The following is a 144,179-nucleotide window of genomic DNA, read 5'->3' on the forward strand; positions in this document are numbered from 1 at the left end:
CCTCCTTCTTCTTCTTCTTCTAATATTTCGGCTGTATACCGTCCGGCCATCTTCAGAGTGAGTCGCAAGAGTGCCGCTCCAGTTTTTTTTTTTTTTTTTCTTTATTGTAATTTTTATCACCTTACACAAGGCGGGCTGTCAGCAGCTGAGTACGCCGCTCTTCAGCCTTGAGATTTACAATAAGTAATAAATAGAGGGGACATAGAGAAAACAATCAAAAATGGTGGGCAAAACAATGTAGACACCAAAAAACAAAAAAACACGGAGCCGTTCACGCCTGACGAGATAACATCACTGACACTAGTTGACACGGCGCACAAAACAGGGATGACGGCGATGGTACACGTGAACAGTGGCGGCGTTTCGGCGGACAAACACTAAACACAAACGAAGGCACACACACGAGACACTAATGGCGATGACCTCCGGCGCGCGAATGTTCACTATGCGTGTGCGAGTCCGGGGACCTGCCAAGAGAGGAGGAGGAGGAAGGGGAGTGGGAGAGCGAGAGGGGAGAGCAGAGAGGCCACGGGCATGGGAGATAGGGGGAGGGAGGAAGGGGGAGAGGAAGCCCGGGGGAAGAGGGGTGGAGGGAGGGGACGGGGGAAAAGGAAAGAGAAGGGAAGATAAGGGAGGGAGGGTGCCTAAAGGAAAGGACACCAAAAGTGGGGGGTGGCGCAGGGTCAAAGTTGATAGGAGGGGTAGATGGAGGGGAGGAGGGCATCATCAGGGAGAGGGAGTTGGCGGAAGCCACCTTGGGAGAGCGTAAGGAGGGTGGAGAGATGGAGACCGGGTGGGACGTGGGAATACAGGCGCGGCAGTGGGCGGGGGTGGGAGAGGATCGGGGAGAGGAGCGGGTGAGGAGGATCAAGTTTACGGGAGGTGTACAGGATCCGTATCCTTTCAAGGAAAAGGAGAAGGTGGGGGAAGGGGATGAGATCGTAGAGGATCCGCGTGGGGGAGAGGAGACGGATGCGATAGGCGAGGCGGAGAGCATGGCGTTCAAGGATTTGGAGGGATTTGTAAAAGGTAGGGGGGGCAGAGATCCAAGCCAGATGGGCATAACAAAGGATAGGGCGGATGTGGGATTTATAGGTGTGGAGGATGGTGGAGGGGTCCAGACCCCACGTACGGCCGGAGAGGAGCTTGAGGAGACTGAGTCGGGAGCGTGCCTTGGCTTGGATTGTCCGGAGATGGGGAGTCCAGGAGAGGCGACGGTCGAGGGTGACGCCAAGGTACTTAAGGGTGGGAGCGAGGGCGATAGGACGGCCATAGACGGTGAGATAGAAATCAAGGAGGCGGAAGGAAGGGGTGGTTTTGCCTACAATGAGCGCCTGGGTTTTGGAGGGATTGACCTTGAGCATCCACTGGTTGCACCAAGCAGTGAACCGGTCAAGATGGGATTGGAGAAGGCGTTGGGAGCGTTGCAGGGTGGGGGCAGGGCAAGGAAGGCGGTGTCATCGGCAAACTGGAGAAGGTGGATGGGGGGTGACGGCTGCGGCATGTCCGCCGTGTACAAAAGGTACAGAAGGGGGGAGAGGACGGACCCTTGGGGAACACCGGCAGAGGGGAAAAAGGTGTAGGAATCTGTATTATGGATGGTGACATAGGAAGGACGGCGGGAGAGAAAGGAGCCGATCAGACGGACGTAGTTGATGGGAAGGGCGAAGGTTTGGAGCTTGAAGAGGAGACCGGAATGCCATACGCGGTCATAAGCGCGTTCGAGGTCAAGGGAGAGGAAGATTGCGGAGCGACGGGAATTTAGCTGTTCGAAAAGGAGATGAGTGAGGTGAAGGAGAAGATCGTCGGAAGAGAACCGCTCCAGTGCTCGCTTCATCCCTTTATACTCGTGTACCGCGCGACTGCGCTAGCGGCCACAGATGCAAATGCGCCATAGACGTTGGTCGGCGGCAGAGACGTGCATAACGTGCGAGTTGTATCTATGACTGCGCAGTCGATCTGTGTTGGCATATCGATATATCATTGTGAGCTGCACTGTGTCGACGTCTTTGTGAGTTTATTACAGCAAGTGCCGGATTCCATGATTTATCAAGATTGAAACCACTACCTCTATTAATTAAATTCGTCGTCAAGCGAATTTCAATTGCCTCCTTCACTATCGAGTCCCAAAAACGATGATGTAGTTGCCAAAATTTCGACGTTGTCATACAATATACTGTGACCATTATCAATACAGTGCTCTGCCACTGCCGACTTTTTAGGTTGTAAAAGTCGTGTGTACCTCCGGTGTTATGTACATCTTTCTTGGACAGTACGAGTTGTTTGTCCGATGTAAGAAAGGCCACATTCACATGGAATTTTGTAAACTCCAGATTTTCGGAGCAGCAAATCATCTTTGACCGAGCCGACGAGTGCAGCTGTCTTGGGTAGAGGACGAAAAATCACTTTTACTTTGTGTCTGCCGAGATTCCGTCCTATTTTTGATGAGAGGCTACCCACATATGGCAGGAAGGCCATCGATTTAAAGGTTTCTTCATCTTCTTCTGCTTTCTTTGTGGCCTCTTTTGGTTTCATTTTCAGTGCCCTCTGTATTTGTTGTGGAGAGTACCCATTGTCTTCAAACACTCTTTGTAAGTGGGAAAGTTCATCTTGCAGACTGCTTTCGTCAGAAATAATATGCGCTCTGTGGGTCAAAGTTCGGAGAACACTCATTGTCTGGGCAGGAAGGTGGCAGCTATTTGCACGTAAATACAGATCGGTGTGCGTCGGCTTCCTATACACTTCATGTCCCAAAGTGCCATCCTCCCTGCGCCGAACCAAAACATCCAAGAATGGAAGGCATCCCTCCTTTTCAATTTCCACTGTGAACTTTATTTGATCGTGGAGGGAGTTCAGATGTCTTAAGAAGTCTTGCAAGTTGTCTTCACCATGGGGCCAAACTACAAAGGTGTCATCAACATACCTCCAGAATACCGTGGGTTTCAAGTAGAAAATTTGTGCGTGGCATCACCTGGCAACAGGTGGCTCCCAGAAGCCACTGTACAGATTCAGGGAACAACAGTGGCCATTCCCCCTACGTGAGACCCACGCCTCACAACAAACTTAGCCTGTTAGTTATCTGAACGTAAATGGCATTCGCTGTCCCTCGTTTATCCCGACATTCATGAAATGTTAGCCACTTCAATGCGTATATACCATATTACCTTTGTCGTAACAACAGGTCAATCTATATACAGTCAGGCCTTCTCATGCTACCCGCAATCTCAATTTTCCATTTTTAACTCTTCCAGCTCGTACATTGTCGATTACATCGCTTTTTTCTTTCCTGTGTCAATCTGTTTTTCTCTGCTACACCAAGCAACCATGTAGTACATGGAGCAGTGTTTCTATAGCCTTCACTTTAAGAATAAAAGATTTTCTGATTATGCTCATCCATTATGGACGTTTTACAACCGTGACTGTATATTGAATGTAAATAAGTTATACAAAACTGCAACCAGTCACTTTTTTGAATAATTATGTTTTATTCCATGTACCGGTTTTTGAACCTTTTCAGGTTCATCTTCAGATCGTTTCAGGAAGTTATATCATTATTGCTAGCATAATGCTGGGTGCTGGCTCTATGACAAAAAGATTGAACACACTTTAATGTATTGCCATGACTATAGCTTATCTGTCGATATGGATTTAAATTTAGATTTTTACTTTCTGCGATAGTATAGGCAGCTTTTTCCCGTTAGTGTCCATCTGTCTGCCTCCATTTTGATGTCCAGTTGTTGTATCACTACACACACTTCCACACAAACTATATTAATTACACTGTGACAGCGAGACTTTTCCAGAATCCAGCATGCGTTTTACAACTGTTGCTTGTAACAAAGCTCTTGACACAAAAAGATATGGCATAGGCCTACTTTGCACAGAGATGTAATTTGTTGTTCTTTACATGTACTAAGGTCGATATAAGGGCAAATATTTTAATCAGACTGGCGATAACATCAGAGTACAAAATAAAATAAATAAATAAACTACTACAAGAACAAACTTCACGTGGTCTGATATCTTATTTCCATTTATATATTACGTAAAATACAGGCAGTTTATATCGTTTTTATTAATTTGTTTAGTTTTTTTAATTTTTTTATGTGATTGGCATTAACATGGATATCCATGAATCAATGTTCAGAGTTATTGTATCTGCAGTGAGATGCAGCAGTCTGTTAGACTAAGATCTTTATATTTAAATTTAAATTAATATCTAACCTTCAGATGAACTGTTGACCTATTTCTGTTGTTATGTTAACATGATCTGGGGCATTACCAAGAATAGATTCAGTTTATTTTAGCTAAAGGTATATATATAAAAGTTATAGTGATTGTAATGGACTAAAGCTGTTTGTATGGCTGTACACTTTATATTTAAAAACCATGAACAAAAGTTCTTTAACTGTTGACTTATTTTTATTCTAACATTACAGTGATCTGGAATACTGGTAAAGACAGCTTCTGTTTGTTCCATCTAGAAGTAATATGTATAACAGTGCTGTTTTACGTTTGCAGTAGAGGGCTTTAACATTTAGAAATATAGTACAGGTTATGTTCTATGGTAGGATATTACATTGGCACCGGTGTAGTTAGGATGTAAGGAGGGGGAGGGGCGGGGGTCGTTGGAGGGGAGTGTGGTGGGTGGCGGTGTAGGTTTCATTGAGTGGTTACTTGTTTTGAACTAGTAGATCTTCAAAGTTCTGAAGGAAAAATTTGTTTCTCTATTCAGTTTGAGCATTGAGTAGGTAGTCAGCTGCTGTATTTGTGTTGATAAATATTTCAATTTCTTCAAGAAGGTCAAGTATAGTGCCTTTGTTGGCAAAATGGAGTATTTGGAGATTATCTTCTAGGTTGTTTGCAGAATGATTGTGTTGGGCAAGATGTAAGCCAAAGCTGGACTTACTCAGGATGTTAAGATGGAGTGCATCTATGTGTTTTTTAAATTTTGTTGTGAAGCTTCTACCAGTTTGTCTAATGTAGAAGCTTGGACATGAGTTGCAAATGAGCTTGTACACACCTGACTTTTGATACTGTTGTATAGTGGTTTTGGTGCTGTGTATGATTTTATTTTGTATTTTGTTGTTGATGAAGAAACTTATTTTTATGTTTTATGTCTTGAAGAGGTTGGCAGTTTGGTGAGATATCTTCCCTAGCAAAGGCAGACTTATAAATGTGGTCTTCTTGTTTATGGGTGGTTGTTCAGCAGTTGGTTGATTTAATTTTGCTGTATGGATTAGTTTATCTATTATTGCAGGGTTGTATCTATTGCCGGAAGCAATTGAATTAATAATTTCTGTTTCTTTTTGTCTTTGATTTGTGTCCATTGGGATTTTAGGCATGCGATTAACCGTTGTTCTGAAGAATGCTTTTTTATGTTGGTCTGGATGGCAAGAGGATTTGTGTATGCTAACATTGGTGGTTCTTGGTTTTCTGAAAATTGGGTATTTATGCTTTTGATTTCTATTTGCGATTGTTAGATCAAGATAGTTAATGCCTTCTGGTGTTTCATGTTCTACTGTGAATTGAATTTTATTGTGTATTTTATTAAGTTCTTTGGCTAGATTATCTATTTCTTCTTTTGTTCCATTGAACAGAATGAGAGTGTCATCAGCATAACGTTTGTAATAAAGCAGCTTATCTTTTAGTTGGGTTTGGGATCTAAAAAAGTTGTTTTCAAGGTTATTGATATATATGTCTGCTAGCAAGCCCGCAGGACTACTACCCATTGACAGTCCATCTTCCTGAATGTAAACTTGTAGTTGAACAGGAAGTAGTTGTGAGATAGTATAAGCTCCAGGACCTCTAAGAGTTCATAGATTTCAGCTCCACCCATTGTCCCATGTTTGAGTAAGTTATTTCTTATTGAACTAATTGTTTCATTGACAGGTATGTTTGTATATAGGTTGACTATGTCAAGAGATGCAAATTTAGCTGTGACAGGGATGGGGATATCTTTTATACTATTGATGAGCTCATAACTGTTTCTGATGGGGAAGTTATTTTTAAAGAATTTTATCATGGAATAAAAAAATTGCTTACAAACTACAACTTATTGTTGACACCATTAGAAACAAAGCACTGTATAGTGATGAACCCATCAGCACCAAAACTGAGATCACAACCTAAGATCCACAAACCAGAAAGTCCGATACAACCCATTGTGAACTCCATCAATAGTCCAAGCTACAAAATCACCAAGAAACTTAACGATATTATCTGTAAGGCAAATGTATTTGGAAATAACTTCTCCATCAAAAACAGTTATGAGCTCATAAATAGTATAAAAGATATGACGGGGGGAGTCGCGAGGACTGTGACAAGACGCGCTGAGACCGCGCGGATACTCGGCGCGTCATTTTATATGTGTAGCTCACTCACACACTATATATGGTAAAGGGAAAAAATCTCAACACCGAAAAGTAATCAAAGCAGAGAACTGAAGGTGCTCGGGAATACATTTGCCAGATGGCATGTAAGTGATTAACAACGCAAAACAACAAATTAATGTACGCATGAGATAAGCCACTGCAAAAGTGAAACGCTGTTACATTAATAACCGATGTGTCTTCCAGAATGTTGACTAGAAACATGAAAACGTACCTGCAGTGTGTTTTACAGGTGCCGAATCTTGGTTTGCGATGTTGAGAGCCACGTCTGCTGCACTTCATCCGTAAATATAGGTACGGTTAACGCTGGTTGTGGATGACGCTCTCGTTCAAAAACGAAGAAGTCATGACAATGGACTCTTAGTCGTCTTAAAGGCATTATTGATAAACATCGAGTCACCGCGTCCAATCTTAAAGGCAACTAACCCACGACCGTTACAGCGCGTATTTAAAGCAAACCTGAGCAAACCAAACGCAGTCCTACACGAAACTTCAGGAACAGAAGAGTTTCTGGGACCACGACCCCACGTCCCGAAAGGTTTACCAGCAGCTAAAACTGATTTGCATCGTTACAGTGGAGTTAGTAGCGCCACTCCTATGCGACTGGCGCGAAATTTAGAATAAATGTCATCTTACAGATATAGAAACACCGCTACTAACTTTCGTGTAAGTCGCAAATTCCTTCTTGACATTGCGATTTTTTCGTTTCAATTTAACTTGAGAAAACTACACTACTGCCCATTAAAATTGCTACACCAAGAATAAATGCAGATGATGAACGGGTATTCATTGGGCAAATATATTATACTAGAACTGACATGTGATTACATTTTCACGCAATTTGGGTGCATAGATCCTGAGAAATCAGTACCCAGAACAACCACTTCTGGCTATAATAACGGACTTGATACGCCTGTGTATTGAGTCAAACAGAGCTTGGATGGCGTGTACAGGTACAGCTGCCCATGCATCTTCAACACGATACCACAGTTCATCAAGAGTAGTCACTGGAGTATTGTGACGAGTCAGTTGCTCGGCCACCATTGACCACATGTGAAATGTAACGTCCACTGTTCAAAGTGCCGTTAGTGCGAACAAGAGGTGACCGAGACGTGTAAGCAATGGCACCCCATACCATAACGTCGCGTGATGCGCCAGTATGGCGATGACGAATACACGCTTCCAATGAGCGTTCACCGCGATGTCGCCAAACAAGGATGCGACCATCATGATGCTGTAAACAGAACCTGGATTAATCCGAAAAAATGACGTTTTGCCATTCGTGCACCTAGGTTCGTCGTTGAGTACACCATCGCAGCCGCTCATGCCTGTGATGCAGTTTCAAGGGTAACCGCAGCCATAGTCTCGGAGCTGATAGTCCATGCTGCTGCAAACGTCGTCGAACTGTTCGTGCAGATGGTTGTTGCCTTGCAAACGTCCCCATCTGTTGACTCAGGGATCGAGATGTGGCTACAGGATCCGTTACAGCCATGCAGGTGATACGAGGCCGTTGGGATCCAGCACGGCGTTCCGTATTACCCTCCTGAACCCACCGATTCCATATTTTGCTAACAGTCTTTGGATCTCGACCAACGCGAGCAGCAATGTCGCGATACGATAAACTGCAATCGCGATAGGCTACAATCCGACCTTTATCAAAGTCGGAAACGTGATGGTACACATTTCTCCTCCTTACACGAGACATCACAACAACGTTTCACCAGGAAACGCCGGTCAACCGCTGTTTGTGTATGAGAAACCGGGTGGAAACTTTTCTCATGTCAGCACATTTTAGGTGTCGCCATGCTCTGAAAAGCTAATCATTTGCATATCACAGCATCTTCTTCGTGCCGGTGAAATTTCGCGTCTGTAGCGCGTCATCTTTGTGGTGTAGCACTTTTAATGGCCAGTAGTGTAAGTATCTTGGAAACGACTCATCGTACGAAAATAGTGTTCTAGGTTAAAAGTTTGTATTTGTAATGCTGACGTCTATCTCAGCTGCAATTGGCTTTCTCCTAATAACTCTTCCTACGTGGGCGGGGTCAGCTTCGTATTTTCATATGGGAATTCCAATTTTTTTAGCACATTCGGATTCTACGCCAAAAAAATTCGTACGGTTTACTCAAGGCATTGTTTCCCATTCGAGGTAGATGGCGCCGTAATCGAAAAATATCGTGTGTGCCTGTTTTTGAAAGTAGAAACCGATGCATTTGATTCACATTTCGATTACGATGTAAGTGTAAACCTGTATATTCTATTGGTTGATGCTTATGTTCAATGTTACTTGAGAGTTGCATATGTGATTGTACAGCACAAATAGTATGGTTAGGCCTTGACACTTCTGGCAGATAAGCTACTTGTATGGTGACGTAGTTTTATGTTCCTTTAGGGTTGCTTTTGGTGAGTCCCGATAGCAACGGAATGATTGATTTGGGAGACCACCTGCGAACCCCACCACCAGAGTGGCTGATACCGGTGTGTTTCCATCCAATCCCCGTAACTCTCGCACTGGCAGCTGTGCTGCTATCGATGGAATACGAGCCACAACCTCTGAAATAACGTAAAATGTCCATGACGTGAACGTGACACTCATGTGCCATGAATACTGAACGAAATGAGGTAACCCAATGGTAAGAGGCATGGGGATTCACCGAAATCAAGCATTCCGATGGGAACAGGGAACTATTACATTCACTTCGTTGTTCCGCGATCATGCTAAACTTAGCTTCTAGACAGTCTTTGAAACGGCTAACCGTATTGTAGTGCACAAACAAACATGGAACACATAAATACGAACTGTTAGAACACAAAGGTTTTCATGTACACCGTAAATGAAATGTATGACCAAGTAATAGCAAAAGAGCACACTTTATATATGTCGATTACAGCGCCCAATGGCTTCTAAAAAACCGCAAGTATTTTTTGGTTTAGAATTCCGAATAGGAAATAAAAATGGGGGGAGGGGTTTCTCATTTGAAAATATAAACTAGATTCCTCACAAACACGAGAGGTGGTTAGGAGTGGCTTGTTTTAGCACAGACAAATGTCCCCTTCACTAATATTAACTTCTCACGTAGAAAATTTTTCCTTACGATGCGTGTTTTATGGGATATTTAGTTGTCTCAAGTTAAAACAAACACTATATATATATATATATATATATATATATATATATATATATATATATATGGTGTTCGGAAATAGCCGTTACAAGTTCTAGGACTTGTAGAGGGGAGTGAGTACATACTCGTATTCTGAATAGGAGCCAATTTCCAGAAACGTACCGTTTCCGTGCTACAACCGTTTAAATACCTGTTTGCTAGGTACGTATGCAATGGGGTATCACGGTGAGGGGTAATTACGTCGGATCGACTGAATTCATTTGACGTCTGTCTTACCTCCCTGAGTGTTAGAGCAACATGCTTTAGTACACGTTTGCAGAATACATAGACATCATACTTCTGAATAGTGATGGAAGAGCTGCCCTTCGCATTTATCACGATTTTTTCCACAACGTCCGACTCTATCGCATACCCTATTTCCCACAATTACGCAACGGCTTAGAGAAATGGTACCATCACTGCCAGCAGGCGTGACTGTGGTGTTGTAAAACAAGTGATGTGCTGGGTCACGACTAATCAGTCACTTGTAAAAGTGTTCGCGTCACCAATATGTTTTCAAGTGGTTTTAGCACGGGAACGGTACGTTTACAGACATGGGGTCTGGATGAAAATATTACCTGTCCACTCTCCTGTATAAGAAGTACTGGCAACCTGCAACGTGAATTTTCGAACACCCTGTGTATACAACCAAACTGAAATGATGACACTTGGCAACTAGTCCAAAGCACTCGTAGTCACTTGGTGTAGAGTCCTCAGATCACTGTAAAATAAACACAAAGGTGTCCTTTAGTTTGCTCCTCTGATACGAAGTTGCAGTCAGAAACAAACGGAGAGACCATTTCGTCAAGGTATAATTAAATCTCCCGTGTGCTGTCCTAATCTTGGGCCAGATTTAACATGGTATTTGGAATTCTTCAACCTTCTTCTTGAGCCAGGTGAGCATTGTTGGCTGGATGTTCGTCCTCACATGGAAGTCGAAAGAACTGATACTTTCTGAATTAACCGGAGTGGCATGCGTGATTTCAGACTGTTTGTTGGTAGATCTTGTAGCACATCGTACTTGGGAGAGCAAGTTTATCTAATATGTTTTCTTGCTTAGATTTTCTGTCAGCAATGTAAAATACAACAGATAATTGGTGCATCAATGGGATAGTTGGTAAGCAAAGGAAACTGGAATTAACAGCTGGGAAAGCTGAGATGAGTCTTACATTTTCTTCATTTAGTCCTTAACATTGTACAGACAAAGGGAAGGTTGACATATCCATCGATATAGGATCAAGTGATTACTTAATTTAACTATCCAGCGCAATTAAATTTATTCCCACCAAATGACCTGTTTCGGCTGACATCGACCATCCTCAGATCATAAAATACAGGCATTGCTTCCATCCCACCACTGCGTAAACCACGTTGTCAGTGGTGGGGCTGAAGCACCTTTCGTATTTTATGATCTGACAGCTGGCAAATATCGCCCGAAACAACTATTTTTTCTGTTTATTTGTTAGAAAAATATGTGATTGTTTCAGATAATTAAATTATTCTCACTTTAGACACAAGTGTAACATGCAAGGTAGACCTGCTGTTATTGTTGTGGTCCTCAGTCTGAAGACCGGTCTTATGCACCTCTACAGGGTGCTTTACCCTCCGCAAGGCTCTTTAGCTCTTTATCTCCGAATAACCATTGAAAACTACATCCATCTGAATCTGCTTACAGTATTCATTTCTTGGTCATCCTCTACAATTTTTATCCCCCACGCTTTCCTCCACTACTAAACTGGCGATCCCTTGACGTCTCAGAATGTGTTCTATCGGCCGATTGCTTCTATTAGTCGGGTTGTGCCGCAAATTTCTTTTCTCCCCAGGTCCGATCAATGCTTCCTCATTAGTTACGTCATCTACCCATCTAATCCTCAGCATTCCTCTGTGGCACCAAACTTCAAAAACTTCTATTGTCTTCTTGTTTAAAGTGTTTATCATCCAAGTTTCACTTCCATACCTAGTTACACTCCACACAAATACTTTCAGAAAATACTTCCTGACACTTATATCTGTATTCGATATTCACAAAGTTCTCTTCCTTCGAAACTGTTTTTTTGGCATTGCCAGTCTGCATTTTATATCCTCTCTACTGCGGCATCATTACTTATTTTGGTGCCCAAATAGCAAAACACATCTATTACATTAAGTGTCTCGTTTCCTAACCTCATTCCCTCAGCATTATCTTATTTAGTTCGAGTTCATTCCATTATCCTCGTTTTGCTTCTCTTGATGTTCTTCTTATATCAAGACACTGTCCATTTTATTCAACTGCTCTTCCAAGTCTTTTGCTGTCTGCTTCTACCAGTTTTTCCATTCTTCTATAAAGAATTCGTGTTTGTATTTTGCAACTATAACTTAATAAATTGATAGTTCGGTAATATCCAAATCTGTTAGCTCCTGCTTTCTTTGAAATTGGAATTGTTATATTCTTCTTGAAGTCTGAGGGTACTTCACATGTCTCATATATTTTGCACAGCAGAGAGGGGTGTCTGTCATGGCTGTTCTCCCAAGGTTATTAGTTGTTCTGACAGAATATCGTCTGCCCCCGTGGCTTTGTTTCCACTCAAGACTTTTAGTGGTCCCTCATATTCCTTCCTCCCATCTCATCTTCATCTAAGTACTCTTCTGTTTCTGTAATACTGCCTTCAAATTCATCTCCCTTCTACGAACCCTTTGTACACTCTTTCCACATTTCAGCTTCCTCTTCTTTGCTTAGGACCGGTTTTGAGTCTGCGCGCTTGATGTTTATACAACTGCTTCTCTTTTCTCCAAAGGCCCCTTTAATATTCCAGTAGGAGATATCAATCTTTCCTATATTGAAATATGCTTCTGAAACATTACATTTATCGTTTAGCCATTTCTGCTTAACAATCTTGTTCTTATCATCAGTCTCATTTTTTAGACATTTTTATTGGGTTCGACCTACTACATTTACTGAATTTTAATATTTTCTTCTTTCATCTATTAAGTTCTACACTGAAGCGCTAAACAAACTGGTATAGGCATGCGTACTCAAACATATAGGTATGTAAACAGCTGACTAACCTGTGTAAAACAAAAAGAGTCTGGCGCAGTTGTTAGATCGGTTACCAAGATTTAAATGTGTTTGAACGTAGTGTTATGGTCGATGCATGTGCGATAGGACGCAGCATCTCCGAGGTAGCGAAGAAGTGGAGATTTTCCCGTAAGGGCATTTCACGAGTGTACCGTGAACATCAGGAATACGGTACAAAATCAAATCTCCGACACGGCTGCAGCCGGGAAAAGATCCTGCAAGAACGGGACCCACGACGACTGAAGAGAACCGTTCAACGCGACAGAAGTGCAACCCTTCCGCAAATTGCTGGAGATTTCAATGCTGGGCCATCAGCAAGTGTCATTGTCTGAATCATTCAACGAAACATCATCGATATGGGCTTTCAGGAGCCGAAAGCCATTCTTGTATCCTTAAGACTGCACGACAGAACGATTTACGCCTCGCCTGGGCCCATCAACACTAACATTGGACTGTAGATGACTGGGAACATGTTTCAAATTGCATCGAGCGGATGTACGTGTAGGGGTATGGAAACAACCTCATGAATCGATGGACCCTGCATGGGCTACTGTTCAAGCTGGTGGAGACTCTGTAATGGTGTGGACGTGTGCAGTTGGAGTGATACGTAACCCCTGATATGTCTAGATGTGACTCTGTCAGGTGACACGTACGTAAGCATCATGTCTGATCACCTGCATCCACTCATGTTCACTGTGCATTCCGACGGACGTGAGCAATTCAAGCAGTGCAATGTGACACCCCCCACGCCCAGAATTGCTACAGAATGTCTGAATAAACTCTCTTCTGAGTTAAATCACTTTCGATGGCCACCAAACTCACCAGACATGAACGCTATTGAGCATAGCTGGGATGCCTTTCAACGTACTGTTCAGAAGAGACTTCCCCGCCCTCGTACTCTTACGGATTTATGGACAGCCCTGCAGGATTGATGGTGTCATTTCCCTCCAGCAGAACTTCAGACATTAGTCGAGTCCATGCCACGTCGTGTTTCTGCACTTCTGCGTGCTCGCGGGGGCCCTACACGATATTAGGCAGCTGTACCAGTTTATTTAGCTCTTTCACCTTATCCAGATCCCATCTCCTTAATTTTCTACATTTTTGCAATTTCTTCAGTTCTAATTAACAGTTAATAACAAGTCAATTGTGTACAGAGTTCATACCTGCCCCTGGAAATATGCTGATATTTAATATCTAATTCCTAAAACTCTGTCTTGCTATTATATAATGAATCTGAAACCTCCTGGTGTCTCCAGGTCTCTTAACGATTCTCTAACCAGGTCTTGGTGATAAACGAATTGTGCTATGCGCAAAATTCTACCAGGCGGCTTCATCTTTCCTTCCTTTTGCCCAGTCTATATTCACCTACAAGTTTTCGATCTCTTCTTTTTCCTGCTATCGAATTCCAATGACGAAAGTTTCGTTTCCCTAACCTATCTGAAGAATTTCTTTTATCTCATCGTATATTTCTGCGATTTCTTCACCATCTGCGGAGCTAGTTGGCATATGAATTTGCACTACTGTGGTGGGTGTGGGCTTCGTGTCTACTTTGGTATCTTGCTTACAATAATGCGTTCACTGCACTTTTAACAGTTGCCTACCAGCATTTCTATTTTCTTATTCGTTATTAAGCTGACTCCTGCATTACCACTGCTTGATTTTTTATCTATAACCATGTATTCAATAGTCCGAAAGTCCTGTTCCACTTGCCAATAATCTTCACTTATTCTCACAATATCTAACTTTAGCCGCTCCATTTCCCTTTTTAGGTTTTCTAACCTACTTCCCCCTACTAAGAGATATTGTAGAACGCCGGTTTTGTATTTCCTGATGTCGTCATCCTCTTGAGTAGTCCTCTCCTAAGTATCCGAATGGGGGACTATTTCATTTACTGAATTTTCTACCCAAGGGGATGCCATCATCATTAAACAATACAGTAAAGCTCCGTACCCTCGGGAAAAATTACGTATCTAGTTTCCCCTTGCTTTCAGCCTTTAGCAGTACCAGCACTGCAATATCGGTTTGGTTGAGATTATCAAGAGAGATCCCTCAGTCTTCCAGATTGTAGACTTTTAAACTAAAAGTCTACAAAACCCATCAAGTGAATTACAAAATAGACTAGCAATGGGGATATTAAGATGTAACAGCATACATTATTCATGAAACAGTAGTTTACAGGTTAAGAAAATACGTGTACCTGTTATTCTTACATGTTGACTTTGGTTGCTTGCTCCGAGAGGGGCTACGTAAAGATTATACAAGGACGAATGATGGAAGACTGAACGATATCTTACATAACAATGCCAGAATGAAAAATGCTATCATAGTACAAAAAAGGCAAGGAAGGCCTGTGCAGACTTAAGGATATAAAAGAAGGGAACTAGCTTTTCTATTTGTCTGGCACATTCAGAGACATTTAAATTAAAATATCTTGACATACTCGCTATTTTTTACTTGTTAGTATTAGTACACATGCCATGCAATATAATGTGTCATGTCAAGTCAAGTAACATCGTACAAGATGTCATATAACATGAAACATGTCATCATGTCTACCAGAATGGCATTTGCCATGTCGTGCGGTATGATACAACTGGTCATTGAAGATTAGGATGCATGCATCCCCACTCGGGGATACATCCTATGTACTCGTACAAGGAAACACGTATCTTGGATACTTACTATTGTAGATACATCCCACTCCCTAGAAGCGCACAAGTTTGTTCTTACATCTCTTACTGTGCATGTAACAGGTGGTGGGCTTGGGGAGAAATTGTCCCTTCAAGGAAAAAAATCAATTCCCCCACTCAAAAAAATAAAGAATAAAACGTTTTTTCATGCCAACAGTACCAAATCGAGCCCCAGAAATTTTGTCCCTGTAGAAAAACTTTCTCAGATATTACATGTATGCTCTTCAGGCGTATGGTACTATATATTGTTTAGTGTGGCTAACGAATATTCTGGGTTTTGGCACAGGATGAGGAACTTTTGCAAGATCAGGTGTACCAACACCTTGCAGCTCAGATAGCTGACTGCTCTGAGGATGTAGGGTTAACACAAAAAAGAGTGAGTATGTCAAGACGTTTCCATTTAAATTTCTTTGAAGCTGGCAGATAATTTTCCTTCTTCTGCATCCCTAACTCTGTGCAGGAGGTACTCACCTTTTTTATGCTACAGTAAGAGCATTTTTCATTCGTGTGTCCCAACTTTTACTGCATCACGATTCTGACATTAGACCGCCACAGCTTGCAACCGATGTATATTTTTGTTGACTCGGACGACGACCGACCCGGTATGGGTTTTTTATTGAGATTTTACCACGTTCCTTGAGTTGGGCACCGTTAGTCTTTCTCCTCTACGATTACCAACCTGGAATGGTTGAACTTGTCCAGTATCGCATGCTGTGTCCTCAGAGCATGCAAGCATAACTATCATTCCAAGGTCACATGCTTGTACGACGGTTTTTACTTTTATTTTTTCATACGTTTTTATTTTTTTACTATTTTTCTATTCTGTTTTATAATTTGTGTTTTCTATTTCTGCATATTTTTTATTTTTTATTCTTAATTTTTTGTTTTGTAGTTACACATCTTATTCATATACGCATGAGGCTGTCTATGCATTGTAAAGATAAATGCTCAACACAGTATACAAAATAACAGCAAACAAAAATAGGATACATACAAAACATTAAATACTGTTCAAAGTTTTTGATAATATTTATATAAATATTTTATGCTGCCTAGATATACGATACAACCACAATATATAGATAAACTTAGGATGCGAACAAAAATGTAGAATGGCTGTACAAAAATTGACGTGTGCACATGGTTCATGTGAAGTAGCAGATTCGATGCTTAGGAAAATGTGTAAATCTCTCCACTCACGCATACTACTGTTAAAAAGGGTTACTTGTCAAAGGCTTTCTGGACGGCTAATGGCTTTCGCCTATTTCAACAGCAACAAGAGACGTTACGTCGTTTTGCTTCATAAGAGTAGCTGCAAAGTAGGCAACAAGAGCCAAGTGACCGAACACGTTATGAAACAGTTCACAGAGAAAGTTACAATCGACCACTATAAAATGTCAAAGTATCTTCACAATATATCATGACATGCAGGTAACCACGCCCTAGGATAGGCTGACCAACATATACACAACTTATTGAGAATCGTACAGATCTGTGGTCAAATGGAACCTGCTTGTCAGCTAAGCGTATGTGTTGTTTCAAAATTTAGAAAATTTCCGAATGATCTTGTAAATGAATGTTTCATCTCAACCACAACAAGAAAAAAGTGACTCTGCAATGAATCATACGAACGCTGAAAGTTTCGAGCAACAAATAATAAATTACAGAAAAGCATACATGTTGCTGTTATGTCTTATCGTAAAGTTCTTGTCATCGTTTGCTTGAACAAAGCAGTAACATCTACATCTACATCTACGTTGATACTCTGCAAATCACACTTAAATGCATAGCAGAGGGTGCATGGAACCGCCTCCATAATAATTCTCAGTTACTCCAATCTCGAACAGGGCGTGGAGAAAGTGAACACATATTCCTTTCCTCTGGTTTCCCTTATTTTATTATAATGACCGTTTCTCCGTATATAGGTCAACGTCAACAAAATAATTTTGCATTCGGAGCAGAAAGCTGATGATTGAAATTCCTTGAGAAGATTCTGCCGCATCGAAGAACGCCTTTGTTTTAAATGATGTCCACCCTAAATTCTTTATCATGGCAGTGACACTCTCTCCCCTACTTCGCGATGATACAAAACGTATTGCGATGTACTCCGTTAATACTATCTGGTGAGGATCCCAGACCGCGCACACTACTCCGAAAGAGGACGGACAAGAGTAGCGTAGGCAGTCTCTTTATTAAAAAAAATGGCTCTGAGCACTATGGGACTTAACATCTGAGGTCATCAGTCCCCTAGAACTTTGAACAAATTAAACCTAACTAACATAAGGACATCACACACATCCATGCCCGACGCAGGATTCGAACCTTCGGCCGTAGCGGTCGCGCGGTTCCAGACTGTAGCGTCTAGAACCGCTCGGAGTCTCTTTAGTAGATCCGTTACGTTTTCTAAGTGTTCTGCCAATAAAAGGCAGTCTTTGGTTTGCATTCCGCACATAAACATAGCCAAAGCCTTGCAGACAAACAAAAATTACGCGAGCGAAATGTAGTGTGAGGAGGACTATGCGAGAGGCGTTCAATGAATTCGAAAGTAAAGTTCTATGTACTGACTTGGCAGAAAATCCTAAGAAATTTTGATCTTATGTCAAAGCGGTAGGTGGATCAAAACAAAAAGTCCAGAAACTCTTTGGCCAAAATGGTACTGAAATAGAGGGTGACAGACTAAATGCCGAAATATTAAATGTCTTTTTCCAAAGCTGTTTTACAGAGGAACACTGTACTGTAGTTCCCTCTCTAGGCTGTCGCACAGATGACAAAATGGTAGATATCGAAATAGACGACAGAGGGATAGAGAAACGATTAGAATCGTTCAAAAGAGGAAAGGCCGCTGGACCTGATGGGATACCAGTTCGATTTTACACAGAGTACGCGAAGGAACTTGCCCCCCTTCTTGCAGCGGTGTACCGTAGGTCTCTAGAAGAGCGTAGCGTTCCAAAGGATTGGAAAAGGGCACATGTCATCCCCGTTTCCAAGAAGGTACGTCGAACAAATGTGCAGAAGTATAGACCTGTATCTCTAACGTCTATCAGTTGTAGAATTTTGGAACACGTATTATGTTCGAGTATAATGACTTTTCTGGAGTCTAGAAATCTACTCTGTAGGAATCAGCATGGGTTTCGAAAAAGACGATCGTATGAAACCCAACTCGCGCTATTCGTCCACGAGACTCAGAGGGCCATAGACACGGGTTCCCAGGTAGATGCCGTGTTTCTTGACTTCCGAAAGGCGTTCGCTACAGTTCCCCACAGTCGTTTAATGAACAAAGTTAGAACATATGGACTATCAGACCAATGGTATCATTAACTGAGGATTAATTTCAGCCCAATTACAATCTTTTGCGAATAGAATTAATCGATTCATCCATTTTTCCTGAGCGCCAGCTCCGGGTCGTCGATCAAACGTTGCTTATGTAAAAAAGCCACAGCAAAACCGATGTCAGAACGTCTATAAAAATGGCCGCAGGTCCGGGCTAAAGAAAAATATTCCTACCCTATGTTCATAGGTCAAATAGGAACCTAACACCAAGAGCCCGCAAAAAACAATTCCGTGCGTGGCCTTTTCTTCAGTGTAACAATTCATCTCTATTGCTTGTTTCTTTAAATGTTTTTACTGTGTATGATACTCCTTCATAACATTTTCGTGATACATTTATTTTCCTTTATTAATCTTCAATTCAAAGTCTCTGTTGGGTATGTGCGTTCTGTCCCAATTTATATTTTGTTATGATGAAATTTTGAACTTTTGCTTTCTACACAATGTTTTCTTTTACACATCTTCACAACTTTGTTGCAGATACATTGCTTTTGAGGCATCTGTTTGTTATTGCTGTCAGTCTCTAGGCTTCAGTTAGCACCTTTCTCTGAAATATCCGGTCTTCCAGGAGTGACAGTGCTGGGCAACAGCTGCGACGTTTGGAATGTGGGAGTCCGCAGCTCGTGGTCATGTGGTAGCGTTCTCGCTTCCCGCGCCCGCGTTCCCGGGTTAGATTCCCGGCGGGGTCAGGGATTTTCTCTGCCTCGTGATGACTGGGTGTTGTGTGATGTCCTTAGGTTAGTTAGGTTTAAGTAGTTCTAAGTTCTAGGGGACTGATGACTATAGATGTTAAGTCCCATAGTGCTCAGAGCCATTTGAACCATTTTTTTTTTTTTTTGGAATGTGGGAGAGTGGTACTGGCGGAAGTAAACCTTGGGAACCGGTAATCGAAACGGGGACCCCGTGATCCAGAGGCAGCAACGCTATCCACTAGACCAGGAACTACGGACATCATCAGAAAAGGATAAATCTGTTTTTCATTGTTGTGAGGCCAGAAATTCCATGAAAATCAACAAACAATTGGCTTTTACCTGTCGCGAGACTGTTTCAAGATAAGTTCAACATGCTGCCCAACGTTTTCTGAACAAGTTGAGATTGAGAAAAAACATGTTCCACAACAGATCGGAGTATCTCAGGGGTCACATTGAGAATGCGTTGGGCAATTTGTGCCTTCAGTTGAACCCTGAACACGACATCTTTCACAGCCAGAGATTGCAATGACACTGTGGGAAACGGATTAGAAGAAGGGTTTAGGAGAGAATACGAGCTAGGTAGTAGGAATAACAGAGGAGCAAGACTAACGGAGTTTGGAATAAATTTTTAAGTGCTAATAGCGAATATTGCCTTCAAAACTCACAAGAGGAGGAGGCATACCTGTAATAGGCTAGGAAATAGAGGGCGAATCCAGTTGAATTACATTTTTGGAAGGCATAAGTTCCGAAATCAGATACTGAATTGTGGGGCTTACGTAGGAGCAGATACAGATTCAAACCGCAATTTGGTATTGATGGAGAGTTGGCTGAAGATCAAGAGACTATTTAGAAAGATTCAGTGCGTAAGATAGTGGGTTACGGAAGTACTAAGGAATGAAAAGATAGGCTTTCAGTTCTTTGAAGCTATAGATACTGCGAAAAATATATTAGTCAATCGGCAGTTCAGTTGAAGAGAAATGAGCGTATCTAAAAATGGGAGTCATAAACGTTCGAAAGAAAAACGTAAGTTCTTGAAAGGTAACTGCGAAAAAACCATGTCTAACAGACGAAATACTTCAGCTGGCCGACGAAAGAAGGAACTACAAAAATGTTTAGGCAAATTCAGGAATATAGAAGTGCAAAACACTTAGGAACTAAATAGGATATTCAGGGAAGCAAAGGCGAAATGACTACATGAAAAATATGAAGCAATAGGACAATAAATTACTGTCAAAAGGACCGACTCAGTACATGGAAAAGTAAAACGAAGGCGTTAACACTAATAGTGCAATGGAAATTCCTCTACTAAATGAATACGGGAGAACGGATGCGTGGAAAGTTTACATTAAAGGCCTCTGTGAGGGGGAGGACTTGCCTGATGACATCATGGAAGAAGTAAGCAACGGAAGTCGACAGGAAAGGGCAAGGAGATCCAGCATTAGAATTGAAAAGAGTTTCCGATGAGTTGCGGTCACATAATGGAGAAGGGATGGATAACATTCAGTCAGAATTTCTAAAATTATTCGAGGGTGTGGCAACAAAACGACTAGTCACTTTGATGTGTAGAATAAACGAGACTAGTGATTTACAGTGTGACTTAATATTACTCGGCAGAAATGGATGGGTTTGAGTGACTTACAGCGATGGACTAGTGGGTTTGGTTAGGGGAGCTGGTGGGACTCTGAGGTGAGTTGCATGTTAAGAAGAGCCCGAGTACGTTCGCAGGGCACAATTTCTGGGAAAGTTTTTAAAGGTACTGAAAAAGATAAAATGTCGGAGGTGATAACCTACTTTTCAGTCAGTCCTTTAAATAAACAGGAACTTATTCGAATTTTTTGTGCTCCCATAGGAGCATTGTTCCACCGGTTGACAGATCCTCGGAATACTCGTAGAAACGGGGTTCGTCTACAGAATGTTCCATGGTACACTGAATGTTCCATTGTACACTGCCATGCGAGTGAGGAATTCTAGAGCAAACGTTTGTCTAACTCCACGCCAGCATGAAGCAAGTCCTGAAAATGAGTAATTTTGTTCGGATATCGATACATGATGTTTCGCACAATTTTATGCACCGGTCTCACAGGCATGTCCAAAGTTCGGGTAATTCCCCGTGCACTCTATGTTTACACACCTCTGCTCGAGCCCCCTGGCAATGCAGAATATTTCTTCAGGAATATCGTTATCATTTACTCCAGACCCTTGGCAGACATCGGACCAACAACCTTTTCCATACACCTGAATGTCCAGAACTTCTGCAGAGCTACTGGCGCACAGCCACCGTTCTTGTAAAAGAGCTTTACAAGCAGCTTGCGATCCTGCATTGAGACAGTTACTCTGAGTATCTCAGACGCAAACTGAAAAACAGCCGTTTACCATGCGTCTTATATTTTGCATATTTTCCCCCTTACAGCGCCATCTGATGGCAAAACTTTCGTATTTCTTTTCCTATAGCGTTTTCCCCTTTTTCGATAATAATCCGTTCAAGTTATAAATAGTTCTGAGAAGTGGTTAGGTTAGCTGTTTACAGCGTTCTGAAAATGGAACTACAATATTTATTGTAACATGCAAGAACTATGCCCCTTACATGAAGTCATTAAAGATCACCTAACTCACGTTGAGTGAACAGTAGGGCTGAACAAAAATGACTGACAAGGCACAATGTATTTTGTGGAGGGTATAGTATGGACGTATTGGAATAATTAATGTCGGGTGATGGTTTCAAAGTAATTCACACGACATGAAAACTTTGTGGAAACGCGTCGATTTACTGGAGGCTAGTTTTACCCAGGGAAGTATTCAGAGTTGACCGTGGCCGGCTGGGGAGTGGCGAAGTGAAGCGAAATGGGCAGCTTTGGGCAGCTCAAGCTCTGAGAAAGCGGTAACAGGGCGTGGCCTCCAGCTGCCTTAAGTTGAGTGACAGTGAGTGGGTGGTTGACCCCATGCTGGTGTATCGGGAAGCAGACGGAGAACTTGTACGCCTATTGATAAATGTCCATCGTCGAGTTTTCAGTGAAACATGCGTGAAAGCCATGCAAAGCTACAGTGGAGAGGTCAACAGAGGCCAAAATATTCGTGTTTGTGACAATAGCAACTTCACGTTGAATTCACGGTCCGCAGAGTCTCAAGAAAATCAGGTGAAAAGCGACAGAATGAAATACGCCAGCCTCCGATGGGAACGTAGGACCAAGGAATTTGAAGTACTCTCCTGGGTGTCAGAATTCCGGAAAAACTGGTGTTTTGTGCAGGTGCTAACCATGATGGGTGGCCTGGGAGGAGCTAAGTAGCAGAAGTTGGGAGGAAGGGATATTTTGTGGGAATTTGTTCACTTCCCAGAGCAGGCATTGGTCGGAGCTGGGAAGCGACGCATAATTAACGCAACTTGCGATGCAATTGGCGTAAGTGATTTTGCTGGAGGCGACACCGAGGCGAAGATCGGACTGGGAGAAGTCTCCGTAGTGGTCTTCCGTTCCCAACTTGCCTAGAGTGCGGACGTGGCGTTCTTTACTCAGCTTGCCTGAGAAAGAGTGAGCGTCTCTGCAGTTTAGGACTTAGCAAATGGAACGATTGAGCTTGGAAATGGAAAGTTTTGGTTCAGCTATGTACTGAGCAAGATAGCTAGGAGTGAATAGACGAGTGCAGCCTTGCATCACCACGAGGCCGGCCGACGTCCTTACAATGACGACGCCCCGCCACGCTGAATTCGATGATATTGCACCCGCTCCTGCCTGAATTAGGCCACTGATTAATTTGTTGGAACACTTCGGCAAAGTTTGCACGAGGGTTTCATGGGCCGTGTATTGGGGAATTCTTTTCGCACTTCGCATTATGCCTGGGTCAGTCGATAGGAATTACTTTTGAGTATCGCGCTTTACTCCACGCAAACGCAATTTATTACCACTGCCTGTTAGGAGAGTCATGTAATGTGATGTTTGAAAGTCGTGAGTTAAAATAAATCTGTGCTAATCGACTGCATCTGTTTTCAAACAAGTTGTTGAAATCCCAAGTCACTTTCTTAATTAATTTTATGTTCAACATTTGCATCTGGTGTTCAATAGCTGAATATAACATCAATGTGCACCCCTTCTTAATTAAAAGGAATCAATTCTGAATCAATTAATGTCAACACTGCCACCGCAGTTCCATCAGGACTCACAGGGCCATAATACTTTCTTTGCGTTATCCGATATTGCGGCAGTTTTGCACTCTCTGTTGATCTGTTAGTCAATTAGGTGGGGTGAACACACCAAAACCAGATAAGTGACGGGTGGGGTATTACATTATAATCCTGTGAATCGATAACGTTATTTTCCTTTCTAACACCATTATTATAAGGAACACCCGCAATCGAGTTAAACAGATTACGAAAATCAATTTTGAATTGTCATTAGTAGGGTCCTGATTTGAAGGTCATATTCTTATTCGTCCCATTATAATCTGAGCAATTGTCGTGTTGTTATCAGGAGGTCGAGCGGAGAGCGAAATTGAGTGATCTTGCAGAACGCCAAGGCGCTAACGGAACGTCATTAAATGAAAATCATTTCTTGGCGGGAATTTTACAGTCACTCAGTCTTCATCCCTGTGCTGTCTAGCAACGAACGTGCCGAGTCCGCGCTACTTGAAACCGCGAGAGGTAGCGCATCAGTGCCAGCAAGGAACTTGCCGAACACAGGTCCCGTTATGAGATTTTCACAGCGGAGTGTGTTCTGATATGAAACTTCCTGGCAGATTAAAACTGTGTGCCGGACCGAGACTCGAACTCGGGACCTTTGCCTTTCGCGAGCAAGTGCTCTACCAACTGAGTTACCCAATCACGACTCACGCCCCGCCCTCACAGCTCTACTTCTGCCAGTACCTCGCCTCCTACCCCTTCCAAACTTTACAGAAGCTCTCCTGGTAGAGCACTTGCCCGCGAAAGGCAGAGGTCCCGAGTTCGAGTCTCGGTCTGGCACACAGTTTTAATCTGCCAGGAAGTTTCATATCAGCGCACACTTCGCTGCAGAGTGAAAATCTCATTCTGGAAACATCCCCCAGGCTGTGGCTAAGCGATACCCCCGCAATATCCTTTCTTTCAGGAGTGCTAGTTCTGCAAGTTTCGCAGGAGAGCTTCTGTAAATTTTGGAAGGTAGGAGGCGAGGTACTGGCAGAAGCAAAGCTGGGAGGATGGGGCGTGAGTCGTGCTTGGGAAGCTCAGTTGGTAGAGCACTTGACCGCGAAAGGTAGAGGTTCCTAGTTCGATTCTCGGTCCGGCACACAGTTTTAACCTGCGAGAAAGTTACAGGTCCCGTGTTGCCCGTTGTTAGCGCTGCGGCTACGTCGCAGGAGACTACGAAGGCCGTGCGTCCCCGCAGCCCGGCGTGGCCGTGGACGTCCGTCAGAGCCTCAGCGTTCTCGACGAGTGGAGCTGCACCTGGGCTCGGTCCCAGAAATCTGGTTGTGCCTGTTGTCGGTTGTCGAGATGGTGTTCAGGCAGGAGACTCAGCAGCAACACACAGCCGGGAAGGCTGTACTTGTACTGCCCCAGTAGCGCTGACACAGGCGCCCAGCCTGAGCTGAAGAGCCCGAAGACAGGTAGATCGGCTCTTCATCGACGAATGACAGGTTCTGCCCCCCTCCCCCCCTCCCACCACCACCGTCACCAGTCAGCCACTGTTGTGGTCGGCAGGAATGCGGATCGTATATCAGAAGTCCCCTGTGAGGCCGGACGGCAGCAGTGGACTCCAAGTTGCTGGAAGCTTGTAGACGGTAGTTGAATTCACCAGAGCATCCTGTGAAACACTGGGGATGAAGTGGAACTATCAGCCCCCCCCCCCCCTCCCTTGCGCACACTGGTGACTGAAATGATTGAATGTCCTCTCTTTTACAAGCCTGTAAGCGCTCTCGTCTGCTCTAGTGTTTAACTTCAGGTTTCAGAGTGTTCTTTATGTGAATTTTGCATCCCTAAAGGTAGATGCTATTTTTCTTGACTTCTGGAAGGCGTTCGATACAGTTCCGCACTGTCGCATGATAAACAAAGTAAGAGCCTACGGAATATCAGACCAGCTGTGTGGCTGGATTGAAGACTTTTTAGCAAACAGAACACAGCATGTTGTTATCAACGGAGAGACGTCTACAGCTGTTACAGTAGCATCTGGCGTGCCACAGGCGAGTGTTATGGGACCACTGCTTTTCACAATATATATAAATGACCTAGTAGATAGTGTCGGAAGTTCCATGCGGCTTTTCGCGGATGATGCTGTAGTATACAGAGAAGTTGCAGCATTAGAAAATTGTAGCGAAATGCAGGAAGATCTGCAGCGGGTAGGCACTTGGTGCAGGGAGTGGCAACTGACCCTTAACATAGACAAATGTAATGTATTGCAAATACATAGAAATAAGGATCCTTTATTGTATGATTATATGATAGCAGAACAAACACTGGTAGCAGTTACTTCTGTAAAATATCTGGGAGTATGCGTGCGGAACGATTTGAAGTGGAATGATCATATAAAATTAATTGTTGGTAGGGCGGGTACCAGGTTGAGATTCATTGGGAGAGTCCTTAGAAAATGTAGTCCATCAACAAAGGAGGTGGCTTACAAAACACTCGTTCGACCTATACTTGAGTATTGCTCATCAGTGTGGGATCCGTACCAGATCGGGTAGACGGAGGAGATAGAGAAGATTTAAAGAAGAGCGGCGCGTTTCATCACAGGGTTATTTGGTAACCTTGATAGCGTTACGGAAATGTTTAACAAACTCAAGTGGCAGACTCTGCAAGAGAGGCGCTCTGCATCGCGGTGTAGCTTGCTCGCCAGGTTTCGAGAGGGTGCGTTTCTGGATGAGGTATCGAATATATTGCTTCCCCCTACTTATACCTCCCGAGGAGATCACGAATGTAAAATTAGAGAGATTAGAGCGCGCACGGAGGCTTTCAGACACTCGCTCTTCCCGCGAAGCATACGCGACTGGAACAGGAAAGGGAGGTAATGACAGTGGCACGTAAAGGGCCCTCCGCCACACACCGTTGGGTGGCTTGCGGAGTATAAATGTAGATGTAGATGTAGATGTAGATGTATTCTTATGACACCTCTAAGTGAAGTTACTACCTGTAGCCTCGTTACTGCAGCACGTTCTGTATGTTCCGCACTGTTGTCGAAATGCTGAATCGGTTGTTCTCGGATTCCCACCCGCATAGTCTGATGAAATGTGGTCGTAGCTTGCTTGTACTTTTGGCCTCCAACGTTAACATTCAGTTGCCACATCGTTACGATGCCGGTAGCAGTTGCGGCCCAGATAGGCGTCTCTGTCGGTTCTTAACAAAATATTATCCGTGCACTACCTACTGCTCCACTGTGCAACATACCTCGAAACGGTTAAATCTTTCTTAAAGGTCTAAAAGGGAGCTAAATTGGACTTACACCGAAAAAGTGGGGACTAAAACGACTTGTTGCTACAAAACATGATGTTTAAATAGAATTTCTGATCCAATACTAAGTAAAAAATTCGCAAAAAAGCTTCTGTAATGTTTGGAAGGTAGGAGACGAGGTACTGGCAGAAGTAAAGCTGTGAAGACGGGGCGTGATTCGTGCTTGGGTAGCTCAGTTGGTAGAGCATTTCCCCGCGAAAGGCAAAGCTCCCGAGTTCGAGTCTCGGTCCGGCACACAGTTTTAATCTGCCAGGAAGTTTCATATGGAGCTGCTGCTTCATGATAACGCACGTCCCCACACTGAAAATGTAATGTACACGTTACGCCAACATAAGTGGGAGACACTTGAACACGCGGCCTACATGATCTCATCCCATTTGATTATCACGCCATCGCTCTCTTAAAATAAGACCTTGACAAATCAGCTATACCTGTCGGAGGATGCGTATCAGGTAGTTACGGACTTCTTCAACCAGCAGGACTTGTTGTTTTAGCTAACAGTTATCTCCAGCCTGACGCGTCGGTGGGATGATTTCCTGAATGCCCACAGCGATTTTTCCTGATCGGCATACCGATTCTGGACTGTACGGCTTTGAAGCAGAAACTTTCTAATCGTTCTTTATAAAATTAGATGACTGACAGGCATATGTGATTGAGCTTAAGTTGACATTTTATATGATTACGATATTATTTTTTAGTTACTGTCATCTTCTTAGTAATCGTTTGTTTAGGTATTCCGTTCTAAAAAGACAATTTCTTCAGCACCAAGCTCCACAGCACACATTACGCTCTCCACTAGTAAGTAGAGCAAACACAGACTGAACAATTAAAGTCTCCGGCCGGCCGGAGTGGCCGAGCCGTTAAAGGCGCTACAGTCTGGAACCACACGACCGCTACGGTCGCAGGTTCGAATCCTGTCTCGGGCATGGATGTGTGTGATGTCCTTAGGTTAGTTAGGTTTAAGTAGTTCTAAGTTCTAGGGGACTTATGACTACAGCAGTTGAGTCCCATAGTGCTCAGGGCCATTTGAACCATTTATTAAAGTCTCCTATGGCAAATCTTAAAGTGGACAGCTTTCATCTACAGTTGTGTGAGGATTTAGTGTCATCTAATCTGCCATGGGTCGTTCTAAGGAACACAACATTTTAAGTCCTATCTGCAATATACCAGGAAAGTCGACACTGCAAAAATTATTTGTAACAGATGTATGAAAAGACGATTCCTGGTATTAAAACAGACATTTATGACCACTGCATTTGGCTTTCAGTCAACGGGACTACAGACGTCTATGGCGAACCTTTCTCAGTCTCCAAATATGTACTGAGAGACACCAGAAAAGTTTCAAATTACACAGCTTAGAAGTGTGGTTCATTGTGTACTGCAGTTCCAAAATGTTATATCATTGTAGCGTTAGGCCACGGACTGTGGTCGTACTCAGGTACACATAACAAGTCTGTGTATTTGTGTGAGTGACATATGATAGGATTTTTTCCGTAAAACGCGTCCCGTTACTATATTACCAAAAGAGAAGATAGTTGTAGCACCTGTAAATATCTCAACTGCTTGTGAATTTTTCCGAGTTTCGACATAGGGAATAATTAGGCGCTCATTTGCCACAAAGAACTAGAATGGCTCTGTCAAAAAAATAATGCCGGCTTCTATGTTAATATTGGAGTCCACTACACTTTCAGTTGAAGGACTCAAAAAACGCTAAAATCAGTCTTACAAAAACCCGATAATGCGGGCGCTAGTCATCACCAATATTCGCTGCTTAGCATCGGTCGCAGGGCAGGCTCACAACAATGCGAAAATCGCGCGACTTGACTCTGCTGTTGCTTAGCAACTGTCTGCTTCGAGAGCTCAAGTCATCCGGGCGTGCGTCGGAGTTCTTTGAGAGTAATACAGTGATTAAAGAATTTGCTGCCGTTCTTAGCACATAGAAGTTAAATAAGGCTTTGGAAGAAGGTTAACTGTTGAAGAGAAGCAGACTTGTGACGAAAAACAATGGAGGTAAGTGATCAATCCATATTCAGCCACCATAACAAGTCCACGCTGAAATCTGATACTGTAGGCAACAATTTCAAAAGCTGTTACTGCTGATTGCTGCGTGTCCTAATGAGGGTCAGATACAGCGTGAATCCGAGCATCACCAAAACAACTTCCAAAGTTTATACGTGTATTTCCTTAGTATTTTTGCTTGCGAGTCTCCTGTGAATCGTGCATCACTCCGCTTAGACAGATATGCTCCGCAAACCGCTTTACGGTGTGTGGTACAGAGTGTTTCAGAACTCCTGCCTTCCCTCTTGTATTCGCACGTCGTACAGTGCAGGTCTCCTGTAAGCAAACCACCGTAACGACTCCAATTGTTCTGATTTCCCAGTAGTTAGCATTTCGTGAGAATATTGTGCCCATCTTTCTTCGACATGTATGCTCTTGAAATTTCTACAGTACCATCTTCGTGATGTACAACATCTTGTGGCGTCTACGACTGGAGTATATATTTTGAGCTTACCGTAACGTTCTCACGCCCACACAAGAATCCTTCGACGAAACGTTCCGACCTTAGTTGAATCTTCTCAGTCACTTATATTAGTCAAACCAGAAAAGGCTCCAGGTTGATCAGCAATTCTTAAAAATTCGTGGAACAAAATTTTTGTAAGCCGCTTCTCTCGTGAATGAATTACAGTAATACTGGCAATTACGTGCATGTACCCGACGACCCCTCTTGAATACGGGAATGCCTTGCACTTCTTTTACAATTCCTTGATCCGAGTAGTCTGTGTAGAATGTCGCTCTGTCTCACGCATCAACAATGTGTTTCCTCTGATGAACGATTTCTGTTGATTTCCTATTTCGTGGTCGCTTGTTTCAAAACTAGCTCTTCGACATTTGTGCGATGATTCAAAGGAGCAATAATTGTAAAGCTTCGTGGCGTAATATTTTCGGACAGTCAAATACAGCAATTCGACCTTCTCTTTATTGTCTTCTATTTCTGGGCCAGTAGGGCTAACGCAGCAAATAATCAGAGAACTTCGATCGTTTAAGGGGATTTGCGATGAACTCACACATATTCAGTAGATCTATACTCTCAGCATGAGCCTCATGATACTGACAAAAAGAGCAGCGGATACTTCTTCGCTAAACCACGTGAAACTAGCGTAGATGCAGTAATCGAGAATGCACGCTGCTGAATTCCAACTCCAGCTTAGGTGTGTGCATGTACCTACAAGCAGTAAATATACGTTCGAAGGAAACAGATCTGTTAAACGGTTCATCCGCAACCCTCCGACCCTTCGCCATCATAGATTAATTCTTCGGGATATATGCTAAGCAAAACAGATCGCCTTATATCCATTGTCAATCAAATTAAATTTTTTTGAGAATCAGGAGAGATTGATTTCGATTTGTATTGCGTTTGTAGCGTGAATGTAAAACTGCAGTAGCAAAACAAGCATCCCAATTAAATAACGTGTTTTCTCACTACGTACGAACCTATTTGTCTGATTACCATTAAGTCCTTTATGTTCAGTACACATGAAGGTGGAAGTGAATTATAATATGTGGTTAGATGCATCTGAAAAGAATTTTAGGAATAAATAATTAAAAAACAATCCCAGATACGGAATCATTTTCACTGTTGCCTCTCGTTATCAGAATTTGCTGTGCCACTACTTAGAACCATTCATTATGTGGTACGGAATTGATGTGTTTCGTAGGACAGCGTTCATACTGAATGCCATTATCAGCTTAGCATTAACATTACCATTGAAGTTTCTTGAAACATTTTATAGAAGTTTACATGTTCAGCAAAGTATGTATTACATAAGTTTTCTTAGGCATGCGCCATGCATGTCGTCATGGGATGTACGTATTAATCTTCTTCGATTCCGCAGGATTTTGCATCTGAGTACGAGACATAAGATGACAATTTAGATTTTAACAACTTGTTTGCATTTCCTGAAACTAGGATCTTCAGTATTGTTATTCGGACACAACGATATATCAGTCACAAGAAAGGTGTGACATGAATATAATTAGTTAAATGTTCTCAAGTCTGATGCGCATGTTCATCACAAGATGTACGCTACAAAGTCACCGAATTTTCTGATTCTGCTGCTGCTGCCAATTGGGCTGTGTTGTAAAACACTGGTAACTGTTTACAGTAAACGCAACTAGCAGTTAATTTTTGAATCTCAAGTGTCTGATCATGATATATTTACTATCGGACTATTTACCGAAATTTATGACTAATGCAATGGTTGAAACTGTTTAGCTTTGTTGGTCGTAGGAATCGTTCCCTACTTAAGAGACAACCCTGAAAGTGGGATGGATGTGGATGCTAACCATGACCGATTTATTCCATGACGCATTGCTTCACTCTTTACTCATGATCTCTAAAGAAAATAATGAAGGAAGGAACGAAGATAATGCAAAGTTGATTACTGGGATCCTAAATTTAACACCTGATTTCTAGAGCTGCGTTGGATCTTCGGCCTATGCTGTGAAGCTCTATATTCACAGAGGTGGAAAGTTGGTTTTGACGACTCGTCGACTTTCGGATTGGGCAAAGGTGTACTATTAAATGGATCATAATCTTTTCAGGTGAACCAGTCCCGTTTCTTAAGTGGTAAAGAAAATGAATTAAAATTCACGTGAGATCGCTGAATGATGGTGTGAGTAATTTTAGACGTATGAAACTCCAGAGCGCTAACCGCTCCGCCAACACTACAACATGTCTACAACTTTACAAGACAAATCGTTTTGTGTATTGGAATTTGCGTGAGGTCAGTCCATTGTTCACGTCCAACGTCATTTCGCCGGCGATACAGCAAGAAGCCACCTCTGCACTTGTAGATTTATTAGTGGTATACAAAATCCTTGAAAGTTGGTTGTATACCGACAGGGAAGGGCATTGGTCGGCTACGCACGTGTGATGATAACGTCCACCATATCCGAGACGCGTTCACACAGAGCCCTCTCAAGTCCACAAGAAGGCAAGGACAGGAATGTAAAGTTCCTCAAACAACGGTGTGGGTGTTCTGAAGCGACACCTGCATATGAAGAGGACAGGCTACAGAAGACTTCCCGTGTATGCCACCCCAGTTAGGCTAACAAACAGATTCCAGGTGCTATCTGCGGCTGACAATGTCCCTCAGTCAGATGCAGTCGCTTGCCGTATTTCAAAAGAAACCTCTCGGCCTGCAAGATCCAGGCACTCACAAAGGGTTGGATTATTGGTAGCTGGGAGGTCCAATGTCAGGCGCGTTATGGAGACCCTTAGGGATATGGCTGCCAAGGAAGGGAAGAAAGCCCGTGTGCATAGCCGGCGGGGCCAATCCAGATGTGGAACGGGTCCTTCCGGATGCCATGAAGAGCACAGGGTGCAGCGAACTGCAGGTGTCTAATAGAAAGTACTGATCCTCTAATCGTTATAGGTATTTAAAGTTATGCTTAGACGACATTTTTTCCGAAGAACCTAACAGTGTTAAGAAAGGATAGGCTAAATAAAACTGGCAGTCGCGTGTTTGTTGCTGTTAGAAGCAGTTTATCTTGTACCGAAATGGAAGTAGATAGTTCCTGTGAGTTAGTATGGGTTCATGTCATTCTTGACAACCGGAATAAAATAATAACTGGATCGTTCTACTGACCTTCAACCTGAAATAATACACTTGCTGAAAGGTTGAAACAAAACTTCAGTCTAATTTCAAACACGTACCCGACTCATACAGTTACAGTTGGTGGTGACTTCAACTTGTCCTCGATATGTTGGTGAAAATACGTGTTTAAATCCGAAGGTACACATGAAACATTATGCGAAATGGTGCTAAACGCATTCTCTGAAAATTATTTCGAGTAATTAGTTAAACAACCTATTAGAATCCTAAATGATTGTAAAAACACTGTCGATCTCTTAGCAGCAAATTATCCTGCGCCAGTAACGAGCATCAAAACGGATACAGCAATCAGTGAACACAGGGTTGTCGTAGCGAGGTCATAACATCGCTGCAGAAATAACGAAAAAGCATGCCAAACTTAAACGGACGCAAAACACCCAAAATTGCCGATCTTTTACAAAAGCTCGAAATTTAGTGCGGATATCAACATGAAATGCTTTTATTAGTTACCATAAAGGACCTTTGTCTCGAAACCTGGTAGAAAATCCAAAGAGATTTTGCTCGTGTGTAAAATATCTCGCGAGAAGACACAATCAGGGCTTTCTTGCGTGACAGCAAAGGAAATACTATCGATGACAGTGCTACCAATGCAGATTTCCTAAACAAAGCCCTCCGAAATTCCTTCAACTAAGAAGACGGATTAAATATTTCATAATTTGGATCAAGAACTGGTGCCAACAAGAATAAACTTGCGTTAAATGTCCTCGGAGTAGTGAAGAAACTCAAATCATTTAATAAAAGCAAGTTTTCCGGTCCGGAATGTATGCGAATTAAGTTCCTATGAGAGTACGCTGATGCAATAGCTTCACAATTAACAATATAAACAACAGCTCTTTCGCCGAAAGATCCGTACACAAGGACAGGAAAATTTCACAGGTCTCACTAATACTCAAGAAAGGCAATAGGAATAATCCACTAAATTACAGAACCCTAGCATTAATGTCGATATGCAGTCGGATTTTGGAACATATATTGTGATCAAACTTTTACCTCGAAGATTTAAAAAACATCGTTCTTATGAAACAGAAGTAGCTGTATACTCAGAGATGTGTTGAGTGGTATCTACAAAGGATTTCATATTGATTCCGTATTTCTAGATTTCCAGAAGGCTTTTGACACCCTACTTCACAAGTGGCTAGTAATCAAATAGCGTGCTTACTTGATATGGCCTCACTTATGCAAATGGATACGTGATTTCCTGTCAGAGAAGTCACAGTTCGTAGTAGACCGAGCGAGATTGCGCAGTGGTTAGCGCACTGGACTGACATTCGGGAGGACGACAGTTCAAACTCGCGTTCGGTCATCCATATTTAGATTTTCTGTAATTTCCATAAATCGTTTCAGGCAAGTGCTGGGATGTTTCCTTTGTAAGGGCACGGACGATTTCCCTCCCCGTCCTTCCCTATATAGTGCAGAGTTTCACGGACATGATACGGGATTTTGGGTGGGCATCATTAAATCACAAGCGTTTCTCGTTGCGCCGGGACCTTATCACGACATTTCAGTCACCAGTTTGCTCCTGCGAGTGCAAAAATATTTTGTTGACGCCGACATACATCGGGAGAAAAGATCATGTTCATAAAATAAGGAAAATTAGAGTTCGCACGGAAAGCTATATGTGTTCGTTTTTTCTGCGCTTTGCTCGAGAGCGGAGTAACAGAGGATTATTTTAAAGGTGGTTCGATGAACCCTCTACAAGGGTGATTAAATTACTTAGCTTCACAGCAACTAATGAATGACACAGAATTCATCAACCGACCACGGCATAACAGCCGGGTAATTATAATGGACATGAGCAGTGTAAATGTCTTCATGGTCGGAAAATTTGTGACTGGTGTGAATCAGTTCCTCGATACCTTCACATTGTCGTCTATGGTAGACGTACAACCCGATGGCCTCCATTGGCGATCAGCGTGACCCTCATCTGTCCGGCTTTGGTCAAACTGTTGGCAGAACTTCTCTGCTACTGAACGCGATATTGAATGTAGTCCATACACCGTCAGAATTCACGGCTAACCTGTGTGTCAGACGTTATGCCCACAACGATCGCACTGCCCCGCGTCATTCAAGCTTGGAGTACGTATTCAGCTGTCGCGTGATTTCACTCTCACTTGTTATCTGTATCAGTGGGGAAGTGTGTCTGCAAGATACCCAGAGCATGTACTGTCTTCTGACAACACGTCACACGTCACACCTTACTTTTGCAAGTCCCTATGTATATGGTACTTTATACTGCTTCTTCTATTTGCTATCTCACTCTCTCTCTTTCTCTCTCTCTCTCTCTCTCTCTCTCTCTCTCCATCCGAAGAGGCTATGAAGGCCCAATGGTACCGACCGGCCGCCGTGTCATCCTAAGACCACAGACGTCACAGGATGCGGATATGGAGGAGAATGGGGTCAGCACACCGCTCTCCCGACCGTGTGTCAGTTTACAAGACCGGACCCGCTACTTCTCAGTCAAGTAGCTCCTCAGTTTGCCTCACAAGGGCTGAGTGCACCCTGCTTGCCAACAGCGCACGGCAGACCGCATGGTCGCCCATCCAAGCGCTAGCCCAGCCCGACAGCGCTTGACTTCGGTGATCTGACGGGAACCGGTGTCTTCACTGCGGCAAGGTCGTTGACTCTATTTGTTATGGAACTGAAAAAATAGTTCCTTCTTTCTCTTTCTCTGAAACGAAAACGTATTTTGCATTTAGTGCACTACACAAATGTGATATGAAAAACATTATCACACCAGATGTTAAAACTCTCCAGTATGCTGATGATTTATGCCTTTTTCTACACTTAAAGGCCAAATCTCTATGCCTGACTTCAGACAGGTATCCTTAAAACCAGACAACGCAATCAGAATCAACTTTTACAAGTTTTATTCACCACCTCAGGTAGATGTACTACATGAAAGATCCTTAATGTTCCATTGACATAGGCTTTGGTGTTCTGGTGCGTTACCTCATTGGAAATGCGTAATCTTTGTCATCATATTCCGCCTTCACTTCTTCGCTCTCTTCTACATCTAGTATTCTCTGCTGTGAATGTGCTGAATGGAGACATAGCGTTACACCTATAAAGAACATTGCTCTGTTGTTTTGAGGAAATAAACAATCTCTTTCTCTATAGCGCAGGGTATATTAACATTTTGAAGCACTTTCTATAGTAAATCCAGTCCAAAAGTATAGAAATTACCTCTATTTCTTAAAACCATGCTAACGCTGCGATAAACATGTTTCTTCAGTCAACCTACTGGGAGCTTGCAGAAACGAAAGTACATGATGAACAGAAAGCACGTGGTGTGAAGTACAAGCCACAATCGAGGACAGCGAACTTAGTTACTTATCTGAGGCAGAAGAAAATAAAATTAGTATGTAGCGTAAACGCATCAGAAGGAGTGGGAAAGATATTTGAGTGTCCTTATGATATAACAAAACATGAGCACTTGTTGGAATGGGAATCATCACTTTCAGAAGGTTTTGCACTAAAGAGTTTTGATGTATTTCCAAGTACTTGTAGGTAAACAGATGGCTACTTGCATCTCCTTCGTTCTTGTGTGTTCTGACACTCGCAAAAACGGATATCCCGGACATCTACCAAATGTAAGTGGTTAGGGTGAACTTATGGTATATACGAATGAGTACCAAGATAGTTTTCAGCTTCCTGCTGGGCTGAAAGTCTCGAAGACAGAAGAACCTTCTAGGTACTAGCTGGATCGCAGTGTCGCCCACAGCTGGAAATCTGAGGATGGTAGAACGACGTTCATCGCACATCCAGAACCATTGGAATTCTTCGCCAGCTTTGCGACTAAGTCTCCTAAGCCAACCATACATGATCTGGGGCCCATTGCAATGAAATTCTCATGCCTTTTCGTTTATTTCTCAATGCTTATCGTAAAATTTCAAATACCTAAATATTCATCTTACTGTTACACTCTAGTCTGAATAGAATGGAACACGCTTTTTGATTCCTAGACTACAGCAGGTTCTGGAGCCTCACATAAATACCTAATGTCAGAGCCTCTCGAATCGCTGCCGCTTCTGCAGTGAAATATGATTAAGGTGGCTGCAGACGAAGTTCTTAGGAATACTTCAGCTGCGGGGTAAGTAATACGCATCTTTCTGCTGAAGTGTCTTGAAATTAATAGCAATCAATATAAAAGAGAACAAAGTGCATTAGTAAAGTTTAAAGTAGGCAATGAAACTGGAACTCATTGTGCCAAAGCAATTTTTCGTCGTACTGTAAATAGTGACTACCGAGATTTTACATCTGATATCGGAATGGATTTCTAAGTTGGTCTATGGATGTATCTGTTTGAACCTGACTGTAGATACTGTGCACCGAGCCTAATGCTTTCACCAGCAGAGGGCAGACACTCCTCATTTCCAATGCAGACCTTGTGTGTGGAAAACACCCTCATTTGCCGCAGGAGCGTGATTAATGTGTATTGGGCTGCTGCCCTACTTGGCTATTAAAATATCTCTCGAAGTACTGACGTCGACATGCAGCAGAGCTTCAACAACTTCTCCTAGTAAGACATTCTTGTAAGCTGATCGCATTTCTCCAAGGCCCACAAGCCTGCACCCGAATTCTACTAAGTCAAACTGATGAAGTGCACCTTTCGCAACGGTACGGTACAACGATCATTCTAATCGATGATGCAGCGGGCGAAGACAGAGTTACAGTGGTCACAGCGTCAAGTTCCAGCTGCAGGTCTCATTGCGTTAATGCTGCTTCTTTTCGTGATTACACAGTGGGCTGATAACTGTAGAAAATTTCTTAGTCAAACTGTTGGGTCGTTGGCAGTCATACAGTCATTGAAGGCGTAAATGGCTCTGTCTGACATTAGGCATAGAGATTTGGTCTTTAAGTGTAGAAGAAAAGCGATGAATCGTTTGCATACTGGAGAGATTTAACCTCTGGTGTAATGATGTTCTTCATGTCTCGTGTGTATATTAAAAACGGAGGAGTGCGCCGATCTGGGCGTTTAGGGAGTCCTCTTGAGTTTGTATGAGTAATTTGTTTTATTCTTACACATTTGGTACTGCGCTTTGGGAAGATCTGGACACAAAACAAAGTAAGTCTTTGAAGAGCTCTTTTAGTAAACGCCGACAAGCCGACAACGGGATAGGTATGTAGGAAGTTGGACTTCCAGGCACCGATTTAGGTGGGAACTGGAACCATTATTTGAATTGTTCAGGGAGGTAGCAGACTCTGATTCAGATGTCGATAAGGTTCGTAGAAAAGTCGTGAAGGGACGATTTGTTACGAGAGAGAGCACAAGACAGTGAGCATAATACATTCCAAGGACTGAATTCGTAGAGGACTTCCGTATATAATTTATCTCTTTCATCGGAGACGGGGGTCTTAGAAAATGATCATATGCGATGACTGCTGGGGGGGGGGGGGGAATTTATCCAGTTAAGAGGTTTTCAAAATTTTTAAAACATGTTAATTCGAGAATTTACATCCCAGTTTCACGGGTAACCTTCCACAGATGAGAAGATTTCACTCTTCTTACGTTCTAGACGGCGTTCGGCAGTCACTGGTGAGTATTCCGTATTCCACCGTACCACGGAGTTCTTAACATGTAACTAAGTTAAATGTCGCTTTTGATGCTAGAAGTCTTCCACTCTTTTAATACTCTAAAGAATGTGTAATAAGATACTTACACTGAACCGGTCTCTGGTAAACTTACTTCAGCAACTGTATTATTACTTTTTGAAAGAGTGTCAGTTTTTGTTGTTTATGTTCCAATGACTTTTAGGAAATAATTCCACGTCTCTTGTTGTCGCTTCCATCGTCCAAATAACAGGAAAAGTTAGCTTATCCTGATTTTTGATGCAATATCGACCGAGTACAAATATTCACTTTTGGTGGCAAGAAATACGTGAGCCACTATCGTGGCGAGAGACTCCATGATAGGAGAGCCGTCGTTGAGGGCTGTGTGGTGACTGTCTTCCATTACATCAGGTAAGCTCTGTCCTGGGTCTGTTGTACACGAATTTCCCTAAATAGAGGTGTGAGCGCTGAAATTCCCGCAGAGCACCAGCCGTTGCTCAAGTTGGAGCAACAGTACTTTCCACTCTTACTTCACCTATCTCAGTTCTCAGGTATTAAAAACCGGCTAACGGGGTGGATAATACAGAACATAATTTAATTCTTGCTACCGATATCTGCAGTCCTGCGGTAGCGGAACTAATGTGTATATCCGAGAAAGTAATTCCTGCCGCAGCAGGACAGCGGCACGCCCTGTAGAGTCGAGTCTGCCTGACCTAATAACAAAGTACCTTCTACAGGTGATATGCCTATCTAGTTTGGATCACGTTTCGGAAATCGAAGCAGCACACGCATTTTTTAGATGGATTTATTGTAGCAGGCTGTCTCTGTTGTCTACGGCTGACCGACTATGCCACTCAAGGACCATGAAAATCATGATTGGAAATAATGCTTGGAGTTAAAATTCTTGCGACTCTCGTGTCTAACTCTGCTCGGATAAGGAAATACACCTCACTTGTTAACATGACACTCCAGATATTATCTCGGAGTTGACTGCAGCTGCCATTCGTCGTGGACGTCCTGAACACTGACACTGTGTTACGGCTTGGTAACGTGGAATTCCAGATACTTAGTGAGCCTCCATTGTATCTCGTAACTCCTCACTTGATGTAACATAAAACTAATTCGAAAACATATGCATACGCTCACTGTTCGATATTGCACTTCACCACAGTCCCACTGAACGTGAAGCATTGATCGAAGTATAAATTTCATTTTTTTCTCAACGTTTGGAATAAATACGTCTATTAACGCAGATTTTACAGTTTCAAGAGATTATTCCAACAAACTGAGGCAAGGGTCAAATCCGTGTCGGAGCCAGTCCATAAAAAAAAAAAACCTCAACTTCTGATTCTATGTAGTCCACGTTTGAGGCGGCGTCATCGTTGTCTTAATGTATAGGCGCTGGTTTACGCGTATAGTGATTTTGTTTTGGCTTCTCAGGTGCTACGGAGCATCTTGTGCTGTTCGTGTATTCCCTGCAGGAAGAAAACGAAGAAAACGAAGAAAACGCAGGAAACGAAGGAAGCAACACCTTATGTGGAGCGCTACACAAGTAGAAAAGAGTGGAAGAAAGACCTTGATGCTGGAATAATGGATCTGAATATGGTGAGCAACTCCAAGACGTATCAAAAACGGCACAGCGATGTTAAAGCATTGCTGAAATTAGTAACAATGCTTACTCTAGTAGCAAAATCTGTTCTTTTAACTTCTCAGTTTTTTTCAATATTCGAACTATTTGTTTTATTTTCTGGTTTATATTAAATCTTAAATTGGACCTTACAAACACACACTCATTTTCGGTGTCTACGTCTAATTCTGGAGAACTGTTGTTAGACATAATCTTTACGCTCTCAACGTTAATATAAAATCGATGAGATGGCTTTCATTATCACATTGACTTTCCAGGTGCAGTTTTTTATTTTATGCACTTCAAAGATTATGATTGTTGTATCATTTTATGTTCATCTGAACGCTCTCCTTTATCGTTGGTGGTTCACTGTTCAAATCTCTTTGCCCTCAGCCATCCACTTTCACTTCCCATGAATAGTTTCAGATCTCACCTTAAGATAATTTTACATCTTTATGAAGCAACTATATTTTCATAGGTAATGAACATATATTTAAATGAGGAGCGTAGTATTATATAGTCGAAATATTTGTCTTATAAGAGGACAAATACTAACAATTAAATAAATCCGTATAAATCTAATAGTGGGTGTATTATTAATAATTGCAAATCATATAATGTCTGTTCGCTTTCATTAGTAATTTCTACAGCAGTATCATCATAAACATACGTTTTAAACGGATTTTGTTTTGTATATATTTGGCTTCAGTTGCCCATGAACTTTTGTACGAACAGGCTTTACACATACACTGATCAGACAGAACATATGACGACGTACCTAATAGCTGGTATGTCTACCTTTGGCACGGATAACAGCTCTGTCACGTCGTGGCAAGGAAGCAGTGACGCCTTGATAGGTCGCTGGAGGAAGTTGGCACCGCGTCTGCACACACGAGTCACCCAATTCCCGTAAATTCCGGGAAGGGGAGCTGTAAGCTCTGAAGCCACGTTCGGTCAAACCCCACGTGTGCTCGGTGGGGTACAGATCTGGCGGGTTGAGGTGTTCGTCAAACCACTCCACCACACTCCTGGACTTGTGACATGGTGCATTATCTTGCTGAAAATCGCACAGATGTCAGGAAACGTAATCGTCATAATGGGATGTACTTGGCCTGCAAAGAGTGTACTCCCAGCCGTTACGGTGCCTTGCACAAGCTAAACTGGACCCACGGATGCTCACGTGAATGTTCTCCAGAGCATAATGGAGCCGCCGCCATCTTGTCTCCATTCCGCAGTACAGGTGTGAAGGCTGTGTTAACCTGGAAGACGATGGATTGGCGCCCTCCCATCGGCATTATGAAGAAGGTATTGGGATTCATCGGACCATGAAACGCTCTGCCACTGTGCCAACTCCTGTGTCGATGGTCACGTGCCCGTTTCAGCCGTAGTTACCGGCGTCAGGTGCTGACACTGGCACACGCATGCTTCGACGGTTGTGGAGGCCGTTCGTTAGGAGTGTTCGCTGCTCTGTGTACTCAGACACAATTGTACTCTGCGCAGTTTTAACGTCTGATCTTAGTTTCGTCACAGTTCGCCACGTGTCCTGGTTTTGCAGTCTGACTTCTTTAATGAGGTGTTGCCGCTCAACCTCACGACGTAAGGACATGGTTTTACCTTGGTTTCGCTGCATCTTAAAGTCATTCACCACAGCACTTCTCGAAAACTCGGTAAGTCGTGCAATTCGCTACACGGTCAGGCCGAGCCTCAGGGTCATCACAATCTGACCTCAGCACAACGCAGATAGATCGCGCGCCTTCCCTATTCTACAAACGAACAACATTGTCACTGATAGTACATGCACACGCGTGTGTCAGACTGGCAGTCATTCCTTGCCGTGTGACACTGCTATTGCCTGGTCGTGTTTATATGTATAGTAGGTCTGTGGTCGTAATGTTCTGTCTGATCAGTGTATGTGACTTCTGCTATGGTAAGAACTAAATATAAAACCGTCACCTACGCAATACGACAACTCCATGATATTTTTAGGTCATCAGACCCTCTGCTTTTTCATATTGCTTCCTTCGGTAATATTATCATGACTGTGAACCTATTATACCTATCACAGGTTATTGTCCGCTTATTCTATTGTATTCTTTACATACACCCACACTTGTCCACTCCATATGCCCTTTAAAGATTGAACTACAGAATTTTCTTTTGGCAAGAATGGAGTTATACTAACTCATCAGAGTTTCTGGTCACTCTGCGCCCCGTAAATCCATTATAATCTTTTCGTTCTGTGTCCACCCGTTTATCTACTTTCATTGCTCTCTTAAGATTAACTTTTAAAGAACAACATATTTGACCTGTGCGAATTATGATTTGCTTATTTTAGTGCGATATTAGTTTAGTTTTGAGAGCCAGTTGCCGTTTCTTATACACTCCTGGAAATGGAAAAAAGAAAACATTGACACCGGTGTGTCAGACCCACCATACTTGCTCCGGACACTGCGAGAGGGCTGTACAAGCAATGATCACACGCACGGCACAGCGGACACACCAGGAACCGCGGTGTTGGGCGTCGAATGGCGCTAGCTGCGCAGCATTTGTGCACCGCCGCCGTCAGTGTCAGCCAGTTTGCCGTGGCATACGGAGCTCCATCGCAGTCTTTAACACTGGTAGCATGCCGCGACAGCGTGGACGTGAACCGTATGTGCAGTTGACGGACTTTGAGCGAGGGCGTATAGTGGGCATGCGGGAGGCCGGGTGGACGTACCGCCGAATTGCTCAACACGTGGGGCGTGAGGTCTCCACAGTACATTGATGTTGTCGCCAGTGGTCGGCGGAAGGTGCACGTGCCCGTCGACCTGGGACCGGACCGCAGCGACGCACGGATGCACGCCAAGACCGTAGGATCCTACGCAGTGCCGTAGGGGACCGCACCGCCACTTCCCAGCAAATTAGGGACACTGTTGCTCCTGGGGTATCGGCGAGGACCATTCGCAACCGTCTCCATGAAGCTGGGCTACGGTCCCGCACACCGTTAGGCCGTCTTCCACTCACGTCCCAACATCGTGCAGCCCGCCTCCAGTGGTGTCGCGACAGGCGTGAATGGAGGGACGAATGGAGACGTGTCGTCTTCAGCGATGAGAGTCGCTTCTGCCTTGGTGCCAATGATGGTCGTATGCGTGTTTGGCGCCGTGCAGGTTAGCGCCACAATCAGGACTGCATACGACCGAGGCACACAGGGCCAACACCCGGCATCATGGTGTGGGCAGCGATCTCCTACACTGGCCGTACAGCACTGGTGATCGCCGAGGGGACACTGAATAGTGCACGGTACATCCAAACCGTCATCAAACCCATCGTTCTACCATTCCTAGACCGGCAAGGGAACTTACTGTTCCAACAGGACAATGCACGTCCGCTTGTATCCCGTGCCACCCAACGTGCTGTAGAATGTGTAAGTCAACTACCCTGGCCAGCAAGATCTCTGGATCTGTCCCCCATTGAGCATGTTTGGGACTGGATGAAGCGTCGTCTCACGCGGTCTGCACATCCAGCACGAACGCTGGTCCAACTGAGGCGCCAGGTGGAAATGGCATGGCAAGCCGTTCCACAGGACTACATCCAGCATCTCTACGATCGTCTCCATGGGAGAATAGCAGCCTGCATTGCTGCGAAAGGTGGATATACACTGTACTAGTGCCGACATTGTGCATGCTGTGTTGCCTGTGTCTATGTGCCTGTGGTTCTGTCAGTGTGATTATGTGATGTATCTGACCCCAGTAATGTGTCAATAAAGTTTCCCCTACCTGGGACAATGAATTCACGGTGTTCTTATTTCAATTTCCAGGAGTGTATATTTATTAGCCGAGTACACGGGGGCGCCCGGGTATTTATTTCTCCCAATTTACTATTAGAAAGGAAGAAATACACACGTTTTCTGTCTCCTCTCTTCCATCTGCTAACTCACACACTCTCCCTCTCCAATTGACCACTACGGCACCATCTCCCTCGTGCACACTTCCCAAACGCCCCTTCCCCCTATCTGTCTACTTCTACAACTTCTCTCTGCCCATCTCCTCTTTCCACCTCTCTCTGTCCATCTACTAGCCCGGTCTTGCTCCGTTCGCTTCCTCCTCCCACACTATGTTCATGTACTCCTCGCTACGGTCGCAGGTTCGAATCCTGCCTCGGGCATGGATGTGTGTGATGTCCTTAGGTTAGTTTGGTTTAATTAGTTCTAAGTTCTAGGCGACTAATGACCTCAGAAGTTAAGTCGCATAGTGCTCAGAGCCATTTGAAACATGTACTCCTCCCCCTTTCTCAAAAAATGGCTCTGAGCACTAAGGGACTTAGCATCTGAGTGCACCAGTTCCCTAGTACTTAGAACTACTTAAAAATAACTAACCTAAGGACATCACATACATTCATGCCCGAGGCAGGATTCGAACCTGCGACAGTAGCGCTCGCGCGGTTCCAGACTGCTGCGCCTTGAACCGCTCGGCCTTTCTCTCCGTTCATCTTTTTCTCACAATATCTCCTGTCTAATGCGCCTGTCTCTCTTCTCTCACTTCCATCTCTTCTTCCCCTCACTCTGTCCGTCTCCTCTGCCATGTGTCGATGTCCATCTCTTCCTTTCCCTCTCTGACTGTCTCTCTCCTCGTCGCTCCTCTCTCGTATACACATTCTGACACACACAGAAAAACAGCAGTGTAAGCCATAACACGCGAATAACCACACTCCGTGCTTTCAGTATTTGACCTGAGAATGAGAGCACTCAGGGTCTTGCAAATTTCTCTCGTTGACAACTCCAGGAAATGAAGAAAGGAAATTAGTTTGCCGTTTCTACATTTTCGCTGTTCGCACAGCATCAGGTTTTAATTTATTACTTCTATAATACTGTGTACGAGACACCTCTTTCCAGGCTGTATTCACAATACCACAGAGTCTACCATCGTTGTACCACATATAATTGAGGAGGCATGATATCGAAGACTAAGAAGCGTGAAATACTGACACATCATGCATGGCTTATTAATCTATTGGTTCTTTACTATCAACTGCATTCGCAACACTTGTCACATTTATTTGTACATTATATATAATTCAGGAGATTTGATGTCATAAATAGTGAGCTGTGTGGAAATGAATCTGCAGGACGAACTCCGTTAGAGATACAGGTAAAATATATCTACAAATACACGTTAAATACAGAGTCCGCAAGAAAAATTTATACACACTTTAAGGAACGAAAATTATTGCTTGTGTGTTATTTTACATTTAATATTTATCACACATGTTGTGCAACCTACAGTTTCGCACATTGTTACTTTAATTGTTCAAAATGTTACTGTTGGCGGCTGTACACATAGCAGAACGACGAGCGGTCGCCGCAACTACACCAGTCACTGCTACAGTGGAGATCGCTGCACATGTCGCTGTAATGCCCTGGCGAAGTTCCTCCAGCGTGCGTGTCTTACGTCGATAGGCGTTATGTTTCACAGTTCCCCACAAGTAAAAGTCCATAGGCGTTAGACCTGGAGACCGAGTAGGGAACTCAATGGGCCCTCTTCGTCTAATCCAATGCCCCGGAAAATTATCATCCAGGAAAGCTCGTGTGGCCAGGTGGTAGTGTGGTGGCGCCCCGTCCTGTTGGTAGAAGAGCTCTTCATCAGCTCCTCAAAGAGCACATATACATGGCAAAATTTATGTGTGTAATATTTCCAGGTGCTATTCTCCAGTGACAGTAACATCAAAGAAAGAGAGTTCTAGTAAGCCTCTGGTTGATAGTCCACACCACAAATGGACCCCTGGTAGATTGAGCGCTTTATCCACATAAACATGCGGATTTTCCGGTGTCCAGTACACAGTGCCATGCAGATTCACAGTTCCATTAAGTTTAAATTGCGTCTCGTTACTCCACACTACCTTCGTCACAAACTGTTCGTCACCCGTTAGCATTTGCTGATACCATTCGCAAAATTGCATTCGGCGATCAGGATCGTCATCATAAATCGCGTACAGTAATCGTGGAATGTAAACTCTCAACTTTGCAGCTTTCAGGGTTCTTCGTACACTTGTACTGCTAACCCTCACTTCACGTGCACATTGCGTAGCAGACTTCTGAGTGGAATTTACAAAATAATTTCCAACACGAGTGCCGACGATGCAGGACTTGTAGCTGTACGCTGTCTTCCTGATCTTCCTTTATGAATATCATAAATCGTTCCGTGCAATTCAAACTTGTCAATGATGCATTTAATTGTTAGGCGGGTTGGCGATTCCCTTTTCCAACTCCCGCCAGCACTGACGTTGCACTTCAACGGCATTATCAAACCTGAAAAGTCACTTCACTATACATTTTCGTTGGTCGACTGTCAAGCGTGCTGTGGCCATCTTGTTTTCTCACCTCCAAGATAAAAGTACTAACACCTGTTGAGCCGAAGATCCTACTACAACACACTCGTAACTCAAATCGAACGACATTATCGATATCTCGATAGAGCCTGACAAATAGTGTATATATTTTTCTGGCGGACTCTCTATTTTAAATAAATGTGAAACATAGTTGTCATGTCCATACACAGCCGAAGACACTGCAAAAATCTCATCCTATATATTTGGTACACATATTCGTTACGATCTGGGAAAAACAAATTGTGAGATGAGAAACTCAAGCTTACTATACTTGTGGGAGTGATAACATGGACAGACAAGGGGAAAGGAGGATGTGGATATACAGTGAGGGAAAAGGAGGATATCGAAACAGATAGTGAGAGGAGGTGACAAACAAGGAGTGGTGGAGGAAGAAATGAGCAGAGAGAAGGGAGAGGAGGAGATGGACAGTGAAAGGAAAGAGGAAGAGAATGACTTTGACAGGGAGAGAAGAGAAAGGCGGGGAAAGGGGAGAAGAAGATGGACAGAGAGAGGGGGAGCCAGAAATGGATTGAACATGGGAAGAGGAGGAGACGGTCAAACAGAAGGAGGGAGGGAAGGATGGGAAGAAGGAATAAGAGGAAGGGGGTACGAGGAAGTGGATGTAGAGGGGGGGGGGGAAGGAGTGCATAGATAGAGGGGTAGCACAGAGAAAGGATGAGCAGGTGGAAGGAGTGAATCGTTCAAATGGTTCTGAGCACTATGGGACTCAACATCTGAGGTCATCAGTCCCCTAGAACTTAGAACTACCTAAACCTAACTAACCTAAGGACATCACACACATCCATGCCCGAGACAGGATTCGAACCCTGCGACCGCAGCAGTCGCGCGGTTCCAGACTCACGCGCCAAGAACCGCTCGGCCACAGCGGCCGGCGGAAGGAGAGACTAGAGAGAAGGAGAAAGATGGAGAGACTGGTGGGAGGAGACAGACGGAGTGAATGGCACGAGGAGATGGACAGAGAATTGTGAGTACACAACGTCCAACGAATAATGCGTCCAAGAAAGCGACAGCTAGACGAACGTTGATCGTAAAAGGAAGAAGAGTGCTTCTGCGATTCCATATGCTTGGTTACAAGTCCCCTATATTCTTCCTTTCGAAACTGTTATGGACGATGATTCCGATTACCTTAATAATAATAGCCCAAGTGACCCGTTGAGACAAGTGTGATCCTGTAAGGAGATGGTTTATTTGCGCAGTTTGTATGAAAACGTAGCGAACATGAACTGTGTAGGATAAATCGTGAAAAATATTGCTTCGCTTCATTAGAGACGACCAGAGGTGGCGAATGTTTCACGGTACATTTTCTTGTCAAGATATTGTGTGGACCAAACGGCATCCTACACCTATTACACGTAATCGGAAACTGAATCTAAGTAAAGGCGCCATGATATGAACACGTTAGTGTCTGATGGCAAACTGTAACCAGAATTGTGGAATTTTGTTTTTCGGCTCACGACAGCAGTAAGCTTCTTCGAGGGTGAATTCTTTAATGAACGAATGTGTCATTGGATGAATTACTTTCTGTCTGAGGTTAAATCAGACCTCATTGACGACCCTGAAATCTGCTGAAGGCGTTGCTTGGAGTAGTAGTCGTTTCATCACTGTTTGAGCTGAGCTTAACGATAGAAGTGTGATTCAAGAATGGAGACAGACAGGAAATGTTTTAGACCATATGCTCTTTCCTGGCCACACGTATCACATAGTGTGGTGGAAATCTCGACCCATGACGTCTCAAGATAGCGAACCAGTACAATAAAAAGTTTGTCGGCTTATTCCCCTGATGAAAGCCTTATTTATGTCTCAGACAAGGATTCTGAGTTACCAGTTTCAACATCAAAAGCGTAACCCGTGCAGAAGAGTCACTGTTTCGGAATTGACATGCTCTACTCAAAGGCAGTAGACAGGATATTTCGTCACAAAAAAAAACACTGACTCTGTCAGTCAATACGTATCCCCAAATGGTCTCTGTGCTATAACCATAATATCATCGTCAATGCGTCAGCATAAGTGCTGTTAAGGAGACGTAGCACGAATGACAGTTAAGATTACCCCTTAAAGAATACCATTGGTGCATGGTAGAACACTGATTATTGGAAACCCTGTGGAAATCGAAAGTATTACGGAATGATGGCCCCTGGGTCCGATTTAATGGCTAATTGTTCGTCTGGTTTGCAATAGAACGCTCCTTGCATTTATTAGTAGGGAAAATTTGATTGAAAGCATTGGCGCTTACGAATATTTGCTTGTTTTTTTCCTTTGATAACACTGCTACATTATTCGATGGAGAAATACTGCCTTTGTTGCATCAAAGCGGAAGTTCTGGAACCATAATAAACATACAAGAACAATTGCCAATGAAACTTAGATGTTACCAAAAAACTGGAAACAATTTAGGCCATTGAAATACGTTCTGTAACGGTAGATCAAGTATGTTTACTTAGGGAGGTACTTAAACGAAACAATTGCCCTATAATAAAACAATAATTAAAAAGAATAACTATGTACATATGGAATAATATTATGGGTGTGAATCATTAAAGAAAAAAGATATAGTAACTTTAGAGCAACTATACAATTTCAGAAACTATTACACCGTGCGATGAATCTGAATTATTAGATGTGGCTAAATTTATTCCAACTAATAATTTATCAGGGCACCTAATTTATATGATATTAACAAGGTATTACATTAATTAATTTAATTCAGCAGATGATTTAGGGTAGTATTATTAGCATAACTTTATATTTTCGTTTCCAAGTTTCATGTTTATATTTGCATGCAAAATTTACTATGTACTTAGTGTTCACATCTATGCATACACATGTACTGCTGTAATTAGTAAACAAAACATCATCATAGACGTTATACACACCCTGGGCCAAAGTTAATCAATTATGGATGGAAAATGAGACTTTTGACTGGTTTCATTCTTCTTCATGGGCTAATCTTTTTATATCAGTATGTTTACCACACTGCATTGGCAAAATCTGCTTAATATCTTCTGCAGTTAGCACCAATACTAAAGTTTTGGTTTCAAGTGGCCGTTAACTAGTTTAGAATTTCTTACAGCAATCTCATTAACCTGCGTCCAATCCTGTTGAGCATGTTCCATCAAAGGCTTACCTCATCTTTTCACTCTTGCACCTCTCATTTCTCTACTTTATTTGATTTCTTACTGTATAACCACTCCCTATAACACTATGTAACACATTCCTCAGATTTTACACTTACGAACTGCCTATGTGATATAAAATCCATTCAAGTGGTAAGTCGAATCTCTAGTGTATTCCTATGTGTTAAATATATGCAGTACTGCAAGAGTCAGTAATAGGAAAAAACGAAACACCCACAGTTTATGGAGTACGGACGCTTCAGAGAGAGAAGGGAGCCAGAATATCCGTCCATCTTCGAGATCTTTCCCTGTCAACCGACTCCAGGACCTGCCCCTCGCATGAAGAAAGAAGAGAATAGTAAGGACGATGCTCTGAAGGACGGCCGTGCAGAGGTGAGCAAACATCAGTACTACCGGGTATACATAGCAGAATCAGTCACTCTCGCAGACAGCTCTGTCATTTTTACACGTGGGACTAGGTAAGGAACTCACTTTGTTGTAATCCATTTATACAAAATAGCAGTGGTTACAATATCCTAAAATAAATGTAACATACAACGGAAAGATAATACTGTGGAAAGTAAACTTCCGTTGTAAACTTAAAAGAATCCGGAATATACCACTCGTTTGAAGTACAAGCTAAAAACGCATGTTAACAGCCGATTCAGTCTTACATGCTACCTCAAGTGTCCAGTACACGATGTACGATCATACGGAGTGTTAGCTTCAATACCTGTTCATGAAACTAAGTGCTGCTATGAACTGCACTGGGCATATGCTGTCGGTAATAAGAGGCACAAATACGACTTTAACTTCTATTCAGTAGCTGCAGGAGAAACAGACACGATACCAATGCGACGTAACATGGTTCACCGTTCCAGTGCTTGTGGCCCCCATCAGTGCGACATGCAGAATAAGGTTTTGAAACATGAAGAATAGTTAATAACAATATAAGTAACCAGACCAGACCACACAAAGATATAACAGAGAGTTGTATAGTGTGAGGGGCTCTTAAACAAAAGGTAACGATGTTGTCGTAGTCTCTTTGTGTAGTCTTCCAGAATGTGAATTCGGAGAAGACTAAGCGGCGCCATAGAGCTTTACACGTATATTCACGTGACGATCAGAGGATCACGTGAGAGAAATTAAGGTGGTAACAGAGAGTATTATAAAAATAAATGTAGGTTGTCGCTAGCAAATTTTCTTGTTTACAATTGCTTGCGTATTTTACTATGTTCTTGCTGTTCGTATACTTCTGCTCTATTGTCGCAATTAGTGAACAAAGATGCATTACAAACGTTATACATAAAACGGATCACAGACGATGTCTATGTTTTTAGAGTCATATATCTATTGACTTGTTTCAGCTTTCTTCATATATTGTGTACTACACAGTGCGCGGACAACAATCTGGTGTATATACAGTTTGCATACGTTCACATTCTTCCCCTTTCAGGTGCGGGTTTCATTATTCAAATGGTTCAAATGTCTCTGAGCACTATGGGACTTAACATCTGAGGTCAGCAGTCGGTTCATTATTCCTAAATGACTTATCATTATTCGTGTCAAACAACCTTTATTTTGTTAAGTGTGCCCCATTAAAACATTCTGTACCCTTTTCATTCGCGTGCCTCTCAGTTCCCTATCTCAATTTGATATATTATTTTTTGACAAACGCCTATAGCATCACATTTCACATTCGTTATTAGACACAAGTGTGGTCTGCTAACTTAATATACCATCTATTTAACAAAGCTAAATCAGTTGCCTAAAGTTTCCTTCTGTTAGACATATGGCATCCCAGCTCTATAAGCGATAGTAAAATTAAACCATCTACAGGGCCATGCTGTTGGGCGCGTCAAGAAGAGGAAGGCAGCCGAAGAAATACCGCCGTCTGATGACCGCGAGCGCAAACACACCGAGCAGCGTCGCCGTCGCCGCAAGAGACGTGAGAATAAACTGGTCGCCGCGCCGCAGGAGGGCCCTGCTGGGGTAAGTCAGCGTCATTAATGTCGTGGAGGGCAGGCAGGGAGAGGCGGACAGACAGGCTGAGAGCTAAGAAACAACATCTATTTCTTAAACTGCACGCATTGCAGAATCAGCCACTCTGCCAGATCATATCTATCGAGAATTTCTGATGCTCCAGACATGCCTCCTCGACTATAAATTCCGGAAGGATAGTTTAAGGGATTCACTTAATTACAATCTAATGATAGATTGGTTACAAGATAATGATGTAAATCTTGGGTCGTACGGATAGTTATTATTGTGGGACAGTAAGGCCCGGTGTAAAATATCCACGGATTACGATTATAACACTTGGTGTGAAACACAGCAGCTTCAAACAGCTTCATGTGCACAAATTATAGATCTGCAGCTGTGCGAGTCACAACTGGCCAATGACTACTGCCAGTCGGAGACACATCCGTCCATCAGTATCGCAGATTTGAGGTAAGACTAGCGAACGGCTTCCATTGTCGACGAATTAAAAAATGTTCAAATGTGTGTGAAATCTTATGGGACTTAACTGTTAAGGTCATTAGTCCCTAAGCTTACACACTACTTAACCTAAATTATCCTAAGGACAAACACACCCACCCATGCCCGAGGAAGGCCTCGAACCTCCGCCGGGACCAACCGCACAGTCCATGACTGCAGCGCCTTCAGACCGCTCGGCTAATCCCGCGTGGCTGTCGAAAACGCAACAATGCTGATAACCGTTTTATGTGATTTATGTAAACACGGAGAACCGCAATCCGATTGGCCGACGTGAATTTAACTGAGCACAAATACTGGCGCCAGGACCTATCACATCAAAGAGAAGACTGCCATGTACGTAAAGATATAGGTATAAGTGATATTAGTCCAGACTGCTAACGGAACTGAACACTTCAGTAGGATACCTTCGTACGAAACCACAAGCTGAATATCAATGACGTCCCATATAGCATCAGTGGCACGTATGAGACATTAGGGAACCAATAAAGGACTGGGAATTAATTACAACAGTTCGGCGATTTATGCCTGCAAGAAAGTGATGACTCATCTAACGTACATGGTAGAAGCGAAGTGACTACCTTAACATAGCAGGAAACGTGGTAAGAATTAGTCGAAGTTAATCAGACTTCGAGTACATTCCGACTGTATTAATGAAATCCTCTGTGACTGACACAAATGGCATACCGAGAACAACTTAAATTTCTTAAAACAGACCTGACACATGAAGAGCATCAGTGCAGTCTTTTCTGGTTTATTATAATTCCATCAACAATTGTTCACTTTATGAGATAAGCGTGAGTTTGCAACTACATAACTTAGCCTGACTATTTGTGTGAAATAGTAGTAATAACAGTCGGTAGAGCACACACGACGTCAATGGCACAACTCGCAAAAATGTGTTACTGCCTCTCACTGGAGCGAATCAGAGATGGCCCAGGAGCCTTGGTGCAGGTTCTGATAGGATTACTCCGAAGACGAAACCAGATGTCATCCCACCTGTATGTACACTTCGTCTGCGATCAGTTTAAGAACTGAAGTTTTAGCACGTAAAGATACTAATTGAGAGCAAGGACAATGTACACAGATATAAAGGGCTCTGATATGACAAGTGTGAACTGATAAAATTGTGCCGCGTTAATAATCTTACAGCAGATATAGGGGCCCTGATACTATACACGAACAGCGCGAAAATCTACTACGTGTCACTAAATACTTTCCACGTGATTCACTTTTAATTGAAAGTAACACTTCTCTTTGGCACAAGATTCTGCATAATAATGTAAAAATAAATTACGTTTTCGTAAGGAAGCTCCCTTTGTGAGGTTACGACGAAGCCACCGACATACCTCTGTGGAAGTCAGAAGTATCTGTACCGGGTGACCTTACCGGTTAACAAATCGCTCCCTATAGGATCACAGGAGTTTAGTTAAAGGTATTGGGCAAGGCCAAAATTAATAAATTGAATTTATTTAATAAATTTTGGTCCTGGCGGCGTTATAAAAATAGAAATAGTGTGTTTATGATACTACTTAATGAAACAGTGGTCACCATAGGGCTGTATATATTACAATTCGCTACAGACGTCATGTTAAACATAAGCGCACACGAACAGAAAACAATTACGTTCATTAAGTACACTACTGGCCATTAAATTTGCTACACCACGAAGATGACGTGCTGCAGAGGCGAAATTTAACCGACAGGATTAAGATGCTGTGATATGCAAATGATTAGCTTTTCAGGGCTTTCACACAAGGTTGGCGCCGGTGGTGACACCTACGACGTGCTGACATGAGGAAAGTTTCCCGCCGGCCGGGGTGGCCGAGCGGTTCTAGGCGCTACAGTCTGGAACCGCGCGACCACCACGGTCGCAGGATCGAATCCTGCCTCGGGCATGGATGTGTGTGATGTCCTTAGGTTAGTTAGGTTTAAGTTGTTATAAGTTCTAGGGACTGACGACCTTAGAAGTTAAGTCCCATAGTGCTCAGAGCCATTTGAACCATTTTTGAAAGTTTCCAACCGATTTCTCATACACAAACAGCAGTTGACCGGCGTTGCCTGGTGAAACGTCGTTGTGATGCCTCGTGTAAGGAGGAGAAATGCTTACCCCCGCGTTTCCGACTTTGATGAAGTTCGGATTGTAACCTATCGCGATTACGGTTTATCGTATCGCGACATTGCTGCTCGCGTTGGTCGAGATCCAATGACTGTAAGCAGAATATGGAATCGGTGGGTTCAGGAGGGTAATACGGAACGCCGTGCTGGATCCCAACGGACTCGTATCACTAGCAGTCGAGATGACAGGCATCTTATCCGCATGGCTGTAACGGATCGTGCAGCCACGTCTCGATCCCTGAGTCAACAGATGGGGACGTTTGCAAGACAACAACTATCTGCACGAACAGTTCGACGACGTTTGCAGCAGCATGGACTATCAGCTCGGAGACCAACGCTGCGGCTACCCTTGACGCTGCATCACAGACATGAGCGCCTCGATGGTGTACCCGGATGAATCCAGGTTCTGTTTACAGCATCATGATGGTCGCATCCGTGTTTAGTGACATCGCGGTGAACGCACATTGGAAGCGTGTATTCGTCATCGCCATACTGGCGTATCACCCGGCGTGATGGTATGGGGTGCCATTGGTTACACGTCTCGGTCACCTCTTGTTCGCATTGACGGCGCTTTGAACAGTGGACGTTACATTTGAGATGTGTTAGGACCCGCGGCTCTATCCTTCATTCGATCCCTGCGAAACCCTACAATTCAGCAGAATAATGCACGACCGCATGTTTCAGGTTATTGAATGGGCCTTTCTGGATACAGAAAATGTTCGACTGCTGCTTTCGCCAGCACATTCTCCAGATCTCTCACCAATTCAAAACTTGTGGTCAATGGTGGCCGAGCAACTGACTCGTCACAATACGCCAGTGACTACTCTTGATGAACTGTGGTATCGTGTTGAAGCTTCATGGGCAGCTGTACCTGTACACGCCATCCAAGCTCTGTTTGACTCAATTCCCAGGCGTATCAAGGCCGTTATTACGGCCAGAGGTTGTTGTTCTGGGTACTGATTTATCAGGATCTGTGCACCCAAATTGCTTGCAATTGTAATCACATGTCAGTTTAGTATAATATATCTGTCCAATGAATACCCGTTTATCATCTGCATTTCTTCTTGATGTAGTAATTTTAATGGCCAGAAGTGTATTAACTTACTTCACACTGTAACTAAAATATCCATACCTTGGCAAAGATTGGTTAATTAGTTTGGGAAAACAACCACGTTCGCAATAGCTCCACAGAGCTTCCATAATTTTAATCATATATGAAAGAAGTACAGAAATACTCGTGCCTGCACCCATTGCCTTGACTGAGTACATGTTGTGTTCGAGATTACCAGTAAACTCAACTGATCGGCGGAAGTCGTAATGTCAGTTCGAAATCGTTACATACACCCTGCAGCTTAGATAGCGAACGCCGCTGTCGCTCACCGTACTTAGCGTTACCTATGGCCGCGGGCGGCTGCCGTAGTGGCTGCAGCACTCTCAGCCATCTGACTGTACTGGAGACTGCTCTCCCTGATAGCCGAAACTCTATGTGCCTCTCTCAACTGATGTGTCTGTTGACGAGTCTCTGATGGAAGTTTGCTCTACAGAGCCCTCCCAATAAGGATCAGAAATTTTATTTACTTTTTGGAGTGTGCGTGCCAATCAGATCCCTTGTAACAGTGCAAAAATCTCCCTTCCCTATTTAGTTTAACATAATAAACCAGTCATAGGTTCATTGTGCTGGAGCTGAGAAACAGGCAACTTCTGACTCCCACCATATGTTCTATGTCACGTTCAGCCAATCAGGCGTTCTTCATGTAGACATATGTGAGTTCTGTTTTTCCACTCCTGAATTTATTTGCGTTATCCTATGTCAGTGCTCGCACGTTTCTTAGCAGAGTCAACAAAATTACAGTTAGCTTGGCAGCGCCTGTCATCTCACGGAGCCGTGGTGTTAAGCACGTAAGATCTACATGGTCTTTCGTCCCACTCCAGACTTAGGTTTTCACCGTTGTGGGCCTCAAGTTCCAGAACATGGGAACACAACCTGTAGCTGCTAACTGGCGACATGCCTGCTCTGCGCCAGTGGACACACCAAGTTAAAACGTACAGATCAGCTTTCCATCGTTTAGGATGCAGACACGGGCAGTGCCTCTGCCGTGGAGATCACGCCACGTGCAGTATACTGTGGCCGGACACCGAGACACGCTCCCTTCTCCTGGGGGCCTGTGTCCAACGTGTAGTCAGTAGGATTCCCCTCTACTCATTTAAACAATCGCCCACATTCAGGAAATAATATGGAAATCTAGTGTTAGATACGAAAATCACTGACGTCAGTTTCAACAAAAACGCTTATTTCTTGCTGGAAATTGATTTAGATTCGTTGGGTTAGTGAAGTTAACGGAGTTTGATTATGGCACCAGACAGGGTTTACGAAAACGTTTGCACAGCACCCTAGTTTGAGATACATGCTTACCTTACTGTGTATTTGGCATGCATAAGTTTGTGCTGCACTGTGGTAAGCAGCAAAGAAGAAACCTTCACGAACGCTACCTACAAAACAGGCCTCGAAAAATGTCTCACGTGGTTACATCTATCACTTAAGAGGCTGGTTTCATTCTTCCGTGTGAGCTAAACTCATTATTTCAAATGTTTCAAATGGCTCTGAGCACTAGGGGACTTATCATCTGAGGTCATCAGTCCCCTAGAACTTAGAACTACTTAAACCTAACTAACCTAAGGACATCACATCATACATGCCCGAGGAAGGATTCGAAACAGTGACCGTAGCGGTCGAGCGGTTCCAGACTGAAGCGCCTACAACCGCTCGGCCACGACCGCCGGCTCTTTATGTCTTCTCGCACATTATGCACTGCTTCGATAGTAAATTGTTTCTTAGATTCAAATCTAGGCACATAGTCTCAGCTTTTGCTATCAAGTGCCTGCGTAAGTAGCGTAACTATTCATGGATGAGATAGAAATAGTCATGTGAACCTACCACTAATCATCGACCTTCCATTCTTGTATCCCACAGTTGTCTACCTTATTCAATAACTTAGTTTTTAACTGACGTCTTCTTATAGCCTACACTTAAGGGCTGCTAATTTAATATATAATCTGTTTAAAAATGCTAAGTGAAGTATCTAAAGCTTTATGTATGATTGATATGTGCCATCCTAGCGGAATAAGTAACTATAAGATCAAACCACCCACAGGTCCACGTTATTGGGCGCTTCAAAGTAAATAAGGTCGAAGAAGATAATCCGCAGTTTAAGGATCAAGACATCGACCAGACCACACAGACAGAGATTTTCCTCAAGGAACGAGATATAATACTGGTCGATGCGCCGCAGGAGGGCCCTAGTGAGGTAAGTCGACATTGTTACTAACATTAAGAGCATGCGTGTGAGAGCGATGAGGAAACAGTTACGTCTCTGACTGTACACGCTGTAGAATTAGCCACTTAGACAAGTGATATCAGTCGATATAATCTCATGATTTGCACACATATCCATGACTGTAAAATGCAGTTGTCCCTCATCTTTACATGAAGTATTAACAGACTGATTCACGATATTAGAAGAAGAAGGTTATTATATCCCATCTAACACGGATGGTTGAAAAGGTATAATTACTACATCTAGTACGTTCGCTTGATAACGGTACTTTGGTATGATCTCTTGAAGAAACTGAGCAGGATATGTTCGGCTTCATAAACATTCCATCTGTGTAAACAAATGATCGTCTGACCTAAAGAACATTGTCATCTCTCTTCCAACACTACTCACACAATGCGAGCAGCCGGCCGCGGTGGTCTAGCGGTTCTAGGCGCTCAGTCCGGAGGCGCGCGACTGCTACGGTCGCAGGTTCGAATCCTGCCTCGGGCATGGATGTGTGTGAAATCCTTAGGTTAGTTAGGTTTAATTAGTTCTAAGTTGTAGGGGACTGATGACCATAGATGTTAAGTCCCATAGTGCTCAGAGCCATTTGAACCAATGAGAGCGCAATTCGATCCAATTTCGTGGGGTCTCCTTTGCTCTGTTACTACACTTCTTCGAACATTGAAACAAACGTCATCTTGTAAAAGGATTGTCAGTCCATATTATCAATTTAACTTGATAGGAAGTGCAGGGGCCCAGGTTATGAGAAAGTATTACTGTCTCTCATTGAGGTGAATGATAGGTTTACGATGTGTCTCCATGCAGGTAGTGCTAGAGATACTATGCCCACATTAGTTTTCAACACCATAAACAAAAAGATAATTAACAGGGTATTACCACATAATTCATGGATGTTAGTCTATAAAGTGGAATTACTTCGTTTTCTATAGATATAGGCTGCTTTAGAATTAAGCTGATTAAGTTGCAGCTAGAACAATAGTGAGGATTATACTTTGTTCCAGACTGAGCAACAAGCTTGAGGTAAAGCGTACAAATTATAATTTGATGTGTTAAAAACATTTACTTTGACACAGCTGACGCGGATTGACAAAAAATTTACTCTTAGATGGAGGGTAACAGAGCAGCGTGTGCAAGATACACTCTGATCAAAAGTATCCCAACATCTGGCTGAAAATGACTTACAAGTTCATGGCGCCCTCCATCAGTAATGCTGGAATTCAATGTGGCCAACCCTTAGCCTTGATGGCAGCTTCCACACTCGCAGGCATATGTTCAATCAGGTGCTGAAACGTTTCTTCCAGAATGGCAGCCCATTCTTAACGGAGTGTTGTACTGAGGAGAGGTGTCGATGTCGTTGGGTGACGGCTGGCACGACGTCGGCGTTCCAAAACATCCCAAAGGGGTTCTGTAGGATTCAGGTCAGGACTCTGTTGAGGCCAGTCCATTACAGGGATGTTACTGTCGTGTAACCACTTCACGACAGACCATGCATTATGAACAGGTGCTTGATCGTGTTGAAAGATGCAATCGCTATCCCCGAATTGCTCTTCAACATTGGGAAGCAAGAAGATGCTTAAAACATCGATGTGGACCTGTGCTGCGATAGTGCCACGCAAAACAACAAGGAGTGAAAGCCCTCTCCATGAGAAAAACTACCATACCCTAACACAACCACCTCCGAATTTTAAGTTGGTAGATGTTCACCGGGCATTCGCCATACCCACACCCTGCCACCGGATGGCCACACTGTGTACCGTGATTCGTTACTCAACACAACGCGTTTCCACTGTTAAATCGTCCAATGTTTACTCTCCTTACACCAAGCGAGGCGTCGTTTGGCATTTACCGGCGTGATGTGTGGTTTATGAGTAGCCGTTCGACCATGAAATCCAAGTTTTCTCAACTCCCGCCTCTCATAGAGCTGGCAGTGGATCCTGTGGAAGTTTGAAATTCCTGTGTGATGGTGTGGTTAGTGTCAGCATATTACACATTACGACCCTCTTCAACTGTCGGCGGTCTCTGTCGAACAGACGAAGCCGGCCTGTAAGCTTTTGTGCTGTACGTGTCCCTTCACGTTTCCACTTCCCTGTCACACCGCAAACAGTGGACCTAGGAATGTTTAGGACTGTGGAAATGTCTCGTACAGACGTATGATACAAGTGACACACAATCACCTGACCATTTCGAAATCCGTGAGTTCTGCGAAGCGTCCCATTCTACTCTAAAAATGGTTCAAGTGGCTCTGAGCACTATGGGACTTAACATCTCAGGACATCAGTCCCATAGAACTTAGAACTACTTAAACCTAACTAACCTAAGGACATCACACACATCCATGCCCGAGGCAGGATTCGAACCTGCGATCGTAGCTGTCGCGCGGTTCCGACTGAAGCGCCTAGAACCGCTCGGCCACCAGCAGCCGGCATTCTACTCTCTCACGATGTCTAATGACTACTGAGGTCGCTGACATGGAGTGCCTGGCAGTAGGTGGCAGCACAATTCACCTGATGTGGAAAACGTATGTTTTTGGGGGTGTCCGGATAATTTTGATCCCACAGTGTAGGTGCATTTCTCCCCTCACATACAGCACACGCTAATTACTCAAACATGTACCCATTTCTGAACATTTAAAGCGTCTTGCCATTAGTTTTCAAAACTTATCATGATCTCCTTCTTCTTTTTTGGTCTTTAACTATCAGGTTGACTATCAGCAGCTTGCCAAGCATTTCTGTCTCCGGCCTTTTTCTTGATTGCATTATAGGTGGCGGAACATATGTCGTCCACGATACGGTTGATGTATACTAGACTAAGTTTGTCTCCTGTGTTCTTCCTTTCTGCTGTCCTTTGAGCAACACCTGTAATGAGACCATAATGTCTCAACATGTGGCTGACACATGTGGCGTTCAATAAGCTTTAGGAGACATAGCTGCACGTTATCTACCATGCATTGCACCAGTTTGTTTAATACGTTATTTTCACAGAAAATATTGAGCCTTCTGCGATAGAACCACATCTCGAAGGCTATCAGTTTTTTTCCGCCTCCTCGATTGTCCGTATTTCACATCTGTACAGCAGCACACTCCACACAAAATCTTTATGAGGTCTTTCCTCAGGTATTGGGCTATGAAACAAGTTATGTAAGATTCCTGCTCTTGCTGAAAGCAGCTGTTGCCTGCTTTATTTGGCTTGCAATATCCTTTCTTGATCCGTCTGAGGATGCTTTTACTCCATAGGAAGCAAAAGGATTCAATTGTCTCCAGTCCCTCATTGTTAAGTGAGCACTGGGCAACGGTATTTTGACTACTCATCAAGTTTTTTGTCTTAACTTTATTAATTGGCATGTTAGGAAGAAATGGGGCTGACTTTCATCTGCATCTCGCTTTTGTATTTCCGCACATTCACTTAACACTGTAGTATCATAAGAAAATCTCAACATGTCTGTTATATTACCTTCAATTTTAATGCCTAGTGTGTCCCTAAAATCATCTAGAGTCCTCTGAATGTATCCGCAGAATAAGATAGCAGAAAGTGAACAGCTCGGTCGTACACCTTATTTAACAGTGGCTTGCTCTTGATGTTATCCGCTTCTTATCACAGCCACATTTTCTCTGTAAAGTTACTGCAGTACTTCTCTGTTCTGATACATTACGGCATTTCCCCTCTCAGCATCTCAAAAATCTATCGCTAGACTACAAAGTCTAATACTCACTATTTGTCAACGTAGGCAGTATACTGTGTCCTGTGAGGTATGTTCAGTATTCAGAGATGCTACAGGAACGGTCATTCGAAGCAAAAGAGACTAGTAAACATGAACTCTACTCGTAGCTCAAGATCTGTAAGTACATGTTTTGTGGAAGAGATGTGTTTCACAACAGTGAATCTGCACAAGTGCCGAATGTCTGAAGGTGAGCACTTTACAGCCCATATTTACATACAATTTTTTTCGTGATTTGGGCCATACTTACGCCGCTCAAAATGTAGAAGGCCAAGACGAGGTTTTGTTACACTATCGAAGAAGAAGTGCTCATTGCTTCATTTTACAACCCATGTTTAGTAGACGGTTAAGCTTCGAATGATAATTCCTGTCATACGCCTGAATACTGACCATTCCTCCTACGACACTCTGCTGCATTCTTAGCTCTTGCTTAGTCTTGTCTCAGGTATTAGCCGCAACCCGAATACTGCTTCTCGTGTGCCTAAGATCTCCTCTAAAGCCAAATTGATCTTCCGTATCTTGTACACCTATCCTTTCTTCAGTCCGCGTTACAATGACAGAGGTCAAGATCTGGGTGTCGTGTGTTATTAAATTGAGGGTGCAAAATTGTTCACATTTGTTTGCAGATACTTTCTCTTGTGTTGGTGATGTAACTATTCTTCGAAGTCTTTTCGATGTTCCCAGGTTTCGTATGTAATTTGTATGAAATGAAACAGTTATTCATGTAGCTGTTGTCTAGCAGCCTTGATGAGTTCTACTGGTTTATCACCATCTTCAGCGGCTTTCCCATGTTTTAGCTGCTTGACTACGAGATACAATTGATCACGCGGGGAACAAACTCCACCCCCCACCCCCCCTTCCGGATTGCTTGCCTCAGCGTTCTCCAGTTCCTTATCTTCACTATTTCTTGCATAAGGCATTATTTCCACCATTCTAGTACATCTTTATGATCATAGAACAAGAGCCAGATGAGGGCGTAGCAGGTTGCTTGAAATACATTAAATGGCTACGAAAATATAATCCACTTATTGAAACAGATATAACACGTTCACGTTGTGGCAGAGTGAAAATATCGCGATGTTACACCAAACATCGTGCGCAACATAAAACAAAAAATTAAAATTGACGTGTTATCAAATGCCATGACAATAACAATCTAGAATAATCAATTACAGAAGATTAGGAAAAGAAAGTGTACTGAATGTTAGAAGGGTAATGCAGCTATTGAATATGGTGTTATAGGAAATGCTGTTTAACTACTTACAGTGAGTTAATCACTGCTACCAGAATGCACCATAACAGAATATTTTTCGCGTGAGGGTATATCCATGGACTCTAGGTCCCTCTTCTTCAATGAATAACATCAATACGGCCATTTCCCGTTGGTAAGTAAGGGCCAAGCAACTGTTAGAAAATCTTCACGCGGTGTGTTGTTGATGATGCGGTCTCCCGTTTGAAGTATGATGTGATGCACGCTCCCAGGGTAGTCTGTCCTGTGAGAGGCTCTTTGCTTCTCCATAAGTGCAGCAGCCGACATTAATTTCAATCTGCTTAATGTGTTCAAGTCTTCCTCTACCTCTACGAATCTTACAACCCTTCCACCTCCTCTCCCTACTCACCCTCTCGCAACACCCTGTTAACAGCGTAAGATCCTATGTATCCGCACGATGCATACTAGAAACTGATCCCAGCTATCAGCGAATTGTGTGATAAAAGACTTTTTCCTCCATTTCGATTCATTTCCTCCTCGCAAGTTACACGCTGTACCCAGCTTATCTTCAGTGCCCTCTTGGAGAAATATATCAAAACTATATATTCCAATCTTTATGAACTGTCTATCTTTAGCGTTCCACTCATGTACATGGCTACACTATAGACAAATACCTCGAGAGAAGACTACCTAGTACTGACATTTATATTAAAGGTTAATTAATTTCTGTTTTTCAGAAACGTCTTTCTTGCTATTGACATCCTGATGTTTACATGTCTTCTACTTTGCTAATAATCTGTTACTTTTGCATAAACAACAAAGCTCAGTTTACTTCTCTCAGTGTAATTTGTTAATATTTTTCAACCTTCAACTCCTAGTTCAATCCTACTGCATTTTGCTATCCTACTTTTACGTTTGCTAGTATTCACTGATAATTTCTTTTCAAGACATTACTCATTTCGTTCAACTGCTAATCAAAGGAAATTGGAGTATCTTACAGAACTGTAATTTCATGAACTCAACTTAAAGTTTTATTTTCTCTCTCTGAGCTTCAATCCCCATACATAATTTTTGTCTACTTTCCGTACTGCTTCCGTAACTGCTAGGTTACAAAGGTATCTCACTCCCGTCCTAGCTGCTGTATGCCTGCGAGATCCTGAGCCCTTTATAATTGCACTTTGTTTTATGCACACGTTTTGGACCACATCACTCCCTGTATTATTTATCCCTGTGACCCTCAGAAATGGAATTCCTACCGATTTACTTTTGCCTTGCAGCAGTCTGTCTTCAGGGTGCTAAGGTCGGAAATGACTTACTCGTCCCCATACTTCCGAGAAACCTCCGCTATCAATGTCTTAATTAATTCTATTAGATTTTTCGTGACCATTCCGTTAACTTTGAATCTTGTGAGCATTTGGCCTATCTGGGAATGGAATTATTACGTTTTTCTGAAAGCCTGAGTGTATTTGGCCTGCTTAGGATGTTTTACGTATCACGTGGAACACCTTTTTCAGGTTCCCAACCAGTGATCTTAACAATTTTGAAACATTGTAGTGTATACCATGAGTATTTCTCCGAATTGGGTCTTTTACTGCAGTGAGAAACTCTTTTTGTTGTACCATATTTCACTTCGAATCTTCATCCACTTCCTTTCTTAAATTGGTTTACTTTGTAGGACCCATTCATACGTTAAACCCAGCTTTCAGACCTCCGTCCTTTCGTTCGTAATGGCTTGCCCGGTAAGCGTTTGACATTTATGCATCTGAATCTCTCTCCTCTAACGGTTTTCATAATTTTCCCATATATGATATCTAACTTTCCGATTGTTACACACGCTTCTATTGTTTCGCATTTCTTCTGCATCCAGTCTTCTTTTCCCGTTTTCAGCTTACTGCACAACTTATTTTTACGTGTGTGTATTCACGTTTGAGGCTTCATTTCCTGTTTTTCTTTTTTAATTTTCTACTTTAAACAGTTAAAAGCAGCATCTGGAAAATTGGGTAAGAATTATATTGGAAATAATCTTTTTGCCTGTGTGATTCTCTACTGCTCTCTCTATTTCATCTGTTCAATTTTTCCATTCGTCTTGTAATGCAATGCTTCCCCTTTCTCAGTGGGTTCTGGACTTATATCGGACCGTTTTCCCAGATTTCAATCTTTTTGCAGCTTCTTCAATTTCAGTCAGCCGTCTATAAACAACACAGTATGGATATAGTCCATAACTGCTCATGGAAGGAAAAACGAGTTTAAAATCTGGTTTTCAAATCTCTGTCTTGTTAATACACAATCTGCGCGGCATTTAAAACATAGGGAATAAGAGAAAATGGGGAATTATGCGTCATTTGCGAATCCCCAAATCACATAACGCTTGTAACTGACACAGTTCTTCGTCGGGTGGTAGTATCATTTTCCGAGTCTATACTAGCACTACTGAAGGCGAAAAGACCGACATACGTCAAATTTGTATCCCGCACTTCGGTTGACATATACAGGTCAACTGACGTACGGTATGCTGGTGCTAGCTAGATGAAAAAAGCGACATGTCTAACATTGATGTGATTTACCCATATAGGTCAGTTGAAGTACAGAATACACATGTTACAATTGTTGTTATTTCCCATTCTGTGATAAATTTCAGTCGATATTATAAGTATAGAAGCCAAAAATAAATTGTATCCCCTACTTCAGTTGACCTACATAGGTCAACAGGTTGCCAATGATACGTAAGCAGATTTCCTCGTTTCCGTTAGCACTAGTATCTTATTCTTCAGTTGAACTATTAGGTCAGCTGAAGTATGGGATGAAATATCATGTATGTAGATCTTTCTGCCTTCGCTAGTAATATTATGTACATCAGAACAGAATGTTAGTAGTAGTGGAGGCGAAAGGAACAACACCTTTAAAATTTGTATCTCCTTTTTCACTTGACCTATACAGTTCCACTGAAGAATAGGATACCAATGCTGACGACAACGAAGAAATCGACGTACGTTAAATTTGTATCCCTTACTGCAACTAACCTACACAGATCAACTGAATTTCGAGATACAACTCATATATATGTCGACTGAGGTACTCTACGCTCCCACTACTTCTTTCCATTTCTTCGTTTATTTTTTACAGAAGCACTCGGACTCAAACAAGCGGTATCCTAACATTATGGTCGAAACATTACTGGACGTTATATATGTCAACCACCTGTTTTACTCTCCTGCATTCCTTAGTTTAGGAACATTTGTCTCCGCTGTTAAATCTGTGAAGTAAATCATCTCTGGCAAAATCTGACGTCATTGGTCAGAGCCGACAGGTTGTATCCCATTCTTCAGTAGGCCCGAAACATTTTACTTACAGACATGCTGCCAGTATGAGGATCTCAGCGATATATTATTGCGAAATCGGTGATAATGGAGGACCCTCTCTTTCATACCATACACTAAGTCATCAGCTTCTAATGCCTGTGCGGTAATAATATTCCAATATCTTACTACCTGTTAAACACTATCAGTACGACTGAAATTTTTAATTTCTTTTGAAGCTGACATTAAACAGTGATAATCCATAGAAACCTCTTGTTCAACGCAATTTCTGAAAACTCATACCCATTATCATTTCACAATGTAAGGTCTACCGTTTAATGTTGTTTCTATTTTAACCAAGCACCTAAAACTATCTTGGTTGCCTAGGTGGATGTTCTCAAGATGGATCAAGAGGAGGAGAGAGTAGCTGATTGTCTCGTGGAGGCTGTCAAGATCGACCAAGCCTGTCAAGATTTAGAGGAGGAGTCAGCTGAGAGTCTCACGGGTGCTGCCAAGATGGGCGAAGCATGTGGAGAGATTAAGGAAGGGGCAGATCATGGTCTCATGGATGTTGCTGAGACTGACCCAGTATGTGGAGATGAGGTGGAAGGGGCAGCTGAGAGTCTAATGTGTCCTACCAGGATGGAACAAGCCCATCAATATTTAGAGAAGGAGGCAGCTGAGAGTCTCACGGGTGCTGCCAAGATGGGCGAAGCATGTGGAGAGATTAAGGAAGGGGCAGATCATGGTCTCATGGATGTTGCTGAGACTGAACAAGTATGTGGAGATGAGGTGGAAGGGGCAGCTCAGAGTCTAGTGAGTGCTGCCAAGGTGGAACAAGCCCATCAAGATATAGAGGAGGAGGCAGCTGAGAGTGTCATGGGTGCTGCCAAGATGGGCGAAGCACGTGAAGAGATTAAGGAAGGGGCAGATCATGGTCTCATTGATGTTGCTGAGACTGACCCAGTATGTGGAGATGAGTTGGAAGGGGCAGCTGAGAGTCTAGTGAGTGCTGCCAAGGTGGAACAAGCCCATCAAGATATAGAGGAGGAGACAGCTGAGAGTGTCATGGGTGCTGCCAAGATGGGCGAAGCATGTGAAGAGATTAAGGAAGGGGCAGATCATGGTCTCATGGATGTTGCTGAGACTGACCAAGTATGTGGAGATGAGGTGGAAGGGGCAGCTGAGAGTCTAGTGAGTGCTGCCAAGGTGGAACAAGCCCATCAAGATATAGAGGAGGAGGCAGCTGAGAGTGTCATGGGTGCTGCCAAGATGGGCGAAGCACGTGAAGAGATTAAGGAAGGGGCAGATCATGGTCTCAGGGATGTTGCTGAGACTGACCCAGTATGTGGAGATGAGTTGGAAGGGGCAGCTGTGAGTCTAGTGAGGCCTGCAAAGATGGAACAAGCCCATCAAGATATAGAGGAGGAGGCAGCTGAGAGTGTCATGGGTGCTGCCAAGATGGGCGAAGCACGTGAAGAGATTAAGGAAGGGGCAGATCATGGTTTCATTGATGTTGCTGAGACTGACACAGTATGTGGAGGTGAGTTGGAAGGGGCAGCTGAGAGTCTAGTGAGTGCTGCAAAGATGGAACAAGACCATCAAGATATAGAGGAGGAGGCAGCTGAGAGTGCCATGGGTGCTGCCAAGATGGGCAAAGCACGTGAAGAGATTAAGGAAGGCGCAGATGAGAGTCTTGTGGATGCTTCTGAGATTGACAAAGCAGGTGTTGATGAGGAGGAAGGGACAGCTGAGATTCTAGTGAATCCTGCGAAGATGGAAAAAGCTCCCCAAGACTTAGAGGGGGAGGCAGCTGAGAGTCTCATGGGTGCTGCTGAGATTGATGAAGACTGTGCAGATGAGGAGGAGGGGTCAGCCGAGACTCTCGTGAATGTTGCAAAGACGGAACAAGCCCCTAGAGATCTAGAGGAGGGCGCAGCCGAGAGTGTCAATGGTGATGCCAAGATGAAGGAAGTCAGTGTAGAGGTGGTGGAGGGGGTTGCTGTGAGTCCCTGTAACCAACCCACGGGTGCCGCTTGCACCCACTGAAAAAATGTTCGTTTGTTCCTAAAGTTCTTGTTTGTGTTACGATTTTGTTCTGTTTGTTTTTGAGTTCGTTTTTCGTTCTGTGTTTAATTTTTCGTTGTGTTCATTTAATGTTGTTTGTGTTTATTCATTTTTCAATGTTCTTTAAGAAGCCTTGGTTTATTTAAAACAAAAAAATAAATTTTACGTATTTCACCTATTGTTCTCTTATTTATTTAGTGTACATGTGCAACAATAATAGTTGCCGAATTGAAAGTACGTTTCATTTTCAGTTTATTCTATAGCTGACTGTCTCCCTCTCGTTACAATGAAATAAACAATAGACTAAACCTGGGGCTCAGTCTAAGGCATTTATGAAGCTCATTTCAGTGGCACGAAAGGTCTGTGATATATACACGATAATAGTCATCAGTAAGTGCTACATTCACTTCTGTATTGCGAACATCACATAATGCCGATTTATGCAGTATGATTTTATAGTTGTTAGAGAAGGTCATGTAACCAGCCGTAATATTGTTGGCCCGATGTCTCTAATGACTCTGGGGAGGATCATGGCATGGACAATTGTCCGCACTTGTGACCAATCTGTGTGAGTGTATTTCATGGCTGCAACACGCGTGGGAGAGAGTTGGATGAAAAATGCCCGAAGAATATTGCATAGATTGCTGTAATCTGCTCTCCTCTATGTAGCTAAATTCTTTGTAGTAGAAGTGTACTTCCTTAAATCTGAGAGTTGTCAGATTCGGGACATTTTGTTTGTGATTCTCCCTGATTCTCCACTGAATTTCTTTGTAGCTTGTTTAAAAATACTGTCGTGACGTGCCGGAATATACAAACTGAAGTCAAGCTGCCATAATCTCATTTTTTTCTGACATGATTCTGCGCTAATAACACATGCGCAATTAATTGGATTGGTTTAGTATCCTCTCGGTTTAACTCGGGAAAATCCCTAGAGAGGAGATATAGAGTAAGAGTGGTTGTGTGGGGAGAAGTCCAGATTCGAGCACGTATCCTTCTCTGACCAGCTTCTCATCTGCGTAGCACGGTACTATGGTACACTCTAAAGTGAAATAAATGTATCGTATGTCACTCAGCTTAATTATGCTACTCATTCCTATCCTCAAAGAATATTTTTGCACTATATGCTCATCAGTAGTATGTAAAACGACCCAGTTATTTACGGTTAATGGGCTACGAAAGTACGTGCGTGAGCAACAGAGATTTCTTCCGTATGCTAAATCAACGTTTAGTATCTGAAAGCACGTGTGTGGGGAGAAACAAAGCATACAATTTTGTAAGTACATACAGTAAGTACAGGGCGTGGTGTACCATCTCAGTATGCTAAATGGTCTCATCATTATTTAATTTAGTGCAATGGATATGGAAGGGAAGTGTCCTCAGTAACTTACAGGTCGGTTTTATAGCTGGGCCGTAATACAATCGCTTTAAAAGTCTTAAGAAATCAACTGGGCCACCGTACGCCTACCAGAAATTGTGGGCAATCAGAACGGAGACTAAATATTTACAAACGGTACACAGAGAGAGCACACGTACGTATTGTTTGTAGAAGTTAAGCAAGTAAGCGCAATAACAAAAAGAAGGTGTGCTCATCGGTATATCAGCGTAACAGAATTCACAACATCGCTCAGGCCAAGAAAGAAGAAAGCTCATCCTCTATGTAGTTCTGACCATGTGCGAGCATAGTAGAGATGTTTCATATACCTTACTCACAGCCACATCGTTCACGCATCGACTACAGCGCACACAAAAGATTTATATCAAATTCACATTAACACACGCCACTGCCTGATCTGAAAGCTACGCACAAGGAGCGGTTGCCCATTGTACAGTCATGCGCACATGGCTTTTTTAAAACGATGGTATACCCATTACGCACCATTTAATAGATCTTCATTCCGATAAAATTCACACACTAATATTCTTTCTCAATGTACGTTTGCACACACATGCTGCCTTAAATGAGAGCCATTGATGAACGATGAGAGATCACTGTCTGCGTAGTCATGGCCACGTGGTACATGGAGAACAGTGGCATACAGTTTACTGACCGTGAGATCGTTCGTCATTGTAAGAACGATCACACGATAATATTTTTATGCAGTACACACGAAACACGCAACGTATTCTGTATGAAATGTCCGAGTTAAAGTGAAAGCTAATTGTCTGTGCGGCCAACAACGATAGCCCATGGAAGGCAATGGCTGATACCTTTCTCACAAAGAAATCATCAGTTGATCCTATACAGATTGCTGGAAATATATGAAAGGAACACCTGTAATTAAATAATGATAACATCAACAGTCCTAAAGCTAAAGGTTAAAGGCTAAACACTAATGATTCAATGATTGCAGGATAGAATTTCCATCAGAGTTTGCTCTTCCTATTGAATTTACCGGAGACATAAAAATTAATGTGTATTATAACACTTCGCTACTATTAACAGATTCACGAGGAAAGTGATTAATCAGTTACATTTGTAAATAACTCATTCTTGTACCTCAGACAGCAACCTGAAGGAGACGCTGTGACGAAGCGACCGTTCACTTAAAAGACGAAGATACGATGAACATCGTGGCATACAAATGAGGCTGCATCGAAATTTCTGTTCCACGGTAGAATAAATTGCATCATTTCTGTGACCAATGATGGCACAACAAATTTAATACTATTGTATATCCCCGTCATACCTATTTTGTTTGCTTTTTTTAAAACATTTTTAACATTTTTATGCAGCGACAGCAACTGATATTGTTTATATAAGAATATACAGCCTACAGTTGCAGGGTAACTTTTGGTTTACCTAGGTTTCAACGTTATTAATAACGTCTTCTTCAGAACCTGTTTTCCTTTTCTTTATTGTCATTTTGAAACCTGTATTACAGGCAGGCCATGCAGCAGCAGACGACGCCGCTCTTTAGCCGTAGAGAACACAAATATACAAATGAAGGCATTGAAAGAAAAAACAAGGTGGACATATAAACGGAGACAAAACACTGTTTAAAATACAAGGTGCCGTTCACGGGCGTAGAGTCCAAGATAAAATTGTTCAGACACTTCGACACACACAGAGACGAAAATTGTCACACGTGAACGTAGGGGCACAAAACGAATAACACTGAATCACTGAAGCACAAAACGACGGCACACACAGAACACGAGGCGTTGATCTCCGGCGCGCGAATGTTCACTATCCGTGTACGAGTCCGCGGACCTGCCAAGAGAGGAGCAAAGGGGGGGGTGGGAGAAGGAGAGGGGAGAGCAGATGCCGTGGGCAGGGGAGAGAGGGGGGAGGAAGAAGGGGGAGGGGAAGCACGGAGGAAGAGGGAAGGAGGGAGGGGATGGGGAAAAAGGAAAGAGAAGGAGGGAGGGTGCCTAATGGAAAGGATACAGGATGTGGGGGGGGGAGGATCAAAGTTGATAGGACGGGAAGATGGAGGGGAGGAGGACTTCAGCAGGGAGGGGGAGCTGGCGGAAGCCACCTTGGGAGAGGGTGAGGAGGGTGGAGAGATGGAGACCAGGTGGGACATGGGAATATAGGCGCGGCAGCGGGCGGGGGTGGGAGAGGATCCGGGAGAGGAGTGGGTGAGGAGGATCGAGTTTACGGGAGGTGTACAGGATCCGTATCCTTTCAAGGAAAAGGAGAAGGTGGGGGAAGGGGATGAGATCGTAAAGGATCCGCATGGGGGAGGGGAGACGGATGCGATAGGCGAGGCGGAGAGCATGGCGTTCAAGGGTTTGGAGGGATTTATAAAAGGAAGGGGGGACGGAGATCCAGGCCGGATGGGCGTAACAAAGGATAGGGCGGATGAGGGATTTATAGGTGTGGAGGATTGTGGAGGGGTCCAGACCCCACGTACGGCCGGAAAGGAGCTTGAGGAGACAGAGTCGGGAACGTACCTTGGCTTGGATTGTCCGGAGGTGGGGAGTCCAGGAGAGGCGACGGTCGAGGGTAACGCCAAGGTACTTAAGGGTGGGAGTGAGGGCGATAGGACGGCCATAGATGGTGAGATAGAAATCAAGGAGGCGGAAGGAAGGGGTGGTTTTGCCTACAATGATCGCCTGGGTTTTGGAGGGATTGACCTTGAGCAACCACTGGTTGCAAGCGGTGAACCGGTCAAGATGTCAGAAGCTGCAACAAGTTAGTATTATAATGCGCTAGTAAATTTCATTAGATATGGTCATTCTACAGGATGCAACATATAGTACTTACATAAATTATTATTTAAATGTTTGCCTAAAACAGGCCATGTCCTAAGCCAACTTCATAAAACTTGGTGCATAACCATAAGGTTTTGTCACTTCTATTAAACCAACTGTAGAAATTCACTTTAAGCCCGCTGTCGGCCAGTCGAGTTCGCGATGCCGACGAGCGAGGACGATGCGTGCGCGGCCGGGGCAGCCGCCTCGGACGCGCCGGAGTCGGCCGCTGGTCGGTCGGCTGGGCCTGGCCCGCAGGACGCCCCAGCGGCCGCTCCCAACAGGGCGGATCCCAGGTTGACGACACAGGCTACGGCACCGGTTCGTGACAGGATAGAACGACGATCGACAGGCGCTATTCGACCGCAGAAGACTACACACCACACGACGAAACCGTATTCGGACGTCGGCCATACATCACATCACGACGGACGCAGCAATGAAGACGACCGCCAGGACTACGCCAGAAGACTCGATATATGTCGGGACGAGGACAAAGAAACGCTGAAGGACATACAACGCCTTATCCGCTATTCACGGAAATGCAAGAGCAGGATAACGACAGCTGTCTGGCACCTACATCTGTGGACTCAGATGTCGAATCACAGCACTCCCACCAAACGGTCGACGACGCGGAGATGGCAGCGGCCTTTCCAGCAGAAAACGACAACGACTCCCCACACGCAGAGGGGGACTTTACGCTCGTACACAACAAACGGCGCAGAAGCAACGCATTAGCCAAGGACTTAGCCAACCCGGCTAAGAGACGAACGGAGACCATCCCCGCAAAGAACCGATTCGCCCCACTGACACCTAAAGCTGCGCCTCCATCAACCACCAACAAGCCACAGGCACAAACTTCTAATGCCGCAGAAGCCGTGGACAGAGACAAGAATGTGCTTCGCAAAGTGCCCCCAGTCACAATTTATTACACAAAGGATTACGTTCACCTCAATGAAACGCTCAACGGACTTCTAGAGGGCAACCTTAAAGCAATATACCAAAAGGACCGCATCAAATACCACTTTGAGTCCTTCGAAGACCAAAGACGTGCAATAAAATTCTTTACGAACCACAGCTTCTCCTATTTTACGCATCAAGCACAAGACGACAGGGAAATGAAAGTAGTTGTCAAACGCCTTCCGGCGGAAGTTACCGAAGAACAACTTTACTGTGCCTTCAAGGAAAAAGGCTTCAAAGTGCTACAAGTCTACCAATTTAAGGAACGCGACGAGAAGACGAAACAATTGATACCGCAACCTGTGTATCGAGTCACCTCCCATCCGGAAAAGACAGTTACACGATATATGATGTCAAATACCTGCTCTACACACGAGTGATAATAGAAACCTACAACAGTAAAGAAGGACCAGTTCAGTGCCGACATTGCCAACGTTTCGAGCATACAGCGAACTACTGCAGCATGCCAGCACGCTGCCTCCGCTGCGGTGGATCCCATAAATCATCGAATTGTACCCATCCTAGGACGGCGCCCCAAAAGTGCGCCAATTGTGAACAAGAACATCCAGCGACCTTCCGTGGCTGCCCCAAATTTCAAGAACTCCTACGGAAATATACTAGAAGGACACCAAAGAAGTCGACCCCACAACGGCCTATAATTGTGAAGAACTCGGCCATGGCAGCGATTCCGGCCACCCAACAACAAGCGGCACCTCTCCCTGTGGAAACAATCCCCTCTCGACCACAGCCGGCACCCATAGTGACTCTATGACAGACAAGACAACAGCGCTCTTACTCCGAAGCAATACATGCCCATCCACCTACGCCAACACCAGCGGAGACACCATCTGCCTGGTCGACCAGCTTTACACCAGCGTTAACAGATATTCTTCAACTACTCACCGCCCTCCAGCAGAAGCTGACATCTATCCTCTCGCTTGTAGAAAGCGTACTGACAGCTTTTCAAACACCCTAAATGGATAGACGGCATCACACGAGGAAATTTAACCCCTGCATTTGGAATGCCAACGGCCTGAAACTGAAGAAAATAGAATTCACGGACTTCTTACATCGCCACAAGATAGACGTAGCATTTGTCTCCGAACACATCTCCGCGAGTCAACCGACGTCCGCTTGAGGAACATGCACATCTACCGGACGGACAGACGGGACCAACGGGGTGGAGGGACCGCAGTTCTGATCAAAAAATGTATTCGTCACCACCAAGAACGTTTACCCCAACTCCAGACTTTAGAGGCCACGGCAGTAACAATCCACACGACGCTCGGAAACATTACCTGTATTGCGGCTTACCTTAGCTCAAAGAAGCCTCTCCACCCAGAAGATCTTTACGCCGTTACAGAGGGTTACGACAAGATCCTCCTTGGAGGGGATCTTAATAGTAAACATGTTGCCTGGAATTCCCGTAAGACTAACCCAAAAGGACATATGTTGTTTGCACTGGCTGAGAATTTACATGTTTCCGTCCCTGGACCACGGGAACCGACGAGGATGCCTTACGTCCAGACACAAGACCCTGATGTTCTAGACATCGCCATAATCAAGGACATCAACCCGAATCTCCATCTGCGGACGCTGGATGATCTTTCGTCGGACCACAGACCGGTGTTAGGACTCATAGAGAGGGCTACTTTGCAACTCCCACTGCCGACGACAAGAACTTACGACTGGCAGCAGTTCCAAACGTACCTCAACAACAATGTGCGACCAACCCAGGCTGTTACTACCAGAGAAGCGATTGATGTGGCAGTCGCAGTACTCACGAAGAAGATTAACAGTGCGAAACAACGAGCACTCACGGAGCACCTGCAACCAGAAGTTGCATGACGAGTTTCCACTACCACTGCAGGAACTTAAGACAAGGCGCAATCGATTTCGGAAACGATGGGTCCGTTACCGCCATCCAGACGATAGACGGGAGACTCACAGACTAACCCGAGAACTCCGGCGGAAGGTTCAGGACTGGAAGCAACACACGTGGGAACTCAAAATGGACAACTTTCAATTACGCACCAAAGATGAATGGCGAATAGTTAAAAGTCTCAGACAGCAACAGCCCCCCAAAAGGGCAATTCGAGGACCCCATCGCCTCTTGTACGACTCACTGGCGCAGGCGGAGCTGTATGCGGATACATACCAACAACAGATGACTACGCCCCCCCACGGAGGATGGAGATGATGCACTCCACCGTGCAGAGGAAGACACAGCGGCGGAATGGGAAGCTATTCGGGACGCCCCGACTAATACTATGCCCCGGCTGACAACGCCGGAGGAAATTCGGAGGATTATCGAGTATAGCAAACACACCTCACCTGGAACAGATAGAATCAGCAATACGGAATTGAAACACCTACCGAGAAAGCCTGTTGTGCTTCTCACCCGGATAGTGAACAGCTGCCTCAGGACTGGATACTTCCCAGAGGCATGGAAGATTGCCAGAATAGTGCCAATACCAAAACCGGGCAAGGATCTCTCACACCCTGACGGCTACAGACCCATAAGTTTACTGCCGACGCTGGGAAAGGTAGTGGAACGCGTTCTACTGAAACGCATGCTGGACAGCCTTGTGGCACACAACATCATCCGACCGGAGCAGTTTGGCTTCCAGGCGAAGCTATCGGCTGAGGTACAGCTACTGCGCGTCACGGAATCTATCCAAGACAATTTCAACAAGAAACGACATACTATTGGAGTCTTTCTCGATATAGAGAAGGCTTACGATAAAGTATGGCGACGCAGCTTGATCGTCAAGCTCCGACGTACAACTCCCCTACCAGACTGCTATTTAAAACTTCTCGACAAATTTTTTCAGGATCGCAGATTATATGTTCGCATTGATGACAAGAATTCAACAACACGGCCTGTCCTTGAAGGACTTCCACAAGGATCGGTCATATCTCCACTGCTGTTTAATTTATATATTAACGACCTCCCGACGGTGCCACATGTTACTGCCAGTTTCTATGCCGACGACACAGTGCTCCTGACTGCAGGCATCAGAATGGACCACCTCGTCATGCGGATGCAGCGCCAACTAGATTTAGTGGACCACTGGACCCACAGGACCAAAATAACGGTCAGTGCAGAGAAAACCAAAGTTATTGTCTTCACACGTCGGAGACCCATCGTCAATGAACGCCTACGGATATCAGACCAGCCACTCCCCTGGGCAACAAATTTAAAATACCTGGGAGTGCATCTGGACGCCAAACTGCAGTATAGTCATCACATTATGGAGAAGAAGACGTCTGGCCTCAAAATCCTGGGAGCTCTCTTCCCATTTCTGAAGAGCTCTTACCTCAGCCAAAGCACGAAACTCCAGTTGTACCATGCCACAGTCGAACCATCTATTTTGTATGGATCGACCTCTTGGGGTACTACGTGTGCCACTAACTACAAGAAGTTACAGGTTGTAGAAAGCAGATGCCTGCGATGGATCACTGGAGCCCAATGGTGGATCCGGAATCATGACATTCATCGAGCCTTAAGCGAATCTTACCTCTCAGACAAGGTCAAGGACAAGGAACGAACCTTATTTCGGAAGTTGGACATGATACGTGACAGTACACCACAACCCACCACAGTAGGTACAGTAGAACCCTTACGCAACCACAAATATAAAGTACCGAAGGCGATAGTATTTGAGCCTCCGTAAATGATATCCCTACGTAACTCTACATAATTTAAGGACATATAGTCCTTTAGCACTTCTACACACATGTTTTCAAACACACACCAAAAGCAGCGAGTTAAAGGACCCTTCTGCGCGCCCAAACTAAAGCTGAAAGAAGAATAAATAAATAAAGAGAAGATTTTTACCATTTCCATTCCCTACAGAAGTAAAAATCAACGAAGTTTATCAGACTTTAGCACCACCACAAAAAAAAAAAAAAAACCGGTGTACGGGCCTCGTCGTGTGACTAGAGACTGCTTCGCGGTCTGCCCCACAGAGGGCGGCGCGCATGCGCGAGACATATACAGTGAAACTCTTATTATGCACGCGTCAGATAATCTTTTTGCTACGAATTAATTTCATACTTTACTATTGTAAGTTAATTACAGTATCCAGCATGAGTACGTTTTACATTCTACTACAGAGTTTTCTAAACCTGACCAACAAATCTCGTATGAACATCTGTAGGAAAGGATCTATTATTACAGAAACTATGAGGTCACATGTATATTCGAGGGTTGGATTCCCTCACTTCCTCATGGAGGACTCGCACTTCGTGGGCTACTCTCAGGGTGTATCTTCGACGTGGAAGAGGCCCAGCCGTGACTGTCGTGTTGTTGCCCGTCTGCACGCCGTCACTGGTGCCCGCCGCCGCCGGGTCGCCGTCGCCCAGTGCTTGCCGCCGCCGCCGCCGCCGCCGCCGCCGCCGCCGCCGCCTGGTCGCCATCTCTCGGTGCTCGCCGCTTCTTCTGCCGCCGCTGCCGCCGTCTCTCGGTGTTCGCTGCTGCCTGCAATCATGGACACCCCAACTACCACCATCATCTACACCTTCCGTTCACCTGCCCCCACTGTAACGTCATGGAGTGCTTCCTCTGGGATTAACCCGTCTCATCCACCTCCCCTACTCACAGTCTCCTCCCCATCTATCTCCTCTCCATCATTGTATCCCCACCTGTATGTCACTCCTGCTCCTACCCCTGCTACTGCACCAGCTGCTGCTCCTGCTCCTGCCTCTGCCCCTGCTCCCACCCCCCCTCCCGATCCTGTTGCCCGCCGAGACGACTTTCCCCCTCTCCCCCTGCAACTACCACTGCTTCCCCTGCCCGAGTCACCGCCCGCCGCGCCACAGTCGCCGCCACAGAGCGCCCTACCCTCTTATCCGGTGCTACTGCCTCACAGGAGGGCCCTGCCTCCCACCACCTACCCATCCACCAGTCCCTCATCCCTCCTCCCAGGCAACACCTGCCAAAAAATCTTCCAAACGGCCGAGTGGCGACCTCTCCTCTACTCTCTCATCCAAGAAGCCACTGCCCGCCCCACCTCCCGCTGACCCCGCTATGGATACCACCCACCTCCCTCCCCTCCAGCCCCCTCATTGTATACCTTTGTCCTAGCCAACCCTGATCCGAAATTCCTACATGCTCGCACGCTCACCCTTTAAATCCGGAAGTACATCCCCAGTGCACCCATCACCCAACTTATCCCTCGCAGAGACTATGTTCTCATAAAGTCCTCCTCTCCATCCTTCCATACTGATCTCCTCCGGCACCTTCCCCGGATCACCTTTGGGCCCCACACGTCCCTCATCCCATTCCTTACATCCTCCTATCCTCATCAGCCCTGACTGCCTCGTAGTTCGCCAACCCTCACCGCCGTCATCACAAAACTCAGCCCTGTGGTCACGGAGGCTGAGATGTTGGCGAAACTGAATGCCCACCCCGCCCTGGAAGTCTGCTCCGCCCACCGTATTTACAACTCCTCTGGCCCTACTTTCCTCGTGCGTATATTTACAGAGTCCGCCTCCTCCATCGACCACCTCCTCACACAGGGAGCCCTGATTTTCGAACGCCGCCACCCTGTTGACCCGTCCCGTTCCCCTCCTCAATCCTACCGCAGCCAGTGCTGTCTTCTGTACAACGACCACCTCAACCAAAACTGCAAGACCCCCCCCCCACCTGCCCCCATTGTAAAGCCTCCCACACGTCAACAGTGTCCCAACCTCACCTCCCCCCTGTCCTGCAACTCCTGCAATGAACCTTACCTCACCTATTCCTCCAAATGCAAAGCCAAGCCCCCTCCCATCAACCCTGAACTCACTGTCCCCATTCGCCCCATTGTCCCACCCATCCACCCTAACAATTCCCTCTGCCCTCCCCCTACAGCAGAAGATGTCATCCGGTTCCTCACCATTGTCCTGCAGAACATCCACCACTTCTGGTGCCCCCACACACTCCAGCAGATTTCCCTTGCCGCCTGCTCTGTTTTCCACTTAAACACCTACGCCACATACTCCCACAACCAGGCCCACTTTACCTTCACCCGCCTGTACACCCTCGTTTAAGCCCCCCTCTCCCCTAACCCGCACCCTTCCCACCCCCAACCTCTTGGCGCGTCAACAGTATCGTCTCCTCTATCTCAACATTCGCTCCCTCCCTGCAAACAAATACCTCTTCATGCATACCCTCTCCCAGCACCAGGTTGACTCCTTCATCCTTAATGAAAACTTCCTCCAACCCCACCATGTTGTCCGCACCTCCGCTTATCTCCTTCACCACACTGACAAGCCCCTTCTCCTAGCCCGAGGCGGGGTCACTATAGGCCACCTCAGGCATCTCCCTGTCTGGCCATAACCCCTCCTCAATGACCCAACCGAACACCTTCTCCTCAACCTATTTTTTCCCTCCCTCACCATCACCTGTGCCACTATCTATATCCGCCCCGCATCTCCTCTCCCCTTTGATTTCATTTCCCATGTTGACCATACCTTCTCCACCTAAGTGATCGCCACTGACCTCAACATCCACAGCCATGACCCTGCCACCCTTTGGCGGTGGCATCAGTTCCTTGACAATCTCCATGGTGACCTTGTTCCTCTCCCACAGAAAACCCGTCCTGAAAGTAACTCCACCCCCAATGTTATCCTCGCTTCCCCCAACCTCCTTGATTGCACCGCTGTTGATGTCCTCGATCCCGTCGGTAGTGACCATCTCCCTGTCCTTCCCACCATCTCCTCTACCCGTCCCGCCACTGCAGCCACCCGCCCAGCTGCCCCCCCAAAGTCTGTCCATGACTACCACTATGCCGCCTCAACTCCACCCTCCCTGTCAACTCCTCCAAGTACATGTCAGCCTTCTACTGCCTTACTGGTATGCATTCCCGCCCCGCTTTACCCAATCCTCCATGACGATCGACCCTTTCCTGACAACATCAGTAAGGCTAACCATTTTGCTTCCCACCTATCCGAGGTCTTCTCCATTCCTGACGATCCCCAATTTGATTACTCCCTCTTCCCCACCGTCCTTGACCACACTGGCACCTCTGTCTCCCTGCCCACCCCTAGCTTCCAGTACTTGGATTGGTTACCCCCTCAGACATCAATACTCCCATCACCACACAAGACATCACACTCATCCTCCGCTCCAAACGCAACACTGCCCCTGGTCATGATGGCGTCACCTACCGTCACCTCAAGGAATCCCCTCCATCCTCCCTGTCTGTCCTTCCTACCCTGTACATGTCCTCCTCTCCACTGGATTTTACCCTGACCTGTGGAAGATTTCCCGTGTCCTGCTGTTCCATAAACCTAACAAACCCCCCTCTGATACCTCTTCCTATCGTCCAATCTGCCTCATCTCCATGTTCAGTAAGGTCATTGAGGCCATCCTCTCTCACCGTATTCACCGCCAAATTAACCAGCACCGCCTCCTTAGTCTTACCCAATGTGGCTTCCGGCCTTCCTTCTCTGCCAACGACCAGCTCCTTAACCTTACCAATCTTCTTTCCCTCCAACTTAACTCCTGTCGCTCCACTATCTTTTTTTCCCTTGATCTCCAGAACGCCCACGACTGTGTGTGGCATCCTGGGCTCCTCTTCAAACTCCAGACCTATGCTCTCCCCATCAACTTCGTCCATCTCGTTGCTTCCTTCATCTCCCATCGCCCCTCCTATGTGACTATCCACAATTCCAACTCCCGTACTTTCTACCCCTCTACCGGCGTGCCCCAAGGTTCTGTCCTTCCCCCTCTCCTCTATCTCCTGTACACTGCTGATATGCCCAAACCTCCCCCTCCTGTTCATCTTCTCCAGTTCGCTGATGACACCGCCTTCCTAGCCCTCTATCCTACCCTTCAATGGTCCCAACGTACCCTCCAAACCCACCTTGACCAATTCACCATTTGGTGCAACCAGTGGTTCCTCCGCGTTAATCCCTCAAATACCTTGGCCTCACACTCGACCGCCACCTCACCTGGACTCCCCATCTCCTTACCATCCAAAACAAAGCTCAGAACCGCCTCCGCCTCCTGAAACTCCTGTCCGGCCAGATGTGGGATCTGCATCCTTTTACCTACCTTCACACCTACAAATCCTTGATCCGCCCCATCCTCTGTTATGCCAGCGTTGCTTGGATTTGCACCCCTCCCCAGTTCTATAAAGCCCTCCAAATCCTCTAACGCCATGCGCTCCGCCTCGCCATCTGCATCCGCCTTCCGTCTGCCACGTGCATCCTATATGACCTCATCCCCTTCCCCCGCCTTCTCCTTTTCCTTGAACACATCTGCACACTATATATTGTCCGCCGCCTTGATGCCCTTCACCCCCTGGTGTCCTCCTTCCTCTCCACTCCCAACCAGTTGCCGTGCATTTACCGTTGTGTCCCTCCCTCTCTCCATCCCCACACCCTCCATTCCTTTCCCAACACAACTTCCACCGTCTACCCCTCCCAGATGATGAGCTTCGCCCTGACATCTACCCTTCCTACCAACTCTAACCCCCTCTTCCTGCCACCTCCTCAGGGCTCCCTCTCCTCCACCTCCCTCCTCCTGAGCGGCTTCCCCCTCCTACTCCCCCTCCATCTCTTGCACCTCCTTTCAGTGTCTCTGCGCTCCCTCCTGCCCTGTCCTCCCTTTTCCTCTCCAGTCCCACGTGTCTCCTGCCTCTTTGTAAACCCACGGTTGCCCTTCCTCTCTTCATCCCGCCGCTTCCCCAGCTGCCCCATGCTCTCCCCTCCTTTTCCATCCTCTCTGGCATTTCCCTCGGCAGGTCGTACCTGGTAGTTTTATTCTTCGTCGTGTGTGCTCCAAGTGGGTTTTAAGTGTGTTGCTTCAGAGTGTTTTTAATACTGTGGCCAACTTTTAACCTGTGCATGCGCATTCAGTGTCTTCTCTGTGTTTTAAGAATCGCCAACTGTGTTTTTTTTCTTTCTGGTGACTTTTTTAACTGTCCCCCATGAACGTCTCCATGTCAGTGTATTTTTACCTCCATTTTCTCCCCTTACTATGTTTTATGTTCCCCCTTTTTTTCGCCTTATGATGTAACATTTTATTCTTATTTTAGTTGTCGTGTCACTCGGCTGAAGAACGGCGGATTGTGCCACTGACAGCCCTCCCCTGCCCATATGGGGCAGGCGAATGAAATCACAAGAAAGAAAAAAAAAACAGTCACACACATTATGAATTATTGTAAACCTAATATAGGTTGGAAGCCTTCGAAGTATGCCCTATTTTTTAGATACAGTTAATCGTTCAGTAAATTACCTCTATCTGTAATTAGGTGTGCATAAATTTGTAGTTCCTCAAGCGTGTCGAGTCTATATCCCTTAACTTCATGATGTAGTACCTCTATGTCACGTAAAGGTTTAGGTGTATGAGCCTTTTGCACCAGATGTTCCGCAAAGGCTGAGCCCCGTGTTCCTACGCCCTTTATTGGAAGATGGTCTTTAAACCTTACTGCTATAGCTCTGCCTGTTGACCTATGTAATAACATGGGCAATCATCACACATAATCGTATGTACGCCTGATTTCGCTGACTTGTCACCGTCTTTCTCAAGGGAATGAACCAAATTTTGCTTTAAACTATTACTCGTCGAGTAGGAAATTTTTTCTGAGAAACATAGGTAGTTAACAACTTGACATTACACATGCATTTATGGATGCATCAGCAAACATTCATGCTCTTGACTCACTCCACGCTATCTACATGATAATAAAATGCGGCCACATAATGGAAAAAAGGGGGTATGAGCACTAAACAATAACTAAACCTGTTATCCACAATCTTACTCAAGAGGCTACTGATACACTGGATAGGTAAAGTTGTTAAAAATATAGTAGTACTGATAAATTAAAAATTAAGTAGCACTTGTATAATGTAAGTAATACCAAAAGCCGCAGTAATTTAATGGTACATATTGTAGCCTGTCAGCATTAATGTAATATTGTAACTATGATATTATACAGATCTCAGATGATTGGGTGAATTAACGTTTTGATTAAATGAACCTCCTTCTTCCATGATCATGGCCAAATGGTGATTTTTATCACCTGTATACAAAGTCACTGTTACCGAGATACCGAACTGAGTCAGAGTTCGATACAGACTGATGTATCGTGATATTATGGTTCTGCTAGATCTTATTTTTTCGTTGAGTATACCAACTGTGCTGATCTCATTTTGATAATCGTTTACAATTAGAGTGACGTTGCCTGCGTACGCCTAACCTGCCCACTTCACCGGGAGGAATGTTAGGGGTTTTAAGGGTCGAGTGTGCACACCATTCCTTCCTCTGAAGATGGTAGGTAGAGACTCCGACTGTGGCAGGTGGAGGACATGTCCCTGCCTAAGCCATGCCTATTTCTGTCATTTCATAATGTCTCAGTGCTTCAGTTTCAAGCAAGTAATTTACCAGCCATGAAAACTGAGACAGCCAGTGAGACTACAGTATTAAACTTGCCTTTGAAACGAAACTGCCAATCGCTCTCCTTGTTCTCTGTACTTTCTAACAGCCAGCAGTTCTCCAAATTAAGTATTATCTTACCTAAATTGAAGGTATTTTTTAATAGACTGTGTTTAGATGTTGATAACATTGATGTACCTTACAGTACTTCAGTGTCTAAAATATATTTATTATCTATCGAAATGCACATTTGACTATTGACGATTAAATAGCAAAATTGGTTATTGCACACTCTCCTAATTGTCTGTGGTAATTAACAGATTATGAACGGATATTGGCATTCCTATTTTAGATCTACTTGAGGCAATGAACTCTCTTTACAAAGATCGAATGTTCATCACCTGACATTGTTAAGCACTTTTATAGAGGGAGAGGGGATGGAAGTTTTACGTTTAAATGTAATCGATGTAACTGAGCGCTAATGTTGTTTGTATTACTTTATAACTTTAGCATACATGGGGTAACGTGTTTAACCATCAATGTTACATTCATATGGTACATAAGTACACACAATACAATAGGAATGATACTTTGTGACGAAATATCTAATGCCTTGTATCACTTGCACTACATATTATCTTAATATAGAAAGGAAGTTTTATCATGTTCCCAATACAATATGCAAATACCCAACATGTCCAAAGGATAACATCATATAACTCCCACCTGAGGCCTAAAACCCTAAACGCGTATCCTCAAATTGACGGAAACAGTAATAATACATCTACATTTATAACTGTGCTATAACACGTGATGTACTAAAATAACTTGTTAAGCTCGCAGCTCATAGCTTTTGTTAGCTATACAAGAGACTGTGGGCAAAAATCATGCTGATCAAGTAGTTCCAAAGTGTAACTTTGCACTGCACTATTATGACGTGTAAAGAAACGAAATTATGAAAGAAAGTGGTGATGTACGTTACGGATAAATAAAATTTTTAACGTGAACATTTTGATCACTGAAACACTTTTGCAAGCCACAATGGATCCTAAAATTCGATATATCCACGTTTATTTGTCTGTATTACTCTTCACAGTACTTTTGGCTGATATGTTGGCATCAGTGATATAACATACATGTTTATCAACGATTTCATGCCGACTTTTGTACCACAGATCAAAGGAAGCAAGAGTTCTATATATTATTTATCAAAATACCTAGAACTGTTTCGTAGAAGAATACAAAGCACACATGGCACATGATCTGACTCAGAGCTTAAGTGCACTAGTCAGTGGGAATATGTTGATGTTTCTATGCAAGTAAACATTTTATTCGCACAGCTAAATCGTGTGCATTAGTTGCCAAAACTTACTAACTAAAACCAATATCAAAGTCAAATAAATGTGTTAGTAAGCCCCAAACAAAGGAATCAACTGTATCTCCCAATGGACAATTATAACAAATTGCCTCATGTACTACTACGTTTCAGCAAATTTGTAATAGATTAATAGATTACCCCATGTTACAGCGAAAGTGTAAGAAATTGCCCCTTGCATCGCCTTATTTATAGCAAAGTTGTTACAAAGTGCTCCAAAAATTATGTCATTACAGCAAAATTGTAAGATGTTACCACAAAATCCGCTCTGCCACAGCAAAATTGTAAGAAAATTATGCTATATTACAACAAAGTTATAACAAATTGCGCAATATACAGGATGTTACAAAAAGGTACGCCCAAACTTTCAGGAAACATTCCTCACACAGAAATAAAGAAAAGATGTTATGTGGACATATGTCCTGAAGCGCTTAATTTCCGTGTTAGAGCTCATTTTAGTTTCGTCCACCTACGGTCAATGGAGCACGTTATCATGATTTCATACGGGATACTCTCCCTGTGCTGCTAGAACATGTGCCTTTACAAGTACGACACAACATGTGGTTCATGCACGATGGAGCTCCTGCACATTTCGGTCGATGTGTTCGTACGCTTCTCAACAACAGATTCGGTGGCCGATGGACTGGTAGAGGCGGACCAATTCCATGGCCTCCACGCTCTCCTTACCTCAACCCTCTTGACTTTCATTTATGGGGGCATTTGAAAGCTCTTGTCTACGCAACCCCGGTACCAAATGTAGAGACTCTTCGTGCTCGTATACGCCACTCTCCAGGGCTGCATCAGCGCATCAAGGATTCCATGCGACGGAGGGTGGATGCATGTATCCTCGCTAACGGAGGACATTTTGAACATTTCCTGTAAAAAAGTGTTTGAAGTCACGCTGGTACGTTCTGTTGCTGTGTGTTTCCATTCCATGATTAATGTGATTTAAAGAGAAGTAATAAAATGAGCTCTAACATGGAAAGTAAGCGTTTCCAGACACATGTCCACATAACATATTTTCTTTCTTTGTGTGTGAGGAATGTTTCCTGAAAGTTTGGCCGTACCTTTTTCTAACACCCTGTATAAGAAAATACCTTGTACTTCAACGTGTTATAGCAAATCGTAAGAAGTTACGCCAAATTGTAACTAACTGCTCTACAAATACACATGCTCCACCTAAATTGCAGTAACTTATGGCATACTTCACTGTGCTACTCGAAAACTATCGTAAAATACCCTACACATCCCCATGTTACATGAAATTGTCAGAAGCTTTTACTATTTATTGTACCATGAAGTCAACACCATTTACGATAGGTTTCTGTAAAATAACGAAGTATGGTGTGAGACATGTCTTGTAGTCTCCACTGTGCGAAGACATGTCAGGATTATGAGCAAAGGATGGCAAATGTTTTGTACGGCAAGATAATGTTTACTCCCCACCTTGGGGGTCACTATAACATTTGGATGACCTTCATATTGAGATGAGACAAAGATTAGTTTTGACGGAGAAAGACTTTTGAATTGGGAATAACGTTGTTTAGTTTAGTGCAGAAATCAAAAAAGTCTTGTGCACTAGTGCACTCTAATAGCAACTTAGACCAGTAGTTGTGTCATGTGTGTTTATGATGCTATAGAACAATTTTGTACATACTTCGACAAATAATACAAACACTCCTTGACATCTCCAATACATGCTACAAAGATCGACCTAAGACCATTCGTTATCATGTAACTTATATTGGCAGTGACAAATGCAAGTCGTGTGTATGCCACAGCTGCCAGAAGCTAGCCGACTTGGTTGCCCCCTCCTCAGTACGGCTTCAGACACTGCTGTCCCACCTACACACGCGCAGTGCCCTACCAGCCCAGCAGTCAGCAGGTTTACTTCTGGGGACTGTGACGGAGAAGTGCTGTGGTTACTCGCAAGGCCGGCCTGCCCCATCTGGTGCGCTGCATTCTGCCTCTGTCTTCGTATCGTGCACTTGTTCACGTTTATTATTTCTAAGAACTGGGAAGTGGCAGATTCATTGGTTTCAGTCACATCTGAAACTTTACCATTTATGAAACCTTCAGTATGATTAGTGACCACTAAAGCTTGGGAGTTCGTTTTGCAGTGGAGGGCCGGCCGGTGTGGCCGAGCGGTTCTAGGCGCTACAGTCTGGAGCCGCGCGACCACTACTGTCGCAGGTTCGAATCCTGCCTCGGCCATGGATGTGTGTGATGTCCTTAGGTTAAAGTAGTTCTAGGTTCTAGATGACTGATGACCTCAGAAGTTAAGTACCGTGGTGCTCAGAGCCATTTTTTTCGCAGTGGAGGGAGGAGTTAAACAGGGAAACTGCATCGGTCTAATGCCTAGGTACTTAATTGATGTGACTCTGTCAAGTGCCACTCTACCACTGCTGTACTCGAATTTAAACGACTGTTTTTTCTACTCGGTATTAACTTGTATTTTTCTACGTTTACAGCAAGATATAATCTATCAAAAAAATTAGATGTATTGTCTACGCCACCTTGTATCCTCCTAAAGTCACTCAACTTTGATACCCTCCTCTATACCACAACATCATCAGAAAACAGCCATACACAGCTTCTATCCAAGACTGCCAGAACATTTGCATGTAAATGTATAGAGGATATGAGCGTTTCTATCACACTTGACTGGAGCATTAGTGACGATAGCCTTGTCGCTGATGAACACTGGCCGTTGTCGGGAACGTGCTGGGTTCTTTACTTAAGAAGTCTTCGAGCCATTATTCCGTATGCATATATCTTCATTAACAGTCTTCAGTTGACACCATTTCAAACATACTCCGAAATACTCTGAATATGGAAACTGCATGTTGCTCTTCACCCACGGAACGTAGGACTTAATGCGAGAAAAGGCCAGGTTTCGCATTAGCGACGGTTCCGAAATGTGCTTATTTGTGGACAGAAGCTTTTCCGTCTCAAGAAAATTTACGTTCCAACTCAGAATTTGTTCAAGAATTCTGCATAAAACCTATGTCAGGGATGCTGGTGTGTAATTTTGTGGGTGGGTCCTTCTAGCCCTCTTGCATACAGGACTCACCTTTCTCTTCTTGTAGGCGTCCGGGGCCCTGCGCTGGGCGAGCGATTTGCTATAAAAGAGAGCAAAGTAAGAGGCTAACACCACAGAGTACTGTCCGTAAAACTAAATTGGACTTGCGTCTCGAACTGCCGACTTACTTTTTTGTTTAATTTTCTTTGTTCAGTACGCCAAGGATGCCTGTTTCTTGCCAGAGCGAAGTTAGTACCACGGTTGAATCTCAGTATGTTTGTACGATTCTCATTGCTCAATCGTTTCTTAAATGCCTATTTGATTTAGTATTCAGAATTTCCTAAGAAGAGCGTCGTCGATAGCTAGAGGCGTAAATGTAGAAGGAAGAGACTGTGGTTGTACCGGAGGTGGAAGGGGAATTGTAAGAAGAAGAAGAAGAAGAAGAGTGGAAAACATAAATGAACACGCTGTTTAATGAACCAAATTTGATTCCCGTAATAAACGGCAGAAGAATTTAATGGCTGGAACATGATTCAAGGAAAAGAAAAAAAATTGGTGAAGGAAGGGCAAGAATTGAACTTTCGAAGTAGACCAAAACTGAGGTGGGTCGATGATCAAAGATGACCTGGAGACCATGGCAGCCCAGATCTACAGTCGTGCTCAAAACTACCCGAACGACCTGATTTGCATTTCTCCTGATTCGCATGCAACCCGCATAAAGCAGCTGTCTAGCAGGTCCTCTAATCGCTCCTCGGTATAGTCGTTGGACTATTGAAAATCATTCCAACTAGTCACCACTAGAATACACTGCTCTGTATCGCAATAACTCAAGATCTAAAGTAGTACCACGATACTACAAATATCAGGGAACACCTTATCATAGATAAGACCGTCCTTAAGACTAGTAAGCTCACATTTATTACAATAAATGATATACCTGAAACGTTACCTCTCTCATTATTACATCAAATAGGTAATGCACGTAGTAAGTTCGTCGTATTCATGATTTCCTCTTCAAAGTAACATGCCGTAATTATTATTTAACCGAAAATGACATTAAAAATTTAAGTTATTCACGAGCAGCTAATTGAGAAAATGTATGAAATTCAAATGACACGACGAACCGTGTAGTTCTGCATATGGATTCCAACCCAGGTCATGCAGACTAAGCAAAGATTTTGTGACTGAAGGAAACTATCAGTCATTCCTGACTAGACACACAGAGAGTGATATAACACGATTTTAGATTGTATCCGGTAGCAAATATCAACTTTAAATTACAAAACGTAAACATTTTTAACGTACGCGAATTCCACCCAGAAACTGTTGTCAGTGTTAATGAATTACGAGAGATGTTAAATATTGCTTCTTCACAAGTGACTTACTTGAAATACCGTGAGGTAAGGCTTAGTGTTGGACATGGATTCGAACCCAGAACCTATTCGGATTGTTATCGAAGCATATTCAACTGTGACATATCGTATTTTCTCGGCAGTAGCTAAGGACTCCAACCCGACATCTATCGCTGTTATATCCTAGAGAAAACGAACGTTAAATATGGGTTTGTTACACCAGCAGCGACATGTGGGCATGTTTGAAATAGAGCTAATATGACGAAAAGTTCGGTGCTGACTGGTAATCGAACCCCACACGCATCGTCGTTGACTACACACGCCCGCATCTCGTGGTCGTGCGGTAGCGTTCTCGCTTTCCAGGCCCGGGTTCTCGGGTTCGATTCCCGGCGGGGTCAGGGATTTTCTCTGCCTCGTGATGGCTGGGTGTTGTGTGCGGTCCTTAGGTTAGTTAGGTTTAAGTAGTTCTAAGTTATACGGGACTGATGACCATAGATGTTAAGTCCCATACTGCTCAGAGCCATTTGAACCATTTTTTTGGCTACACACAAAGAGACGTCAGCTACCAAATTTTTCTCCACCAGCAGCTCGCAATAACATCCTTGAACTTACAGTGATCTCGCAACAGTTCTGTGTCTCACTGGGAGTCAAAAACATCAGATATCGTTAGTGCTGACAACGAATGAAAATACATTAAAAATCAAAATTATTATCCACCAGCAGATAGGTGTTCTCATTTTAGAGCTTTATTATACATAGTGAAAACTTAGGTGCCGGGCCAGGATTCGAACCCATTCACGCCCAATATGTGGAGACGATGAAGAATCTGCAGTTTTGAACAAAAAAAAAGGATTGTAGTCGAGCTGTATTGTCACGAAGGGATCAAATTCCGCGTTAAAGGTGGTCTGAGTTGCATTCCCAGTTCCGAACCAATTTTATCGACGTACAGAAGCTCAAATAAAAGATGGAATAAGTGTCCTGTGATCCTACATAGAGTTTGTTTCGTATAACTAGTATGGGAAAGGTGAAAAAGCGTCAAAGCTTTTCATGTTATTAATTAAAGGAGATAACTGCTTTTAAAATGTCTTTAGCTTATTGCATTATGTGAATCGTGATGGAGGTGAATTGTTGTTGTGGTGTGGTCTTCAGTCCTGAGACTGGTTTGACACAGCTCTCCACGCTACTCTATCCTGTGCAAGCTTCTTCATCTCCCAGTACCTACTGCATCGTACATCCTTCTGAATCTGCTTAGTGTATTCATCTCTTGGTCTCGCCTCTACGATTTTTACCCTCCACGTTGCCCTCCAATACTAAATTGGTGATCCCTTGATGCCTCAGAACAAGTCCTACCAACCGATCCCTTCTTCTGGTCAAATTGTGCCACAAACTCCTCTTCTCCCCAATTCTATTCAATACCTCCTCATTAGTTATGTGATCTACCCATCTAATCTTCAGCATTCTTCTGTAGCAGGAGGTGAATTATTGTGTCATTAAGCATCGGCAAAGCGCTATGATTCTTCTCTTTGCAAACTTGGTACACTTTGTGCATGAGAGGAATTCTTCTGATGCGTTCCTAGCTGGGAAGCCCGGCGACCTGGTGGACACAGATAGTGCCCACTGGCGAGCGGCGGTCGCTTCACAGAGGGCAGGCCCCCAGAGGATAAGCGACAGGAGAAGACGCTGCATACATTCCACGCTGCCGAGGGAAGCCGTGGACATTCGCACGAGTGCCCGAGGCAGCGGAAACTATACACTTAGAGCTAAAAACAGTTTTGTCACGATTCTAGGTAACACGGACAGAGCGGCGAGTTGAATAGCAACAGCACGACTTGGGTGTCCAAGAATCTCAAGTGGCTCGGGGAATTTTGGCCGTTTCCCGCGAGCAGAACGCCTGGGAACGTAGCGGCAATACTCAAAGGGAGAAGTCTTGATTTATTTGTGTACTCTCTCTCACAGAGAATAACGCTCTCTTTTCCTCGCGGAATGCGACGGCAAGGAGGGAGGAAGTTTTGAAAGGGCCGTCTTCATTGGCAAGAATCTAATGTTGGCTCTGAAAAATAGTACGAGCTACTTAATTTGCGGAAGGGCGGAGACAAGACGCTGGAGGGGAGCGGCTCTCTCTCTTCCCAGATGCGAGGAGCGCACTGGTATTGCGGATTCCGAATTTTGCTTCTGAGGAGGCAGGAGTTCACTCTTGACTGCTTCCGATAAGTCGCAACGATTCTCTTATCGCTTGTCATGAGACAATGCACTTTGCATTCGTCGCAAACAGCATAGAGAGCAGAGTTTGTTAGATCCAAGTAGGCGAGCTTCACTCACTGTGCGCGTTATCAAGAGCTTAACTCAGGATCACATTTTGATTTACTACATGTCCGATGACGGTAGTACTGTTAGAACAGTTTTGAGCTTTGTTTAATGCAGTTTCACGTAGGCCTGCACTTGCAGTTGGACGCATACCGTCGTCCAGTAATGATAACTTCCAATAGCAGGTTTCGGTCACTATTTTCAGCGTAGGGCATGTTAGACGGTATCAACTACGACGCCGGCAGAATCTTGCAGAGTCTTGACGCAGCCGCACACAATCAGCCGACTCCACAGCCACGCCGGCCTCGCTATGAACATGGTAATACAGAAAACGCCCGCTTTCCTAGCTGCGCATTCTTCTTTCGCTTTCTTCAATTTCCTTGCAATGTGTTAGATGCTCATAAAGACGCAAGGCACAGTATTCACCCTTTGCCCGCTAAGAGACTCATATGTTCATTTATTACACCAGGTCACCCCGTCTCGTGTAATTTATTTATATGTTAAATTAGAATGAAGTCGTACAATGCTCATGTTAAAAGGCAAATACCAGGGCAGGCACCTTGTATAATTCACTTGTTGTGAGCTGTGGGTGTCAATTCAATTCTATTTGTCTTTTTTTTTTTTTTTTGATACTTTGTACAGTATCTTGCGACCCAAATTTTTTATTATATATTTTTATTTTTGTTTATCATTGTTTGAATAATTTGTGAGTGAATGTTTAATGAATTTGATAAAATTTCAATAATTATTGCATATACAGTGTAATGCAGTTTCACTGAATAAACCAGTTATATGTTGAACAACACTCCGTGTATTTCATTTACAGAATCTAAATAAAATTCACACCTCTTTCTCCCTCCCACTCGAGGTATCTTGCATACAAATGGCGAACCTACCAGGATACGATATTACGTGGTTTCCTTCTGAAGTAGTTGGATTGCTGTTATCCACAAATTGTTTGTTTTTACGTGCGTTTTCATTCATTCTAAAGAAATTAATTCAGCGACAACGGTGAATTACTGCCACTCTGTTAATCTTTTATTTTCTCTTCAGCTAGCGCAGTGTACTAACTGTAAAATCATCTCTTTCAGTTTGGACTATTGTAGCTTCTGTCCTAGAATAGGTTGCTTTCCAGTGTTGAGGCTGTAAGTTGTTTCACTGTGTGCAAATCAGGCAACTTCTGTATATACGAGAAATGTTTTGTTTTGTCTTTTGGGGATAAATTCCTGCGGAAATTATTCAATGTTCATTAGAAGCAAAGCTAAACTTGTGGGTAATAAAGTAACAACTTCTCCATTCGAGATGTCAGAAACGGACGACGTAAATGAAATCACATTAATAGGGCAGGAGCCGCTAACGACGGCTGAGCTCGAACAAATGAAAAATCAGAACGTACAAAACACGGATGTCGACATCCCGGGCCCGATAGGCGCTGCGCAACTTCAGAATGAAGACGTTGAAAAGGAGGTCCCACAACACGTTGAGGCTGTCGTTAATTTTGTAAATTACGGTGAAGAACACAGCGAGGACGAAAGCGATAGGGCAGTGTCGCCACAACAGCACCACATAGGTGTCCAATTAGACAATCGTGGTGCAGCGCCAGAAAAAACAGAAGCAGACAAATTTATGATGCTGTTGAAATGTATGCAGCAAATCAAAGATCAACTAACAAGTCAAATCAAAAATGAAATAAGGAATGTGAGAGAAGGCATAGAAGGTCAAATGAAGGAAAATAAGGAAAGCCTAGGAAGGAAAATCAATGGCGATATAAAGATCATCCCGGAAGGTATTGAACGTCAAATCTAGGAACAAAATGAAAGCATAGAAAGCGTGAAAAAGGATCTGGAAAGTCGGTTGAACAATTCCACTAAGGAGACCAAAGGACTTTATAGCGTCCCCAGCGAAATAATAAGAAAAGACTTAAAAAAACAGTATATATAAAGAAGAGACATTTGAAATTTGAATAATAAGTGGACACTAGCCGCTCAGGCGAATATAAATTTTTCTCCGTATTATAATAATTGCTCTGCGTAAGTTTCGAGGGCAAAGAAATATAGCAAAATGATCTAAAGAGACGAAAAAATGGTTCAAATGGCTCTGAGGACTACAGGACATAACATCTATAGTCATCAGTCTCCTAGAACTTGTTGTTGTTGTTGTTGTTGTTGTTGTTGTTGTCTTCAGTCCTGAGACTGGTTTGATGCAGCTCTCCATGCTACTGTATCCAGTGCAAGCTTCTTCATCTCCCAGTACCTACTGCAACCTACATCTTTCTGAATCTGCTTAGTGTATTCATCTCTTGGTCTCCCTCTACGATTTTTACCCTCCACGCTGCCCTCCAGTACTAAATCGGTGATCCCTTGATGCCTCAGAGCATGTCCTACCAACCGATACCTTCTTCTTGTCAAGCTGTGCCACATTCTCCTCTTCTCCCCAATTCTATTCAATACCTCCTCATTCGTTACGTGACCTACCCATCTAATCTTCAGCATTCTTCTGTAGCACCACATTTCAAAAACTTCTATTCTCTTCTTGACCAAACTATTTATCGTCCATGTTTCACTTCCATTCATGGCTACACTCCATACAAATACTTTCAGAAACGACTTCCTGACACATAAATCAATACTCGATGTTAACAAATTTCTCTTCTTCAGAAACGTTTTCCTTGCCACTGCCAGTCTACATTTTATATCCTCTCTACTTCGACCATCATCGGTTATTTTAGTCCCTAAATAGCAAGACTCCTTTACTACTTTAAGTGTCTCATTTCCTAATCCAATTCCCTCAGGATCACCCGACTTAATTTGACTACATTCCATTATCCTCGTTTTGCTTTTGTTGATGTTCATCTTATATCCTCCTTTCAAGACACTGTCCATTCCGTTCAACTGCTCTTCCAAGTCCTTTGCTGTCTCTGACAGAATTACAATGTCATCGGCGAACTTCAAAGTTTTTATATCTTCTCCATGGATTTTAATACCTACTCCGAATTTTTCTTTTGTTTCCTCCACTGCTTGCTCAATATACAGATTGAATAACATCGGGGACAGGCTACAACCCTGTCTCACTCCCTTCCCAACCGCTGCTTCCCTTTCATGCTCCTCGACTCCTATTAACTGCCATCTGGTTTCTGTACAAATTGTAAATAGCCTTTCGCTCCCTGTATTTAACCCCTGCCATCTTTAGAATTGAAAGAGAGTATTCCAGTCAACATTGTCAAAAGCTTTCTCTAAGTCTACAAATGCTAGAAACGTAGGTTTGCCTTCCTTAATCTATTTTCTAAAATAATTCGTAGGTTCAGTATTGCCTCACGTGTTCCAACATTTCTACGGAATCCAAACTGATCTTCCCCTAGGTCGGCTTCTATCAGTTTTTCCATTCGTCTGTAAAGAATTCGCGTTAGTATTTTGCAGCCGTGGCTTATTAAACTGATAGTTCGGTAATTTTCACATCTGTCAACACCTGCTTTCTTTGGGATTGGAATTATTATATTCTTCTTGAAGTCTGAGGGAATTTCGCCTGTCTCATACATCTTGCTCACCAGACAGTAGAGTTTTGTCAGGACTGGCTCTCCGAAGGCCGTCAGTAGTTATAATGGAATGTTGTCTACTCCCGGGGCCTTGTTTCGACTCAGGTCTTTCAGTGTTCTGTCAAACTCTTCACGCAGTATCATATCTCGCATTTCATCTTCATCTACATCCTCTTCCATTTCCATAATATTGTCCTAAAGTACATCGCCCTTGTATAGACTCTCTATATATACTCCTTCCACCTTTATGCTTTCCCTTCTTTTTTTAGAACTGGGTTTCTATCTGAGCTCTTGATATTCATCCAAGTGGTTCTCTTTTCTCCAAAGGTCTCTTTAATTTTCCAGTAGGCAGTATCCTTACATTTGTCCTCTAGCCAACCCTGCTTAGCCATTTTGCACTTCCTGTGAATATCATTTTTGAGACGTTTGTATTCCTTTTTGCCTGCTTCATTTACTGCGTTTTTATATCTTCTCCTTTCATCAATTAAATTCAATATTTCTTCTGTTACCCAAGGATTTCTACTAGCCCTTGCCTTTTTACCTATTTGATCCTCTGCCGCCTTCACTACTTCATCCCTCTGAGCTACCCATTCTTCTTCTACTGTATTTCTTTCCCCCATTCCTGTCAATTGTTCCCTCATGCTCTCCCTGAAACTCTGTACAACCTCTGGTTTAGTCAGTTTATCCAGGTCCCATCTCCTTAAATTCCCACCTTTTTGCAGTTTCTTCCGTTTTAATGTACAGTTCATAACCAATAGATTGTGGTCAGAGTCCACATCTGCCCCTGGAAATGTCTTACAATTTAAAACCTGGTTCCTAAATCTCTTTCTTACCATTATATGATACCTTCTAGTATCTCCAGGATTCTTCCATGTATACAACCTTCTTTCATGGTTCTTGAACCAAGTGTTGGCTATGATTAATTTATGCTCTGTGCAAAATTCTACCAGACGGCTTCCTCTTTCATTTCTCTCCCCCAATCCATATTCCCCCACTATCTTTCCTTCTCTCCCTTTTCCTACTCTCGAATTCCTGTCACCCATGACTATCAAATTTTCGTCTCCCTTCACTACCTGAATAATTTCTTTTATCTCATCATACATTTCATCAATTTCTTCATCATCTGCAGAGCCAGTTGGCATATAAACTTGTACTATTGTAGTAGGCATGGGCTTCGTATCTATCTTGTCCACAATAATGCATTCACTACGCTGTTTGTAGTATCTTACGCGCACTCCTATTTTTTACTCATTATTAAACCTACTCCTGCATTACCCCTATTTGATTTTGTATTTATAACCCTGTATTCACCTGACCAAAAGTCTTGTTCCTCCTGCCACCGAACTTCTCTAATTCCCACTATATCTAACTTTAACCTATCCTTTTCCCTTTTTAAATTTTCTAACCTACCTGCCCAATTAAGGGATCTGACATTCAACGCTCCGACCCGTAGAACGCCAGTTTTCTTTCTCCTGATAACGACGTCCTCTTGTGTAGTCCCCGGCCGGAGATCCGAATGGGGGACTATTTTACCTCCGGAATATTTTACCCAAGAGGACGCGATCATCATTTAACCATACAGTAAAGCTGCATGCCCTCGGGAAAAATTACGGCTGTAGTTTCCCCTTGCTTTCAGCCGTTCGCAGTACCAGCACAGCAAGGCCGTTTTGGTTAGTGTTACAAGGCCAGATCAGTCAAATATCCAGACTGTGGCCCCTGGAACTACTGAAAAGGCTGCTGCCCCTCTTCAGGAACCACACGTTTGTCTGGCCTCTCAACAGATACCCCTCCGTTGTGGTTGCACCTACGGTACGGCTATCTGTATCGCTGAGGCACGCAAGCCTCCCCACCAACGGCAAGGTCCATGGTTAATTGGGGTAGGCCCTAGAACTTAGAACTACTTAAACCTAACTAACCTAAGGACATCACACAACAACACCCAGTCATCACGAGGCAGAGAAATCCCTGACCCCGCCCGGAATCGAACCCGGGAACCCAGGCGTGGGAAGCGAGAACGCTACCGCACTACCACGAGCTGCGGACAAAAAGATGACAAGATACGCTCTTTTGTTAATTTTTTAGTGGTCTTCACTTCTTCTTCTCTTGTCTTGATTGCGCGTAGATGGACATCTTGCGAGTGCTGTCAAATGTAAGCATATTTGTTCTAATTAAGCAGATAATATATTGATTTAATATTATTGTTCACTTTTAATTTGTAAGAGATGATCCCGATTTCATGTCCGCCTTCCTTGAATTAACCTGCATTCGAGTAATTTGCAGTTCAACAATAGCAGCGGCCGATGCAGTCAACGACGCCATTACGTGGCGATATTAACTTATAAAATTTAGCGGAAGCGAAAAACTCGCCCGCAATTAACATAATATAGATTTTTCTCCACAGCCGCCCGACGTCGCACAAAATACGTAGCTTTAAGATTGTTATTTTCAGTACAACAGCCGAGAGCCAGAGCCAGGACTCCGACTACAGTGCAATGGTTACCGGAGGCAAGAAAAAGTACAGTCGCGCGTGTGTGGGCCGTAAATGTAATTAATAATTAAAGATTTTTTGCCTTAAAGTGAACTGACTAGCCGAGAAAATTAATATGAAAAGTTTGTTCCATTGTTCAACTTATATGTTCATGCTTTAAGATTCAGTGAGCCTGCCGTTCATTAACTTAACAAATAATTTATACCGTAGATTAATATTGTTAAAAAAAGGGAAAACTTCACAAAAGCATTTAATTGTAAATCAAAATAAAATGAAATATCATTTTTATTAAGGCCCACCACGCAAGTCGGCAACAATCGACATAATAACAATAATATATTAAATTACGACGGCCGACGGATGGGAGAACTCTCAGGAAGACATGTATAACAAACTGCGCGGGGAGACTGAGCAGGTCCCTCGGAATAATGAGGCAAAAATCTCTAAATTAGCGGTATCCGTAGAGCAACTTCCGGTATTGCAGACGGAGGTAACTAAGACCGTCAAGGGCATGAAAGAGTGAGGACAAAAAATAGAAGAAATCGAGAAAAACTTAGAGCAAAGAATAAAAGAGCAACGGTCAATTTCAAAGAGAGCAATAAAACTTCGATCGAAACGGAGCTGCAGCGCCTGCAGAAGGAGTCAAAATTGACGACTGAGGCAGCTGCTGAAGCGACGACAGAAGTGCGCGAGCGGTTAACCACGGAAACCGTGCAGGAACTAATTAGTAAACAACTTCGCGAGGCGTTGCAGGAGATTACAAGTCGTTCGAGCAGCGAGCAAAACATCAGTTTGCAACCTGCGCCGTCAAGCAGGCAAGAATTAGCCGATAGCAACGGTGATAGTAGGCGAACTGTCGACGAAATGGCCAATCTGGGTATTGCAAGCCAAACGTGCAACACGCCACAAGGAAAGGAAACAATTGTAGACAGCGCAAATGATCACCGAGATGGATTAGAAACACCTGCTCTCTGTGCAGAATTTTCACCACTATAAAGACAGTGGAAACTTTCTGCATTCCCAGGCCTTTTTACAGCAATTTGAAGTGGCAAGCCGACCGGAGTGGCCGTGCGGTTCTAGGAGTTACAGTCTGGAACCGAGCGACCGCTACGGTCGCAGGTTCGAATCCTGCCTCGGGCATGGATGTGTGTGATGTCCTTAGGTTAGTTAGGTTTAATTAGTTCTAAGTTCTAGGCGACTAATGACCTGAGAAGTTAAGTCGCATAGTGCTCAGAGCCATTTGAACAATTTTTTTGAAGTGGCAATGCCACCAAATTGGCCCATCTAATTAAAGCTATCTTTTATTTGCGGATTTCTAGAGGGTAGCGTAGCCGAGCGGATGGGAGGCGTCGCAGATAATTGCACCTCCTATGAGGAACTCAAGAAGATCTTCTTGGGCACTTACTGGTCAAAGGTGACCCAAGAACGTATCAAGCAGGAGATTATTCTCTTTAAAGACTTTGAGAACTCGGGATTCACAAGCCCGGTCAAGTTCTTCGAGGTTCTAATTAAAAAGAATGTTTTCCTCGATGCATCATGTAGCGATACCGCGCTCATCCGTTATTGGTATATGAAACTGCCATTGAATTACCAACAGTCGCTGATAGGACGATGCGGCAGTGATATTGAGGAGTTTAAAAACCTTCTCAGAGAATTAGAGTTTGCATTACAGAGAGAGATAGCCAGAAACTGCAGAAGGCAACAAGTACAGGCAAACAGTCAGGCTGCCTGCATCTCGTGGTCGTGCGGTAGCGTTCTCGCTTCCCACGCCCGGGTTCCCGGGTTCGATTCCCGGCGGGGTCAGGGATTTTCTCTGCCTCGTGATGGCTGGGTGTTGTGTGGTGTCCTTAGGTTAGTTAGGTTTAAGTAGTTCTAAGTTCTAGGGGACTGATGACCATAGATGTTAAGTCCCATAGTGCTCAGAGCCATTTTTTTGAACGGTCAGGCTGAGCAAACGGGAAGAGAGCAGCGTAGGGACCGTAGGCTTCACAATAACAATTATAATAATTCTGGCGCAGGAGGTCCGCGCCAACAGCCGCGTACAGGCGTAATAGCAATTACGACGGCAATGGAGGCAATGGTAGGGACGGACCGTCGTATCGGAGCAACGGCAGGCAATGGCGTCAGGCGCAAGACGGCGACGACGATCGTAACAATGGTCGAAATGACGGCCGTTATCAAGGGGGAAACAATGACCGGAGACAACAGGAAATCGAAATTGTCGAGGTACGACCGGCGAATCCGAGACCACAGGACAGAGAACCGGAGTCATCCCGAGAATGGAGGGTGGCTCGCGCGGAACAGAATTCTAAAACAACCGCGCAGAAACTCGGTACACAGTGCATACGCATGCTGGACTACGGGGACGTGATTGAAGATTTGCTTAAAGAAAACGAACAAAAGACCACGAATGACCTACAGCCGGTTGTAAGGATAGCGATTGGAAAATTAGCCTTGCAAGGAATCATAGATAACGGAAGCCAGCTTTCGGCTATTTCAGAGGCAGCCTTCGAAGCGTGCAAGGGTGATCAAACATGGCCTACCATTAGAGTCAAAAAGATTAAAACACGAGGGGCAATCGCGGGAAAATGCATGGAAGTATCGCAACAGGTACGACTGGAATTTAGCTGTGAGGCCACCAGTTCGAAGGCGATTTCATTGTGGTCCCAAAGTTAGCGATCGAAATTGTAACAGGCATGGGCTTCTTGTATGAGAACCAGGTCGTAATTGATATAGGTAGCGGCACGGTCACCTTCCAGAAGGTCAGATTTGAAGAACACGCTATTCCGGCGCAACTCCCTACTAACTGTCTGCGACTACATATTGTAGAGGAAGGAGGCAGAAATGGTGAGGGAGAAGAACACGAACAACGCGTTCTAAAGTGGCAACAAGAGGCAGTTCATGTAAAGGAAGAACTAGCAAACGCGATAGACGGCAAGGTCGAGGCATGAGGTAACATAGCGATAAAGGAACGAGAAGATCTGAGGAGCATTCTAAAGGACAGCTTAGAAGTTTTTTGGCCGAAAGCAGGCGCTATTCGAAACCTCCAGTACGAGTTGTAAAGGCAGCAGAAAAACGCAAAAGGTTCGCAGACAGAGGGGCGAAGGTCAGACATTTTGAGGTCGGACAGAAAGTCCTATTGAAATCGCACCGACTGTCATGCAAGCAAAAGGGGCTCTGCCACAAATTTTTTTCTGTTTATGATGGACCATTCAGAGTAAGAAGGGCGGCCCACCCGAACTCATACGAGTTAGAGTACACGAAGAGGAAACGATTATTAGGATTACATCATATAACGCATATGAAACCTTTTATTGTTTAGAAATGGTAATTTGTTTGCCTTTGTGTTTCTTGTGTTGCGTTAGTTATAAGTTCTGAAATGACTAGGATTTAGAATGTATCAGGTATATCATGTTTTGTGTAGTGTCTTATTTTTGTGTCTTGTCTTCGATACAAGAGATCAGCAGATTGTTCAATGATAAATTTGTAACAGGAAATGTTACGTAAAACATTGTTCCGCAACGGAAAAGCACGTTCCGACAAAGAAAACGGAGGAGCAATGATACGGAAGATATTTGTGAGCCTAAGCGTGCACAGAGTCAGCTTATGCGATGTTGAGTGGTTGAAAGCGGCCGACTGAGCCAAGTAAAGGATGATGCGTTCGCGAAATGAAATATCGGAATTTTTTTTTTGCCAGTCAGAAAGAAGTTGTAAGTAGGCTGTTTATGTTTTCTTTATGTAAGTAGGCTGTTTATGTTTTCTTATTGGCAACGTTACGTAGCGCTCTATATGAAAATCACTGGCTGTGCTGTGTGCAGTCTGTGGCCAGTTTGCATTGTTGTCAGCCATTGTAGTGTTGGGCAGCTGGATGTGAACAGCGCGTAGCGTTGTGCAGTTGGAGGTGAGCCGCCAGCAGTGGTGGATGTGGGAAATGAGATGGCGGATTTTTGAGTACAGAATGGATATTATGAACTGCTATGTATATTATGCTTTTTCAACACTATTAAGGTAAATACATTGTTTGTTCTCTATTAAAATCTTTCATTTGCTAACTATGCCTATCAGTAGTTAGTGCCTTCCGTAGTCTGAATCTTTTATTTATCTGGCAGTAGTGGCGCTCGCTGTATTGCAGTAGTTCGAGTAATGGAGATTTTTGGTGAGGTAAGTGATTTGTGAAAGGTATAGATTAAAGTTAGTCAGGGCCATTCTTTTGCAGGGATTTTTGAAAGTCAGATTGCGTTGCGCTAAAAATATTGTGTGTCAGTTTAAGCACAGTCGTATATAATTTTTCAAAGGGGACGTTTCATATGGCGACCCTGCCAGGATTCGAACCTGGAATCTTCTGATTTTTTCTTGTAGTTTGTGCAATTAGTGTAGCTATTGTTTATTGCTAGCGCGTAATTATAGAGAGAATATTCTTTGTAGTTGCAGTCTTTCATTGTTGTACAGTACAACAGGTGTGGCACACATGTAGATTTGCACCAAGTATTTCGCAGCTGCGCTTGCAATTAACTAGATATTATTTTCAGTGCTATGTTAATGTGTTCTCTTATTTTTGCTCTTCAAATTGTGCTTTTCTGTGTTGTCGTGTGAAATATTGTGACAATAATGGCGTGTGAAAAACGTAATACTAGGCTCCAAAGTAAACTGAGAAATAACAGTGAAGACGAAAGCAGTGTGTTAACGCCACCATGTTGTAACCTCCCCAGAAAAATTTCGTAAGACTATTATTTAATAGAAATGAAGCCAAGAGAAAGTTTCCTACAAAAATGTTGAAAGACTATAATTTGAATGTTAACAAGAATAGAACCTAACGTAATCTTCCAGCAAATAAATTCAATGACAATGACCATTAAACAAAATTCGCAATCTGACTCTGGTGTAAGCTTCCGCAAAATAATGAAAAACAATTCAGTACTAATGAAACTTCAGTGATAATGATAATTCAATTAAACCGGAATATCGGTCTTTGGCCCTGTGCATAAATCAGAATTAAATTCTTACCTCATTGTAACTGCTAACCAGATTTCTGCTCTTATTGTTCCGCACTGCTTGGAGGAACTGCATTGCAAATAATAATATTCCTTTTTTTTTTTTAATTAATTTAACTGAAATTTGTCTTTAAGGGAAGTGGAATGAATTTTTTTTGTAAAATGTTTTGAAATCAAAATTATTATTGGCGCGCTTGTTGGAAATTAATTACAATAAATAAACTTTACATTATCTGATGATTACCTTAATTAGCAATGTACCTCATTCAGCATCTTGACCAGTGTTGCCGACAGACCACATCACACAACCGCACTGGGCTGCTACTACTGACCGACCGCTCTGCATGACGACTACCACTGAACTGTTCTCAACGACTACTAACAGAGTACTGCCCTCAACTAGACAGAGCTACAGACTCGCAACGACTGACTGACAGACTGAGAACCGCTCGCAACACTCGCGCGGTCAAGCGCATACTCTCTGGTCACAGATGCTACAATGCCTCGCCATCGCTGCTATGTTACATACGTGTTTCATAACCCTCCACTGGGGGGGCAAAAATTTGGCAGCGATGGTGAGTCATTTGGACTTGCCAAGCGCGGCAAAATTTTTCTTTAATTAACAAACTTCTACAACTTACAGAATATTTAGATGTAGTACATGAATTAAATGTTGTGCACACGCAGTAAGGATAAAATATATCAGACAAAGACAAAATGTGAGTACAAAACATAGTAGCAAATCAGAAAAATGTATATACAAATTATTTGACAGATAACAAAGTGCACAGGCACTGAAAAAATTCTTTAGCATATTCAGAACAAATAAACAGACTGGCAAAAATATTATGTTGACAAGTGACATGAGTGCACATGCACTGCAGTTGAGAACATATCAGTAAATGATGAAATGTATATACAATTAGTAACAAATGACATAAGTGCATACGCATTGAAGTATTGAATATACAGAATAGTACAAATCATATTGAAAAATGAGAAAAGTGCACAGGCACTGGAGTTCAGTAGAAAACATATTAACACACAACATAAGTGCACATGCACTGCAGTTCAGAACATATCATTAAAATAAAATACTAAAAAATTGTATATACAATATAAAAGACAAGAGTGCACATACTGTACTTGAGAACAAATCGAAAAAATGTCTTAGGCATTTTTGCAATAAATAAACATAATAGCAAAATCATATCGACAAGTGACATAACTGTACTCGCACTGGAGTTCAGCGAATCAAAAAAAAAAAATGTATAACCCATGAACATAAATAATGTTAGCAAAAAATGATTTTCACTATGTGACAAGAATTAGGATAGGAAAGGGAAGGATTGCATCATGGTTGTAGCACTTTAGATTGCACACAGCTATTCTGAAAGTCCATATCTTTCCACAGAAGTACAACACCAAGTGACACAATTTGCAGTTCTTTTCCCATCAGAATCCATCAGTGTAGCCAAGACACTGAACTCTCGTAGTAATATTTCATGTTCTCATTTTGGCAGTACATTAGGTACACCAAACAGTGGGACCATAATAACGTCTTCATCGCTCATGGTGGTGGACAGCATGTCGTGTCAACACCACGCTTTACAAGGCACACCAACGTAGAAGTAGTGCAAACCCAAAGGTAGTGCTCCATGATCACTAGGATAGACAGGACAAATGGACATTGCAGTAATTCAGGGTAGTTAGCTCATGAGGTGAAGGACATTAAGTCACATAATATTGACAATTACAGTTTTCATTTGGGGCATTCATAGCCCAGTGTTGAACATTTCTGTACCATGAATGTAGTATTACAGAAAAATGTTCACAAAATTAAATTATTGGCATCATGGGTAATCGTATTACAATAAACAGTGGCAGTCCTTGGACGGTTACAAAGCATATTTAGTATGACAGAATAATGTACATCATTGGCACTCAGTGGCCAGCAAGTATTGAATATTACAGAACATTACACTCATTCTTGGCACTCAGTGGCCAGCAAGTACTGAATAGTACAAAACATTACACTCAATCATTGGCACTCAGTGGCCAGCAAGTACTGAATAGTACAAAACATTACACTCAATCATTGGCACTCAGTGGCCCAGCAATTACTGAATAGTACAAAACATTACACTCAATCATTGGCACTCAGTGGCCAGCAAGTACTGAATAGTACAAAACATTACACTCAATCATTGGCACTCAGTGCCCCAGCAAATACTGAATAGTACAAAACATTACACTCAATCATTGGCACTCAGTGGCCCAGCAAATATTGAATAGTATAAAACATTGTTCCTCATTCAGTATTATTCAGATCATTAAGAAGTAATAACAATTCATTGAGTGACATTCAGATCATTACGAAGTCATTATTAAAAATCAGCTAATTACAGTCATAGCATTAATAATCATACACATTATAAGTAGTCTCATTACAATAAACAGTGGCAGTTATTAGCCAGTTACAAAGCATTATTTTATACATATATTTTTTTTTGTATCTTTACGAAGTCATTACTGAAGTGACATACTATTCAGAGTTGATCAGTATTATTCAGAACTTTCTCAAACTGGTATCACTATTTGGGACTGGTAATACATTTTTTTGTTAGCAATGCATTGCGTTTGGTAATTATAAGAGAAAGCAAGAAGAGAAAAAAGAAGAAAAAAAATTGGTAGTGGGTTGTTCCTGTAAATGAAAAATGTGTAACGTCATTCGTCATGAGTCAGCTGTAGCAAGATTGTGAAACAAGGCAGTAATGTGATCACATGTATAAATGATAGACACAAATGGGTAAAAAAAATAAATGCAAGTGCTAGAACAGGTATAATAAGTAATAGGTTTAGTATGTATCATGAAAAACTTCTCCTGGAAAAAATACAAAATGGATTATTGACCTGAAAGAAGAAACGCACACTATGCTGAAAAGTAGTGAACTTCGAATTAACAAGTAGTGAAATGTGTATAAAATGTGCTTCATAGCTGTCCTTTCCAAAACTTTCCGTCATCCTACTATGCAATATAACACCTGCTGTCAAAACAAACTGCAACAAATACTTAAATAACTACGTAGCATAAATACATGACTTCAACATTATCCTCATCTGTAAAGAAAAAACTTCATTGTCAATCACTTCATTATTCATAACTCCATCATTATCATTACCTGTAAAGAAAAACTTCATTATTCATAATAGCATATTCTTCATCATTATTCATCAGTATTCATTATCATCTGCAAAAATATCACTTCATTACTCATTATACAATTATTCCTTATCTCTAGCATATTTCATCACTAAAACTAAGACGTGTAGTTCAGTCTGACAGCCTGCATCAATCACCTTGTATTCTGAAAGAAAAAATTAGTTAAGACTGCTATTCTACGATGAGTATAGTATATTCTTGTTAATGCTTGTTAATCCTGATCCATTTACTCTTCCTCATAAAGTTATTGCATCTTCTATCGTTTATTCCGTAGGTGAAATTCCCATTTCTGTTTAATTTATTTTCTTTACACGTTATTTCTTTCTGAAAATGATGAACAGAGATTAATGTCTTGCATTTAAATCATATACTCACTAAATAATTACTGATTAACGGTAACATAATTAAGCATACAGCATAACATGACAGAAAACGTAATATGTCAAAAGCATAGACAGTGTTTAAAGGCAAAAAATGTACACGGAATATCACAATGCAGCAGCAAAAAAAAAAAGAAAAAGAAAAACGTAAAATAGTCACGATGTTGAGACATCATAGGGCAAAAATGTCAAAGTCAACTGGTGTTTGCTATATCTTAACTAATTCACAGTGCATACAAACAAAACAGGAAAACAATCATACACACAAAAAATGGAAAATGTGCACGGTCTGACGTGTAACGACAAGAAAAGCGACCTGCTAACCTTACCTTGCCGGGCACTTGCCAAGAAAAAATACGACACTCATCAGTAGGTAATCATATAATTGCATAAGTGGTTATAAAATGTGTAAGTTCGTCTGGAAAAAATATGCACGGTCTGATGTGTAACGACAAGAAAAGCGACCTGCTAACCTTATCTTGCCGAGCACTTGCCAAGAAAAATACGACAGTCATCCGTAGGTAATCAGGTGAAATAATTGCATTAGTAAATGGCATCATAGCATGTTACATTATAAAGTGATTTCATTCAATAAACGGTTTAATGTTTGAGATATGGTGATTGCCTTTCGATTTTCTGGTTCTCAAAGTTTCGACGTGTACAACATTGTGGTGAGGGATGCTGCGAATCCGATATGGACCTGCGTATAGAAGTTCAAATTTACTGCACTTACCTTTTAATTTACTGGATAAGTAGTGTGTACGTACTAATATTTTCTGTCCAACGTGAAAGTCGCGGCGTGTACAAACCTGTTTTTGCTGTCTTCTCCGGCGCTCTGCGGCACGTTTGATGTTGTTCAGTGCAATGTCGATTATTTCGTGGTGTCGTAAGCGACGAGATGTAGGAAAATTTACAAATTCCTTAATTTTGTTTGGTGGTTCAACGTTTTTCAGTATAACAGACGGAGATAGCATAGTGGATTCATTTGGAATTGAATTAATTACATCTTGGAATGAGAGTATGTGTGTGTCCCAATCAATATGTCTTTTGTGGCAGTATATTCTGCACAGTTTACCAATTTCTTTCATTAATCGTTCACAAGGGTTCGAAGAAGCATGATACTTGGATATATAGATCGGAGAAATGTTTCTGGCTCGTAACATGCGTGTCCATATGCTACTACGAAATTGAGATCCATTGTCAGAAATTACTTTTATCACATGCCCTACATGAAATAGAAAATGTTTTACAAATGCTTTCGAAACAGTTTTAGCAGTAGCTTTCCGTAACGGAGTGAAAGTAACAAATTTCGAAGTGAGCTCAACAGCGACAAAGATGTAGCAAAAACCTCTGTTAGTTCTCGGAATCGGACCAAAAATATCTACTGCGGCCATGTGTCTTAATTTAAAAGGTACAATGGGATATAAAGGAGGAATATGTGAAGTGGTGTCTGATTTAGCTTTCTGGCAAATTTTACAAGACGCTAAAACTCGTCGTATACGTTTCTCCATGTTGTTAAAATAACAGTTCTGTCTCAGTATAAGAAAACATTTTCGTGCTCCGTAATGTGCGTAACTTAAATGAGTGTACCAGATTAATTTGTTACCCAGTTCGTCAGGAATGCATAATAACCAATTGTTGCTGTCAGGGTGAGAGCGGCGAAAAAGAATGTTATTGCGTACAGTGTAATGGTGTCTAATCGTAACATTATTCTTATCTTGCCAAAGGTGTTTAATTTCTTTCCACACATTGTCTTTATTTTGTTCTTGTGCTATGTCTTGTAATGATGATGAAATAAAATTTTCAAATGCTACTTGCTGAATGTACATGACACTGAAATTTGTTTTGCAGAAGTTGGTTGCTACGTCTTGCTGATTGTTGCCGAGAGAACGCGATAGTGCGTCTGCTACTACATTTTGCGTACCGGGAATGTGAACCACTGTAAAATTAAATTCCTGTAAATAAAGTTTCCATCTACTTAATCTATCGTGTGTGAATTTAGCTGAAAGTAAAAATTGTATCGCTCTGTGGTCTGTATAGACGGTGGTATGTCTTCCGTAAAGAAAATGTCTAAATCTCGTAAAAGCCCATACAACACATAATGTTTCAAGTTCAGTAACGGAATAATTTCGTTCAGCGGGTGACAAAATGCGGCTTGCAAATGCGATGTTTTTAATTACTGTAGAACCATCTTCTTCAATTTCCTGAAAAATATGTACGCCTAAAGCTGTGTTGGAACTGTCGGTGGCAATGGAAAAATTTCTGGTAAGATCTGGGTGCGATAAAAGTGGAGCATTCAACAAGGTTTCTCTCAGGTTCACAAATTCAGAATGTGCTTGCTTATCCCAAGACCAAATAGTGTTTTTACCTGTCAGTTGACATAATCTAGGTGTGTCTAAAGCGGAGTGATGAATAAATTTACGAAAAAAGTTAATTAAACCCAAAAAGCTGCGTAATTGTTTTTTCGTCGTAGGAACAGTAATGTCACGTAAAGCTTGAAGTTTTTCCGGATCAGGTGCAATGCCTTCCGCTGAAATTACGTGTCCAAGAAATTTTATAGAAGTTTTGCCAAAGTGCGATTTACTAAGATTAACTGTGAGTCCCTGCGCATGAAAAGTTTGTAACAGTTGTTCAAGAATCAGATTGTGATCAGACCAGTTAGCTTCTGCGATAAGAATGTCGTCTACGTACGTCGTAATTCTGTCCTTAAGTTCTGTCGGAAGTATTGTGTTCAAACCGCGAATAAAAGCTGCAGAAGAAATAGTTAAGCCGAATGGTAATTTACAAAATTGATAACAGTCGCCGAAACAAAGAAAAGCTGTATATTTTCTGCAATTTGGATGAAGTTGAATTTGCCAAAATCCCGATTTCAAATCTAATGTGGAATAAATAGCAGTACCGTGAAATTTCTGTAAAAGTTCCTCTAGTGTCTGTGGTCGATCTGTTTCATTAATAATAATGTCATTAATGTGACGTGAATCGAGTACGAGGCGAAGTGAGCCATCTTTTTTCTTAACAATATGTAGCGGGTTTATGTACGGACTAACTGCTGGTTCTATAATTCCTTGATCGAGCATATCCTGCAATTCTTTTTTAACTTGTTCTCTATGAATATACGGAATAGGATAATGCTTTGCTTTAAATGTATCGTGCTGTTTGACTTGAAATTCATACATAAATCCGGACATAGTACCAGGAATGTTGTCAAAAACTGGAGCTTGCTGTAAAAGAATTTTGTGTAGTTGCATTCGTTCGTCGTCTGTAGTTGCACTGCTTTGTCTAACTTTATCGGAAATCATTTGCATTACGTCGTAGTCATCTTCGTCTGGAGTATTATCGTTGTGTACGTACGTATTCGTGAACAATGTAGGATTACAGTCTATGTTACGTGTTGCGGAAATGACCTCTGTGCGGTTAATTGTTTGTTCTTCTGCAGATAAAGAGTGCTGAAATTCTAAAGCAAGTTGTACATTTTCATCCTTTAGCATTAGATAAGAATTTTGAAAATCGATAACTGCGTCGTGTTGTACCAGAAAATTCGTACCTAAAATTACGTCTGTTGTCAACAAAGGAACAATCCAAAAATTAGAGTGGAAAGTATGACCTCCAATACAAAATGATAAATGTGTCTGCAATTTAACGTCTACTCCTTTACTTGATACTGCTCCTTTCACTTTTGTTTTGCCTAAAGGTAATGTCGGATAAGTATTCTCTTTGTTGCACACGTTAAAAGTCTCCTCATTTATTACTGATATAGGTGATCCAGAATCAATTACTGCTGAGAATTTTGATGAACCAATTTTAATTTCGATGACAGGATGTGAAATAGTTTTCTGAACAAATGGTTTTTCCTGCAAGAGAGTGTCTCTGATATCGTCAAAAGTAATTACATTTTCGTGAACAACATTTTGCGTGTCAAACGTAGTGCTTGTGTTATTGGAAGATGCGTCCTGTACAGTATCTAGTCAGATTCTATCTGACGTGTTATTATTATTAGGAGGATTCTGTGGCATTTCGACGATTTGAACTGTCCTATTACTTCTTCCAGACGTATTACGCTCTGGATGGTACCTACTGTCGGGTTCATTCATGAGAATAGGTTCTCGTGCATAATTTTGCTGTTGGTATGACCGACTGTTATCAGATGTACGCTGAAAATTGTTCTCATTAATTTTACGTCTGTCGTAATAGTCATTCCTGTACGGTGTATTGCGATGGGAATTGAAATACTGTCTTCTTTGTACATAGTTGTTTCCTTGCTGTCGTGCGTTACTATTTGTTGGATCTGTGACTATATGTGCACGCGGCGGAACATTAAAGCCTGGTTGACCTTGTGCATTACATTGTTGGTTACGTATACTAACCGGTTGACTTTCATGCTGTTGCGGTGGAAAACTTCTATTGTTACCAAAATGTGCTTCCTGTTGCTGAAAATTTTGACAATATTGATAATCTGAATTTTGTCTGTGATTTAAGTTCTGGTAGTTATCGTTTCTAAAGCGTCTGTTACTTTTCCTATTGAAATTACGTCCCTGATCATAATTACTGTAAGTTTGTTGACCTTGGTTATTATACGAAAAGTTTTTGTTTACAAATGAATAATCAGATTGCTGTACTTCTAAAAGCTGCAACAGATCCCTGAATGCTGAAATGTTTTCTTTTTGCTGGCCCGTTAGAAGTGACACTCGTAATGACCGTGGTAATTTGGAAATGCATAATTGTATAAGTGCAGATTCACTGTACGGTTCACTCAGGTACTGGTTTTGTTGCACCATATGCTCGAAAAATTGCGTGACGCTGGGAAAATTTGTGTTCTCATAATTTGGTAAGCTAATTAACTGATCTTTAATTCCGCGCTGTGTCGTCTTCGACCAGTACGCTGACAGAAAAGCATTCTGGAATTCTTCTACCGAGTAACATTGTCTCGCGATCGGTCTCATACGAGTTGCCGGCTCGCCTTCCAAAAAACTACAAATAAATTCAAGTTTGTGCGTTACAGGCCAAGTCGGTGGAAGAGCAAAGCTAAATTGTTGAATCCAATCTAGTGGGTGAATCTGCGTTCTATCGTTTTTAAAAACTTTAAACTTTCTCACTGACAGAAAATGTTTGTAATCGAAATTATCATCTCTGTGTGATGGAACAGGTTCAGGATCGTAAGAGTATCTATTGAACTGTGGTTGTTCGGAATCTAAGTCCCGTACTCTCTGCAGATTACCCAAATTATACGCGCTGCGTGAGTCTGACAAATGTTCATAAAGTGGTGTCTGTTGTATGTTATTATTAACTGAAATATTTTTAATCTCTGTTACCTCTTGTTGTAAACTCGACAATTTCCTACGCAACGTGTTATTAGACGAATCGATCTCATTAATTGTCTGCTGTAAATTTTGAAATTCAGGTGTTTGGTTAAAGGAAACCGGTGCAGTATCGTCTGATTTATTATCATTAGCACTTTCGATAGCATCAATACGACTGGCCAATTCATCATATTTTTCAGTCAGTATTTTTGCCTGATCATCGGTTTTAGAATCGGACGCATTAATCTGTTTTTGCAACTTACGCGTAGTTTCGCTCAGTTTTTTAACATCAGCTTTTATGACATCGCAATCCTGTGTTAGTTCTAATTGTTCGAATCTGTCTGTCACTGTTTGAATATTTACTGAGTGTGTATCTGTTTTTGATTTAAGATCAGAAATTTCATCCCGTAATTCCGCGTTCAACTGTTCTATGGTATTAATTTTGTCGGACACTGTAGTAATATTATTGTCTACATACGTCTTCGCTTTCGCGAACATTTTACGTTTGTCTTCTTGTCTTTGTGCAGTGATTGTTTCCATGACTTGTCGTTTTACTTTGTTTTGATCTTGAATAAATTTCCGGAAACGCGTATCACTGTTCTGTATGTGCTGATTAAAGCGCTCGTTAATCTGAGTGTTCTGCTGTTCGAATTTCGCGTCTATCTTTTCATCCATTGTGCGCGAAAGTTCTGCTGTCATTGCTTTAAACTCGTCGCGTAATTGTGTAGCTTTTTCAGAGCATTGTTTAGCGACTCCGCTAATTTCGTCTCTCAGTGTTTCTGTTGCGGCTGTTTGCATTTCCCTTAATTCTTGCGCAACAGACTTAATTTCTTCGCTATTTTTTCGTGAACAAGCCTCAATTTCCACGCGCAACTGTTCCTTAGTGTCATGGCACTGTGCGGCAACGGCTCTAATTTGTTCACTAAGCTGTCTGGAATTGTCGTCTAATTTTTCATTTAAGTGTTGTTTGAGTTTTTCATTATCTTGTTTGTTATCTTCCCTAAGTTGTCTGAAATCTTCGCTCTGTTGTCTGACCTGTTCACTAAGTTTGTCTTGTTTTTTGTCATTATTGTCAAGTTTTTTATTTAACTTGTCTTGTTTTTCGTTCTGTTCGTTCCTAAACTGTAGCATTATTGCCATAAATTGTTCCAAAGTAACATTACCTACTCCATTATCTGTGCTGTTTGATTGTGTACCTGGAATTGTCGCGCTTTGTGTGACCATTTGGTCATTCTGCAATTTACAAAAAGGATTATCATTCGGACCTACACTGTCATTCACTATTTCGGAATTAAATAAATCCGTCGTACTTTGTGTATCCTGTTCATTTTCATTAGAAATATTTGTCTGAACGTTACTTGAATTTTCCAAATCGGGTGTGTTCCGCTGGGCAGCGCTCATTACTGTAGACCGCTCCGCGTCATCAATTGTCGTCAAATTAACAGACGAGACAATTGAGTTCGTTTGTTCTTCATTAAGATAAAAGTCATCATTAGTGGTTGGAATGCACTGATTGTTAGTGAACGCAGGATTGTCACAATTACTATCGGTCACGTTGTTTAAATCAGTAATTTCGTTCATAATACCTCGCGATACACTATTCACAGTCTTTCGGGGCATTTTTACAGTAGTCACAATTATTCACAAAACAATAAGCACAAATGCAAAAGCAACACACAAATACAACAGAGCAACCAATTGCCGTTGACCTGTAGATGGAAAGTCACAAGATTAGTACAAGCGTTGCGCCAAATTCTAATTATACTTAAGCAAATAAGAGCAGATATCTGACTGTTGTTCAAAAGATTCTCAACGAAATACGATCCTGGACTGGGTGTCGCCAAGTGTAACCTCCCCAGAAAAATTTCGTAAGACAATTATTTAATAGAAATGGAGCCAAGAGAAAGTTTCCTACAAAAATGTTGAAAGACTATAATTTGAATGTTAACAAGAATAGAACCTAACGTAATCTTCCAGCAAATAAATTCAATGACAATGACCATTAAACAAAATTCGCAATCTGACTCTGGTGTAAGCTTCCGCAAAATAATGAAAAACAATTCAGTACTAATGAAACTTCAGTGATAATGATAATTCAATTAAACCGGAATATCGGTCTTTGGCCCTGTGCATAAATCAGAATTAAATTCTTACCTCATTGTAACTGCTAACCAGATTTCTGCTCTTATTGTTCCGCACTGCTTGGAGGAACTGCATTGCAAATAATAATATTCCTTTTTTTTTTTAATTAATTTAACTGAAATTTGTCTTTAAGGGAAGTGGAATGAATTTTTTTTGTAAAATGTTTTGAAATCAAAATTATTATTGGCGCGCTTGTTGGAAATTAATTACAATAAATAAACTTTACATTATCTGATGATTACCTTAATTAGCAATGTACCTCATTCAGCATCTTGACCAGTGTTGCCGACAGACCACATCACACAACCGCACTGGGCTGCTACTACTGACCGACCGCTCTGCATGACGACTACCACTGAACTGTTCTCAACGACTACTAACAGAGTACTGCCCTCAACTAGACAGAGCTACAGACTCGCAACGACTGACTGACAGACTGAGAACCGCTCGCAACACTCGCGCGGTCAAGCGCATACTCTCTGGTCACAGATGCTACAATGCCTCGCCATCGCTGCTATGTTACATACGTGTTTCAATGTAATGAATTAACAAATATTCAAAGTAGTAATTTGGTAACGGTGCATAGGGAAATGGAGTGGGCGTCAAATAATGGAGTAGACAGTGAAACAGGTAGTGAACAGGGAAGCATTATCGATCGATCGGTCGGCAACAGCTCGCCTCAGGAATCGGGAATGACAGAACACAATATTGCAAATACTGTAGACTCAGGTTTTGGGTTCTCACCGTTTTCTCAAATGAGTCAAGACACATTTTCCGCTTGTCAAAATGTGAATGTTGCCAGTGCAAATTCACTGCCGGAAAGCACTGAGGAACATGTTTCAGACACCAGTGCACTGTTATTACAGTTAATGCAACAAATGGGACAAAGGCTACAAAAGTTAGACACAACGCTTGAACAAAATCAGAAACAAATGGGACAAAATCTTCAAAAGTTAGACACAATGGAAGAAAATCAGAGACAAACACAGCAAAAGTTTCAGAAGTTAGACACAATGGAACAACACCAGAGACAAACACAGCAACAGTTAGACACAATGGAACAAAATCTTAAAAAGTTAGACACAATGGAACAACACCAGAGGCAAACACAGCAACAGTTAGACACAATGGAACAAAAGCTTCAAAAGTTAGACTCAGTGGAACATAAGCTTGAACAAACACATGAAGATTTAACTACTGAGTTACATAACATTGAATCGAAATGTCAAAAAGTCTGTAATGACGTAAAAACACAAATTTGTGAGCATTTTTTCGCGGCATGAAAATGCATTACAGAATCACGAAGCAGCCATAAAAGAACTGCAAACCATTGTTCATGAAAATCATGAGACCTTGCAAGCTAAAATTGACTCAGCTGCTCCTACCGATTTGGTTACGCAACTTTCCAAAACTCAAGAAAACTTAAAGGACACAGTAGATACTCTGAAAATTGGTTCAGAAAGACACATGGAGGAAATTAGTTCATTATCAGAGAAAGTAGCTGAACTTTTGGATCAGCTAAATAATTTATCTACGAAGGTAGATGATAATCTGAATGACACAAAACCGGTAGTCTTTAATGACACAGAAGAGTGCGAACAAATTAGGAAACTGAAACAAAATCTGAATCAAATTAATACGCAACACCAAAGAGAAATCCGGTAAGTACAAGATCAGCTGACACAGGTAATACAAGAATTACGTATTTCAGAGGACACTCGCACCCCAATACGGGAAGAGGGACATAGAAATACGGAACAGCCACAAAATAATAACACAGGGCATTTCGGAAGTTATGAAAGAAATTGGCAATGTGCACCGAATTTTGAGATGGAACCGCCGACACGACATAACAATGACCGACATGCGACTCGCCGACATGATGATTTTGACTATATGCTGTTCATTACTACACGTAAATTCAAAACGTTTAAGAATTCTGCCAACGACATTCATCCACAAGCGTGGCTCCATCAATTCTCTCATTGTTTTCCTCCCAACTGGTCATTAGAACACAGATTAGAATTTATGTGTGGCTACTCGGAGAATGAACCAGCTGTAAGAAATCGATCGGTCATTCACGATTGTCACAGTGAAGGAGAATTTTATCATGCCTCAAGCTACACAAGACCGAGTAAAACATGGCATCATAATGATGAAATGTTTCGAACAATCTGAATTTTCCAGTCTTATGAAATATTTTGAAGACATGTTGCATAAGAATCAGTATCTTTCAAACCCATACAGCCCCTCAGAACTCATCCGCATTTGCTTAATCAAACTGTCTGAACATTTACGACATATTATTTTACCAGGACGTTGCAAATACGACATTGAGGCTTTTCAGGGACTGTTACAAGAACTGGAAATTGACACTGACAATCGCGGAACGCGAAAACAGGAGTACAACAATTACAGGTCACATCTGTCACAATTCCACGATGACAGAAATAATACACGACAAGGCTATTCTTATAACGTAAATCGTGACCAAAACAGACACCACCCATATGACAACCGTTGGCAGAGTAGTAATAATTACAGGGAAAGATCACCTCTCTGCGGTAATGACTATCACAGAGACAATCAGAGAAACAGACAATTTGGGAACCAAAATAATTATTATCAAGGGAGACAGAATAACTTTAGATGCAACGGTCCAGCGCGCAGTTACGACTCAGGGAGAAATCATCCACCACGTGACAGACAAGAAAGAAACTATGGAATCTACCGACATGACGACAGACGATATGATCGTAACGACAGACCTGAACTGCATCAGAACTGGCGGGATTTAAACAGGGCAGGGCTCTCTCGTCACAGTGAATTTGTAGAAGTTAGGTCTCCAAATCCCAATAACGACGCGCGCTAACAGAGAGACAATAGGCAATGACTCATACCGCTGGCAGCCACAAAACGTACGTATGAAACTGACGACGCAGCTGCCGTAGCTAGTAATTACGTAAGAATGGAAGACATTAGAGACATCTTACTCCAGGAACATGTAACAACATTGCATATCCTGTGATTTACAATACAGTAAATGACGTAAAATTTACGGCAGTACTTGACTCTGGCAGTCCCATTTCAGTAATTAGTGAAACAGCATTTAGCAAGTGCAACAAATCGAACGATTGCCCCACACTTCCGTTACGTAAGACTAAATTACAAGGTGCAATCTTTGGAAAAAGTGTAGATGTTCGCCAACAAACCAACTTAGAATTCTTTTGTCAAAGCCACAGCTTCTCTATGAACTTCCTTATTGTTCCATTATTGTCGACGGAAATTATACTGTGAGTAGACTTTTTGAATGGATACAAAGCAATCTTAAGCTTTCACGATGCTGAAATAAGTTTAGAGAAAGAAGGTAAGTCAATAGCTTTGAAATTTGAAGACTGGCTCTCAAACCATGACGAGGAAATTAATCGGCTTTTCCTTCTGTTAGACAACAGTTCGGAATTTTCTATGGAACTAGACACTAACAATCACTCTGCAAGTACTGACAGGGATGATATCGATGGCATATTTGAAACTAATGAGTTAATACAGAATAAAATTCAAACAATTGAGAATTGTAATGACACTGATAGGCAGGGCCTTTTTGAGATTTTACAAGCACATTCCACAGTTTTTACTCACAAAACAGGAACAATCAAGGGATTTCAATGCCAATTTCGTGTTCGTGGGCATACTAAGTTTTGTGTTAGACCATACATAATTCCAGCACATTATAGGGACTGTGTTAGAACAGAAATATAATCTATGCTTGACGAGGGCATTATTGAGCCTGCAGTAAGCTCATACAACAATCCATTACATGTTGTTGAGAAAAAAAATGGATCGATCAGGCTTGTCTTAGATTCGAGACAAATTAATACTATCATCATTCCTGAAACAGATAGGCCGCAGACGATGGAAGAACTTCTTCAAAATTTTAATGGTGTAAAAGTGTTGTCTTCCATTGATCTCAGATCCAGCTTTTATCAGATCGAACTTCATCCAGAATGTAGAAAATACACAGCTTTTCTTTGTTTCGGCGTTTGTTATCAGTTTCGGAAACTTCCTTTTGGTTTGAACATTTCTTCGGCAGCATTCATTCGCGGGCTAAATTCTATATTACCTGAGTTCTTAAAACGTCACATCACCTTATATGTGGACGATATTCCGATAGCAGAAGCCTCATGGGAACAACACAATCGCATCCTCAACAGCGTGTTACGTATTTTTGCAGAATCTGGAATTACAGTTAACTTGGAAAAGTCTGAATTCGGTAGGTCAAAGGTGAGGTTTTTGGGACATATTATTTCTTCTGAAGGCATTCAGCCGGATCCTGAAAAGTTAGAAGCAATCAGAGCCATTCCATTTCCATCTACAAAAAGACAAGTCCGCAGTTTTCTAGGTCTTGTAAATTTTTACCGTCGTTTTCTGAATATGCAAATTCTAGTTACACCAAAACATTGTTCTCTCACTGGAAAAAATACGATTTGGAACTGGGATGAACAAGCACAGTTGGAATTCAATTCTTTGAAAGAAGCGTTACTTCACGCGCCAATACTAGCTCATCCAGATCTGTCACAAGATTTCTGCCTTAGCACGGATTCTTCTAAAGTCGGTCTTGGTGCCCATTTATTTCAAGAAACCATAGAAAATGACATTACTGTTCATAAAACCATTGCTTTTGCTAGCTGAGTGATAACAAAATCTGAAAAAAAAAAATTCCGTTACTGAATTAGAAGCTTTAGCTATCGTCTGGGCATTTAACAAATTCCGTTTCTTTCTTTCTGGTAAGCACGTAAAAGTATACAGTGATCATCGTGCATTACAATTTCTTATGTCTTCAAAATTAAATCATGACAGGTTAAAACGTTGGGCATTGTTTCTGCAAGAATTCCGCTTCACAATAGTCTACATTCCCGGCAAGGAGAACATTGTTGCGGACGCACTGTCACGCGCACCGGCTGGGCTTGAGAAAAGTAACACAGAAGGCAACCTCGAGAAAAATTTCAGTATTCTTTAGATTCAGAAAGTCGCCTTTGAAAACTTTATCACCACATCTTTAAAGGACATTGCTCATGAACAAGATAAAGATCCGATTTGGAAAGACATCAAAAGTAAATGGCATGAAAAGACACACACACAGATTCGGCATTATTATCTGGTGAGAAACAACATACTGTTCAAACGTTGCACTGTTGATGACAAGCTATGGGTTCTTTGTATTCCAGATGATTTTATTAATAAGCTCATTTGGTACATTCATCTCAGCTACGCACATTTTGGTCCACGAAAATGTTATCATATTCTTCGAACGACTTGTTATTTTAACAATATTGAAAAGCGAATTCGAAGAGTCTTGTCTATTTGTAAACTTTGTCAAAAGGCGAAACCAGCTACTATCTCACATCGTGCTCCGTTATTTCCTATTATTCCTTCTAAATTAAAAGAATTTACTGCTGTTGATCTCTTGGGACCCCTTGTCAGAACATCGAATGGATTTTCGTACGTTCTAGTCGCTGTTGAACTTACTTCAAAATTTGTTTCTTTCACTCCGTTACGTAAAGCCACTGGGCGGTCTGTATCCAACCCCTTTGTTAAAAATTTCTTACGTGACGTTGGACACATCAGTAAAGTCATTTCAGATAATGGATCGCAATTCAGATCTGCTGTTTGGTCACGCATGCTTCGGAATCATAAAATCAAACCTGTTTTTATTTCATTGTACTCACCACATTGTAACCCGTCTGAACGGATTATGAAAGAAATCAATAAGCTTTGCAGACTTTATTGTCACAGAAAGCATCAGCATTGGGACAGATATTTACACTTATTTAACAAAAAATGGAAATGAGCGTATGGCATTGTTGGCCGGGAGGCCCTTTTCGTGGAAGTTCGGGCGCCAAGAGGAAGTCTTATTTCGTTCGACGCCACATTGGGCGACTTGCGCGACGGTGATGAGGATGAAATGATGATGAGGACAACACAACACCCAGTCCACGAGTGGAGAAAATCTCCAACCCGTCCGGGAATCGAACCCGGGCCTGCCTGCTTGGGAGGCGAGCACGTTACCACCCAGCTAAGCAAGCGGACACAATCCAATTTTCAACAACAGATGGCGCTGCAAGTGATGTGAAAGATATAGAAGACAACGCAGTCTGTGGGTGCGCCATTCTGTACGTCGTCTTTCTGCTGTAAGCGTGTGCTGTTCACAACGTGCAAGTGTGCTGTGGACAACATGGTTTATTCCTTAGAACAGAGGATTTTTCTGGTGTTGGAATTCCACCGCCTAGAACACAACAAGACGAAGTTTTCAACGTAGGTTTAATGTAACCAAAGGACCGAAAAGCGATACAATAAAGGACCTGTTTGAAAAATTTCAACGGACTGGGAACGTGACGGATGAACGTGCTGGAAAGGTAGGGCGACCGCGTACGGCAACCACAGAGGCCAACGCGCAGCTAGTGCAGCAGGTGATCCAACAGCGGCCTCGGGTTTCCGTTCGCCGTGTTGCAGCTGCGGTCCAAATGACGCCAACGTCCACGTATCGTCTCATGCGCCAGAGTTTACACCTCTATTCATACAAAATTCAAACGCGGCAACCCCTCAGCACTGCTACCATTGCTGCACGAGAGACATTCGCTAACGATATAGTGCACAGGATTGATGACGGCGATATGCATGTGGGCAGCATTTGGTTTACTGACGAAGCTTATTTTTACCTGGACGGCTTCGTCAATAAACAGAACTGGCGCATATGGGGAACCGAAAAGCCCCATGTTGCAGTCCCATCGTCCCTGCATCCTCAAAAAGTACTGGTCTGGGCCGACATTTCCTCCAAAGGAATCATTGGCCCATTTTTCAGATCCGAAACGATTACTGCATCACGCTATCTGGACATTCTTCGTGAATTTGTGGCGGTACAAACTGCCTTAGACGACACTGCGAACACCTCGTCGTTTATGCAAGATGGTGCCCGGCCACATCGCACGGCCGACGTCTTTAATTTCCTGAATGAATATTTCGATGATCATGTGATTGCTTTGGGCTATCCGAAACATACAGGAGGCAGCGTGGATTGGCCTCCCTATTCGCCAGACATGAACCCCTGTGACTTCTTTCTGTGGGAACACTTGAAAGACCAGGTGTACCGCCAGAATCCAGAAACAATTGAACAGCTGAAGCAGTACATCTCATCTGCATGTGAAGCCATTCCGCCAGACACGTTGTCAAAGGTTTCGGGTAATTTCATTCAGAGACTACGCCATATTATTGCTACGCATGGTGGATATGTGGAAAATATCGTACTATAGAGTTTCCCAGACCGCAGCGCCATCTGTTGTTGAAAATTGTAACTACTGTAATTTCGAAAGTTTGTCTGCCTGAAAATGTACTGTTGCCCCAAGCATATTGCAACAAACGGTGTATTTCTATCGCTGCTCGTTTAGTTTTTATTGCTGTTTCAAATATACCGGTCATTTTTGAAACACCCTGTAGCAGGTAAATATAAGTTTTAGACTGAAATAATGTAATCTTTAAATTGTATATCGTATGCAGTAAGCATTATATATGTATGCGCTGGAAAATAAAATATTTACCAAAAGAATCACCGTTCTGAGAGGAACAAACCAAGGGATGACAAACAGCGGAACCAAGTAGTGACTGCCATTTGTGATATTTTTTTGAACTGTATGACGTGTGAGAGTGCTTTGTTTCGAGCTGCGTATTCTGGAGTAGCCGCAATCCAGACAGACGAGAAATTCTTCGAGTCAATTGGGATATTCCCATTCAATCTGGATGTTTCACAGATGAAGACTTTGCTCGGTCAGACATCACTGAGAGAGACGAATTTCAAACAACTGAAGAAGGCAAATGAGCTCAAGAGGAGCCCACCTACAAATGCTGCTCCTCAGTGACAGATAACATGTCTGTGCAGTCACCAGGAAAAAACAAGAACGAAAATGAAGTTCAGAGTGCCGAAGTACGAAAAGGTATCGGCCTGTCCAGTATCTATCCACTGCCAAAATATGATCGACCCACAACAAAGAAGAAAGTGGCAAAAAATCCGAGCTTTTGTCTGGGTCTCCATACAAAAATACCTTGTTAGAAAAACAAGCTAAACCAGACAAAACCATGAAGAGACCAAATATCGGTAACGAACAATGCAGAATTTCTAGGGATAATCTGTACCTAACTGCGTCATCTTCTTCGGAACAACTTGGTCCAAATCCTAGGTGGAATCTGATGGTTTGAATTTCCCTGGGTGCGGTAAAGTCTACAAAGAGCCTATTACGGAAGTCTAGCTTAAGTGTGATAATTTTTCCCAATAGTGGCATGAAGAATGTACAGTTTATGAAGCATATTGTGAATTTTCTTGTGATTTATGTTAGTGAGTAATCTTTGACTACATGTCGGCTACTTTTACCAGGCACTGTGGCTAATATTACGAACGAGCAGCGTCTTACAAACGCGAACATTTAAGGTTTGCCTTAAAAGTGAGGCAGCTGTAACTGATACATTTTGTTCCTAAATAAACCAGCAATAATTTGTTATAAGGGAAGTTTGTTTTAAATTTCACTTCTACTAGATATGAGCGGTTGAATACTAAGTGTGGACTTTTTCCCGACTTTGGTAGTTCAGTTTTTGAATTTCTACGTGTAAATTTAATATTTACTGGACTCAGTTCCTGCATTTTCTTTTGTATCTGAAAGTAATCGATTTTGTGACATTTTAAGGGTTTCTGAGCTGGAGCGAATTATTTAGTCTCACCTGTGTGCTTCAGTATTTTAGGTTTGAATGTCTGCGTTATTAGACACAATTCTTGCGTTTTTGTCAGTGTCTACAGGAGAGCACATCTACATCTGCATGATTACTCTGCAATTCACATTTAAGTGCTTGGCTGAGGGTTCATGGAACCACAATCAACAAAATATTTTCGCATTCGGAAGAGAAAGTTGGTGACTGAAATTTCGTAAATAGATCTCGCTGCGACGAAAAACGTCCTTGCTTTAATGACTTCCATCCCAATTCGCGAATCATATCTGCCACACTCTCTCCCGTATAACGTGATAATACAAAACGAGCTGCCCTTTTTTGCACCCTTCCGATGTCCTCCGTCAATCCAACCTAGTAAGGATGCCCCACCGCGCAGCAATATTCTAACAGAGGACGAACGAGTGTAGTGTAAGCTGTCTCTTTAGTGTTGCATATTCTAAGTGTCCTGCCAATGAAACGCAACCTTTGGCTCGCCTTCCCCACAATATTATCTATGTGGTCTTTCCAACTGAAGTTGTTCGTAATTTTAACACCCAGGTACTTGGTTGAATTGACAGCCTTGAGCATTGTACTATTTATCGAGTAATCGAATTCCAACGGATTTATTTTGAAACTCATGTGGATCACGTCACACTTTTCGTTATTTAGCGTCAACTGCCACCTGCCACACCATACAGCAATCTTTTCTAAATCGCTTTACAACTGATACTGGTCTTCGGATGACCTTACAAGACGGTAAATTACAGCATCATCTGCGAATAACCTAAGAGAACTGCTCAGATTGGTACCCAGGTCATTTATATAGATCAGGAACAGCAGATGTCCCAGGACGCTTCCCTGGGGAACACCTGATATCACTTCAATTTTACTCGATGATTTGCCGTCTATTACTACGAACTGCGACCTTCCTGACAGGAAATCACGAATCCAGTCGCGCAACTGAGACGATACCCAATAGGCCCGCAGCTTGATTAGAAGTCGTTTGTGAGGAACGGTGTCAAAAGCTGTCCGGAAATCTAGAAATACGGAATCAACAGGTTAGTCTAACGAACAGGTTCTACATCTACTTCTACATAGATACTCCACAAACCACTTCATTATCCTGCAATGGTTCAATAACACATACTGTACTCACAGGTAGATTTGACTCCACACTTACCCAAAGAGACTTCCCGGTGCCACTAGACACACACTCATGCGAATTAAGCCTTAATGCTAATGTACGCGGTTCAATTGGTTTGTGCATTACGTTGAACGCCCTCCGCGACAGCTCTGCATTGACAACAGTTTCCCCTAGCTGAAATAACCAGGGCCGGCCATGGCGTGCCAAACTTCACGTGAGGGCTACGACATGATCCTAGGAGTAGATTTCTTGCATCAACATTATGCCAAAATTATCCTTAGACAACGAACTATAGAACTTGGTGGAATGTGAATGTTGGGCCGTGTGTGTGCCAAGGCCTGGCCTATTACTCGGCCTTGCTCGGTTCTTCTCGGAAGTACCAGGGAGAGCGCGACATTTAATTTTACATTGCGGTGCTGCATTGTTTGGTCGGCGCGACTCTGGGTTCAGCAGAAACGTGGCGTGGGCGCTGTTTACCTTTCGCTATTTTCTCATGGTATGAACGACATTAGCATTTCCAGTGGCTGTTTACACAAAAAGAGGTGGTCAATCGATCTACCTTCACAATCCCTTAATAGGAATGGGAAATAGAGAAGAGAGGGATGAGATTTCTGAATTCGCGTAAGCGATGGATACTGCATATTTTGTTATGAAAAGACACATCAAAACCACGCAGAAAGAATTTAAGGATTTAGTTGACAGCAGTGAAAGTGCAGGAAATTACAACGGTAGACAGACAGGATTTAGACAGCACATTGCCTATAGTGAGACAATCCAAGATAACTTCTTTCTGATAATCGCATTACAGAAGGGATACACACTGACAAAGATAGTCCAGTTCCCTAAACTCACTGGCGTTAAAGAAAACGAGAGGTTGAAGAATTCATTCTGGCCTTGAGAGAATTACAAGGATAGTATGAAGGCTTTCACGACCGGATGACACATCTTGTGGTAAACCTTCCGTGGTCCATGAAACTCTTCAGCTCCTAACGTTTCGTCCAGAGCTGCGCTGGACATCTTCAGAGCGCAACTCTGGACGAAACGTTAGGAGCTGAAGAGTTTCATGGACCACGACCTTACATCCCGGAAGGTTTACCAGAAGATAATTACAAGGATAGTTTTATAAAAGTTTTGAGGACACTGTCAGTCTTACATCTGTTTTTGAGCTGTTTTCAAGACCATTTTCCATTTCAGTCGAAAATGCCACTGTGCATGTGCTAATACACTACTGGCCATTAAAATAGCTACACCAGAAGAACTGCAGATTCATTGGAGAAATATGTTATACTAGAACGGACATGTGATTACATTTTCACGCAATTTGGGACCATAGTACCTGAGAAATCAGTACCCAGAGCAACCACCTCTGGCCGTAATAACGGCCTCGATACGCCTGGGCATTGAGTCAAGCAGAGCTTGGATGGTGTGTACAGGTACAGCTGCCCATGCAACTTTAACACCATACGACAATTCATGAAGAGTAGTGACTGGCGTATTGTGACGAGCCAGTTGCTCGGCAACCATTGACCAGATGTTTTCAACTGGTAAGAGATCTGGAGAATGAGCTGGCCAGGTCAGTAGTCGAACATTTTCTGTATCCAGAAAGGCCCGTACAGGACCTGCAACATGCGGTCGTGCATTATCCTGCTGCAATGTAGGGTTTCGCAGGGATCGAATGAAGGGTAGAGCAACGGGTCGTAACACATCTGAAATGTAACGTCCACTGTTCAAAGTGCCGACAATGCCAACAACAGGTGACCGAGACATGTAACCAATGGAACCCCATACCATCACGCCGGGTATGAAGACGACGAATACACGCATCCAATGTGCGTTCACCGCGATATCGCCAAACACGGATGTGACCATCATGATGCTGTGAACAGAACCTACATTCATCCGAAAAAATGACGTTTTGCCATTCGTGCACCCAGGTTCGTACACCATCGCAGACGCTCCTGTCTATGATGCAGCGTCAAGGGTAACCGCAGCCATGGTCTCCAAGCTGACAGTCCATGCTATTGCAAACGTCGTCGAACTGTTCGTGAAGATGGTTGTTGTCTTGCAAACGTCCCCATCTGTTGGCTCAGGGATCGAGACGTGGCTGTACGATCCGTGACAGCCATGCGGATAAGATGCCTGTCATCTCGACTGCTAGTGATACGAGGCCGTTGAGATCCAGCACGGCGTTCCGTATTACCCTCCTGAACCCACCGATTCCATATTCCGCTAACAGTCATTGGATCTCGACGAACGCGAGCAGCAATGTCACGATACGATAAACCGCAATCGCGATAGGCTACAATCCGACCTTTATCGAAGTCGGAAACGTGATGGTACGCATTTCTCCTCGTTACACGAGGCATCACAACAACGTTTCACCAAGCAATGCAGCTCAATTGCTGTTTGTGTATGAGAAATCGGTTGGAAACTTTCCTCATGTCAGCACGTTGCAGGTGTCGGCACCGGTGCCAACTTTGTGTGAATGCTCAGAAAAGCTAATCATTTGCATATCACAGCATCTTCTTCCTGTCGGTTAAATTTCGCGTCTATAGCACGTCATCTTCATGGTGTAGCAATTTTAATGGCCAGTAGTGTATATTTGACTGACCTGCAAGGCAATTTCGGTTTTAATGACAGATCTTTTTACATACAGGTTTCCTCAGGTAGAGTCCCCAAGTTTCGGTACTGAGATTACAAAAGTGCTACAATATACCGATCGACATATTTGTGTGAAAACCTTTCTTTGATTATGAAAGAAAATATGTCACGATTATGTGGCAAATTGAGTGCGTAACTCTGTGAAATTGTCTGCGACTGTCCGTATGCCAACAGTTTGTACCTGATGGAATTTATATTACATCATCAGCCCCCCAAAAATAGTTAATTCACGCTGAAAATTTGTTTTGTTTGTGATCTATGATGTTGACAAATGCGAAATATAAAACCAAGTCGTATGCAGTGGGGCTGCACTGTCATTTAAATGCGGCACTATAGCTCGTTACTCCTCTTCCCCCTCTTTGCATTCAGACAGTGCAGTGTGGCAGTGGGGAAAACGTGCAGCGAGGCTCAGCGCTTTGGCACTCGGGCCTGGGTCCAGCCCGCGAGCAGACGTCTTGGTCATCCTTGACTTTACCAAAGAGTAAATACGGTCACAAATAATAATAATAAAAAGTGCCATATTTAGGGAATGTGCGTCGTGGCATCAGATGAAACAATCCTGCACCACTGCTCAAGGTAAGGTCCTAGTGGAGGTGGCTTGACATTGTCTTCCTCCAACCTGTTATGAAGCGTCAGGCGTGCAGCTGTGTTGTGTGGATGGCTGTGGTGAAAGCTTACATAGTGTAGTGTTGGTTTTTTTATGGATGAAGGATACGGAGAGGGTGAAACTTGGTGCCCACACATTGCTTACTCCCGTCCAAAAGCATCAAGGAGACCATCAAGTTTGGCATCTCATCCGATGGATAGATCACCATCAACATTGTCACATGCCTACAGTTCATGAGACACTGGAGAAATAGTTGGAGTGTAATCGAGGACATTGGCTCAAAGACTACTGATCAGGACCTTTCCGCCGCCTCCTATCCTCTTCTGCCGGCAAAATACTGGCAGTAATAACTTCATTCACCACCAAGATTGAAACCAGCTTACCTCCGAGTCAAGCGCCAAGGCACAAGCATTCATTAGCGACCTCGGCTATGGAGGAGCGTCTACAATCACATATACACTATGTTAAAAAAAGAGTGGAATATTTTGAGGGGTGGTAGTTAACCATAAAAACAGGAAAAAATTCCAGTGAACATGGGCCCTAAAGAGCTATGAGCTATGAGTATTTGTTCATCTTTGATGCTGTACTCCGAACTATGTAAGGCAGTGCGAAGAGAAATGAAAACTGACATACAGAAATTCACTGAAGACACCTTACGAGCAAGCTTGGAGAACAAGACAAGTTTAAAGTCAGCCAAACGCAAACTCACAATCGGTAAAAAGCAGATTATCGCACTCGATGGAAATGACAGTCGAATCACTGAAAAGCAGGCGGTTTTGAAGTTCATCAGAGACTTTTATAGCAATTTGTATAGCAATACAGGGGAAAATTTGAGTGTATCTAATTTAAATGATATACCTAGTGTTCCAGATATACTCCCATCGGAAGTCAAGTGTGCTCTAGATAGCATGAAGAAGAGAACAGTGCCGGGTGATGATGAGCTCAGCGTTGACATCCTCAAACTGGCAGGAGAGGTAACAATAAATCACTTGGCAAAAGTATTTACTTCCTGCCTGCACTATGCTTCAATCCCACTATCGTGGAACAAGGCTAAGATTATTTTGATACACAAGAAAGGAAGTATTCACAATATTAAAAACTACCGTCCTATCAGCTTGCTCTCAATTTTGTACAAAATTTTTACAAAGATCTTGTTAAATCGAATTAGTTCCACCCTAGACTTAGCCCAACCTATAGAACAAGCTGGATTCCGAAGCAATTTTAGCACTATTGACCACATTCTGACCGTTAGTGAAGTGATAAGCAGAGCGAATGAATACCAACTGCCTCTCTGCATTGCCTTTGTTGACTTTGAAAAGGCATTTGACTCCGTTAGCCATGTAGCTGTCCTCCAAGCTTTGAGTGAGCAAGGAGTGGGAGCATCATACATTGAAGTGCTCAGGAAAATCTACGAGAATTCTTCAGCTTATGTTAACATCGGCGAATCAACTCAAGAATTCCGCATCATGAGGGGTGTCAAGCAAGGCGATCCCATCTCCCCAAAACTGTTCTCTGCTGTATTGGAAATGGCTATGTCAAAGCTGAGCTGGGAAGGTAAGGGAATCAGAATTAATGGAAGAAGGCTTACCAACTTGAGATTTGCTGATGATATTGCCTTACTGGCCAAAGACTTCGCAGAGCTTCAAAACTTAGTTACAGATCTTGCATCGGAATGTCAGCTGGTTGGCTTGAACTTGAACCTTTCCAAAACAAAAGTAATATCCAACAAATGGGTCCCAGCTGGAGATGTGAAAGTCAAGGACAGTCTACTAGAAGAGGTCAGTGAATATGTCTACCTTGGCCAGATTATAAATATGAAGGGAGACATAAGACCAGAAATCTATCGACGCATCAAGCTTGGTTGGCAAGCATTTGGGAAGAATTCAAAAGTATTCAGATCAAAAATGCCAGTAAATCTGAAGAAAGCAGTATTTGATCAATGCATTCTTCCTGTGATGACGTACGGATGCGAGACATGGACACTGAACTCATTCACAAAAGGGAAACTTAGGACAGCACAGAGAGCCATGGAGAGATCAATGCTGGGCTATACAAGAAAGGACAGGAAAAGGGCAGATGACATCTGGTCTGTGACGAAGGTTAATGACATCTTAGAGAGAGTAGGTTCCTTGAAATGGCAGTGGGCTGGCCACGTCGCAAGAAGAAAAGACAACAGGTGGACGAAGCTAGTACTGGAGTGGAGTCCGAGAGAGCACCGGAGGCCTAGAGGAAGACCACCAGACAGATGGGACAAAGACATCAAGAAGATCGCTGGTAACACCTGGCAGAGAACTGCCCAAGACCGTCCCACTTGGAGAAGACTGCTGAAAGCCTACCTGAATCCACGACTCGAAGAGGCCACATCATCTAATGATTGAATTGGCTGATGATGATGATGATGATGATGATGCTGTGAAACACATCTCTTCTACTACAAGCTGTCCGCTTTGCATATTTTAGGAGGAGGTAGCAGGGACCAAAAAAAGAAAAAAGTCCTGTTAATAAGAACTCTAAAATACATTCCACAACGGCTATAAGCACTTGTTCAATAGGAGACAAGTGTTTCGTAGTAGCAAAGATGAATAAATGGCCATAGCTCTAACTGGTATATGTTTGAGAGCCCATGTTTATTGTGAAAGATGGCAAGAACTATGCCCCTTACATGAAGTCATTAAAGGTCACTGAACTCACGTTGAGTGAACAAAAATGATTGACAAGGCACAATGCATCTTGTAGAGGGTATAGTATGGACGTATTGGATGTATGTTGGGTGATGGTTTTAAAGTAATTCGCCGGCCGTTGTGGCCGAGCGGTTCTAGGCGCTACAGTCTGGAACCGCGTGACTGCTACGGTCGCAGGTTCGAATCCTGCCTCGGGCATGAATGTGTGTGATGTCCTTAGGTTAGTTAGGTTTAAGTAGTTCTAAGTTCTGTGGGACAGATGTCCTCAGCAGTTGAGTCCGATAGTGCTCAGAGCCATTTAAAGCAATTCATGTGACATGAAACCTTTGTAGAAACGTGTCGATTTACTGGAAGCTAGTTTATCCCAGGGAAGTATTCAGAGTTAACTGCGGCCGGGCTGGGGAGCGGCGAAGGGAAGCGACAATAGGCAGCTTAGGGCGGCTTAAACTCCGAGAAAGTGGTAACGGAGTGCGGCCTCCATCTGCCTTAGGATGAGTGACAGTGAGGGGGTGGTTGACCCCATGCTGGTGTACCAGGAAGCAGATGGAGAACTTGTACACCTGTTGATAAATATCCGTTGTCCCGTTTTCAGTGAAACATGCGATAAAGCTGTGCAAAGCTACGGTGGAGCGGTCAGCAGAGGCCGAAATATGTGTGTTTGTGACTACAGCAACTTCACGCTGATTTCACGGTCCGAAGAGTCTGAAATAAATCAGGTGAAGAGCGACAGAATGAAATACGCCGGCCTCCGATGGGAACGTAGGACCAAGGAATTTCAAACACTCTCCTGGGAGTCAGCATTTCGGAAAAACTGATGTTTTATGCAGATGGTAAACTTGATGGGTGGCCTGGGAGGAGCCAAATAACAGAAGTTGAGAGGAATGGAAATTTTGTGGGAATTTGTTCACTTCCCAGGGCAGGCATTGGTCGGCGCTAGGAAGCGATGCATAATTAACGTGACTTGCGCTGCAATTGGCGTAAGTGATTATGCTGGAGGAGAAACTGAGGCGAAGAGCAGACTGGCAGAAGTCTCCATAGAGTCTTCCGCTCCCAGCTTGCCTAGAGTGTGGACGTGGCTTTTTTTACTCAGCTTGCCTGAGAGAGAGTGAGCGTCTCTGCAGTTTAGGACTTAGCAAACGGAACGATTGAGCTTGGAGGAAGTTTTGGTTCAGCTATGTACTGAGTAAGATAGCTAGGAGTAAATAGACAAGCGCAGCCTTGCAGCACCATGAGGCCAGCCGATGTCCGCACAACGACGCCGCCCCGCCACGCTGAATTCGGTGATATTGCGCTCACTCTGGCTTGAGTTAGGCCACTGATTAATTTGTTGGATCACGTCTGCAAAGTTTCCACGAAGGTTTCATGGGCCGTGTATATAGAATTCTTCTCACACTTCACATTATGCCTGGGTCAGTCGATAGGAATTAATTTTGATTTATCGTGCTTTACTCCACGTAAACGCAATTTATTCCCACTGCCTGTTAGGAGAGTCATGTAATTTGATGATTGAAGGTCGTCAGTTAAAATAAATTTGTGCTAATCGACTGAATCTGTTCTCAATCAAGTAGTTGAAATCCCAAGTCACTTTCTTAATTAATTTTATGTTCAACATTTGCATCTAGTGCTCAATAGCTGAATATAATATCAATGTGCACCCCCTTTTAATTAAAAGGGATCAATTCTGAATCAATTAATCTCAAAACTGCCACCGCAGTTCAATCAGTAGTCACAGGGCCTTATTACTTTCTTTGCATTACCCGCTATTGCGGCAGTTTTTGCACTCTCTGTTGATCTGTTAGTCAATTAGCTGGGGTGAACACACACCAAAACCAGATAAGTGACGGATAGGGTGTTACATATGGCTGACCCGTGTGAGGATACGATACTTTGGGATTTGCTGGGAAGTAGTCTTGAAAAAGGAAATTTTTCCACGTGATCCATTGCTTAGCCATTTTTAATTGAAAAACGGGTATCATTAGTTACAATAAGTTACATTGTCTTCTTCATGTGCTGTTCTTTCAAATTGACATTTATAGGTGCTTATGCATTGTATTTGTGATTTGTTGGGGTACTCATGATGTGCAGTGCCGTAATCAGCTGATGCTGAGCACACAGAACACAATCATCGGTACTAGCCTTTTTCGGGGAAAGCTTCATGAACTGTTTGTCGAGTTACTGCTCACACCCAGTCTATCAATTTCTGTCCTGATATATGTTTTGCGTTATCTAATTATTGAGTGTAAGGGATACCTGGGTTTTGAGTTTTCGTGTAACATAAAAGTGCAAATGATAACGAGGGGAAAAGCCAAGACAACGGCAGAATATAATCAGATTGTTACTCGGGAGAATATGGGTGATAGTAGGGAATGAGCGTGACGAACGCGAGTTGCAACTTCGTGAAACTGGGGCTCACGACCGGTTTAGTCCGCTGAATAGCAGGGACGCTGATCCAAGCAGTGATACTGAGGGCTCGGGGGACGCAGGGAGTACAGGATTAATCCATAAGTATGGAAGATCCAGCCTAAGAAGTCAGAGTGTGTTGGAACAAAACGGTGTCCGACCATTAGCAAACGATTCATTCACAAGTGATCCGACGAGGGCGCGGAGACGGTACTTGTCTAGATATCGAAGGGTTCCTCAGAACAGAGGAGAAGAGTCGCATTTTCAACCACAAAAGAACGAGGATCAAAATGCGAGTAACTCTCAAAAATATTACGGACCTGTTGCAACAGATGCAAACGGTGAACTTAGAGCAAAGCGCCAACCTTAATGCCGAAATTAAAAAGGCGAATTCGGAGCTGAACTATAGACTCACAGAAGTTCATAGGGAAGTAAAAGAGGAGGTAAAGAATCTCGGCGTCAAAATAGAGAAAGAGATTGCCATCATCAAACGAACGGCAATTGAAGCCAAATTAATTGCGAAAGGTGCAAGGAAAATAGCGAGAGAAATTCGGGACTCCACGCAAAGCACGGCAAAAGTGGAAAAGGTCATGTTATCAAGGCTACAAAGCCGGACAAAACGTGTCGAAGAAAAGCAACAAGAGCAACCGGACATAGGGTCTAACGAGGTGTTGAAAGAGGAGATGGCGATATTAAAAAGACATTTAGAGGACGAGGTAAAACGTCTCATTACAGAGACATCAGGAAAGGAGAGGGGTGTATTTACTGTATTCGTCATGCATACTATCTACAAGTTCATCAAGGCACTGTTGGTCCAGATTGTCCCACTCCTGAACGGCGATTCGGCGTAGATCCCTCAGAGTGGTTGGTGAGTCACGTCGTCCATAAACAGCCCTTTTCAATCCATCCCAGGCATGTTCGATAGGGTTAATGTCTGGAGAACATGCTGATCACACCAGTCGAGCGATGTTGTTATTCTGAATGAAATTATCCACAAGATGTGCGCGATGGGGGCGTGAATTGTCGTGCATGAAGACGAATGCCTCAGCAATGTGCTGCCCGATATGGTTGCGCTATCGGTCGGAGGATGGCATTCACGTATCGTGCAGCCGTTAAGGCGCCTTCCATGACCACCAGCGGCGTACTACAGTCCCACATAATGCCACCCTAAAACAGTAGGGAACCTCCACGTAGCTGCACACGCTGAACAGTGTGTCTAAGGTGTTCAGCCTGACCGGGTTGTCTCCAAACTCGTCTCCGACGACTGTCTGGCTGAAGGCACATACAAGCGACACTCATCGGTGAAGAGAACGCGATGCCAATCCTGAGTGGTCCTATCGGCATGTTATTTGGCCCATCTATACCGCGCTGTGTGGTGTCGTGGTTGCAAAGATGGACCTCGCCGTGGACGTCGGGAGTGAAGTTGCGCATCATGTAGCCTATTGCGCACAGTTTGAGTCGTAACAATACGTCCTGTCGCTGCACGAAGAGCATTATTCTACATCAGGGGCGGGCAAACGCTGCACGCGGCTCATGAGCACACAGCGCTGCACGTGTGCTGCTCGCGTGCAATCGTCGAACGGGACAGTGCCGACAGCCTGCAGGTTGCGGCAGTGTAGTACCAGGCTAAGCTGCGGACGTTGAAGCGAAGCGACCACTACGTAGTGAACGTTGTATTCCAATAACCGGAAAATGCAGAGTGAATCAAGGAAACGGAGAATTGGAGATTTGCTATCTTTTAAAAAGGAATGGGAGAATCATTTTTTCTCTGTGGAAAAACGTGAAAATTGGAAATGTATAAATGTGACAGTATTCTCGCTGGTGAGCGGAAGTTTAATATTGAAAGCCATTATAATAAATTTCAGTATGTTGCCGTTCTTAGTGCAATTAAAGAGGAATTTTTCAAGCGATTTTGGATATATCTTACTTATCCCAAATTTTTGAATAGTTCTGGAGAGAATCTGGATTCTGTAGATGATTTTCATCTCAGTTTGCAAATGGAATTAATAGATCTACAGTGTTATTCTCGTCTGAGAGACAAGTTCCTTTTGGCAAGACGTGTAATAGATTTTTATCACGACTTTCCACAGCAAGAGTTTCCTCGTCTCTATCGTGAAGCCATGAAGATAGTCAATGTTGGGCTCGACATACTTTTGTGAGAGATTTTTTTCTGTTATGAAAATTAATAAGTCTCCTTTAAGAGCAAACATCAGTAATGAAAATTTACGTAACTGTTTGCGTTTGTCTGTATGTAGAAATTTTGTTCCAGACATTAAACGTATTGTAAACTCCACCTGTGATAATTAAATAAAACGTATCGTAGGTAATAGGTACTCTTTCAAACCATGATTACTTTCAAGCACTCCTACTAACCTTATTCCTTCATTTTATAAAGCAGGCCAGGAAACAAAACGCATTACAGGGGGAAGAAGCGGAGAGACGGTATGGTGGGGAGGGGTGAGAAGCGGGTGGCCACCTTGCCCCTGTGTGCACGCAGAACACCTGTTAACTGCATACGTGCATGTGCACCGCACACGTGCAGAATTCCTGCCCGCCCCTGTTCTACATGGTAGCGTAGCTGTCAGGGTTCCTCCGAGCCCTAATCCGTAGGTAGCGGTCATCCAGTGCAGTAGTGGCCCTTGGGTGGCCTGAGCGAGGCATGTCATCGACAGTTCCTGTCTCTCTGTATCTCCTCCATGTCCGAACAACATCGCTTTGGTTCACTCCGAGAGGCCAGTACACTTCCCTTGACGAGATCCCTTCCTGGCCCAAAGAAACAATGCCGACGGTATCGAACTGCGGTATTGACCGTCTAGGCATGGTTGAATTACAGACAACACGAGCCGTGTACCTCCTTCCTGGTGGAATGACTGGAAAACTGGTCGGCTGTCCGACACCCTCCGTCTAATAGGAGTTGCTCATGCATGGTTGTTTACATCTTTGGGCAGGTTTAGTGACATCTCTGAACAGTCAAAGGGACTGTGGCTGCGATAAAATATCCATAGTCAACGTATATCTTCGACAAGGCTGTCCTCTCTTTCGATATTTATTTAATTTGTTTATAAAAAGTGCAGTAGAAGATAAAACAATGATTTTGGAGAAATTGAGCAGAAAAGCTAGGGCAAAAATTAACATAGCAAACAAAATAATGATGCAACTGTATGAATTTTGCTTCTTAGGAAGTAAAACAACAGATAACAACAGAAGTTTAATGGATATTGAAAGAAGAACTGCAATGACTAAAGAAGCCTTTAGAAACAATAGTAATTTATTAACAAACAGCCAGCTTAATATAGAAACAAGAGACAAGTTCGCCAAATCATTCATGTGGAACTTGTTATATTATGATTATGAAGAGTGGACTCCAGAGAAACAATAAAAGAAAAAAGAAGGAATAGCGATGTGGATACTGAGAAAAGAAAGCAACAAAAACATCATGTACTGAAAGAAAATATAATCAACAAATACTACAAGAAATTAAGGAGAAAAGGACATTGAATGACACGATACGGAGAAAAAAACTACGTAAATTTGATACCTATTTCAAAGCGACAGCTTCACAAAAAACATCCTGGGAGAAATATCGACAGACAGGCCCAGAACATCCATATTACAAAGTCCTGTCAGTGAAGTTAACTGCAGCAACTGCAAAAACAAGTCGTAAAGAAGACGGAGGTCACAGGAACGTGCCTTAATCTCTGATGACGGCGAGTAAAACGGACCACATGCCCCTGAGATTGATTCTTTGTGTTGTTGTGGCGAGCAGGCAGCGTTCTGATTACTGAGCCTACACATACAGAGGGAGTGAATAGTAATATCATCCCAGTATGACTGAGAGCACAGGGCGCCATGATTTTACATCTACATCTACATCTACATCCATACTCCGCAAGCCACCTGACGGTGAGTGGCGGAGGGTACCTTGAGTACCTCTATCGGTTCTCCCTTCTATTCCAGTCTCGTATTCTTCGTGGAAAGAAGGATTGTCGGTATGCCTCTGTGTGGGCTCTAATCTCTCTGATTTTATCCTCATGGTCTCTTCGCGAGATATACGTAGGAGGGAGCAATATACTGCTTGACTCTTCGGTGAAGGTATGTTCTCGAAACTTTGACAAAAGCCCGTACCGAGCTACTGAGCGTCTCTCCTGCAGAGTCTTCCACTGGAGTTTATATATCATCTCCGTAACGCTTTCGCGATTACTAAATGATCCTGTAACGAAGCGCGCTGCTCTCCGTTGGATCTTCTCTATATCTTCTATCAACCCTATCTGGTACGGATCCCACACTGCTGAGCAGTATTCAAGCAGTGGGCGAACAAGCGTACTGTAACCTACTTCCTTTGTTTTCGGATTGCATTTCCTTAGGATTCTTCCAATGAATCTCAGTCTGGCATCTGCTTTACGACGATCAACATTATATGATCATTCCATTTTAAATCACTCCTAATTCGTACTCCCAGATAATTTATGGTATTAACTGCTTCCAGTTGCTGACCTGCTATTTTGTAGCTAAATGATAAAGGATCTATCTTTCTGTGTATTCGCAGCACATTACACTTGTCTACATTGAGATTCAATTGCCATTCCCTGCACCATGCGTCAATTCGCTGCAGATCCTCCTGCATTGCAGTACAATTTTCCATTGTTACAACCTCTCGATACACCACAGCATCATCTTCAAAAAGCCTCAGTGAACTTCCGATGTCATCCACCAGGTCATTTATGTATATTGTGAATAGCAACGGTCCTATGACACTCCCCTGCGGCACACCTGAAATCACTCTTACTTCGGAAGACTTCTCTCCATTGAGAATGACATGCTGCGTCCTGTTATCTAGGAACTCCTCAATCCAATCACACAATTGGTCTGATAGTCCATATGCTCTTACTTTGTTCATTAAACGACTGTGGAGAACTGTATCGAACGCCTTGAGGAAGTCAAGAAACACGGCATCTACCTGTGAACCCGTGTCTATGGCCCTCTGAGTCTCGTGGACGAATAGCGCGAGCTGGGTTTCACATGACCGTCTTTTTCGAAACCCATGCTGATTCGTACAGAGCAGATTTCTATTCTCCAGAAAAGTCATTATACTCGAACACAATACGTGTTCTAAAATTCTACAACTGATCGACGTTAGAGATATAGGTCTATAGTTCTGCACATATGTTCGACGTCCCTTCTTGAAAACGGGGATGACCTGAGCCCTTTTGCAATCCTTTGGAACGCTACGCTCTTCTAGAGACCTACGGTACACCACTGTAAGAAGGGGGGCAAGTTCCTTCGCGTACTCTGAGTAAAATTGAACTGGTATCCCATCAGGTCCAGAGGCCTTTCCTCTTTTGAGCGATTTTAATTGTTTCTCTATCCCTCTGTCGTCTATTTCGATATCTACCATTTTGTCATCTGCGCGACAATCTAGAGAAGGAACTATAGTGCAATCTTCCTCTGTGAAACAACTTTGGAAAAAGACATTTAGTATTTCGGCCTTTAGTCTGTCATCCTCTGTTTCAGTACCATTTCGGTCACAGTGTGTCTCGACATTTTGTTTTGATTCACCTACCGCTTTGACATAAGACCAAAATTTATTAGGATTTTCTGCCAAGTCAGTACATAGAACTTTACTTTCGAATTCATTGAACGCCTCTCGCATAGCCCTCCTCACACTACATTTCGCTTCGCGTAATTTTTGTTTGTCTGCAAGGCTTTGTCTATGTTTATGTTTGCTGTGAAGTTCCCTTTGCTTCAGCAGCAGTTTTCTAACTCGGTTGTTGTACCACGGTGGCTCTTTTCCATCTCTTACGATCTTGCTTGGCACATACTCATCTAACGCATTATGTACGACGGTTTTGAACTTTGTCCACTGATCCTCCACACTATGATACTTGAGACAAAACTTTTGTTTTACGATCACTATGTTTGCTGAACTCGGGGGGAAGGTGGTCAGTGCTACCACAGACTGTTTTAACACTATGAGTACTGTGTCTGTGCTGCGTATTTCAATATTGAATTGATCTATGCCTCACTGTACCATTACATGTGTTCTATCAATCCAGTTTACGCGGCGTCAATACACTAGATTCTTAGAGAGGTTATTGCAACCTAACTTTCAGTGACTTAGGTGATTACATACTGATGTGATAAATGTCAGGGGTTATGTGGGACCTCCTTTTGCCTGGCTTAATGTAGCATCTCGACGTGGCATGGACTCAACAAGTCAATGGAAATCCCCTGCATATAGACTGAGTCATGCTGTCTCTATAACAATCCATAATTGGGGAAAGTGGTACCATTACAGTGGTTTGTGTTAGAACTGTCCTCTCGATTGTGTCCAATGAATGTTCAATGGGATTCATGTCAGTCGACGTTGGTGGCAAAATAATTCACTTAAATTGGCCAGAATGTTCTTCAAACAAATCGTGAGCAGTTTTGGTTTCGTGACATGACATCTTTGTTTGGGAGCGTGAGGTCCACGAAGGGCTCCAAGTAGCAGAACATTTCCAGTCAATGATCATTTCAGTTGGTCCAGAGGACGCACTCCATTCCATGTAAACACAGCGATACCATTACGGAGTCAGCACCGAGTTGCACAGTGCCCTGTTGACAACCTGGCTCCATGGCTTCGTGGGGTCTGCACCGCACCTGAATCCCACCGTCTGTTCTTACCAACTGAAATCGGAACTCGTCTGATCAGGCAACGGTTTTCCGGTCGTCTAGGATCCAACCGAATTGTTCACTAGCCCTGCTACAGGCGATGTCATGCTGTTAGCAAAGGTACTCGCGTCGGTCATCTGCTTCCGTAGTCCATTAACTCCAAATTTCACCACACTGTCCTAAAGGTGTCGTTCATAGTACGTCCCACATTTATTTCTTCGGTTATTACACGCAATGCTGATTGTCTGTTAGCAATGACAACTCTACGCAATCGCCGCTGCTCTAGGTCGTTATGTGAAGGTCGTTGGTCACTGTACTGCCCGCAGTAAGATGTAATGCTTAAAATTTGGTGCTCTCGGCTCACTCTTGACACAGTGGATCTTGGAGAATACTGAATTCCCTAAAGATTTCCGAAATGGAATACCCCATGTGTCTAGCTTAAAGTACAATTCAGCGTTCAAAGTCTGTTAATTCCAGCCATAATCACGTCGGAAACTTTTTCGCATGACTTACCTGAGAACTAATGACAGCTCGGCCAGTGCACTGCCTGTTATTCCTTTTGTAAGCTACATTACAGTCATATGTATACGCTCGTATCGCTGTGTTGTGACTTTTGTCACCACACGGTAAGTGACAGTAATGAGAAGCGAGGATACAATGGAAACAGTGGGCGATAGTAGTTTAACACGACAAAAATCTAAGGGCCGCCTTGTACCAACCTACAATAATAATTTCTTTCTGTATGAAAATGTTGCTGTCGTGGTCTTCAGTCCCGAGACTGGTTTGATGCAGCTCTCCATGCTACTCTATCCTGTACAAGCTTCTTCATCTCCCAGAATCTACTGCAACCTACATCCTTTTGAAGCCTCTCAGTGTATTCATCTCTTGGTCTCCCTCTACGATTTTTACTCTCCACGCTGCCCTCCAATACTAAATTGGTGATCCCTTGATGCCTCAGAACATGTCCTACCAACCGATCCCTTCTTCTAGTCAAGTTGTACATCAAACTTCTCTTCTCCCCAATCCTATTCAATACCTCCTCATTAGTTATGCGATCTATCCATCTAATATTTATCATTCTTATGTAGCACCACATTTCCAAAGCTTATATTCTCTTCCCGTCCAAACTATTTATCGACCGTGTTTCACTTCCATACATGGCTACACTCCATACATATACTTTCAGAAACGACTTCCTGACACTTAAATCTATACTCGATGTTAACAAATAAGTATATATTTTCGTTGAGGTGCACAATTTTTATATTGTTAATGGAACAAAAACCCCAATTTTTTATTATGGAACAATTATCACAGTGTGACAATAACGGTACACCAATACTAGAAACTGTTTCTCGATTTCTGCATAACTTATGGATAGTTAATTCTACGTTATATCAAAATTTTTGATTTTTGCAGCATTCGAAATGTAAGTTACAGAAAACATCTCTGGATTCCCTCCAGTGCAACAAAACGTTATTAGGGCTCCAAAGATGAATGCAAAATACATTCTGTGGACACAGGAGAAGATATTCAGAGTTTTGTAGTCTCTGTCCCAAAATGAAAAACTAAGTCACTTCTGTCTCTCAGAAACAAGGAAATAAACGCTGTTTTCTATTCAGTTCTCTTTATTGCCAGAATATTGACTAATGAAACTGAACTTTCACCAATTTCGCCGTTTCTCGGACATACGCACTATTTCGCAGCAATCTGCATCAGTCACACCAACATTAAATACATAACCATTCAAGAACGACATTCACTTTAACCTGGCATCAAGTATGTAATGTATTAGAAGTGCCGGGTCGGTGTCAGTTGTCAAATCCACGCCACATTGTAGTCGTCAGGTGCCGGCATTCCACCTAATTGTACCTCCCACTGGATGGCTGATCAGTGCTGTCTGCAGAGATGGTGGTACTGCAGCGCCTCTAGCTGTCAAGCGGACAACTGCTCGCTGCTCCAGGCCTCTAACCCCTTGAGACAGGAAACCCTTCGCTCCACTACGCTCCTCTCCATACGCGACCGCTCCGAGCAAATTGTCGGTCAGCCGCAGACGACCGTGAGGCGGCGACTATCGACTGTCCACTTGCTGGCTGAGTGCGCAGCCGGCAGGCCCTCTACCACGCGTCTGCCGGTGGAGGAGGGGCAGTTGTACTCTCGAGAAAAGCACGAGCCTTAGCCGACTATTGAATGTGCAGGAAAGGGAGTTTCGTCTGCAGTGAGCTGTCGTTACTGCTAGCGTCTCTACAAAATACAGAGTGTTTCAGAAAGAAAGACCTGATTTCAAAATTCCATATTTATTAGTAAAAACGTACACAAACATGGGATAAACTCCAAAATACAAAATCTTAAAGTTTTAGCTGTGCTATTTGAAATGCTCTGTGTATTCACCAGCAGTAGCACAACATTTAAACGATATACAACTCATAGTCAACTGCCTTGCTGCAGTGTTAACACCGGTTCCCGTCAGATCACCGAAGTTAAGCGCTGTCGGGCTGGGCTAGCACTTGCATGGGTGACCATCCGGTCTGCCGAGCACTTGGCAAATGTGGTGCACTCAGCCCTCGTGAGGCAAACTGAAGAGCTGCTTGACTGAGAAGCCGCTACTCCAGTCTCGTAAGCTGATATACGGCCGCGAGAGCGGTGTGCTGACCACATGCCCCTCCATATCCACATCCAGTGACGCCTGTGGGCTGAGGATGACACGACTGCCGACCGGCACTGTTAGGCCTTCCAAGGCTTGTTTGGATGGAGTTTAGTCTCTCTTTTTTTTTTTTTTGATGCAATAATTTACCAACAGCCGTATGTATTGTAGATTTTTTTTTATTTTATGAACAATGTGCTACCAGTTTCGGCAATTCATTGATGCCATCTTCAGGCCCCATTCGTCATAGATGATGGCATAAATGTAATGCCGAAACTGGTAGCACATAGAAGTTCATAAAATAAAATAAATTTCTACAATACATACGGCTGTTGGTAAATTATTGCATCCAGAAGTTCATGCCAGCCGTCGTCCCATGATCCATAATGGATCAACGAAGAGTTTAGTTTAGTTTATAATTCATCATAAACTGTACGCAGTACACCTGCTTTTACAGAAGTTATGGCGCCTGTTATACTGTTCTTCACTTCTTCTACGTCATGAGGTAGGGGAGATGAACACACTTTCCTTTACATATTCCCACAAAAAAAAAATCGCATGGGGTCATGGACGGCTACCTTGGAGGCCAAGTATACAGGGCAGTGTCTCAGAGTCCCGTGCTCCCTGTCCAGCATTGAGGCAGAATGTCAATGACAAGGAAAACTCCCCATTGCACCCCCCCCCCCCTCAGATTTAGTGGTTCAAAACGTGTGTGAAATCTTATGGGACTTAACTGCTAAGGTCATCAGTCCCTAAACTTAAACACTACTTAACCTAAATTATCCTAAGGACAAACACACACACCCATGCCCGAGGGAGGACTCGAATCTCCGCTGGGACCAGCCACACAGTCCATGACTGCAGCGCCTCAGACCGCTCGGCTAATCCCGCGCGACGGATTTAGTGGTAAGAGGGTCCAGTGGAGAGCACAAAACCATGACCGGTTACCGATGATGCCCTTGCCATTGCAGGATGCTCTTCATTGCGCTTCTTATTCTTGAACCGTTCACTATTTCTATTTGGCTTTTTTATTCACAGTTCAGTACACCTTCTTCCTGTTTTCATGATTGATCTGTGTTCAGTTTTTGACCGTAGTGGCCATCAAAATGGAACCGCTAACGTTTGATGACAAGGCGACAAGGCAACCGAATCCTCTACACATCTGGTGTGCCATACACGGGATTAGTGACAGTACGTGTGTCATACGATAGGAATCTGTTATCGAATGGGAAGCTCTTATCGACGCACGTAATTTGTACCACTGGTATCTATATCACTAACGTCGATTTGCAGTATGGTTTTGGAACATATACTGTATTCGAAGATTATGAAATACCTCGAAGAAAACGATTTATTGACACATAGCACGGATTCAGAAAATATTGTTCTTGTGAAACACAACTAGCTCTTTATACTCACCAAGTAATAAGTGCTATCGACAGGGGATGTCAAATTGATTCCATATTTTTAGATTTCCAGAAGGCTTTCGACACCGTTCCTCACGAGCGTCTTCTAACCAAACTGAGTGCTTACGGAGTATCGCCTCAGTTGTGCGACTGGATTCGTGATTTCCTGTCAGAAAGTTCACAGTTCGTAGTAACAGACGGAAATTCATCGAATAAAACAGAAGTAAGTTACCCAAGGAAGTGTTATAGGCCCTCCATTGTTCCTGATCTATATTAACGACATAGGAGACAATCTGAGTAGCCGTCTTAGATTGTTTGCAGATGATGCTGACATTTAGTCTTGTAAAGTCATCAGATGATCAAAACGAATTGCAAATCGATTTAGATAAGATATCTGTGTGTTACGAAAAGTGGCAATTGACCCCGAATAAAGAAAAGTGTGAAGTTATTCACATGAATACTAAAATTCGATTACGCGTTAAGTCACACAAATATGAAGGTTGTAAATTCAATAATTACAAATAACCTAAATTGGAACGATCACATAGATAATATTGTGGGTAGAGCAAACCAAAGACTACGACTCATTGGCAGAACACTTAGAAGCTGCAACAGGTCTACTAAAGAGACTGCTTACACCACGCTTGTCCTCCCTATTCTGGAGTATTGCTGTGCGGTGTGGGATCCGCATCAGGTGGGATTGACGGATGACATCGAAAAAGTACAAAGAAGGGCAGCTCGTTCTGTACTGTCTCGAAATAGGGGAGATAGTGGCACAGACATGACCCCTGAATCAGTGGCAATCATTAAAACAGAGGCGTTTATCGTTGCGACGGGATCTTCTCACGAAATTTCAATCACCATTCTGATGGCACCCCCCTACATAGGGAGAAATGATCATCTCAATAAAATAAGAGAAATCAGGGCTCGGACAGAAAAATTTAAGTGCTCGTTTTTCCCGCGTGCCGTTCGAGAGTGGAACGGTAGAGAGACAGCTTGAAGGTGGTTCATTGAACCCTCTGCCAGGCACTTTATTGTGAATAGCAGAGTAATCACGAAGATGTAGATGTAACTGAGTGAGATACGCCTCCTTGCCCGAAGTAGGTGTTCATATGGACGTGAATGTGATCACTCCCAAGGAAATGACGAAAACGTAATAGTTTGTCACATAATCTGCAATAAATGAACGCAACAGTTTCACATTCACATTGTTTCTCTGTGCCCTGTCGAAACATATGCTCTTAAGGTTTTTGAAGTTGCCTTTCGTTTTGGAAGTGTTGACTCTTGAATTTCTTTGTTGTAATATAGATCACACCTGAAGAGCTTGCACTAATTGTAGTCTGTATGGGCTACAGACCAAACGACGCCTTGACACTCGTCACACAGTCTTATGAGGCACAGGCAGTTCTCTGCTTGTGCGGCGAGTAGATTTTCGTGGTGTCTCCTCACACATTTGCAGAATTCTTTCCATCACGAGATCAGAAGTGCAAGGTCAACCTGGACTCTTACCTTTGCACAAGCATCTTGTCTCTTCAGATTGGCATTACCAACCACGAATGTTTTGAGTGCAGGCAGATCTATGCATAAACAGCGACGTAAGGCACACTGGACCGAAATCACTGACTCACTCTTTGCAAACTGCAGCACGCAAAACGCCTTCTGTTGAGTGGACGCCATCTTACTTCTGACTGACTGGCATCTAACGGCGATTTTCTGAAACTCTAGGCCACGCCCATTCAAGCAGTACCCATTTCCTTGCCGGCACGTCCCATGTTTCGCGATTATTACCGACCAAAATCAGGTGATTCTTTTTGAAACATCCTGTAGATTCCGCACGACAGACACAGACTTTGAAATTTTTTTTTAAGACCTATTGTTTTCATTCGAGTTTTAGTAGCAGGATCCTTAGCAAGTCAGGATGCTGCATGCAGATGCCACTGCAGCCAGCTGCAGATAACAATTATCTGAAGATGCTATTGAACTGTAAGAGACATGTCGAACGGTTTTGTTATTGATATGGATTGAAACACAGCAATTACAGCCAATACTAATCATACATGAACGAGACGCCAACACAGGACCAGTCATCATTGTCGGCTACGCATTAAGAGTCGTGAGACCTCGAAGTTGCCACTACTAGGGGAGAGTGGGGTAAGACGGGATAGTTAGTATATTTGGGGCCATAAAATCAACAATCATAGTCAGAAGATTTTGAAAAAATTATAGTGTAATTGTATATTATTATATCTGAGAATGAAGTACAAACAGATTTGTTTTGACTTTTCAATTACAAT

At 43.1% G+C, this 144,179-nt stretch overlaps 1 protein-coding gene across 1 annotated transcript; it reads left to right on the forward strand.

Annotated features, from left to right (window-relative positions):
* The first annotated feature begins 49,410 nt into the window (after window positions 1-49,410).
* On the forward strand, window positions 49,411-120,853 carry LOC126092891 (uncharacterized). Its single transcript, XM_049908621.1, has 5 exons — window positions 49,411-49,464; window positions 50,911-51,063; window positions 56,838-56,990; window positions 65,632-67,248; window positions 120,746-120,853. Exons 1-5 carry the CDS (start codon window positions 49,411-49,413, stop codon window positions 120,851-120,853), a joined length of 2,085 nt encoding a protein of 694 aa, XP_049764578.1.
* Window positions 120,854-144,179: the final 23,326 nt, after the last annotated feature.

The sequence above is a fragment of the Schistocerca cancellata genome, chromosome 7, assembly GCF_023864275.1.
Source record: "Schistocerca cancellata isolate TAMUIC-IGC-003103 chromosome 7, iqSchCanc2.1, whole genome shotgun sequence".
Classification (NCBI taxonomy): Eukaryota; Metazoa; Arthropoda; class Insecta; order Orthoptera; family Acrididae; genus Schistocerca; species Schistocerca cancellata.

Excerpts from the sequence above, each read along its gene's own strand:
- LOC126092891 (XM_049908621.1), top strand. The coding sequence starts at position 49,411 with ATGAAGAAAGAAGAGAATAGTAAGGACGATGCTCTGAAGGACGGCCGT. Across the intron at positions 56,991-65,631 it reads CGCAGGAGGGCCCTAGTGAG|GTGGATGTTCTCAAGATGGA; the intron begins GTAAGTCGACAT and ends TTGGTTGCCTAG. Across the intron at positions 67,249-120,745 it reads AGGTGGTGGAGGGGGTTGCT|ATGAAGACTTTGCTCGGTCA; the intron begins GTGAGTCCCTGT and ends GATGTTTCACAG.